Here is a 144179-nt window from a genome sequence, read left to right on the forward strand (position 1 = left end):
TGATTTTCGAGCATTGTACACGTAATCCCTTATAGTAGGAATAACTTTTTGCGTAAGATATGGACCAACGAGGTCTTCATATTTTCTTTCAATATCTGTAACCTTAGTGGAAAAATCTACCGTCATATCTGCTTCTATCAGACCGTTATCCCCAAATAAGTCTGATAAAATTTGTTTTGCGTTCTTGTCATTTACGCCAACCTTTGTTCTCAAATGCCTTGTAACATTTTCACTCAAGTGCCTTGTGCACAATGTGAGTTCAGATGTTGGAAAACTGTCTTTGATAGCTTTTACTAAAGCCTTTTCCTCATCTGAACCAATCACAAGATTGCTATAACTAAGCAAGGTATCACTTATTGTTGTATCAAGCACTGAGGCAATATGAGTAAAAAAACGTTGGTAGGTGTGGCAAGCACCATCCCAATGCAAATAAATTGGTCCCATTATTATTGGGCGCGTGTCCCCTGTTTTATTGCTACCTTAACATCCAATTAACACCTTCAACTTTGTACACGCGTCAGACTATACAATTACACGCGCCAGAATATACAATCATTGTAAATAGTGAACACCTGTTGAAAACTCAAGATTGTCATTAATTTCATTTCATCTTCAACCAATATGCATAAACATGATAAATATCGTTTAATGAGGCAATAAACAAATAAAAAGATGAAAACATTCACATTTCAATTTCTTTTCCTCTTGTTTGATTTCAGTTCTTTGTATTTCACAATTTGTGTCAATATTTTCAGGACAATGATGCACAAATAATTCATTTTGCGAGCTTAATATATATTGCACGAAAAGAGTTTTAAAAAACAAATTATCAGATAAATAATAAATTCTAAAACACAAGGAAAAGTAAACTCATAATACAATAATTAAACGTAATACTGGCTGTTATAAATTATAGATGATAAACTATTATGTAAATAATGTTTCATTTTTTTCTATCAATTTTAACTTTCTTGTCGCTAAAATTATTTTCTTTTGCATATTCTTTTAATATTTATTGCAATAATTAATTTCAATTAAAAACAATATGTTTTCTTGTCGCTAAATAGTTTCTTTTCGCTAAAATAATTCTTGTTGTCGCTTCTTGTCGCTTGTTGACGCTTCTTGTCGCTAAAATTCTTGTTGTCGCTAATTAGTGAGACCGGAATTTTCATACATCATGTCTTGTAATGTCGACAAAAATGGTCTTATATTTACAAAAGTTTTGTATAGTTACTGTCTAATAGTAACTTAGTGAGACTATACAAATCCTTGTAGTTACACAAATAAAACGTTGGGACAATTAAATTTCCGTAAATCAGTCCGATCAAGGTTTCCAATTTTACTGAACTTTGTTGTTTTTCCGGTCATGAAATGGTCCATGCATTTCTTATCCACACTCTTATTCCAGGTTCTACGAAACTTCTTTACCATCAAATATATGCCCAAGATAGTCAGTTAAGTCAAGTTCCAGACAATGGTGTCATTGGAGAAAGGAAACGGTGTTTAGTAGAGTGTGCTGCACAGGTAAGATCAAATATGATTCAGCCACGCCCCCTTTTAACCTTTTAACAGTAACATAAAACAAACGATGATTCGTATCGATTTATCAAGAGACGATTTATTTTTGTTTATGTTCACTTATTTACATTTGTTTAAGTCTTGTTTGTTCATTTTGATTATGCCGCAAAATTGAACCATATACTTGGCAAATTGTACAACGTTGCCGTAATTGAAAGCATGAAAGGCGGAAGATTTAAAAGGGATAGTTGAAGACAGAGACATATAAAAAAATTAGTATACATGTCTCTGTTGAAGACAAACTGATTCTCGATCGGCATTCCAACAAAACAAAAAAATCAAACAAATAAACAAACAAAATAAATTATGAAAAAAACAAATGACGAAAAAAAGAAAAAAAAGCAGTGTAATAAACACAACATAGAAAATGAAAGACCGAAACTGGAAGACTGTCAACACGAACTCAACCATAACATTTCGTGATGCCACCAACCGTGTGGCTCATGCACGTAACAATTTGGTGTTGAGTCTCGTTCGCTGATGTCACATTTGAGGAAAAGATGATGCTAAGAATGTGGTCATGACAATAAGAACATATCCATCGTCATCTGTGAAACAAATATTCCATAACGGCCAATTAACTCGTCGGATGTCGTCAGTATCTTTTTTCTTGACTTCTTAATTTCATTCATTTTTGAAACGACTACATATTTCATGTCATAATGTAGTCATCAAATTCCTGGAGGCACTTAAATGATCTTAAATCTCTGATCAAATTATGTTTTTATTTCTTGTGATCTCTATTATAGACCTAATAAATAACTGTATAGGACTTTGAAAACTTTCAAAATTTGCAGGTGCATTCAGAATATCAGTTCAGAAGAGCAGTACTTGGACGATCAGTGGAAGATGATGTACAAAGAATTCACAGTGAAGATACGTTACCCGAGTTTGAATTAGGATATACACGATTAGAAAAAGACTCTCCCTTCAAAACAGAGAAAATTGCCGTTTGGTTAGGGGCAGGATATACATGTTTTACATTGATTTGTGAAAAGACAGAAAACCGAATGTTGGCGGAGACGGTGCTTAAGACATTAATCCGATTTTTACAACAACATGTCGGTTTATTGACTTCACCCACTGAAGCCTGTACAAAACCAGAAAGAATATCAGTGATTTTGGACAAGTTTTTGCCCCAAGGAAACTTACTTTTCACGAACCACAGAGTGATAAGACAGCTTGAAAAGGAAACAGAGAGCATTATAAAACAATAAATCTGTAAACAAAATTCGCTATGTTAGTAATCAGCTTTTAAACAGTAAAATACTGTTTGCGAGACTTGCAAATGCTATATTCCCTCGGAGATAACAACAACAAAAAACCGTATGTGGAATGATGTATACTAGTATACAATTCAGTTTAGATATAGCATTCCGAGAAATCAGTCGGACTAAAACCGCCCCTAACTTTTTCAATTACGTAAATAGTGGGAGCTGGCTTTAGTCAGACTGCTAAAAAGTTGTCATCGAATTTTTGAACTATTACAAAACATAAAAGAATATTTAATTTGTAGAAAATGCACGAGTGTTTCGTCTGTATTGTAAATGTTGTAGTCACGAGTCGTTCCGAATTGACAAATTAATCACATCTTAAATTCATTATTTCTCGCGTCCTGACACATCTGCGCTTGTAAAATGACTCGTGAGACATGGCAATTGTAGCAGTGTCTCTCTGGAACAAAAATAAATATATAAACGCCATCCATTAGGTGTGCTTGCGGAGTATCATTTATGTCAGTTGCTGCAGAGTGGTGGCTTACTGTACCAGGGATTCTGGTTCTAAGCTAGTATGGTGCAGTGGTCATATTTAAAACAAATCCTGCTACTCGATTGATTTTTTTCGTATGCATTAATTTGGAGGAAAATTAACTACACCTTTCTTTTAACAATAATTGTAATTATTTTATCGCGCATAGCTTTAAATTTGCGACTACCGTAAAGCAAGGGGCTTATATTATATCTCATTTTTAGTTAGTAGCCATTAATATTACCACATATAGGTATTTAGTAATAGGGTACCAAAATTAATTGAACAGATGAATATTTCTACTCTTATTATAATGCTCTTCTCCTATCCCAATGATTTTCACATTAACATGCTATGTCTGTTTAGATTGATTACCCATTTTTATACGACCGCAAATTTTTTTGAGGGGTTCCTATAATGCTATGATGTCGTCGTCGTCGTCCGATGACACATTTGGTTTCCGGACAAAAAATTTAGTTTAAGTTAATGGATCTCTATAAAATTTTACAAAAAGGTTCAATACCACATAAGGAAGATTGAAGTTGATTTAAGGGGTTAAGGTACCAACAATTTATGAATTAAGGGTAAAAAAACAAGCATTGTTTAAGTCTCTGGACAATAACTTGTGCACACATGTCAGTGTATGGATCTCTCGGACATTGTACCACAATGTTCCATATCACAAAAAGAAGGTTGGGATTGAATTTGTGGGTAGAATTAGGGATAAAAAGGGATCCAAAAACAAGATTTTTTTCTAGTTCCCAGACAATAACTTGTGTTTAAGTGTGGATCTCTCTAAAATTGTACCACAATGTTCCATACTACAAAGGGAAGTCTGGGATTGAGTTTGGGGGTAATTGCTCAAAGGGGGTCAACACGTTTTTAGGGGGATGTTTTGTTCAGGGATTCAATTTTTTTTAAAGTTTCAAAACGAAATCTTCAATTTCAAAGTATAGCGCAATGAATTTTTAATAACTTTGACCACATTTATTTTTTGTGACTGAAACTTATAATTATGTTAACAAGAATGTGTCCAAAGTACACGGATGCCCCACTCGCACTATCATTTTCCATGTTCAATGGACCGTGAAATTGGGTAAAAAATATAATTAGGCATTAAAATTAGAAAGATAATATCATAGGGAACATGTGTACTAAGTTTAAAGTTGATTGGACTTCAACTTCATCAAAAACTACCTTGACCAAAAACTTTAACCTGAAACTCGCACTTTCATTTTCTATGTTCAGTGGACCGTAAAATTGGGGTCAAAAGTTTAATTTGGCTTTAAAATTAGAAAGATCATATCATAAGGAACATGTGTACTAAGTTTCAAGTTGATTGGACTTTAACTTCATCAAAAACTACCTTGACCAAAAACTTTAACCTGAAGCGGGACAGACGGACGAACGAACGGACGAACGGACGAACAGACGGACGGACGAACGGACGAACGGACGCACAGACCAGAAAACATAATGCCCCTCTACTATCGTAGGTGGGGCATAAAAATTTGATAACAATCCAAATTCAAACGGTATTAGAAGCTTGACTATTGTGTCTAAATTTGCCCCAATTGTTCAGGGTACGAACTCTGCGGTCGTATGAGGCTGCGCTCAGCGAAATTTTATTGTTAATATAAAGGAACTTTAAACAACCGTCATACAAGTGGAATGTTAAGCTAGCTATACAACTAGGTTTAACCTATTATTTCATCGGAAAAATGCCTGTCATAAGTCAGATTTATTGCAAGTGTTTTGCACTTGTCCCGTCGAGAATCATATAATTCTAACTCTTACCGGTATATTTAACATTGCCATAAAGCGCGAAGGTTGGCTAGCCACAAAACCGGATTGAACCCACCATTTTTCTTAAATTGGCCTGCACCAAGTCAGGGATATGACAGTTTTTATCTAATAGTTCGTTTCTTTGTATGTTGCATTGTCTTTTGTGTTTGTTGCACTTCAGTGTTCTGTTGTTGTTTCGTTGTTTTACTCTTATAGTTGATGTGTTTCCCTCAGTTGAAGTTTTAAACCCGGAATTTTTCTCTTTGACGATTTATGACTTTTGAACAGCGGTATGCTACTGTTGCCTTTATTTGATGGACTTCCCATTTGTATTTGGATTTGCATTGGCGTTCGGTACTGATATTATGGTAAACATTTTTTTAAAGAATAATATCTTTTAATTGAGTTCTCCTAATGCACGCCAATAAGGTGAACATTATCTTGTAATAATCTTATTGAGTTACTACCACTACTGGTTTGCAGTTTACATGGTATCGTCACTGGGTTTGAACTGACTTTATAGGAAATATTTAATGTGCGTTGTAGATCATGGGTATAGTGTTAATTTTGATGGAAATAAGAGCAAACCTTCTTGGTGGTTAAAGTGGTCTTTTAAAATTAGCTTGTGTTACAATTCAATAGCTTATTTAGTTTCCAAAGGTAAAGATTCATAGGTGTACAATGTATTTGGTTTGGGTTATTCAAGAAAAAACACTTTGCATTCACAAACTGCTCAATATGTTTTACATTGTCGACATTTTATCATTTGATTTTTAGTTAGTTTACAAGTCAAACCTGACCATCATTTAAAAATTCAAATATACTTCCTATTGATGGAAGATCAGCATCAGACTTTTTAGTTTGGATTCTAGCACATGAAGTGTCTCTACATGTATTCTCTACAATTTTCATATGTACTGAAGCCTCAATATCGTAATGAACAACATTACTTGTGAGACCAGTATTTGTTACAGATGGTCTGTTGTGGGAGAAGTCAGTGCATGCATACTTAGATCCTTGGTTTTGGACTAAGCCAGTATAATCACAATTCATTGATACTTTGATACTAGCAGAAGGTCTTTTAACACCTACACGTGTTATATCTTGCTCATTGCAGCGTGTGATTTCTGGTTTGATCCACGGACCGACGGGAAATTTTACCTCCTGTGGATAATAATTGGAAGATGCATGAAAAACTGTTTGTGGCTGGTACCCATCATACTGTAAATGTGTACCGGGATAATGCTTCTGATAGACAGTGGACGGGTCATTGTGACAGTAACCATAATTATTCATGAGCGTGGCAGAATGGTAGGATGGTGGACTAATATTTGTATACAGATTCCCGACTGGAGAATTTCTTTGATCTGTCCAAATAGGATTGGAACAATTCCGTGGATAATCTCCGACATGTTCTGTTTTGATTGTCACCCCATTTATACACTCGGGTATCGTTTCGGGAGAAATTTGATTATAAGAATGAAATTGCGGGTTAACTGGGGTTGGATGATACTGATAATTTGGTGAACTACATGCAAAATCTTGCAAAACTGGTTGATTGAACATCTGTTGACGACGTTTGAACTCTTGAAACTGTATCTGTTTTTCTCTTTGGGTGATCTTATGAGCGACATGTGTAGACGGCAACACAGGTGAGTGACGATCCGTCATAGAATGCCAGCTTGACGGACACGGATCAAGAGAATTATAAAATGTCATGGATAGATCTTCAGTAAAACCCATATGAGGAGTACAGAACGATCCTATTTTTGAAGTGCCCTGTTGATCTTCATGGAAGGTATCATCAGTCTCACCAGAACAAGGAGCATACGAGCTACCGAACTGAATGAAATAGAGAAGATCGTTCATAGCATAGCGTTGACGTAATGTTGATTCCTGTTGAAGAAATGTACTATCTTCTTCCCTAAAATAAAGTAAGAAACTAATTGAGGTAAAGTTTGTCTATGTCATCTCTTAGTTCAGATACAGTTAATTTCATCCTGTATCTTTTTCTCTTTGACTAACATTTACGTTTTATAACTACTGGTTCTTTGGAGTTTTTTGTTGTCGAAGTGCGGTTGGTGCCAATATGTTTATCCTGACGAGTGTATTATACATGTCACCCACGGATTTTATGTATTAATTTATGTCAACTGTTTCTTGCACATGTCTTGTTTCTCTTGATTTATCCCGTTTTTGTACTGTCCTATATTATGTGCGTTTCGATTTTTGCTATTGTTTAATACTATGGTTTTGTTTAGAGTTGTTTTGTCTGGTGACATTGTAAAACGCTAGATTTAACTATCATTTGGTTTTCCCTAATGTCGAATAAAATTCAGTCCGACTAATTAAGCCGTCAAGTTAAATATCAAGAACATAGCCAAATTAGTAGCTGATACATCTGGCTGCCTTACAGATTAGTTCCTGTTGTAGGTATGAATCTTTATTTATCAGCTGGTATTCGTGTAGGTAAATAAACTCATCATAGATACTAATTTGTTTGTCCTGACGATTAAAACGAATTTGCATGTAACTGGTATTTTTTTTTGCCCATAAGGAAAATGCTTCTATCAGTCAGTTTCTGCAACAAGTATATTTACTTACCTTACAGGACAATGTGTAAACACAATAGAAAACTTCTTGGAATTTTTACAAATGACTTTCCCGCGTGAATGCAGCCACACCCAACTTCCTTCCTTAGACTCCATTCGAAAATACATTGTTTGTACCTCTGTACTTTCAGTTACTAGAAAAAAATAAGTAAACAATTTTAACCAGTACACATTAAACATACTCAATGATCAAGCTTACCATCGCTACACTAGAAAATTACCCGAAAACAATATACAATTCCTCCCCTCAAACGTGTCAAATCTCAAATCATGTCCATTTTTAAAACGACCAAACAAATAAATATCTGTGACAGGATATTCATTAATTGTGTAAATTGTTTTTGAAAGCGTATGCAGACAAGTATGTGATAGTGATATCATCAATTTTCTACTCAGGTATTGTCTGACTTAGCCTTATTTGGCACAAATTTTATTATTTTCGATTTTAATCCTCTTTACCTTCAAAGTTGATTTGGTCTTTTCCGATTGGTTTTAATTCGAACGTCTTCTGTACGAAAAATACGCGTCTGTTCTGTAAAATTATAAACCTGCATCTTTGATGAGTTTAACAACCACTTGGTTGATGTAATTGATGATGAACATTTTGCTGAGGTTACAACCATCCCAGTTGACTTGTCATTGATAAATTCATTTTACTGTAAAATTACTGTTCGTTGCTTTTATTCAAACAACATGCTTTGGGTTTTTTAAGTGTAGTTTACTTATAGTCCCACCTACTCCCCCAACAAACCTACTAGCTTTAATGTAAATAAATGTCAATGGGGAGGTAAAAGTTGGTACTTGAAATCAAAAGGTAGATGCACCAAGTGTATCAACAATTAAGTGGGCCTTCTCATAACTATTTTATTCGAGATAGGGTTTGTTCATAAGTCAACTGTATATCGTGTATATTTTAATCCTTGCATCAAACTGTAACTTATTTCTATATCAAAACAACAGTGCAACAGAATGAACTCAAGCACGTAAACTTGACATTGTAAGTTTTGTAAGGAAGATGAATACCTAAATACGTACATGTTTTGTGACAAGCTGCAAATGTAGCTAAATCCTCTGGATGGACAAACTGATAAAATGACTTTTCCTTCAGATCGTCGTCCCCATACCCAATCATTTCTTCTGACCTGAAACATAATAAACGCTATTTCAAACTTGCTTTTAACTTTATATTGCATTATTTTATTTATTATAAAAGACTAAAAGTAACATAATTTCGATTTTGTTTTCGTATTTAGGTTGTTTTCCGTTTGATAAGCAATTACTTAAAGTTATTCCCAAACTGAATACATTATAATCTCACTCTGTATATCATATACTTTTGAAATGAGTTTCATTATCCTTTTTATATTCGTTTCATATTACCTTATGGCTTAAAAGAAGGTTCAAAAGCTGTTAGTGCTTTCAAAATTTCTAAACAAATAACACATTTACTTACTTTTTATCAAATTCCTTTATTGTAAGTCCCATATCATGTTTACTCCAGAAAACATTCTGTTTGAAATCCTCAACAATATCGCTTCCGGTCAACATGAATGGTTGGCAATAAAGTAAAACAACGTCTGGGCTAGACTTCGATTGGTTACTGTCATTAGGTCTTTGGATAGAGCCCGAGCAATGAATTTTCTGAAATTATAAGTTGGCTTATGTTAAATTAATTCTTTGAAAAGAAAACCGAGATGTTAAATAAAGATATGAAGTTAATCAGTTTACTGGAAACAAAAACGATTGGTAGAATTCTTCTAAATGAATCAACTTGTGTTATGGAGACCGAGTGAAGTGATTTGTACCAACGATCATGAAGCTGCACATATTACCAGGGTAGGTATTTGAAAAGTTAATAAGCGGCGACAATTCAACTTCAAATTGTCCAGAAATCTAATAGAAATCCATTTGTGTACTCATAAAGGTATAACGAAATAAGAGATCAATATTTTGATTTGATATGATAGTCCAGATGTCTCAATGTTGTGTCTCAAGCTTTAATCTTAAATCTGTCAATAAAGGTGTGTACGAGTTTGGGATTAATTCATTTAAAATGCATTAAATTCCATCAACATTTTCAAAGTTATACAATTTTTTTAAATTATTTTATTGCATGTGAAGGGAGGTTTAACATATGATATCATTGTTATGTAAATAAGCTACATGTTACGTAACAAGTCAACTAGAAATCTAACTCCTATTCATCTTTTATTTTTCAAAAGATTTTCCTGTTTTCCTGACAATCGAATTTGCTCAATATTATAACATCCAACCTTCATCCCCACATGCAAAGGTGAAGTTGGACGAATATTCCAAGGATATGTAAAGTTTCTTCTTTAAAAAAATCCAATCCTCTTTTTTAGGATCTCATTTAGACTTTCGATTAGATTCGATTGAAGGAGGGTTGTCATCATTCATTCAAATATAATTGAAATCCGACACAATATATTTCAAGACGTCTGACAACAGCAGTGTGTCGAAATTAGTTGTTTTTAGTATTGTATCTTCAAGTAAACTTCAAATACACCAAAAAAACTTGCTTGTATTTTTAGATATGCAATTTAGGAAAGTTAAACTTTTGATCTTTCATCTTTTCTCCGAGTATAAAGAAAAACATGACATTCCTCCAGTACAATAATCTTTCTCGAATGAAAAATTAAAAAGAAGGAAAAAAACTTATCAATGATAACAGGCTTATACTTTATAGTGCGCTAGACACCTTCAATAATCAAAAGCATAAACTGCACTTAAATTTAGATAAGTAAAGTCAACTTTATTCTTCAAATATGCACATACCAGATAGCCAGCAGATGTTCCATTGAAACATTTCATTCGACATATAAATGATACTTGTCTCCAATTACACCCAGGGTGTTGCTGAAATTATACACATATAAATAAGTTAAACAGTAAACACGCAAAATGGTGTAGATATGAACAACCATGTCAACTGATAAATTGGTAGAACTTTTTATAATAGTATATATAACCAATTGTTATAACTTTAAGTTCATTATTCAAGTGATCAAACTCAACTTGAAGGCCACATGATACAGTTACTGAAAGCTTATCCAAAGCACAGTTTTAACTTATAAATAATAGTTATCAAAAGTACCAGGATTATAATTTTATAAATAAACGAGGTTCTCCTAGACAAAATGTAAATCGCATAAACAGTACTTGATAATTTTCATTTAGGGGATAGGGTCTAGATAGGTAAAGGGTGACGTTTTTGCGTAAAGGTTTAATCCGACTTGGTGTTGCGAATGTACCAAGTCGGGTTTATCTGGATCGTACATGTTATTCGTTAATATATTTTCCGTTGTTCGTGCTTCTGTCGGAGTAGTTTTTAGAACTTGGTTGTCTGATGTGTAATGTTGTACTGTTTTGTATTTTTTTATATCTTTTTATATCATATATTTTTTGATATCCTATGTTGTTTGTTGTTGATGGAATATGTTCGTTGTTGTTCTGCAGTTTACATCTTGTATCGACTATTATATTATTTGTTTGTATGTTTCTCTGTTATAAATGTTCTTGTGTGTGTTTGTGTTGTATTTCTGTCACGTAGTGTTTAAGCGATATTTTTTTAAACATTGTCATAAATCGGGAGGTTAGCCAAGCCATTATACCAGGTTCAACCCATCATTTATTGTTAAAATGTCCTGTACCAAGTAAGGAATATGACAGTTGTTATCAAATAGTTCGTTTCTATGTGTGTTGGTGTTGGTGTTTGTTTTTGTTTCACTTCGATGTTTCTGATGTTCCTTTGTTTTCTTTTTACAGTTGACGTGTTTCCCTCGGTTTTGATTGTAAGCTGGATTTTTTTTCTCAATCGATTTACGACTTTTGAACACCGGTATACTACTGTTGCCTTTATCTATACATCATGAATTTTCATCCAAACACATCATAAAATATAGCACTGTCCATGTAAAAACACTCATTATAAATACCAGGATTGCTTATAGAAGAAATTAAGCTGGTGTCAACAGCATTATCTAATTTCTTGAGATGCTCTCATTTTTGTTGTTATTGAGTAGTTCTTTTTAGTCTATTCGATGTTTTTCCTATAGACCATGGTTTGAGATTTCTCTTTTGGATATAGATTCTGATAATCATCGTTCTAGTTTTTCACTTTATAATACAGAGAAAAGCATGCACTGGCTTAACCTGAGTTTGATTTTCAAAACTCATATTTTAACAGACACTGATAAAGGAGCTAGATTTTACACAAAGAGGCAGGCTTAATTTCAATAATGAAATCCAGATATGAATTCCAATAGTTCTGAAAATCTTATTCCACAGAAAAAATATTTTGTAGTGGCTCGTGTTGTTAATTAATAGTTTTCTTTTCCGTTTAAAGAATATTATCACTTATAGTATGCCTTTGTTCATATTAAATGACCAGATCAAAACATTGATGATTGATCAAGATTTGAACTGCCTCTTGTTTCCTAAGATACAATATTTATAGCAAATAATCATACCTTTGTCACATCCTTTATGTAACTATTTTCTAAGATGTTTTTCAAGTCTTGATGATCTTCAGGGTGAACTAATCCATACAAACAACGATGCATCAGATCCACCTGTACATGTTAAATAATTAGTATGCATTATATTTGAAAGTGGCGTATTACTTCTATAACTTCATAGTTTATGTCGCCATAATTGGAGTTTTTAGTAAAAATATCAAAGGAATTAGTTTTATATTCATAAGTTTGATTCCATTTGATGCTTTAAAATTTTTTAATAACCAAACAGTAAAATATATTTTCAATTTATAAATAATAATTGGAGCATGAGTTTTTGTGACACTCCCTTGATATAGTCTTAACTCCAACCTTAAAACAAATCAGCTTGATAAAACTTGCATTTTATTAACCAATTTTGCAATTTAATATTAATACAGAACGGATAAATAGAAATAGTTAAACTTTAAATTATCTAAAACAAAACAATAAAAAGAAATGCGAAAATTGTATTTTATTTAAAAACTAACCTGGTTAAAACCTAAATATTGTAATACGTTATCTGTAGAGTAAACTATAGTACCATCTGCAAAGGCCGCCAACAGAAAACCATCCAAACACTGTACAGTATTAAAGAAAACAATGAAATATTTATAGACACATCATTAATAAAACCGGTTTACATCTTTGTATAAAATAAGTTAAGTAACATTCTTTGATTCGTTGACTGCTGTGTCCCTATTTTTGACATTTTTACCTATTGTGTCTCTTTGTTTTGTTCACACATCGTTCTCAGTATAATGCGATGCAACTGTCACAAAAGTGAGAGGTTTAGCTAGCTATAAAACCAGGTTCAATTCATCACTTTTTACTAAATAAAATGTCTATACCAAGTAAGGAATATAACAGGTGTTATACATTCGTTTGATGTGTTTGAGCTTTTGATTTTGCCATTTGATTAGAAACTTTCATTTTTGAATTTTCTCGAAGTTCAGTATTTTTGTGATTTTACTTTTTTTCACAATGAAAAGTGTGTACTTTTGTTTTCATTTAATGTAGGACAATGTCCATTTGAAAAGTTCGATAGCTATGATTGGCTTATAAATTTAAAATAAAATGAAGACCTGCAATGACATTGAGCTAAGTAGCCACACATAATTTAAATTAAAAAAAATCATGTTTTTGTGTTTCATTTGATTTTCTATATTCCGTGTGTTTTCGTTATTTACAACTATTGGTTCGATTTATTGAAATGTTGATGGTACAAAGATTTAAAACCATTCTCTATCAAAACCTTTTTTTGTAATAAAGAAAAAATATAGATGTATTTTTTTACTAACTTGAAGCACTTGTTTTCCTCCAACATTCCCAAGTGAATCATCTTTAGTTGTTGTTTCATTATCTGATAATTGTTGTTGCTTCAAGCCAATGACTAAACAAAATAATTAATGATGCATTAAATTTTGGTGATGTGTTTGGTTAAGAATATTTTAATGTGATAGTGACCTGCAACTACGTATTCTCTATATAGAAGTTGAGAAAACCTAAACGCTGAGGGAAGTGTGTCTTCAATTTGTTCATTCTTTGATATATAAATAGATTTAAGGGTTTTTCAGAATACAGAGATTTTAACATTTATATTAGAAAGAGTTCGATTTTAATACGGATTTCCTGGATTCATCTCATACATTTACTATGGTCATATGTTGCTTCTTGAAACACAGTGTGCATTGACTACGGACGGTTGAATAACAAAACACTTAAAGACTCGTATCCAATGCTCAGACAGATTATCTTATTTTACTTAACATCTTTTTAATACTCAAAATTTACTTTGCATCTTTTTTAAAGTGTGTTATGAATTTTTAAATTGATGCATTTAGTATGTGCAGTTATACTATCAATCAACTTGAAAGTACGTTGATGATTAATCATTATTTTTCGAAGGCTGTTTTTTTTTTTTCAATATTTGAAACATTTGCGCCCATTTTACATGACAACGTAACTTTGATTTTGAGACATCCATAAAGGATTGTATAGTTATCAAAGCAGAAGAATTAAAATTCATTAGACCATCAAAATAATTCACCGGCAAACTAGATAAAATATATAATAAAATGAATTGTACTTACTTTTGAAGAACATCTTTAATCTGAAGAATGAGATAATAAGTCTGAATACTGTCTGACTGTCAAGTTTCCTATGTAAGGATGATCTATCTATTGGTATTAATCCTTCTAAGCCTTTTATTTCTGTCCGAAGTTTGTCTCTGTATCGTTTGGATTTAAAACTAAAAGTAAATCACCAATCGATGAAAAGTTTTAAAAAGTTACCTTTCTTTGATCAAGTACCAGTATATGATTCAAAATTTATAACACTTTTATGTGTGCTTTGAATTGATACAAAATTTTTATCCATGAATATATATAATAGTAAGATTAAAACGAAATTTTTCTGTTTCTCTCTCATTACATCTGTTTTATAAATGATTGGGAGTCCTACCTTATAACCAAAAAAAAGACAAGGTTGAAACTACTTTAAAAAGTATGACGGAACTTGCAGTTTGACCACTATGGCTGTGACTGAAACGGATATGGCGGAACTGTCAGTGTGGACGAAATGTTTTTCATTGTGTGATTTTTTTTGTCTATATTTTTGCTTTTACAACACTAAACACCACAGTGGTGTAATAGCACTAGCCCGGCATTTAATAGTTGTCGTCATGTCTAGTTTTACTCGTTGTTTTAGCATCAAATCGGGTTTCTTTCGATTGAATTGTTTCACATTTATTCATCTTGGGGTCGTTGATACCGGTTGACTATACGGTATATCTTTTTCTCATTGTTAAGTTCGTACGAACTATATGGACATTTAGTTGATAACACGTACCACGTTGATGGTAGTTGTCTTATTGGAAACCATACTATTTTTTTTATTTCTTTTTTATAATGATTAAAGTTATAAAACAATGTTGACTGCTGTACCCCTATTGTGTTTGTTTGTGTTGTTCAAATATCGTTGTCAATACAATGGAATTGTATGCGACTGGCATACAAGTGAGAGGTTTAGCTAGCTATAAAACCAGGTTTAATCCACCATTTTCTACATAAGAAAAATCAAAATCAGGAATGTGACAGTTGTTAGTCATTCGTTAAATGTGTTTGTGCTTTAAATTTTGCCATTTGAATACGGACTTTCCTCAATGTCCGGGTTTTTTTAAAATCTTATTTTTGAACGCTTAACACTTTGTTTTGACTGGATGAAAAGCATATGTTCTAGGTTCAGTTCCAGAGATGTTTGGTGATTCTAATTGGTCAAATCCCCAATTCATCACCAACTTTCTAGAAAATCTTCGAACTTTATAATAATTAAATTTATGATTAAGTGTCAAAATAGGTTACATATGATTTCTTTAAAGAGATATAAAGAAGAATCGAGATACTGTCGATATGTTATCCAGTTAAAAATTACTATATCAGAGAAAGACCAACAATATGAAAATAGAAAAATGTCATGTCATATAAGATATGATCAGTGTCGTCGCAAAACATACTATATAAAAAGGGGCGAAAGAAACTAAACGTATTTTCAAAACTCATAAATTTACAGAAGCTAATATCGCCATTGGCAAAATAAATAAGAAAAACGACGAAAAGACAAATGTGTCCACAAAACACTAATAAGATATTAGAGACTGAGTTACACGAAACCAACCAAAAAAAACTGTTGTTGATCTGAGGTGTTCCGGATTAGAAGGCAGACACTGTCCCATTATTGGCATTAAAGTATACCATGTGTTTGACAACAATCGGAGTTGAGTTACATTAACACCAAACAAGAGGTATGACTAGGTCCGTCGATATGAAAAGCATTTCCTTCCATGGTCTTTCATATGATTTATCTCTTACAGCAAGTGTCACAGCCACGGTGATGATAAAACATGTAATACTGTCAAATGGACAGTACGGGAAATGTTTAATCTTTGATAAATTGAAAATGTCTAGTATGTTGAGTAACTGGGATACTACAACGGCTAATATTCGATGGGGAACGAACAATAACCTATTGTGTATTATTTTGATTTTTATTCTTATTTATCTATTAATTAATCTATTTATTTATTTACGAGTTTTTAATTTATTTATTTACATTTATTCATTATTGATTTGTCTTTTTATTTTCATTTTGTTTTTATACCAATTTATTGTAATTTTTGTAATCATTTATTTGGTTGATTCATTTGAAGTAAGTTTATCAAGACTTTAGACACTGCAATATAAATTCAATTTAAATTATATAAACAGGATTATACATGGAAATACTAATATTCAAAACCTTTTAGCATACTATTTACTAAAATTGTAATAATGTGTTCCTACATGTCTTCACGCTGTGTATACAGAACTCTTGAAAATTCCTGTGTTATCTCAAGTACTCTATGTACTGTGACATACTAATCGTCTGACGGAGCTCAACTCTGGGAGAGAGAAATTAACGTTCACCAAATTTCATTCAGAATTTTTATAAATATTGTTTAAACCCCTATAACATATTGATGTCAATGCAATGACATTTTGGTTTTATCTTTTCTAACTAGGTTTGAATTAAAACTTTTTGCATTCTTTATACGAAGTGAGATTTTTTTTTTTAAAGATAATCAAACGCCACCAAAAAAGGTAAATATTCTCCATCAAGATCTAATTTCATTGATTTCAACTAATCTCTTGTAATTGCACTGACCAGTTCCGTGAATTTGTTCAAAGATTTTTTGAAAACTGTTCTAGATTTTGGGATTTTTTTTATAAAGTCTTATCTATTAGTTGAAGACCTATTTTGACACATATATGTGTTTGGTAGTTTGTATGATTGGATTTGTATTTCATTGGTGTATTTGTTTCAAACTTTCTTACTCGTGACATATTTTGCCCAATTCTAAATTCAATGTGCTAAGTGCATGTCTTTCGTAACTGTCCGCTGAACCAACAATCTTTCACAAGAGCTTTTGAATGTCGCAAATGTAAAATATGCGCTTGGTGCCTTGTACGCGTCGAAATATGTTATAGTTTCCTCAAATTAATCATGCTGATAAAAATTCAGAGTATGGTTACTCATTTTCAACATATGTCTCCAAATGGTCAATACTAACGTTAATAGTACAAGGTAACATATGTCCAGCAAATGGTTACATATGTCCAACGTAGTTTCAAAGCCTTGAACATCCATTACTGAACCAATATCTTAACAAATTTGAACGTCCACACACTAGGTAATTGCTTTTATGTGCATGGGATGTATATATATACTGATATGGCTGTTTCCATGACTTATATTTAGTTATATATCCCCTCAATCTATGTTCTGCCTATGAGTTTGCACCTTTATGGAATGAATATCATTGAACGATGATTTCCTTTTAACCTTATATAAATTATAATTCTTGGTAACTCACATGTGTAAAATGAAAATAGGCTAGTCTTTTAATTAAAATGTAAACTTTAGTCAAAGAAATAAAAATACGAGTGAAAACTCGTGCGTGTCAAATTACAAATCATATATTAAATAGACAAACAAAACTTTTGAGAAAATTTGAGTGGTTATGCTTAATTCTGGTCAATAATTACTAAGGAATCGTGTAGCATTTTGTCCTTACTTTAAAATTTCTGTCACGATCCCTACTTTGGTGGGTTAAATCTTTGGTCGCGTGTTACAGTTGAGCACTAAAATCAACACGAACAGTGTGGTATATATTCTGTAGAATTTTCATTTCCTCTAAAAAATGCAACAATTCAGTAGTGGAAACTATTTATTGCAAAATAAGGTCAGTTTGTATATTTCTACGTTACTTGTTTTACCTAAGGTCTTATAAGGGAATTTCTATTCATGTAAATGTATGTTAACTTTTCTGTATACCTTTCATTATTCCTGTTAGAAAAGAGTTTCAATCAATGTTTTTCAATACGATTCAATTATTATTTGTTACATGTATCTTTTCTGCAGAGCCTTCAATAAAACAAAAAGCACTTCTATTGAAAACAAATATCATCGAAGTCCCAACTTCTCTTTCCGCCCACTCGAATATATGATATAAAAAATGTAATTCGTTGAATTTTGGTACAGATTTGTATCAATTATATTTTCTTTTGTTTGAATTTTAACTAATCTGTCCTTTTTCAAAATCCCGATGAAAGTTTTTACTATCTACTTTAAATATTAATTTTGTTCTTATTTTTTTTCAATTTGGGAGGGAGAGGGGAACACAGAGGAATATCTCATTGTTTTTTTTTTAATTCTACATATGTAAATGCATGAGTCTTTTTTTATTTTTGATTTCCTTAACCTTTATTATTTCGATTTGATTCTGTCTTTTTTGTAATTTTTAACTCTGACTATTATAATATTTCAATTTAACTTACTGTGAAAACGCCTAGAACAGTCATAACATTTTCCTGTGTGCAGTCTGTTAAAATATTGAAAGCAATCAACGTACTAAACCAGCGCTTACCCGAATTTTGCTATACTTTGGTCCTTTTTGATTTATCAGCTCTTGTAACGTTTGTAAAAGTTTTGGATTTTCAAACATTGGGCCTAGAGCATCACTGAAATCTTTAATTGTCGTATTGCACATCTGGCGCAATAAATTTGGTACCGTTAATATAATAATAAAAAATGGATAGATGAGAATCCCTTCTACCATTGAAAGATTATGGATTGACCAAGGGATTCAAACCCTAAAAGAATATATATATATATTTATATTCACGGTTTTTAAGTCTTCAAACAAAGATGAGATAGGTATTGTTTACAAATCGGATATCAATACACATATACAAACAAAACAAAAATATTATGTTAACAACGATACTAAGCACACATTTTGAGTTGTGTCAAAACCTTCATGTCTGCATATAACATTAGAATGAGTAGACCGTAAGTCTTTCCATATGTGGCACTTAATAATTTTGTGCTTTTAAATTAATTCTCTTTGGGCACTACAGCTGAACAAAAATATTATATCTAGACTCGGTTTTAGTGATATTTACTTGAGATGTAAATTTTAAAACTGATGGAATAGAGACATTTCAGAAACTATATGCCACTCTTTCCTTTTATGTCCGAGTTTTTACGACATAAAAAAATAGCATATTAGATTGTTCCTAAATCTTATTTTCGTTTACTAAAATATAAGTACATTCCAATAGCATCCAAACTATATATAGCTAGAATGCTAAGATCTACCGGCAATGATAAGAAGGCAGCACTTCTCACGAATATTGAAAGATCAGACATACATGTAGTTTTAATGCATCTGTTGCAAAGTGAACAGTTAATTTTTAAGTTAGACAACATTAAAACTGGTTTGACCTTATAGTTTCATCACAATATACACAGTTTTATGAAATCTAATGAAAAGTGTTGATTTTATGGAATTTTTCCATATGTATGTCTTTGAAGAAACATTTTCTTTTGTAGAAATAAGCGCGCGTCTGGCGTACAAATTTTTCATACTGGTATCTATATGATGAGCATTATCTATAGCACAAGAACAAAATAATTACAGAGAAGTTTTCGTAAAACCGGTATAGATATTTAGAGGTTACCATTGAGTTTCTTGGGCCAGGATGATTTTGGAAATGAATATTCTGTCTTGGTAATTAATGGAAAAAAATAACTTTGCCCAAGACAGGATGTAGCGGAACGTTCTGCTCAGCAAAATGCAGGAAATAATTGTGTGCAAATGTGAAAATAAATTTATAACGCACGAAATAAATAATCTGTGGAACTATGAATATTCCGTCCGCGTAAAATCTCCCTACTCCTCCCCTATTAAAGGAGAATGTTCATGTGCCGAAAATTCCTATATATAATAAAAATTCAAATACATTCGAAAGTTGTTCAATTATACTAAAATTTTAATTCAAATATACTCGAAAGTTGAGACAAACTGTGAGGTTTGTGCGCAGGTTAACCTGCTTAAAATAACGCTGTACATTTTGCAGTCTTTGCACCATACCAAGTTGTTGTTCGTTGTTTAGTGCTCGCCTTTTTTGTACGTCTGTAGTGGTTGATATGGTCTGTTGTATGCTGTTTAATATTCTTAGTAATTTCGGGTATACTTTTTAGAACTTCAAAACAAGAAAAAACTTTAAACTTTACAAAATTGATTTGAAAAAAAAACAACGGAAATTAAAGAATTATATTAGATTGGTGTTATGGTAACTCGTCAAAAGCGAAAGTTGTTTATACTTTTTGAACGAATGTGACTTAAGTCATATTAGGGTTAATGAAATTAATATTATATTTTAGTAATCTTTACATAATATGTATTTGCACTTAACTTGGACTCAACTATAGTTATAATTTCCCTTACTCGATTTTCATTTCTTTAACATTCTCTATGAAGAGAAAATATTGTTTTTCAGAAGCATCTAAGCTATATGAAATTTGCTACGAACAGGATGGTCTTTTTCCCTTATAAACAATTAACTATTTTTTACTACGGAATCTTATAAAGATATATTTTCTTCTTTTCCTTGTCGAATAATGACTACATTTTTTGATTGCAGGAGACAATTTGGGTGATTTACTAAGCTGTTAACGTTGTTGCAAAATTTAAAAAAAAAAGACTCTGCCGGAAAATTGACAGTCGCGTTATTTGTCTTTTATGAAATAAATCTTACTTTTTTTTAATAAAGAGGGCTTTGAACGTGGCCGGCAAAAAAATCAAGACACAGTCTAAGACATCATAGGCGCTTGAAATGAAGTATTAACTTATTTATGAGGATAATACAAGTTGTTCTTTAGTCATTTGCTCTTAGTCTACATGATCCTATAACGGAAACGTTTTTCATTTGCTATTTTTGAAATACGTTTTATATAATGTTCCCAAACTTTCGACGAGAAACAGTTGTCGCGCATTCTATGTATTGAGTTTATTTTGTATATTATTAAAATAACCATACCTCTTTTAAAATAAGAGCATAGTGTTTGACTTGTTGAAATGTCTGAATTTTTATTTTTAGTTAAATTTTGATGAAATCCTAAGATGGAATACTTGTAAAAGTAAATTTATGTAATTTAAAAAAAACTCTTTACACAAAAAACTCAAAAGGATGATGTAAAAACAATTAAAATATATATATCACCCCAACAAAGCTAAAGAAATATAAAAAAGATAGGAATGAAAGTACATTGTTTTAGGTTTTAGGTGCATACATAGGAGTGACACAATACATATCTTAATTTATTTTTGGAAATCCAAATGGAATGGTACCTTCTTTTTTGTTCATAATCATATGAAGAACTAGTTCAAATAATTATGAAGTCTTCATGTTGGTCTCTTGTGGACAGTTGTCTCATTTGCAATCATACCACATCTTCTTTTTTATATTGAAAGGCTATTTAATGTTTTGCTTTGACACTGTCGCTGTAATGCGTCAAAGCAAAAAGCTTTCGTTTACTGTTAGCAATGTAAAAAAAAAAATAACAAGTAAAGTACGAGGAACTATGCTCACTAATCCCAAACAATATGCAACAGACCGACACAATTTTGGAATTTTACAATGGAAATATATTGAGAACCAGCAGATTTTCGTCAAGAATCACCACAGACATTTTTTAGAAGCTCATCTACTTTCCTGTCTCTCACTTGTTAGCATCGCTTGTTTGGGGTTATGCGTATTCTGTAATTTCTTACCCATTAAAACCAAAATATCAAATCATTAACATTAAAGGAAAGATACTATTTTTTTCTATTCTAAACCTTACGCTTGGTACAGTGAGTTGTTCACCCTTTCTGTACATTCCTATTTGGAATAACATCACTAAAAGTCAGGATCAAGATTTAACTAAATTTTTCATGAATGATAAAAGCTAAAGATATAACAGGACTGTTTTCCCCCGATGAAATGAAGTAGTTTGAGGTTGTATTTTATCTTCCTTTTATTTCCTGAAAAATGAATATCAATTCAGAAAAAAATACAGTAGAACAAATACTAAATAAAAAGGAAACAAACTTGATTGTAATAAAAAGTGACTATTACCTGGGATCAATTTTTGACGATCTTGCTGATGGGGGTTTTGTCTGTCCGTCCATATTGTATTCCTTGAACAAAAACAACAGTTATTATTTTATCTTCGATTTTCACCTTAGCTAATTACTTATCGGAATTTTTATCCTTTGCTTGCGATAAGGAATTGTGATTTGGAAAATATTAGTCAAACAACAAATACAGAAAATTAGCTTTAATTTGTGGGTTTTAGTACCCCTCTCTAAACATTTATTTTCTAATCTAAATCCAAACTGAAGTGTTTGTTTGCTTATACACTATCCATCAAAAGTAAGAGAAAGGATTATAATTAAATAAACAATGACGGGTGCATTTATGTCTGTGTTCTTCCTGCATAACATTTCGAATTTTGAAATTTTCCGACTAAACATTAGAAATTAGAAAAGGAACGGTTTTTTTTAATTTTTATTAGATTCATCAACTTATACAAAAAATACAGTTCGGTTCTTTTCACCAAAAATTATGTATTTTTTTGTTTAAAACAGGGAACATATTTTTCGAAAAATATACTATTGTTTTGTTAAACAAAAGATAGATTAACTTTAATACATGGTTTGACAATTTGTAGAAATTAGCATAAATTGTTTTAAAAATTTAGAAATTAGAATAAATTGTTTAAAAAATTCTTAAATAAAATCCAACTTACCTGTGAAGCATCCAAAGAGTCTGATAGATATCGATTCGTTTGAGTCAGGCGTTATCACAGTGACATATAAATATTGACTTTAGGAACACTTTCCTCGTGTCCGGGGGTGAGACGTCGCCAAAACCTCTCGTTATATCACCTGTCATCGCGATATTTCTAAAAGACATTAAAAGGTTTATGTCGTCACCAGAAACCAAATATATACCTTGGTATCTTGTCTTCATTTTGAAAATTCCTCGTATTATTTTATACTTCTCTTCCGGTTATCTTCTATAATATTTTCCGGGAGGATGCTAAAAGTGAGCATATGCACTGAACAACATTACATGTACAAAACACAATATATTATTGGGAAGTATTTTATCAGAAAAAGAATATTCCGTAGTATATTTTCTTCAGAATTTTGTTGTCTTTTCCCATTGTAAATATTTATAACAAATATAATTTTAAATTTTCTAAAAAAAATATTCTGCATTCAATATTAATTAGAATGGTGCGATTTTATTTTTTAAAACACATATGAAAACAAAGAAATATTATGATAAGTGTATTGAAAAAAATCGTAAATATGTAGATATCAACAAATATTTCGGATAACAGATTTTGATATTTTTAATATTAGTATTATGTTAATTTATTCTAATATCTATGACGATTTTTACGAAAATCTCTATTAAATTTTGTTATAAGTGTTAATGCTTATTTCAGATTGACAGCCAGTTGGATAACTTGTGGAGTCTTACAAAAAAAAAGATGAGTTTAAGACAAAGATGACGGTAGTTTTGCGATGTTTCAGAAATTCAATTGAAAAATATCTACAAAAAGAACAACCCGTAGGAAGCACATGAGTCCAATGGATGGTAGTGTGATACATGATGGTTCCACCATGCAAATCCAAACTCAGTAAAAAAAAAGGTCACTACAGAAGATCATAAAAATACAGGCCCCCTATATGTCCGCGCAAACACGTCTCTCGTGCGCTAACCTTATTCGAGGAGTTTTTGTGTCATGAGCATAGCCCTGTAAATAAAGAGTCTACATATTAATAAGAACATATTAAACATCTCTTACGCAGAAAACTTAATGGAATTTTAAAGAGCTTTTAACAGACAAACAGATTATTAAATATTTACCTAAAATATGAAGTTAAGTACCCGATTTTGTACCAAGTTAAATTTAAAGATAAGATTAGCGGCTTTGTTTGTATCGTTTTAAGAAATAATATCTACACCAGAAAAACGATGAAAAGGAAGTAAAATAGCAGATGTCCACAAAATCCTTTATAAAGATCTTGCTTTATGTTGTTTACTATAAGACAGCATACATTCATCTTAAAGAAAAAAATCCTTTTAGAATATAAATTACGAATAAATGGTTTGCAATCACAGAAGACTGTAGAAAGGGATTGTATTTTCATTCAAAAGAAAAGAAATTTTTACATTCCACTAAAACACAAAAGAAACAAACAAAAAGTTTGCAAAAAAAAAGTAGTATATTTAACATGAAAAATAGAACATATTTCAGATCCCATTAGCCATGCTAATAGAAATTTGGTACAACTGACATACAAACCTTTAACAGAAAACAGCAATGTAGACAAGGCTCTATGTGTTCTTGTCAGCTATTTGTAGCCTCTGTACCTGTATACTTTTTATCTGCCATTTAGACCTATTACAGTAAAAAAATATAAACGAGACTAAACATTGCACAACATTTGATATAAGCTCCATAGCATATAGTATTGCCCATTTTCAAGTAAATATTTTCATTTATTAAGTTAATTATAAATTTATTTTTGTTTAAGTTCCTCAGAAAAGAATATTACAACCAGAGACATATAATACAATTGTATTATATGTCTCTGTTACAACGTATTGTGCCTATATATGAACACCCTCCTGAATTCAAAAAAATGTTGTATCAAAGTAACGCTCATCACATTTAATAACCAAAAACAATTATTAATGTGAAAGTATTTTGTTTTTTGAGATTATTAGTTGTTCATAAACGACCTTTTTATAGCGCCATTAGCGAGAAGTTGGCCTTAAACATGTTATTGCAGTATTTTACGATATGAATAATTAGCTAAAGGGTATTATATTTAATAAAATTCAATAAAATGAATATCATACGTTGCTGAATAGCTTTGACGTGATGTTTGCAGATCCTTTATTTGACTTTTACATTTATTTTAATATAAAGTAATGTGCAAAATAATCTCGGTTTACAGAGAGATATCTCTATAACGGAAATATAAAAGGTTAAGGTTAAATGTTCTTATGCCCAATCCACCTTTGGAATCACAAAAAGACAGTTATATTCTATTCTGCTTTATAAAAAAAAAACACTTTACAAGAGTTTTCGGACATCTGAAATATAAATAAAAAGAGTTGTATGAAAAGCATAGAGATGTGAGTTACATACAGCATCTTTATCCGACACAGTAAAACCAAAGTCAATCCATGTACTTCAACCGTAGGCAGGTGCCTTTTCGGCATGCTGAAGCTGATTCGTAGAGAATTTTTTCATAAATAAATCTAACAAAGACTTTCCAAGATATGCAATCAACTCAAATTTCCAAAAAAGACAAATATTAAGATACGACAAAAGACGAACACTGAATAAGTTCCTGGCTAGGGACAGGCACATGAACATATCCATAGTTTATCGAAGGATTAGCCCTACCTATTTTGAACTCGATCAATAATAAAAAAGACAAACGGCGCATTAAAAGAACACCCTATAAACTTAGTAAAGGAAAGGCTCGTTGCTCTTTGTTAGATATTCATATCCCCGATCTGTGTCAGATCCTCAATTTAACGCAAGTGGTCTGTGTCAGATCGTCATGTCCCCGATCTGTGTCAGATCCTCAATTTAACGCAAGTGGTCTGTGTCAGATCGTCATGTCCCCGATCTGTGTCAGATCCTCAATTTAACGCAAGTGGTCTGTGTCAGATCGTCATTGTAATTCGTAGTACACAAAGTGTGAATATAGCAAGGTGCTTTATAATGCCAGATAATCATGGTTATGAGTAGTGTACTGTGTCGATCATCAAGGTTTGTAGTAGTGTACTGTGTCAGATCATCATGGTTATGTGTAGTGTACTGTGTCGATCATCAAGGTTTGGTGTAGTGTACAGTGTCAGATCATTATGGTTATGTGTAGTGTACTGTGTCGATAATCAAGGTTTGGTGAAGTGTTCTGTGTCAGATCATCATGGTTATGTGTAGTGTATTGTGTCGATCATTAAGGTTTGGTGTAATGTACTGTGTCGATCATCAAGGTTTGGTGTAGTGTACAGTGTCAGATCATCATGGTTATGTGTAGTGTATTCTGTCAGATCATTATACTTATGTGTAATGTACTGTGTGAGATCATCATTGTTATGTGTGGTGTTCTGTGTCAGATCATTATGGTTATGTGTAGTTTATTCTGTTAGATCAGCTTGGAAATGTGTGGTGTACTAAATCATTTCATCATAGTTTTGTGTGCTGTACTGTGTCAGATCATCATGGTTATGTGTAGCGTACTGTGTCAGATCATCATGGTTATGTGTAGTGTAGTGTGTCAGATCATCATGGTTATGTGTAGCGTACTGTGTCAGATCATCATCATGGTTATGTGTAGCGTACTGCGTCAGATCATCAGGGTTATGTGTGGTGTACTAAATAATTTCATCATGGTTTTGTGTGCTGTAATGTGTCAGATCATCATTGTTATGTGTAGCGTACTGTGTCAGATCATCATGGTTAATTATGTGTAGTGTTGTGCGTTAGATCATCATGGTTATGTGTAGTGTACTCTTCCAGATCATCATGGTTATGTGTAGTGTACTCTTCCAGATCATCATGGTTATGTGTAGTGTACTCTGTCAGATCATCATGGTTATGTTTAGTGTACTCTGTCAGATCATCATGGTTATGTTTAGTGTACTCTGTCAGATCAGCTTGTGCATGATGTATAGTGTACTATGTTGTATCATTAAAACTTCCAATTTTTTTTTTTTCGTTTTTTTTAGTCCCTCTGACTTTTTAAAGCTATTAACATTTTTTATATGCAAATATCAATTTTATCCTGCTAAAACTGTTTTAAGCACCAAACACTGTTTGAAATATCAGGTGGATAACTTATTCAACAAAATAGATGAAATAATGTTTTAAAAGACCTCTTCTTGAACATGTTTACGCAAGTGGTCAGTGGGCGAACGTGGCTTCATGTCTACACATTGATGTAAAGCTGCATATTTTCTTCAGGTTACCGTCTCATTGTTATGTAAAGGTGGACAAAAATTGTGAAGAGTTGAATTTTTATTAAATGTCAGCAGTGTACATTAGTTTTATATTTGCGATCGACAAGTAGTGATGTTTGTGCAAAATTATGTCAATACGCGATGATAAATTTATTTTATAAATTAAAAGACAAACATTTCGTCTTGAGGGTAAAGTATTTTGTAAATTTCCACTTGAGATAAGAGAGAATAAATTCAAGAGGCAATTTTAGGAACTGGAGCCATCACATTAATTTTATGGAAAAGACTTAATACAAATACACACAAGATGATAACATTATTGAATCATCAATGAACGGACAACTTCTAATTTGACAAAAAAAATCAACTGATCCAAAACATAAAAATGTGTAAAACGAATTTGACTAGTTTCTTTTAAGTGTAAATGCTGTAAATAATATAGAATAGTATATTTAATTGTGTAAACATTGAAAATAACATAGTAGCCTCCGTGGTTCACTAAGTTAATAACATGGCATCCTTCATGTCAAGAAATCAGGGTAAATACGGCATATACCATAGCACCCAACATGGAAAGAAATCGGGGTAAACACGTTAAATAACATAGTACCTAGCATGGTAAAAAATCAGGGTAAACACGATAAATAACATAGTACCTAGCATGATAAGAAATCAGGGTAAACACGATAAAAACATAGCACCTAGCATGGTAAGAAATCAGGGTACACACGGTAAATAACATAACACGATGTATATATAGTAAGAAATCAGGATAAACATGATAAATAACGTTGCATCAAGCATCGTAAAAATAATGGTAAACACGGCATATACATAACACGTAGCATGGTACGAAACCAGGATAAACAAAGTAAAATGGTAAAACAATTTACATGGTAAGAAATCCGAGTTGAATGGGAAATTACAAAATATCAATCTCCGTCGGTCATTTCAACGGTTTTGTGAAGTTACAAAATATCAATCTCCTTCGGTCATTTCAACGGTTTTGTGAAGTTTATTAACCATTTTGTATTTGTTACTTCCACAGGTTTTTTTTTAAAATAAAACACTAAAGTCTTCAATGTATAATTGTTACCAATAATTCTGTACCGCTTAAATTGAAATGCAGTCCTGGTTGTCTGGTACTTTCAGTGGTCAGTGCTTCGTTATTAGCATGATTTAGATTTTGTCTTTTGATTGTAGTCTTCCAGTTAATAAGAATTTTATAGTTGGGTTAAAATTTAGGTTGTAATTGTCACAAAAATAATGCCCACGCTGCAAAAATGCAAGTTATAATAACCATTCTATGAAAAACAGACTTTACAAAGGTTTATCAAAGCTAAGATCGAATATGAAAATGTTGTGTATATACATAAATAAGTACATTATGTTTTTAAAACTTAACATTAGACCATTTACAACTATCAGGTTATATATCTATTAAATGTTTATATTTCTTCAGAATTTATTTAGTGTCGTTATTATCTGAAAACATTATGATAAATGTCCATGTTTACACCATCAGGACGTTTGACACACTCGTTTAAAATACAAACCTTCCCATTATAAATGATCTGTTGATAATTTAAATTGTAGAAAGCCTTTCTTTAACAAAAATGTTTTCAACTAGAGGCTCTCTGTCTTGCATCGTCGTTCACCTCGCTATACTTTAGTTAATTCGCTTGTGTTTCTTTCCATAGGATTTTGAGTATTGATTCGACCATTTAAAAGGTTAACTACTTTTTATCGCCTGAAATCACAAAATGTATAAGAAAATTTTAATATGTATACTAGATTTAATGTTGACCTTGATATGATCTGATATGGCAATCTATGGAAAATATTGCCTCCAAATCTATTTCAACTAATTTTCACAACATAGCAGATGAAAAATATCAAATAAAAAAAAGAGAATATACCATAAAAACGCAAACAAAGCCCTTGTCATATATCTGTAAAAGAAGGGGCATAATAATTTTTTTAATGACTATCTTTTTTGTATAAAAAGAAGATGCAGTAGAGAAAAATATTGAAATAAAGAACAATGTTATGCAAAAAAAAAAATAGAACTTAATTTAATATTTTCTTGTACCCTTATGTTGTTGATACGCCGGGCGATTTATTTATTATAATGATCGTTAGGATATCAAGAATAATAAGCAGCAAATAAAATTACATAAGAGGTATTTGATCGTATTTGGTTTGTTATATGATCCTGGTAGTGAGAGGCTGAACATCATGGCATACCTAGCTGTATAGGTCAGTTTTATAAATAGATACAGTAGTTAACCGACAGTAGATAAAGATGGACATTTGGTAGTAAGAGATAAAAAAAACAACCGAAAAACTTACATTTTATCAATTTACATCACTGAATAAAGTGAACCATACATCAGTACGGGGTAGCACTTTGTATATTCATTCTGAGAAATGAAAACAAAACACCGATCATCTGACCCATGCAGGGGAGGGTCCAGGATTTTAAGTTAGGGGGCGCAAGCTTAATTTTCGCGGAGCGAGGCGAAACATTTTTTTAGGTAAAATTATCGAAATATTCTTTTTAAGCTGAGGACATTTAATGCTTTGCAAATTTTAGGGGGCGCATGTCCAAAACGCCCCGCCAGAAGCTGCCCTTGTCAGACCATTGAAATGCAACGATAATAAAACAGTTATTTTTACATTGGAGACTACGTAAACGATCTGAGCTTCTACACAGTCATATTAAATTACATGCGGCGGAAAAATACTTAAATACCCCAATTCTACCAAGGATTTGTATAGTCAGAAGGCTTACTATACAAATGATTGATGCTTCATTCTTTCAAATGCATCAACTAGCTCCTTTGGGAAAAAAAACGCATGCTATCATCTATAGAAAGTGTAGATTTCTGTAATTGACACTTTGTGGAACAGGCACCATTTTAGGACCGAAAGAAGTAGTTCGGAATTCTCAAGCTTCAGATAATTTGTTTGTTGAAGTAGGCCGTTATCATGGAGTAAATAGGTTAGATAGAATTTAAGTGTACTCTTTGTACTTTGAATATCACTGAAGATGAATTTCATTTTGTTTTACAATGTGAATGCTATAGAGACTTAAGGAGACAGTTTATTAAACCTTATTATTATAGACGTCCATCGTTGTTCAAATTAGTGCAACTTCTCAGCACTGAAAATGTAAAAGATTTGCGTAATTTGTTTAAACTCTTGTTTAATGCACTTAATCATAGGACCGAACTGTTATTGGCCAATACTTGATATTTATTTGCTTCTCTGATGTATTATGTCATGTTGTGCTATAGAAATATATTTGTATTTATTGCACTGATAAGCATAATGTGCAATAAAGAATTGAATTGAGATGACAATATAATAGATCTGAATGTCTGTGTTCTGCTTGCAGATAAGATTATCGTTGAATTTTAATTATTTTTGCCATGCGCATTTTTGGATTTTATTTTGCCGGACAGTCGGAGACAAGAGACTGTGAATTATCAAATAATAGTTGTGATTAATAAAATTCTTGACACAACAAAGCAAGACAAAATCATTATTTTATAAAGGAAAACAATAATAGTTTCCGGAATGAGAAACGTGTCAATGCGGAAGCCAATGTGCAGATTACACGTACTTCCGGTAATGGCTGCGCCCATTCGAAAACATGCCTGAAAGTAAAATTGAGATTTCTGCTGTTTCGGGCGCTAGCCTCGTTAAAACAAGACCTGTGTTTGGGCCAGATTCAAAGTAAACATTATGAATATTTTAGGTTTTAAGTTCAATATAAAATATAAGTGATATGTGTTACTTTTAAAAGAACTAGAGTCGTAAAGAGGACAGTAATCTTCACCGTTTTTAATTTGTGACCATGTTTACATACCCGTCAAGGCTGAATTTAAACAAATAAAATTTCAATATATTTATGTCTGTATTTCACGTAAACTTTGTGGTGAAACATAAACATACAGAATGTATTTGCTAAAAATAAATATGAACATTTATTTTAATATGAGGCAGGCATTAGCTGTGAATGGGGACGAAGTTTGTTTAAATTATTTTTTTTTGTATTTCAAAAATATTTGTTAAAAAAAAGATACCGAAATACCGTAAGGTTTCCGATTTTGGTTCTGTTGTTAGGGATTTTACTTGTGACGTTATTTAAGTTATGACGTCATGTTCAATGTAAACAAAGAAACGCAATGCATCAGGTAGGTCTAACGTTTATTCATACCAAAGACAAAGAATGATTAAAAATGAAATATTGGTATTGTGTTCCTGGAGTTCCTATATTTTACTAGACTAATCAAAGTCTCACGACAACAAGACCGGAAGAAGGAAGTAGAGTTATGTGTTTTGCGCAGATCTGGGAATTAAAAAACACGACAAAAAAAAATTGAACGATTTTGAGTTCATAAGTACAATGAAAAATTCGGGATTTTTCCCGATTTTTTTTTTTAAAATTTTTTTATTGAATTTTCTACTGTAATAGGGGACTTCGTCCCCATATAAAGAAAGATATTAATGCTGTAGAAAAAGTGCAGATGAGAGCAACTAAATTAATTCTTGGTATACCGCATTTAAGCTATGAAGACAGATTAAAAGTACTTAAACTACCTTCTCTAACTTGCGAAGAGGTGATATGATACAAGCTTTTTAAATTTTAAAAGGAATTGATGATATACCTTATGAAAGACTCTTTACTGTCATCAGTACAAATACCTTTGGGCATTATTGGAAATTAGCAAAACCAAAATGTAACACTTCTTTTCGATTAACCCTTTCCTCCATTATTGTCCATGGAATTCTTTTTTTAAATACTTGATTCGCATAGGATTTTTTTCAGTAAAAAAAATTATCAGGTTTAAAGTGTAAACGTCATTATGGAGTAAAGGGAGTGGCGTCAAAAGGCGTCATTATGGAGGAAAGGGTTAAGACATTTTTCCCAATGTATTATTAATGATTGGAATAACCTACCCATAGGCGGATCCAGATTTGTGGGAAAAATTTGGTTTATTATAGGGAATCATTGAATCATGACTGGAGCCCCCCCCCCCCCCCCCCCCCCCCCCTTAGGTCAGTCAGCTATATACATTGTAACTATACCAATTTTGTACCTCACTGAAAATTTATATGAGTGCCATTTTGTACCTCATAGAAGATTTATATGCCATTTGATACCACCTGAATGCAATTTCATATCTTATCATAAAAATTACTATTAAGAGATCATAATTTTTATTGATATAATAAAAACTAAAAATCCAACACACATCATTTAAGTTGTATTTCGTCATATTTCATTAATTATGACACCAAAAATTGTATGCATCCTGGACTGAAAATTTATTGGGACTCACCATTTCTAAAAGTGATGAGTCCAAGGACTCACCATGAAGAATTCCTAGTGAGAACCCTGGTTATGGAAGAATTATATCTATACCATTTCGTAACGCAGAAGATTTATATCCATGTCACTTTTTACCCCATGGATTCTGCATGGAAGTTGAAATTGAAAATGCTGTACGTGTTTTTTGATTTGTAACATGCATGGAAGGTGCAAATTCTTATGCAAACAATTATATTCATAGCTTTCATCTTGAGTGACTTGAAAATGTTGAGTGAATGGCAGCTTGTGTCCCTTTTCACTGCATTTCCTTCATGTCCTTGGAAAAAAACAAAAGTTCTATTAATAACTATTAAAATAGTTGCAGTTAATTATTCCTCATACTTTTCAGAGTTTAAATATTATTAAAGGATAATGCCTTCAAACAAGTGTAATTTTGACTATATAAAAGTTTCCACACACTGCTTCAATAAATCAATCCAATGTTGATAGCAATTTTCTGCTGCTCGAAGCATTTTGTTTATGTTATGATCCATATATTTGAAAAAAATAAGATCAACTTAAAATGTCTTATGATTAAATAACATACATATTTATAAATGTAAAATAAAATATTATAAAAACATTTTTTATATATTTTGTTGAATGTACAAGTATTCCTTAAATTTGAAAGCTTTTAAACATGATAATGGGGCAGTATGAAGGATCTTTCAATTTTAGAATTGTACATTTTTGTTTCACAAAATCTCCAATACTGATGACTGATGTTAGATAAAGATTTCAACGATTTACAAATAAATGAATAGTTAACATGTTATGAGATACTAAATGATTAATGCAGTTGTCTTTTTGAGTACAAAATGGTTTAAATTATGGGTATGAATGGTAAACATGGGATATGAAATTGTAATTTTGGGTACAAAATGACTTGCTACCAACCCATTAGCATGATGATGATTAGGTTCATAATCATAATATATATAGTTGTGCTTTTACTACAAATTTTACTACAGTCCAGTCCAACCTGACACTTAAAAAAGTTTTGAGACAGGGCTAGACATAGAAATAGAAAAATAGACACAACCTGAAACAACTGTTCATGTAATGGTATTATTGAGCATGAAATAAATGGGTTTTGTGAAGTATAAAGGAGAACTAAACAAGTAGGATACTATTGGCAAGATAGAATGGTAAGCCCTACTTCTCATGATAAAGTTTCAAAAAAGAAGTCAAAGAAACAATACAAGGAAACCCCAAATAAGACAAGTACATGTATTTAATAGACATATATCAATATCATTATTTTATGTTTCATTTTTGCATTCTTAAACATTATTAAAAGAGAAATAGATTGTAAAATTTATCTACATAATTTTTTTTTATTCTGAGAGTTCCATTTATGTTTCAGATGTTTATTTTGCTGCTCAGAATCCTTGATCAAAGTATTCAGTACAGAGAGTGGAGAATGCATCAGAAATCTACATGGTCATACAAACACAGTTACTGGCATAGTTGTCAATCCAAATAACAAATTACAGGTAAACTCTTAACATCAGTTCTCATACATGGACACAATTACTGGTATTTTTGTCAACCCAAATAAATAATAGTGTGTGAAATTAGATATCAAGGGTCAAAGGTGACCAATGATAAAATTTTAAAAATTTCAAAACGGTAAGTTCCTAAACAAATGGCAATATCGAAAGCTCAAAAACATCAAATGAATTGGAAACAGCTGTCATATTATATGGGAATATGTGTATAATAATTTTCTGTGGTGATGCCTGGTTTACTGCAAGTTCAATTTTGCCCCTTAAACCAGTTGAAGCTGTCTCTCTGAATAGATGTGATTTGGGTGAATGTCGACCAGGGACATCAGGAATATAAGTTGATTATGTGTTACAATATTCTGGGATTAGTTTTTCACCAACTTTTGGAATAAACTATTTCTTTGAAACCACTTGGCTAATTTTTGATTTGTATGTGTTATTTTGAAAAATTTTAAGTGAAGTTTAGTTTCATTTTGTAAATGGGTATCACAACCACTTCCTTGCGGATCTGCTCTGCTCAGAAGATAAAATCAATACACATCAACATGAGGCAGCAGTTTCTACATTTAATTCATTGAAAATTAAGAGGGCTTGATATTTATTTCAAGTTGTGTGGGTTTTTTTTTTTAACATTTATTCATGAAATTGAAGAATTCTCATTGTTAATAATATTGTAATCTTTTCAATTTTTATATAATTTGTTTACATACATTGACACTATAATTTCAGATTTTGTCTTGTTCCTTTGACCAGTCAGTAATACAGTGGGACTATTCTGATGGTGTTTTACTGAAGGTATGAAGAAGTTGTTTTGTGTTTGTTGTTACCTGGTATGTAAGTTGTTCATTTCTGGGTAGAGATTTCATTCTTGTGATCTAAATGTGGCTGACTTGATAATTATCAATTTTCCTTATCACTTCTTTTGATATGCACAAAACATAGTACATTGATCACAATATTCTATACACCCTACCTATGAAAAATTCAAGAAATTTATCAATGAAATTTATTCTTTGATGCTCAAGCTACCAAATGATGTGTATGTGCAACACCATTTTTATTTTTAAAGAAAATTACATAAATTACTTATTTTGCATGAATAAGATTACCGATAAATCTATTATCTATTTTAAAAGCATCAATGATGTCATTTTTGCTGAATAAGTTTCATGGAAATCTACTCACTGATTAAGGAAGAGACAAAGAACAGTTTAGTGGATCACCTAACCTACAAACAAGACACATGGACATGTCTTAAACCACATGTCTTAAACCACACAGTGAGAGATACAAATTCTACTAAAAGAAACAAATATTTTAAATAAGAAGAGATACAAATTAACAGATAGATTTGAAACAAAATAATATGTGACAAACATAGGATATACATGTATGTTCATTCTGTTTATTATTCAAACGTAGAATCTTACAGTTGACATACTGTAACAAAAATATGGTATGAGATTTTCAACAATTTCCTCTGCCAAGTAAACCATCATTTCATATCATTTTGTACCACTATTTTATAGGGGGCTCCAAAAGGAAAGGGTATGAGAAATGTTTATTTTTTCAATTTGAACTGTCTGTTGCAGGTATATCAGCTTCATTATCCCCTTCATGACATTTCTCTATCATCTCATCAAGAAACTCCAGTCCTTATATTGAAAAGACAGACTTCTAGACAAGGTAGGTTCTTCTCTGTAACATAACATACAAAAAATTTTCAAACCTGTCATAAAAAACAAAAAAATCACTTACAATAGATTCCATTGATTAAAAAAACAAGCTTTACTGGAAAGTAGAGATTCCAGGTGTTTAAATTTTATCAGCAAAATTGGAAACAATGTCCTTAGACATATTATGTGAGGATAATTACTGCAAACATTATCAGATGGCTGTTTTTGGTTATCTATTGAAATTTGTCTCATATGCAATCATACCATATAACCATTATTTTTACTTCATTTTGGAAATATCTTAGTTGCAACCCAAAAAGATACCAGGCTTAAATTAAAATATTGTTTGTTTGCCCTTTACCGACCGACCCTATAAATTCGTTCCGACTGATAATCTTTTATTTGTATTTACTAGCAATATTTAATTTTTTTTCCGTTCCTACCAAAAATCTTATATTTGTATTTCCCACTCAAAACTTTTTTACCGGAATCCTCGGGTTTTATCTTCCCCGTATATGGTTTAGTCCGTTTGATATCACGGGAGCATTTGGCATGAACACTTGCATTTAGAGAATCAAAGCATTTGATTGAAATCGATGTTGAAAGTTTTGAAATCATGATATGACGAATGTTGCCCTGTGTCTTTATACTTGAAGAGCAGGGTTCATTCAAAAAAGTTCGTCCAATACAAAATTATCAACGTGTGTTCAAAACATTTTGTTAAAGGACGTTCATGTATCTGTATTCTGTAGGGATTGCCTTTGGTGATCCGTAGATCAGGATGATTATGTTAATGCTGCCTTCGACCAGCTTTGACATTTTATTTATATCAGACATGAACCAAAGTCCTGTAAATTTGAGAACAGTTGGCAGTAAAATTGCCAAGTTTTCCTTATAGACCATTTATAAATGCGATGTGAAATATGTGACAATTGAGTTTCAAGTCTTGTAGATTTTTATTGGAAACACCGGGACACACAAAAATTTAAACACTCAGTCTCTAGGGTTGTAAGTAAAATAAGACAAATGCTTATTTTTAGCTCTTCCAACTGGTTGCATGACGATGATGGTGGGAAATGCATTGCCAGGCAGTGGCTTTATATTCTAGTCAAATAATCTTTTTATTTCACAGATATCATCTCTGATAATTTAAGTTCAAATTTTGATAAAATTGATAGAATGTCGGAATAAAACATGCTATAGATTTTACATTGTACAGCTGTTTCACAAACCATGCTAGGGAGATATATGATATTAATAAACCTTTCGGTCGAGTTAAGCGTACAAGGTACATCTAGGTAGTATAGAATATTGGTGCAAGTTAAAACTCATAAAAGTTCCAGGCATATAAATGTTGAAAATATGCCACACAGCCCTATATTTTGATATTTGAAAAAAAATTGTAGTGCATATGAATTAACTTCACATTCAACATGATAATTTTTTTTCATAACTTCCTGGGACTATTAGTATAATAGTCCCAGAAACTTTAATAATAGTAAAGATCAGTAAAATCATACTTAAACAAAAGCAATACAGACAAAAATGATATCATGCAGATTTTGTGTCTATAAAATAAAATATTATACCTACCTTCCTACCCATGATAAAAAATATACTGAGCCAAGTTATTTTTTTGGGAAAAAAAATAAAATATTTTACCTACCTACCTACCCTGTTTCAAAAAATAGGGTCAAAAAGGGCAAACAAACAATATTTTAATTTAGGCCCCAACCAAAGTATTTTATGAAGTTATAACTTTCTGGAATATGAATCGCAGCCATAGCCTAGTAGGTTTAGGTTTTGTACTAGGAAGATGTTTCAATCTTATAAACCTTCATAGGGTCTTTTAGGTTGAGGTTTGCTGTTGCACAAGGAAGAAATTTCAATTTTGTATTTCATGGTAGTTGATATTGATTACATAAAAAAACTCTGTCTATTCATCCATGAAATTAATGACCTGCTATTACATTGATACAAATTATCTTCACCTGATGCTAGTTGGTGGGAAGGATTAAATATTCACGAATTTAGGGGGGAAAACACCAAATAGATGCAATTTAGGTACCCTTATGTTACTTTAATACAATAAAGTTTTCTCTAAATAAGAAATACAAATACATTTCAAAAGTGACTGTGAGATGTTTATGTTTAATCTAGGAACATTAAACAGTACTTTAACATATTTAAAGTTTTAGATATTCTCATAGAACATCAGGTTATCATTATTTATCATGTTAATTTCTGTTGCAGAATATGACATCATTGAGTGTGTTCTGCCATCACAGAAAGATTGTGCACCTAAGATTAATGTCTTGCTTGGAAATGTAAATAAAGAACAATGTTCAATGGCTGTTGGTTGTCAGGTAAGTCTGTACTGTAACAAAATACTATTTTGATTGGTTGTTGGTTGTCAGGTAAGACTGTGTAACAAAACTATCATCCATTAATGTTGGCGTTTAAGCCCTGGTCAAAAATTTTTTGTCATGTCACTGTCTTGTGGCTGTCGTGAGAGTGTATTACCACAGTCGGGCGACTGTCATACGATAAACACATTGTCTTGTGTACCAAAATAAACTATATTAATAAAAACAATCATACGATTGTTGCACGACTGTCATACGACAATCTCACGACTGTCACAAGACACTTGTGATACAGTTGCACGATTACCAAATTTGGTACGATGCATGCACAACATTGATTGTACGTCATTTGATAGTGGTACGTTCGTCGTGCAACATATTTACGTTTTATTTAGAAAAATACAATTCAGCGGGAATGTCCGTAGACTCCTCCCTGAGGCCCGTCACAGTGACAACATTATCAGCAGGGTCGTCTCCAGCAGCTTCCAAATCGTTTAAGCTTGTGGTAGGGGGTTACATAGATGCCAACTATTACGATTTTTCCGTAGTTTTTCCGATTTTGCGATATAAACTACGCTATTACGGTCAAAGTCGAATAGTTACGGATTCCCAATCATCGACGTTCAATTTTGTAAAACGCGGATTTTTATCATTACTTTTCCGTCCCGGTCCAGTATTTAGGAAACGCCAATCTAATGCTTCCGGTTTCTCGGGAGTTATCAACCTATTGTTGGGTAACTAATTGACTTCCGAAGAGTCAAACTTGCATTTTATTAAGTAGCTTTTTCCCTTTCTCTACTTCTCCTTGACAAAACAAAAATGTTTGAGTCGAGAACATCTGAACAATTAATGAATGGAATACATACTACAGACAACATGTTAAATGACAAATTTTAGTGTACATCACTTTGCAACCACTCGTCAGTAATTTTGATTGGTAAATGCACGTTTATAAATGATTACTGAAAACTTTTTCAAAAATACGGAAAATTTGATAGTTTGTTACTGATTGTGTCAAAAGGGGGTTGGCATCTATGGGGTTATTTGGCTGGTCAAAATAATAACCGCCAAAATATTTCGTATACCTTATTCAATGAAAATCACGAAATTTTACACCCGCAAAAATAACCCGCTATACGGTTCTTTGAATATTTGTTGATAACCATGATAAGAAAATATGCATGTTACTGTCTTGTATCCTTGTTTAAAATAAAATTGAAAGGATTGATCTTTCATATCTTTTGAAGTGAATCTTAAATTGAATATTTAATTTTGAATAATTATTTAATATTTTTTCATGTTCTAGTTGTTGAAAAGAAACAGTCTTGTTTTCCATTACATACCAATACCATACTAAGAATCAGTGGCAGTGTTCCAGCTAGCATGAAATGGAGGGGCGCCGCGCCCCGCCCCCGAAATTTTGTGCCCCTCCAGCTTTTTTAAGCGCCCCTGCGCCCCTCTGTGCCCTTTTGAAAAAAAGTTTAAAAACAATCTTTTTTCCTCATATCGTCGCCATTTTGTTGAGTTCTTTATACACACACTTCATTAAGACAACAGATTAAAATTGTTGACACTTGTTACCTGATTATAATCACCTTTTTGATTAGAGTCAATTACTTAATCAGGTGAAATTTACGACCCTGTCTAATCCCTTTACCCTGAAGCACCAAACATCGAAGTTAAATGAATTGATTATTTTAACACCTGACGATGCAAAATATAATTTAGAAAATAAATGTGAACGATGTTCATTTCTATTGTATTTGTTATTTATTATGTCATTTAAAAAGAATCATTCCAATAGGTCAAAACGCAAAATGCATGAAACATGATGTAACTTTGACCTCCGTAGCAGAGTTAAAAAAAATTATGGGTCACTGAATATTCACAATTCAGATCGTTTTTGTTTTGATGTTTTTATTTTTTAAACTGATCTTTCAAACTAGCTTTAATCCAGAAGAAAGTAAAAACATTGCTTGACTGTACCTTAAGTTGAATATCTATATTCAAATTAAATTAATTAAAACTGTAATCCATGATCACAAATTGAATGCTTTGTTTACAATTGTTGAAAGCCATGTGCTTTTTGGCGGGAAAATTCGGGAAACCCCTTATTAACAGGAAACAGTTACATTTCATTGTTATTTATAGACAGTAGGAATTTCATTTTGGAAATCATTTTGATTACAACTGCTAAGATTCATTCATGAAAAATTATAATAATTTCTTTGGGTGAAACTGATAATACTTCTTTTATTAAAATAATTTACATCTAGGGGTATGGAAAGGGGGGCTGTTTTATTTGTTTTTTTTCAATAATATTACAAATATATATAAAGTTCACCAGTCTGAAAATACATGGTTAAATGAATTTTAATTCTGAAAAACTCATGTTTATTTAATTCCTTTATTATTTCCATCATAATAAGAAACAAGCTACATGTATAAGGTATTTCAAACATATATTTTTGGCTTTTATATAAGAACATTCAAGACTATTAATATGTATGTGCCTGCAGTAAAAACAAACCTGGTAAGGCCTAAAAAAATTCTACAGGGCCCTTGAAAAAACTTTTGGATCCAGGCTAGCCTTCAGAGAAAATGTTAAGTATTGTTCCTGACTGTATTGCAGATTTATGTGAAGTTTTTAAACTGACATGCACAATTCATTTCACAAGTGTAATAAAAATAATTCTACAAAACAACGCAGCGCATCGCGTTGCAAATTCATCTTAGACCCACCATGCATCAAGAAATATGTCTTTATGTGGTAATATTAAGTATTTGATTTTTTTCAGTGAGAACGCGCTAAAGTGCCCTTTTTAAAAACGCGCCCCTCTATTTTCAAATCCTAGCTGGAACACTGAGTGGTATAGATTTATATGTGATCTATATGTAAAAAGTTCCAAAATGACTTTATAAATGTGTTATATTGTAGAAATATATATATAGTTTTGTGAAATTAACCTTTATATGTCTTTGTCTTTTCTTTTAGAATAAAGTTATTGCCACAATAAATGAAACCTTCTTATATGTACAGAATCAGAAGAAAAAAGTCAGGTAAGTGGTTAAGAAGATACATTTTATTCAGATTCTTATTTTGAACCTGTACTTACAGACAATTCTAAAAATATAGAGGCCTATCATTAATGATTTTTAAAATTTACTTTTTTTATTTCAATGATTGAAAAATTCTTTTGTAAACACAAAATGTTCCCCTCACATGAGTTTGATCTTCATTGAGTGACATGAATCATGGCCAAGGACAAGAAAATAATCTTCCCAAACTTGTTTTTCATTTAAAATCTTGAATTTATACCCTGCTAACATAAAGCACTCCACAGTATGTAAAAATAAATAAAAGAAATATGTGATGCTAGCTTGATATATTATAGTAGTATGACTAGTCACTCCTTTGTTATATTTTAATACAGGGTTTTTGTGAAGAATTTTGTATCCTGAATGAAAACAGTCTTACAGGTGCAAACTCTAAAAACCCAAAGTGAAAATACATTCAAAATTATCTTCACTTGATTAATAACCAGTTTATTTTTTTAAGCATTTTACAGAATTTTGTTACATTATCAACGCATGTCTGCAATCAGTTAAAGACATAACAAAGCTGTTAGATAAAATACTGTGGATTCATTCATTTTCGTTGGATACCAGTTTTTTCAAAGTTTTCTTCAAACCACGAAAATTGATACCCACGCAAAATAAATGAATCCACAGTATGTCCTTTGGCTCTGTAAGGACTATATAGGCTTTTTATAGTCCCATCTGCTGTTTTGCTGTGCTTATAATGGGTTAATCTCACCTGACAAAGTTGATCTGCATATTCATTATATTGTAGCCACATTTTAACCAATCACAGCTGATAGGATTTTTATGTATTTTCATTATTTTGTAGACATACTTTAGATAATACCCAGCAAACAGAATTCACTTGTGTAGCGTGTCATCCTACCGATGTTTGTGTTGTGACAGGATGTCAAAATGGTCGTATTTATTATTGGTAAGTAAATGTGTCAATTTGGTATGTCTTCTAGAGTACATAATAGTATGATTTTATGATTTTTAAAGAGAAGGTTAAAATGTCTATAATTTTGAAAAGATATATTGTAAATCTAAGATTAAAAGCAAACCAATTAACCAATGTCTAAAGATATGTATGTTTTATTGAAAAAGGGCAATCAACATAGACACTAATTTTTTTTGTTTAGCATAAAAAAAAATGTGGTATGATTGCCAATTATTCAACTTCAACAAGAGCCAAAACAACATAGAAATAAACAACCATATGACCTTCAACAATGAGCAAAGCCCATACCTCATAGTCAACTATTTAAGGTCTAGAAATTACCATTGTAAAACAATTCAGATGAAAAAACTAAAGGCTTAATTTATGTTCAATTGATGAATGAAAAACTGAAATGTGAAATAGCAACAAACAACCTCTGAATTACAGGCTCCTGACTTGGGACAGGCATATACAACAATTTTGTATGTATGTTAATTTGTTGACATGGTTTTTTTTATTCTAGGTACAACATATTTCGGAAAGAGAAAGTTGTAAAGACCTATCACCATTGGCATGCCCTACCTGTGTTAGACCTTTGTTTTACTGTTGAAGGTTTGCTTTGATATTTAATTTTCTCTCGTCATATGTCAAAAGTATTTCACCTATCAATAGTTCCATATTATTTCATATAAGAACACATTTTTAATAAAACAAATTCTACTGAAGATTTTCTTCATTTAATGCAGAAATGTCTGCTGTTTCTTGCAATAAATTTGAAATTGATTTATGATTTATATTTTTAGAAAAATCGCTGAAAAAGACAGTTTTGCTTTGTTAGTCTTGTATTTTTTTAATTTTAGTTTCTTGTGTACAATTCGGAAATTAGTATGGCATTCATTATCACTGAACTAGTATATATTTGTTTAGGGGCCAGCTGAAGGATGCCTCCGGGTGTGGGAATGTCTCGCTACATTGAAGACCTGTTGGTGACCTTCTGCTGTTGTTTTTTCTATGGTCGGGTTGTTGTCTCTTTGACACATTCCCCATTTCCATTCTCAATTTTAGTTTAAAATTTTTGCAAAATAAAATTAATCATATGGCTACATAGGAATAATGTACACCTAATAGAGGGGATGCCTGTATCACTGCACTATAAACGTCCATCAAGCGTCTTAGTGATTGTCATTGTGCAGGATAAACTAGAAATAATATTTGTTCTGTAGGTACTTAATCACAATTCCCTAATGACAGCAGTGCTGAAAGACAATTATGAGAATTCAATTTGCCGAATAAAACGTTCAATATAGCTTTATGGTTTTCCAACCACTCGCTAAACATTGGAATGGAAGTGACAACACCCCTAAATGCACGAATGATGTTAACTAAAACCAGTTTTTGAAAAAAATGTAATTGAACTGGAAAGTTGTCTATTTCCTTAGTTGTATGCAAATTATGATTTCTCAGTAAATGACATTTAAAAAAAAATTCATGGTAACAATAAAAACTGTAGACATTTATGAGATTAACATTGAATAATTTTATCAAAATCAGACCTCAACTAAGTTCTTTGCTATGTTTTAAAAAGATAAGTTCTTATATGAAATGATAGAATTTTCAAAATAGCGAAACAATTTTGACCTAAGACTGTACCATTCATTCAAACTGACACATACAAACATTTTATGTAAAATAAGACCTCAACCATTTTATCATATATACATAAATGACAAACTGAAGTGATTAGGATGATTAAAAACTTGTTTTTTTCAGGAATAATTAGTGAAATAAAAAATATACAGTTGTTTTTGTTAGTCCATAAAAGCTGGAATCTTAGTACACATTAATTGGTCCATGATTGCTCTTCATGTTCTACTTACAGTTTTGAAGACTGTATGGGTTATTGGAAGTCAGAGTTCAGTTAGCGTTAAAAAAAACATGGATATTGCATACTAACTTGGCCTGCAAATTTCTGTCTCAAATTAATACTAGATCTATTATCAAGCTGATAAACCATATTGTCTCAAAGAATATTTATGTTTTATTCACTGACTACCCTTCTGTAGCACAGACAAAACATTATTTCTCCTTACCCCTCAATCCTGATATTCACATTGTTTTGCTATCACTAATATATTGCAATCTTGCATTATTTTCTCTGAGAACATTGAATCATTTCTGCAAAACAAGGTTGGCACTTGCTATTTTCAATATATTAAGGTAATTTGCATATTACAGAAAACTTGTCACCAGTACCATATGCTTGATTTGTTCACAGAATTCTATGTACACACAAATAAATAATGTGACAACTTGTTAAAAGAGAAAATATGTAGCTGAAAATGGACTTTAAACAATAATAGATTTACTGAATTGAAAAAATACTTTGACACATTTTTGATGTGACTTAGATGATCTTTTTAGATACTATGATTAGTAGGAAAACCATATTTGCACAAGTTGTATGAAGACTTTGATGGAATAATCTTGACCCTTTAAGTTTTAGAAATGATTTAATTTTAAAATTTATATAAAAAAAATCTCTTTTTATTTAGGTTCCTATCTTTTAAGTGGTGGACATGAATGTGTATTAGTTAAGTGGCAATACAACTCTGATCAGAAAGATTTCTTACCAAGACTTGGAGCACCTATTAATCGTGTGACATGTTCCCATGACAACATGTACTATGCTACATGCCATACTGACAACGGTAAGTAATCATTTTGTTTTACTTCTGAATATTGTTTTTACCGCTACAAACATGTTAACGTTCAAATATTGTTTTTACCGCTACAAACAGGTTAACGTTCAAATATTTTTTTTACCGCTACAAACATGTTAACGTTCAAATATTGTTTTTACCGCTACAAACATGTTAACGTTCAAATATTGATTTTACCGCTACAAACATGTTAACGTTCAAATATTGTTTTTACCGCTACAAACATGTTAATGTTCAAATATTGTTTTTACCGCTACAAACATGTTAACGTTCAAATATTGTTTTTACCGCTACAAACATGTTAACGTTCAAATATTGTTTTTACCGCTACAAACATGTTAACGTTCAAATATTGTTTTTACCGCTACAAACATGTTAACGTTCAAATATTGTTTTTACAGATACTAACATAAATTTTTTTGATAAATTATTATATTGTAAATAAATGTTACTTTTAATTCAGAAATATTGCATGCAATAAAGCCCTGTCATGTTTGATAACAGGTATTAGTTTTGATAACATAATATGTTTTATTTGACAGTGATCAAGTTAATAACAAATAAATTTGATGTGAAGCAAGTATACCAAGGACTTACATGTGCTCATCTCAGTGTGCAGAAAACACATCCAGTACCAGCAGGTCTGCACTATGACCCAAGGTCAAAGGCCTTAGTAACCAATGGAAAGATAGGACATTTACAGTTTTACTCTGTAACCAATGACAAACATCTGTATGATGTAAGTAACTTATAAGTATGTGAAGGTAGGACGAATAACATGAGTAAACAGACAATGTTTCAGGGAATTGTTCATGTTTTCAGTACAATTTAGACATCAAGAATATAATCAGCTTTGCAAGGTATACACTATAAACATTTTGTTGATTGTCTTGTTAAAAAGTGTAGTATATCCCTTTTAAACTTTCTCACAGATCTTCTCTGAATCTACTTTACCCTCTTAAACCAAAATCAACTTGATTGATTCTTAGGGTACCTTGGTTATAGGTCAGTTGATCAAAATGGCCCTCATTGCTGGAAATAGAGCATAAAGGTAGACTGCAGTAATTGTATTTTAAAAACATAATGGAAAACAAAAATTTGACTATATATGTACCATAAAAACAAATCATTTAGACATATGGTAACTAATGCTGACACCAGGATTTCAGGCTCCTGGCTTAGAACAAACATATAAAGACCTTACATACTGGTCTTTCAGCCAACATTGCCATCATGACACAGTATACATATGCTGTTTATACACTGAACTTGTTTTTAATATTTTTAGTTGGATATTGTTGGACAAAATTACATATCACCAGAGAATATGGCAAAACCACTCACAGTTACAGAAGTTATGGCTGCAGACTTTAGTTGTCATGGGGACTGGCTTGCAACAGTGGAATTATGGGATGACCATGTGATGTCACCTGAATTGAGGCTGAAATTCTGGCAATTCAGGGAAGAAACTAGAAAGTAATACCCTGTCATTTTGTTTTTGTTCACCACAAAGCCATTTTGTGATTGAAGAGAACTCTAAAGTTTTGGTAGAATTCAATATGTTAGACAAAAATGAAAGTAAAATTGTATTGATATAAAGGATTATAAACTTCAACAGAATGGGATCTTGTGTAAACCAGGACTAGGCAGTTTTTCTCACTGTTTTTATGTTAAAGTAATATGCAATTATTTGATACCGAAAGTTGCTTTGAGTAAACTAGAGCTCACAAATTATCTCCCTTATGTCTTAAAAAAGGTAGACAATCTTTTGTATTTTAAAGAATCTGTTTTTCAGACACTAGAAGGGACCCTTTTAAGCACATTATTATACTATTTCCTTTCTCTTGTCAACAAATTTGAACTTGAGTGGGTAAGGAGGGGCCTGAACAATTGGTTTTTAATTCATGCTTTATTTTATAAAATGTATTGAAATGTAGTTTTCATTTTTTTTTCAAAGAAATGTTGCATAGTGTGTTTTAATTGATGAGTTTTTAAGCTTTTTTTTTTTTTTACAGATATACATTGAACACTACAGTAGAATTACCACATAATTTTCCAGTGACTTGTTTAAAAATACGTCCAGAAACTGGTGAAGATGATGACCAACCAATGGCTGTGACAACTAGTCTGGATAATTACTTCAAAACATGGACACTTGTAGATGACACAAATATATACAGTATGTGTGTTAATGTTTAATAAATTCAAATCATACAATGAAGATTTGTGTAATAATAAAAATGCTCCTAAAATATATGACGAGAAATTTTTAAAAATCATACCTTTTCTACAGTGAAGACATCTTTTATCTTAAGGTAATGTTTACGCACAGTACTTTTCTTTTAAACCAGTTGTATAAAGCAAACTTTAACACATATTGTCTTTTTATACTTTCTCTATTTTATTCGAATAAACTTTATTTCAGGGAAAAATAAGAAATGGATGTGTAAATTCTCTGGTTATTACCGTTACTCCCCTGCCATCACAGCTGCCTACTCAGATGACGGGTCATTGTTATGTGTAGGATTTGGTTCTGTACTGACCATCTGGGATCCCGATACTAATGTATTACTACAGACCTTAGCAGGACAAAAAGATAAATCTGATGTACAGTAAGTATTACTACAGACCTTAGCAGGACAAAAAGATAAATCTGATGTACAGTAAGTATTACTACAGACCTTAGCAGGACAAAAGGATAAATTTGATGTACAGTAAGTATTACTACAGACTTTAGCAGGACAAAAAGATAAATCTGATGTACAGTAAGTATTACTACAGACCTTAGCAGGACAAAAAGATAAATCTGATGTACAGTATTACTACAGACCTTAGCAGGACAAAAGGATCAATCTGATGTACAGTAAGTATTACTACAGACTTTAGCAGGACAAAAGGATAAATCTGATGTACAGTAAGTATTACTACAGACCTTAGCAGGACAAAAGGATAAATCTGATGTACAGTAAGTATTACTACAGACCTTAGCAGGACAAAAGGATAAATCTGATGTACAGTAAGTATTACTACAGACCTTAGCAGGACAAAAGGATAAATCTGATGTACAGTAAGTATTACTACAGACCTTAGCAGGACAAAAAGATAAATCTGATGTACAGTAAGTATTACTACAGACCTTAGCAGGACAAAAGGATAAATCTAATGTACAGTAAGTATTACTACAGACCTTAGCAGGACAAAAGGATAAATCTAATGTACAGTAAGTATTACTACAGACCTTAGCAGGACAAAAAGATAAATCTAATGTACAGTAAGTATTACTACAGACCTTAGCAGGACAAAAGGATAAATCTGATGTACAGTAAGTATTACTACAGACCTTAGCAGGACAAAAGGATAAATCTGATGTACAGTATTACTACAGACCTTAGCAGGACAAAAGGATAAATCTGATGTACAGTAAGTATTACTACAGACCTTAGCAGGACAAAAGGATAAATCTGATGTACAGTAAGTATTACTACAGACCTTAGCAGGACAAAAAGATAAATCTGATGTACAGTAAGTATTACTACAGACCTTAGCCGGACAAAAGGATAAATCTGATGTACAGTAAGTATTACTACAGACCTTAGCAGGACAAAAAGATAAATCTGATGTACAGTAAGTATTACTACAGACCTTAGCAGGACAAAAGGATAAATCTGATATACAGTAAGTATTACTACAGACCTTAGCAGGACAAAAAGATAAATCTGATGTACAGTATTACTACAGACCTTAGCAGGACAAAAGGATAAATCTGATGTACAGTAAGTATTACTACAGACCTTAGCAGGACAAAAGGATAAATCTGATGTACAGTAAGTATTACTACAGACCTTAGCAGGACAAAAGGATAAATCTGATGTACAGTATTACTACAGACCTTAGCAGGAAAAAAGGATAAATCTGATGTACAGTAAGTATTACTACAGACCTTAGCAGGACAAAAGGATAAATCTGATGTACAGTAAGTATTACTACAGACCTTAGCAGGACAAAAGGATAAATCTGATGTACAGTAAGTATTACTACAGACCTTAGCAGGACAAAAAGATAAATCTGATGTACAGTAAGTATTACTACAGACCTTAGCAGGACAAAAGGATAAATCTGATGTACAGTAAGTATTACTACAGACCTTAGCAGGACAAAAAGATAAATCTGATGTACAGTAAGTATTACTACAGACCTTAGCAGGACAAAAAGATAAATCTGATGTACAGTAAGTATTACTACAGACCTTAGCAGGACAAAAAGATAAATCTGATGTACAGTAAGTATAACTACAGACCTTAGCAGGACAAAAGGATAAATCTGATGTACAGTAAGTATTACTACAGACCTTAGCAGGACAAAAAGATAAATCTGATGTACAGTAAGTATTACTACAGACCTTAGCAGGACAAAAGGATAAATCTAATGTACAGTAAGTATTACTACAGACCTTAGCAGGACAAAAGGATAAATCTGATGTACAGTATTACTACAGACCTTAGCAGGACAAAAGGATCAATCTGATGTACAGTAAGTATTACTACAGACCTTAGCAGGACAAAAAGATAAATCTGATGTACAGTAAGTATTACTACAGACCTTAGCAGGACAAAAGGATAAATCTGATGTACAGTAAGTATTACTACAGACCTTAGCAGGACAAAAGGATAAATCTGATGTACAGTAAGTATTACTACAGACCTTAGCAGGACAAAAGGATAAATCTGATGTACAGTATTACTACAGACCTTAGCAGGACAAAAGGATAAATCTGATGTTACAGTAAGTATTACTACAGACCTTAGCAGGACAAAAGGATAAATCTGATGTACAGTAAGTATTACTACAGACCTTAGCAGGACAAAAAGATAAATCTGATGTACAGTAAGTATTACTACAGACCTTAGCAGGACAAAAGGATAAATCTGATGTACAGTAAGTATTACTACAGACCTTAGCAGGACAAAAAGATAAATCTGATGTACAGTAAGTATTACTACAGACCTTAGCAGGACAAAAGGATAAATCTGATGTACAGTAAGTATTACTACAGACCTTAGCAGGACAAAAAGATAAATCTGATGTACAGTAAGTATTACTACAGACCTTAGCAGGACAAAAAGATAAATCTGATGTACAGTAAGTATTACTACAGACCTTAGCAGGACAAAAGGATAAATCTGATGTACAGTAAGTATTACTACAGACCTTAGCAGGACAAAAAGATAAATCTGATGTACAGTAAGTATTACTACAGACCTTAGCAGGACAAAAGGATAAATCTGATGTACAGTAAGTATTACTACAGACCTTAGCAGGACAAAAGGATAAATCTAATGTACAGTAAGTATTACTACAGACCTTAGCAGGACAAAAAGATAAATCTGATGTACAGTAAGTATTACTACAGACCTTAGCAGGACAAAAAGATAAATCTGATGTACAGTAAGTATTACTACAGACCTTAGCAGGACAAAAGGATAAATCTGATGTACAGTAAGTATTACTACAGACCTTAGCAGGACAAAAAGATAAATCTGATGTACAGTAAGTATTACTACAGACCTTAGCAGGACAAAAGGATAAATCTGATGTACAGTAAGTATTACTACAGACCTTAGCAGAACAAAAAGATAAATCTGATGTACAGTAAGTATTACTACAGACCTTAGCAGGACAAAAGGATAAATCTGATGTACAGTAAGTATTACTACAGACCTTAGCAGGACAAAAGGATAAATCTGATGTACAGTAAGTATTACTACAGACCTTAGCAGGACAAAAGGATAAATCTGATGTACAGTAAGTATTACTACAGACCTTAGCAGGACAAAAGGATAAATCTGATGTACAGTAAGTATTACTACAGACCTTAGCAGGACAAAAGGATAAATCTGATGTACAGTATTACTACAGACCTTAGCAGGAAAAAAGGATAAATCTGATGTACAGTAAGTATTACTACAGACCTTAGCAGGACAAAAGGATAAATCTGATGTACAGTAAGTATTACTACAGACCTTAGCAGGACAAAAGGATAAATCTGATGTACAGTAAGTATTACTACAGACCTTAGCAGGACAAAAGGATAAATCTGATGTACAGTATTACTACAGACCTTAGCAGGAAAAAAGGATAAATCTGATGTACAGTAAGTATTACTACAGACCTTAGCAGGACAAAAGGATAAATCTGATGTACAGTAAGTATTACTACAGACCTTAGCAGGAAAAAAGGATAAATCTGATGTACAGTAAGTATTACTACAGACCTTAGCAGGACAAAAGGATAAATCTGATGTACAGTAAGTATTACTACAGACCTTAGCAGGACAAAAAGATAAATCTGATGTACAGTAAGTATTACTACAGACCTTAGCAGGACAAAAGGATAAATCTGATGTACAGTAAGTATTACTACAGACCTTAGCAGAACAAAAAGATAAATCTGATGTACAGTAAGTATTACTACAGACCTTAGCAGGACAAAAGGATAAATCTGATGTACAGTAAGTATTACTACAGACCTTAGCAGGACAAAAGGATAAATCTGATGTACAGTAAGTATTACTACAGACCTTAGCAGGACAAAAGGATAAATCTGATGTACAGTAAGTATTACTACAGACCTTAGCAGGACAAAAGGATAAATCTGATGTACAGTAAGTATTACTACAGACCTTAGCAGGACAAAAGGATAAATCTGATGTACAGTATTACTACAGACCTTAGCAGGAAAAAAGGATAAATCTGATGTACAGTAAGTATTACTACAGACCTTAGCAGGACAAAAGGATAAATCTGATGTACAGTAAGTATTACTACAGACCTTAGCAGGACAAAAGGATAAATCTGATGTACAGTATTACTACAGACCTTAGCAGGAAAAAAGGATAAATCTGATGTACAGTAAGTATTACTACAGACCTTAGCAGGACAAAAGGATAAATCTGATGTACAGTAAGTATTACTACAGACCTTAGCAGGACAAAAGGATAAATCTGATGTACAGTAAGTATTAAAATGAACAGGGTAGATGTCCATTAGACTTTGTAACAATTTATAGAGAAGAAACAAATAAACAAAGCTTGCCAAACATTCAATTAAAAAGACATCTATTTAGGGCCTGATTAGAAGCTTAGTGCACAATCTTGATGAAGATGAGCTCCCTTCATTTTGAAGATCTTAATAAAAGCCTGATAGAACATAAATATACCAAACTGAAATGTTTCATACAGAAATGTATCGAAACTAAATCAGTTTAAGTATAAAAATTTAAAGCAATAATTTAACATCTGGTTTGTGGCTTAAGACAGGCACAATAGAATGCAACTAAGTAAGTAGGTTTAAGATATGTTTCATGTCTATTATTCATACTTCAGTTGTAAACAAAGATATAACTAGGTGCATTTATGAGAGAGGTTAGCTGCGGAAACAAGCTCTTAGGTCCTTATGTTATTTTTTGACAATTTGAGGACCAAATTTATGTATATATATACATATCGAATTACATGTACATCAACACAAAGCTTTTTACAGTTTGAAATAAATTGATAGGAATGTATTGCAAGTCAACAGATTTTTTAACTTGTAATGAAAGTTTCATGTACATCAAATAGTTATATAAAGATAATGGTCTTTGTAGCTTAGATATGGGTAATGTAGGTAGCATACATATTTTTGTTTAACCATGAAAATCTCTTTTGAATCATTGATAATGATTTATGTAGTTAGAGGTTATGTATTTGTTGACTGTTTATGAGATAGACATTTAGTTTCTAGAATCACTCATTATGTTTTATTTTATAGATTTATAGAATTTGGGAAATACAGCTGTTCCCATCTGTTGACTGCATGCAGCAAAGAAAGTTTAGTAACCTGGAATCTATCATCCTGCACAGGTTAGTTTATTTTATGAACGACAAGGTAATTACCTTCTGAACTACAATAGATAAGCCAAAATACAGTAAACAGCAAACAGCAAAACAATAATATCATGATAAAATCTATAAATAAAGGACCTTTACTGAAGTTTTGGATCTATTAGTTGAAGCTATTGCCCTTATATCAGCTGCCTTATATAACTTTTTTTTTTGCTATTTTGCAATTATATTAAAATCTATAATAGATAGAGAGAAAGTGTCACTAGCAAAAATGATCAGCAATATCTACAAGAAAATTTGGTCATGAAAATCTTCAGCTCAATTGCTGTTGTAGTTTTTGTTCTCAAATGACTTGACCTGTTTTTGGTTCTTTTTTAATATTCTCTCTTTAGTCTATCTGTGTGCACGACTACTGTCACTGATGCTCATAATTTTGATGTTGAATATATTTGACAGGTGAGCAATTAATTCTCCTGGCAGGTTCTAGATTTTTCATAGCAGAGGATGTCTGGAAACCAAACAATTTATTTTATAAAGCCTAAGGTTCTTTCCTGTGTTCTCACTTTAAGTTTATGACTAAGATCTGTCTTAATATTGTAGTTAACATATGTTTTTATTTATGTCTTTTCAGTGCTTTGGAATATAGATTTCAACTCAGTCAGTCTAATTTCCGACCCTGAAACAGATGTAATGGCTGTGATATCAAATACCAGTGATGGTAAGTAGGTTGAATTTTGTGTTAATACACTTAATTACAAAGTCTAACCTGTCTGTATGAATGTTATTTCTGTATGAAAAAACACTGATGAAAAACGTTCAGCTGAACATTGCTTATCTCTTGCACAATTTTCGAACAAGTTTTTTCGAAAACAGATTGTGTCAAAGAGACAACAACCTGACCAAAAAGCAGAAAACACTCCAAGACCACCAATGGGTCTTCAACATAACAGAAAATCCTGCATCCAGAGGTGCACTTCATCTAGCCCATAAACAAAAATGTATACTAATTCAGTGATAATGAATATCATACTAGACTTCAAAACATATAAATCAACTAAAATTAAAAAATCATTGAAAGCTAACAAAGGCCAGAGGCTCCTGACTTGTGACAGGCGCAACATGTGCCGGGGTTAACCATGTTTTGTGAGATCACAACCTTCCAGGTATAACCAATGAGGAGAATTAACAAACACAAAGCGCTACACACAGTAAAACTCAGTTTAAAAGAAGCCAGAGTCTGATGTCAGAATAGGCAACAAAAGAAATGACAATGATATATACATGTTAAGTGCTGTTCTCTAAAATTATGTTGAAATTGTTGGAAATGAAAAATAAGTGAGTGTTTTGTATTTACAAAAGTTGTTTGAGTGTTGTTAACATGGATAGATAGCAAAATAAGTCTAGCCTTAACAGAAATTATAGCAGAGAGATTAATACAGTTAAAAGAAAAAATATGTATATTAATGAATGAATGAATGAATGTTTTAATATTAAAGTGCAACCTTAATTATATCAAAAAATTACATTCAAATATACAAGTAATTATCAGCCAGCCAAATAAGGCAATGAAGCATTGTACATAAAAAAAATATTCTCTCTGTGATAAATCTTTTTTTTTCATTGAGAATAAATACAGATATGCTTAAAACATACCTTAAAATTCAAATACATTTTTTCTGTTTCAGTGTATTTCTTTAGACCATCAAGTCCAGATATTTTATACCATCAAAATACAATAAGTTCTAGTAAAGTGGCAAGTGCTGTTTTCATACCACAGCATCAAGGGAGACAATCTCTAACTGCACTTGAAAAAGGGAGACGACTGCCTACTAAATCAAAGTTATATTTCATCAACTCTGATCATCAACTTCTTTGTCTGTCAGAGGTTGACACAGCTGTTACTGCACCTAAAACCATGGTAAGAAACTCAAGAACAAATATTAAAATTCCTGTATTTAATCTTATAATACTGTTGCCTAGTTTTTATGGGGTTATTGAATTTGGTACAATGACAACTTTTATTTATGATACTGAGTTTTAGGATGGATTTTTCCTTTCAGTAATAAGTTTCTTTCTATTAAAGATTGATGTGCATAATTTCAATGAATTTCTTTTTCTTTTTTTAAACTTTTTTATGTAGTTGGATAAATAGTGAATATTCAGTACATTGAAAGTAAATGAAATAACAATGATTGGAAACTCTAAAGAAAATAAATTGTTTAGAGTATAGAAAAAAATCTTTAATTTTATACTGAAATCTATATTTTTTGCAGTTTACCATACAACAAAATCTACCACAAACAACACTTAGTCTACTTTTATCTAAAGAAAATACAAAGCAGCCAGCTGTGGATTCAAGGTCAACTTCCAAGGACATAAAGTCATGGAAAGGAGTAAGTATATAACAGATAGATGTGGAAATAGGGCAAAACTATCTTATCAATTTATTGTTTAAATAATTTTAGATATATAGATTCCACAACTGCAACAAGTGTATTACGAAATTTCTCCACGCGAGACAGTTAAATTTTAATATTTTAAGCACAGGGCTTGCTGAGCTTTTTAAATAATTAAAATTTAACTGTTGAGAGAGGAGAAATATCGTAATACACTACTTACAATGGTGGAATCTGTTTCTCTTATGATTTTTATCCTGCCTTTTCAAAGATTTGAGGAAAGTTGTGTACTTTTAATGTGAGGTCATCAGGCATGGTTACCCTTTTAGCTCACCTGGCCCAGAGGGCCAAGTGAGCTTTTCTCATCACTTGGCGTCTGTCGACCGTCGTTGTCGTCCGTCGTCGTTAAATTTTACAAAAATCTTCACCTCTGAAACTACTGGGCCAAATTTAACTAAACTTGGCCACAATCATCATTGGGGTATCTAGTTAAAAATGTGTCCGGTGACCCGGCCAACCTACCAAGATGCCATGGCTAAAAATAGAACATAGGGGTAAAATGTAGAAACCAAAGCATTTAAACAAATCTGACAAATTTGACAAGGGGTAAAATTGTTTATCAAATTAGGATCTATCTGCCCTGAAATTTTCAGATGAGTTGGACAAGCGGTTGTTGGGTTGCTGTCCCTGAATTGGTAATTTTAAGAAAATTTTGCAGTTTTTGATTATTATCTTGAATATTATTATAGATAAAGATAAACTATAAACAGCAATAATGTTCAGCAAAGTAAGATCTACAAATAAGTCAAACATGACCAAAATGGTCAGTTGACCCCTTATTGCCCTTTATAATCAATTTTAACAATTTTCATTAATTTGGTTAATTTTTACTAAATATTTTCCTCTGTAACTTAAGGGCCAAGTTTGTTATAGATAGAGAAAATTATAAGTAGCAAGAATGTTCAGTAAAGTAAGATCTACAAACACATCATCAACAGAAAACAATTTTGTTATGAATCCATCTGTGTCCTTTGTTTAATATGCACATAAACCAAGGTGAGCGACACAGGCTCTTAAGAGCCTCTAGTTTCATGACGTCACAATAAGAAAATTCAGAAGAAAACAAGAAAATTTAAGGTCACAATTAAATTTCAACCAATCATTTGCAGAGAACAGATTTTTCACTAGTGAGGAGAAATATTTTTCTCACGCCGGTCAGGAAATGTGAGAATAGCACAAAAATTAGAGAAAAACAGTAATCCTTTGATAAATATTTTAAGAAAAACTTATTTTAATGAATTTAAAGCTGAAGCGATTTGCCATCAACAAGATTGTTCAAACCCTTAAATTAAAAGCTATGGTTTTATACTTGAATACTTGTGGAGCTATATGACCAAAGACTAAAGTAATATTTAGGAAATCTGAAGAATACTAGATGAGTTCAAAATGTATTATTTAATCCAATTTTGATATAAACTTATTTAGGATAAGTTAAGTCAATCAGCCATATATGTTTTTGTTTGAATTTAATGCTTTGTGTTTATGGGTGTTATTTCATTTTAATATTAGCAACTATAAAGTGTGTAGTTTTGTTTTCAGATTTTGTAATTATTATTTAATTACAGGTGTGATTAATTGTTTCTTCCTTTAATTTAGTTTTTGGATACACCACCACAAGTCCAACCTGCAGTTACCTCCCTTTGCAAACAGTTTGTCCAGTCTATGCTTGTGAAGTCAGGAACAAATAGGTAAGATAGTAAAACATTGTGTAAGAGAATTACCTCCCTTAGTAAACAGTTTGTCCAGTCTATGCTTGTCAAGTCAGGAACAAATAGTAAGATAGTAAAACATTGTGTAAGAGAGTTACCTCCCTTTGTAAACAGTTTGTCCAGTCTATGCTTGTGAAGTCAGGAACAAATAGGTAAGATAGTAAAACACTGTGTAAGAGAGTTACCTCCCTTTGTAAACAGTTTGTCCAGTCTATGCTTGTGAAGTCAGGAACAAATAGTAAAATAGTAAAACATTATGTAAGAGAGTTACCTCCCTTAGTAAACAGTTTGTCCATTCTATGCTTGTGAAGACAGGAACTAATAGGTAAGATAGTAAAACATTGTGTAAGAGAGTTACCTCCCTTTGTAAACAGTTTGTCCAGTCTATGCTTGTGAAGTCAGGAACAAATAGGTAAGATAGTAAAACACTGTGTAAGAGAATTACCTCCCTTTGTAAACAGTTTGTCCAGTCTATGCTTGTCAAGTCAGGAACAAATAGGTAAGATAGTAAAACATTGTGTAAGAGAGTTACCTCCCTTTGTAAACAGTTTGTCCAGTCTATGCTTGTGAAGTCAGGAACAAATAGGTAAGATAGTAAAACATTGAGTAAGAGACTTAACTTTTTATTAATAACATGGAAAGGGGGGGGTAGAAGGGATCCTGATCCCAAAATCCTTGGGCTTAGAAAAAAGAAATCCTGAGGTCCTGAATATAAATAAATCTCAATCCCGCCATCCAGAAATTCGAAAAAAGTATTCCCAGATTCTTAAAGGGTCAATTCCAAAATTCTGAGCTTAAATACAACCGATCTCGGAGTCCCGATAAAGGTCCTATCTCCCCTCAACATAGATGGGTACAAAAAATTTGACCTAATAATGACTAAAAAATTTGAAATGCTAACTTTACAATAAGTCCATGGATGAATTTTGCAGAATGTTCTACTTGGGGTTATTTATTACTAATATATTATTAAAGATATTTAATATAAAGCAAAACTTTAAAAATAATAAACCTCATGTTTACCTGGCAGAAAGACCTCCATTTTAGAGTTACATTACACTACAATAACCTTACTGGGTTTGGTGGACAATTTATCAAGATATAACTTAATGAGGGACGTATTACATTTATGCATTTTTAGCAAAAATCCAGTTTCACGTTTCCGCATTTTCGTGCATTACTTTTCTGAAATAAATAGATACCATCTTTCCGTATTTTTACCTGTATTTCACCTGTAAAAGATGTTAATAATGATATATAAGACTTTGTTTTTCTTAATTTTTCTTTAATTATGCTGGCCCGATAATATATTACTTCAACAGGTAGATTATATTCAGATTTAACATTGTAAGTATTTTTCCAAAGTCATCATCTGGAAAGTCACCCATATGCATTGAATTCTGTATTTGGTTATACCATTTTATTCATTTGCATGTTTGATTTATTTTTTGGACTCTCAATTACATGTCCTCATTTGGTTTCGATCATTATTGCCATTTGCATATCATTGTTCTTCAAAAAGTTCACAGTGTTTGAACTTCTGGTATTTAAGATAGTGTATTTTGAGTTTAAGCTTAAGTGCCAGTTGATGTATATGTCATGGATATCGTACACACAGAAACAAACCGAGGGAAGAAATGTATCATTTATGATGGTTACACGTACAGATTGTTATGAAGACTTATCCTGCTTGAAGTACTACTTCAACCTCCCCATTGGTCAGCAGGGGGGCAACAGGTTTACTTAGTAAACGGAAGAGGCATACATTAAAAAACAAATAAAAATAAAAAAACTTTAACAAAACCAATGTTAAAATAATGCAGAAAAGAGTACTATAAAAATGCAGAAACGTAGGAATTTTAATGTGGAAACGTAGTGCCAAAATGAGGAAACTTTAAAAGCTGTTAATGAGAGTAAGCAATAAAAAATGCATTTGTATTTCTAGTGGTAACATAGAAGATGATGAAGAGCTGTCAGATGAGGAATGTGTTATGGAAGTGGACGATGACGTGGATTCTGATGAAGATGTTATATCTCAGGGGAAATCTCAAAACATGAAAAATAAAAACACAAAACCAAAAGACAGTATTAAACAGACTGTTATACATACAGACACTAGAGCAAAAGATGATTATGTTAGTTATATGGACTGGTACATTAAAAGATAGAATAAAATTATTTTATGTATTTATGCTGAAGTTTGTTTTTACTAAATCATGGTATAGTGTGTCCCATCGGATTACATTTGTTCATCTTTATTCATTCCTTGTAGTTTTTTTCACTGAAAATCATGATTTTAGGGTGGTAAAATTTGCATATTTATATTATGGATATATATTGTGCATATGCATGTTTGATTTGTATGGTCTTAAAAGGATTTCTTTAATTGTATTTTCTAGGGATGTCAAAAGATCGGAAATGTAATACTCAGGTACTCGGTCATGATATTAGCGAGTACTTCAGTACTCGGTTAAATCTTAAACGTCGAGTGAAAAGTTTTGATTTTTATGCCCCAACTAGGTTCATTATGTTTTCTGGTCTGTGCGTCTGTTCAATTGTCTGTTTGTGCGTCTGTCCTGCTTCAGGTTAAAGTTTTTGGACAAGGTAGTTTTTGATGAAGTTGAAGTCCAATCAACTTCAAACTTAGTACACATGTTCCTTATGATATGATCGTTCTAATTAAAATGCCAAATTAAAGTTTTGAGCCCAATTACATGGTCTACTGAACATGAAAAATGATAGTGCGAGTGGGGCATTAGTGCACTATGGAGACATTCTTGTTGTTTGAATGAAGTATTTTGGTTATTACCTTTCATAAACCTAATTATAATATGATGATATTGCTCGACTTCTTAACAGAAGACATATGTATTGTTGCAGAACCCAAACTGTATGACTACAAAATATAACTTGATCCTTGGTTCTGTGTAAAGAAGTCAAATAAAGCCAAAATCATCAGTCCGCCCCTTAGAGGTATTGATAAGTAATGGCAATTTTTACCAATAATTAACATTTTTGACTAATTATCTTGAAAAAAATATCAAAGAAAGCTAAACTTCAGAACTATTACATGCTTTAAGTATGGTCTGAATTGTGCTTTCAAAGATGCATCCAATCATTCCAATAACCCTGAGACTTCATGTAAGTTGTGATCTAATGACCCTGAGACTTTATGTAAGTTGTGGTCCAATGACCCTGAGACTGTGTAAGTTGTGTTCCAATGACCCTGAGACTCCGCAAGTTGTGATCCAATGACCCTGAGACTTTATGTAAGTTGTGGTCCAATGACCCTGAGACTTTATGTAAGTTGTGGTCCAATGACCCTGAGACTCTGCAAGTTGTGATCCAATGACCCTGAGACTATGTAAGTTGTGATCCAATAAGTCGGAGACTGCAAGTTGTGATCCAATGACCCTGAGACTTTATGTAAATTGTGATCCAATGACCCTGAGACTTTATGTAAATTGTGATCCAATGACCCTGAGACTTTATGTAAGTTGTGATCCAATGACCCTGACACTTTATGTAAGTTGTGATCCAATGAGTCTGAGACTGCAAGTTGTGATCCAATGACCCTGACGCTTTATGTAAGTTGTGATCCAATAAGTCTGAGACTGCAAGTTGTGATCCAATGACCCTGACACTTTATGTAAGTTGTGATCCAATGAGTCTGAGACTGCAAGTTGTGATCCAATGACCCTGACACTTTATGTAAGTTGTGATCCAATGAGTCTGAGACTGCAAGTTGTGGTCCAATGACCCTGGGACTTTATTTAAGTTGTGATTCAATGACACTGAAACTCTGCAAGTTGTGTTCCAATGACCCTGATACTTTATTTAAGTTGTGATCCAATGAATCTGAGACTCTGCAAGTTGTGATCCAATGACCCTGAGACTTTATGTAAGTTGTGAATCAATGAGTCTGAGACTCTATGTAAGTTGTGAAGTACATGTGTATATGTAAACAGAATTTATGAATGAAATATTATAAAATTATTTATTATGAACGAGCAATAAGGCGAGTCTTTTAAAGAAAGAGGTATTTTTACAAGATTTTAGTATTGTCTTTCAACAAATTTATCACTTCTGTGTAAACTATTAAATGCTTAATAAATATGGTATAAGTTTTGCTTTCAAAGATACACCCAATGACCCTGAGACTTCATGTAAGTTGTGATCCAATGACCCTGAGACTTTATGTAAGTTGTGATCCAATGAGTCTGGGACTTACTGTAAGTTGTGATCCAATGACCCTGAGACTCCATGTAAGTTGTGATCCAATGACCCAGCGATTTAAACAATTTGTGAATGAAATCTAAAATTTATTATGAATGAGCAATAAGGCGATAGTCTATTAAAAAAAAGAGGTATTTGTACAAGATTATAGTATTGTCTTTTAATCAATTTATCACTTCTGTGTAAATTATTATAGGATTAAACACATTTTTTCTAGAGGTTATTGATGTGTAAACCGGGGCGATTAACTCATTGAGTTTGTGAGTAAGAGCCCCGGTTTTTTAAAATTAATTAAATGTTATCCCAATTTGAAGCGTACACGTAACGAAATAATCTTTCCCTTGAAAATTTCTATTCGTATGACGTTGTGTTTTGCCTTGACGTAAAATTCGCCAAATCCTTCATGTAATTTCGCGGAATTTTATAAAATTTTATTTTTATACATTTTCGAAGCTTTAGTGCATTAAATTTATTACTTTGTTTGATATATATGCACTAGAACAGTCACAACTGTTATGCAAATGTTTTTAAATCTCAATTGAATTTGCTGAAAATCCCGGGATCACTGCAAGCTTGTGTATCGCGCATGAATAGATTACAAAAGTAGTTTCGGAAACATGGTTTATCGAAGTGTAAACTTAGAGAAAAATTCTAATTGACCAATCCAATTCAAGTATTTATAGATATGCAAATCATATAAGAATTATTAACAAATTAGTGCACAGTGACATAAGATTAGAAATTGCTGTTTTTAACATAAAAAACAAATGAGCAGTTTAAGAAATATTTTAATCATTTGTGTATTGTCACATTGGTCTGTGCAATAACTGGGAGAATGATCTCAAGGTTACTACCTGTTCAGTAGCCAGCGCATTAGTACTGTTACAAATTGATAGTTCCATTTTGTTTAAACAATTGATGAAAGACAAGTTGTAATACAACAGATAACCACACCATCAGGGATGTTTACATTGTACTGTTTTTGGCTGTTTTATCGAGGTCCGTTTGGTTTTGATATTTCAAATTAATGTATTGTGTGGCTTTCACAACTGTTTGTCTCGAGCTTTCCTGAGTAAGATATGTTTCATGCACAAACACTTTTGTATCATATATTAAAACATAATACTAGCATTTGCACTTAATTAATTTCAATTTTTGATATTGATTGTTAGTTTTTAAGTTGAAACCATATGAAAACACATAACATGCCTTGAAATAACATGAATGAAAGACTTAACCATACCCATTCCTTATTGTAAATATTTTGTGTTTTGATCAATTAATAAACGAATAATGTATTTTCCTCTTTATATCAGTCCGATTGTGTGTGTACAATGAATTGCTTGATTATATACAATCTGAAACGTTTCATAGTTACCCAACTTTAAAAATGCTCGTTGAAGTCGGTCCTAACTTACCTCTAGACATTGACAATGACAGTCGGTTGTAAACAAAACTTTAAGACAAAAGATGATTTCAGATTCCCAATTGTGAATTCTGCATTTCTATGCAGCAACATTCCAGCAGCGCCTGCATACATGTGGTGTATATCCCACAGTAGATACGATCATCTAGGGCTTGTATTTTCTACCACGATTTCCTTGAAAGAGTGCTGCTCACAAAGAATTTCTGATTCACAGATGATAGTGGATATATTCCAAAAGTCGTAACTATAATCCCGTCGTATGTGACATACCGCATTAGACTTATAACCGGGTTTTTGGGATACGATTGCTTTTAAGCAATCTGTAGACTTCTACCGTTGACTCGGGGGCTCATTCCCTCACGTCAACCGTTTTATTCTAAACATTCAGCAACATCTCAGATTCTTATGATTGTCTTGCTTTAAAAGGTAAAAACAAGCAAAAGGATTGAACATAAACAACTTTCCTGTAATGTTCTTCTCATAATCTTCATGTTTGATTTTTCCGTTGACTTATATGCGTGTTTTTAACAACACGGAAAATCAGAATTAAGCAGTATTTATATTTAGTGTTTTTATAAATTTAGAAACACGTCAGAGGGAATTCCCCAGTTTTGATAAATGCGAGAGTTCTTTGAATTTCGATAATTCTATTTCTGTCATATAAGAACTGAAGTGGAGTTTTCTATATTTTACCGTTATGAAACTGATACTGTACCCTCATATAGAAATTGAGACTCATTCATCATATCATAACTTAAATAAACGTTCTTGTTCCAAATCGCAAATCGCGGGTTTGTTTATGTATTAATGCGCATGCGTATAGTTTTCTTGATTTCAAGGGGTATCAGATTGAGTGGTTGTTCTGGATTCCCCGCTTATTAATTAATTTGAAACTCATTCTATGTCTTCTATGTCTGCCTGCTACTGAGGGTTTAATATTGTTGTTGCATAATTTAAAATCATATGCATCATTTAAATTAAAATCAATGAAGTTTTACCTATAACACCCCTTTAGCCGAAATGGAGTCTTCCATATTATCGTTTCGAGTTGTCTCCCTTTCAGAAGTATTTCCCGTCAAAATCGTCTCAATTTAAACAGAGGAGTGTACGGAAGGATTCATGCCCACTGACCAAAAGGAAATTAATAATTAAAGAGTTAGAAATGGGGTTCCTCCTAGAATTAACGGTGATAAGATACGAAGTAATAGTCCGAGATTACTGGGTACAAGTCAAATCGGCACCTGGTCAAATCGGCACCCATAGAAAAAGTCAAATCGGCACCTATTTAAAAGTCAATTCGGCATCCAATAATATTTGATATAATATATGGGACTGGGAAATGGGGTTCCTCTTAGAATTAACGGTGATAAGATACGAAGTGAATAGTGCCGTGATTACTGGGTACAAGTCAAATCGGCACCCATAGAAAAAGTCAAATCGGCACCTGGTTAAATCGGCATCTAGTGAAATCGACACCTATTTAAAATTCAATTCGGCATCCAATAATACTTGATATAATATATGGGACTGGGACTATTTAAGTTTGTAATTTAAGTATACTAGCATAAAAGTCCCCCATGGTCCCAGCTTGTCTTGCAAATCAGCCGTCGGACATCAGAGTAATCTCGAACTATGAAGTGAAATACCTTCTCTCTCTCTCAGTGACTGCTGTGGAAAGTAAACTTGGAATTGATAGCACACAAATAAAACACAATAAGTACATTGCTCCTACACTTGTATCCGGGATTAGCTATTTTTAAAGTTGAGTGACTATTCAGATTTATATTACCTTTGCATGTGCAGTTGAATTAGTTTTGAAAATAATACTATCCAGCTGTACCAGGCCTTGCGGTCATAAAACTTTCGAGTCAGTTTTTTTGTACTCATACTAAAAAGTCAACCAATGAAATTGCTTGATTTCTTGTTTCGAGCATGATTTTTGTGCTCCAAGCACTGAGCAAAGTTTTATGCCTTCAAGGCCATAGTCCAAATAATTATGACGTCTTGGAAGGCTATCATATTTTTTTTTCTTTGACGCCTTACTTCGACGTCGAAATAAAGCGTCAAAGAAAAAAAATATAATAGCCTTTCAAGACGTCATAATTATTTGGACTATCAAGGCCAGGGCTGCCAAAAATGCGTGAGACTCACGCATGTTCATGCTTTTTTGCAGCAGTATCCTTGGATCAATTTTTTCCTCTTTTTGGCCAAATCTCACGAATTTGCTTAATGAAAAGTTGGCAGAACTGCTATATATGTGTCAATGAAAACTATATGGCAATCGTATCCCTCAGAGCATTCTGCTCTTTGATTACTAACATGAGTAACACGACGGATGCCACATGCGGAGCATAATCTGCTACACTTGCGGAGCAGCTGATATCACCTCCAGTTTCTGATGGGGTTCATGTTGTTCAGTCCCTAATTTTCTATGTATGTGATTTTCCATTTGTTTGTTATGCCTCATTTAGGGGCATTATGTTTTCTGATCTGTGTGCCCGTCTGTCCCGCTACAGGTTAAAGTTTTTGGTCAAGGCAACTTTTTATGAAGTTGAAGTTCAATCAACTTGAAACTTAGTACACATGTTCCCTATGATATGATCTTTCTAATTTTAATGTCAAATTACAGTTTTAAACAATTTCACGGTCCACTGAACAAAGACAGTGATAGTGAGATTGGGACATCCTTGTACTATGGACTGATTCGTGTTCGCCTCTCTTTTACATAAAAAATACTTACATTCAAAAGATGACAACAAACATGTTTATTTTTGAAAAAGCCATTTTTTGCAAAAAATCCATACATCTAGACATCAATGAAGAGAACATAATAACCGAAAATATGACTAATGACATCGTCTCAAAATTGTGGGAACAAAGTCTCTGAAGGTCTTGGATTCAAAGTTATGTCGATATGGAATATGTAATGGTCTGTTTAATTAAATCTGGCGTGTTCATTGGAGTTTCTGAAAATTACTATTTTATCGTAAAATAAGACTTTTATGGAGACTCGTGATTTTAATTTGAAATATTAAAAGGAGTAGGTCCGGTAAGGGCCGATTTTGGCCTCAAATTTCAGGTTCATCTGACGAAAGATTTTGGACACTTTTTAAACACTTAAGTGTCTATTTCAATTGATTTGATTAGTTTTTGTGAAAGTTTTTAACTGATTCAGTCATAAAAAACGCTCCGATTCAAGCATAAATATGAAAAATCTAGCAAATATGCCAAACAACGTCACTTTACAAATGGTTTTGGTCAAAATTGAAAGTGGCCGCATCCGTGTTCATCCTCAACCTATCAAAGCGGCCACTTTCATTTCAGACGGAAACCGTCTAAAATTTAACTAAAATGCTAAAATTGTGAAGATTTCAGTAATTTAGCAAGACTTGATGATACAAGTACCCGATATATGTACATTGTATTGTCAAAAACAGGATATATTTATGTAGCAGAAGCATTCTACTTTCCAATAAATAGCTAAAAGATAACAATTTCATAATTTTGTAAAACTGCTATATTTTGGGGCCAAAAAGTGGTCTTACTGAACCTACTCCTTTCCTTTAATTTCGGAATAAAAAATTAATAATACTAAATTAACACGGAGCTTTTTGGTTTTCAGACAAAGAATACTGCTATGCACATATACTTACATTGTACCAGTACTTTTAAATTTCTTTTCATTTAATACCAGTTTACTCCAAAAAGAAAACATAATAGATTTTACATCAATTCGAGAGGAAACCTCTCAAGCTCTCTGTGAATTTGTTAAATAGGTTTTTACATTGACGTAAGAGACATAGATGGTAAAAAATAGTTCTATCGTGGAATCAAACAATTCATGTTGTATCTATATATGATTGACTGAAATAATTTCCCATGTTTTATTTGAAGAATGCAGGAAAGATGATACGATACGTATTAGGTTAAATCACCATTACACTGAACGCAGCCAGGACTTGATAATATGAATCATGGGACAAATAGATAGATTCTGGTTTAAGCTCATCACAGACGATACCTGCTATGAAAAAGGACTTAAAACTTATTAACTCTTTATCTCAAAATTTCGCAATCCCATCTATAGACCAATCTGTATAACAGTGACAAGTTAAGCTGTTCTAAAATCGACAAAATGCCAATATAATTTCTTGCTTTTAAAAGGAAAGGATATGACAATAACACATATATTGTTTATACGTTTTGAGTAACCATTCTTGAAAAAAGTGTGGTTTTCAGTAATGAAATTAGTTTCGTTTGCAAAACTATTAAGTTTTGAATTTTTAACTCTTATTTTAATAAGACTGAATTTATTACAGATGTAAATAATTTTCCATAGCAACTTTTAAGTATTTAGTACTCGGATTTGTTCAGGATCAATGGATAACCTCTATTTTCAAAACTTGTCTTATGGTTCCAGATTAAGGTCACTGGTTCTAGAATAAAGTTTATAGTGAAGCGATAAAATACGATTCAAGGAGAGACAGGGGGACCAAAGACATAAATGTTGTGGCAATTCATGAAAACGAAGAAAAGATAAACCACACTCTACAAAACGACATAGAAAACTTAACACTCACACAAATTTTATTGCTTTTCGTGCTTCTCATTTAGAGATTTCCCAATTTAACACATGATTGTCACATACTTTAATCACTCTCGTTTCGACCATCACTTCCATCAAGGATTAGTATATATCTTACTATACAATTCCTTGCTTCCATTTAAAAAAATACAAATTTCAGTAAATCTCAATATCAATTTGGAATTTCTAGTTTTAAAACCTGGTGAAGTGTTTGCCAAAATGATGTTGAGTCCGCCTTGAATGATTATTTCAAGTGTTGAAAAAGTATAAATTTCATATGTATCTATAGGCTGTTGTAAAGATTTGGACAAACTGCTTAAATAATACTTTTATATAAAGTTAATCGACGGGGGACACAGTTATTGTTGAAAATACTCCTTCGGGGACACACTTATTGTGGAAAATATCCCTTATTTGCATTAGACAAGTGAATACTTCTAAAATGTATTTTCGACTTAAATTTGTAAAAACTCAAATCTCAGAGACTCAAATAGTTGAATGTGAATGACAATGATAATGATATGTAAACATGATAATTGACCACTAGTAATTTATGGTTTGGATTACGTCAATACAATGTTGACCAGTAGCTTTTGTTACATATCATCGACAACTTATGCAAAACTACAATAGAAATCTTGTAAACGTCTTCGTAGAATTTATTCCCTGGTTTTATGTCTCTGATCGTATTATGAAATCCTACAATTTACCTAATTAGTAATAGCGATCATTTAACCCCTTTGGATATGCTAAAGTTTATCCCATGGAACTATACCCTACCAGTCGTCTCACGCTGGACTGGCACACTCCATTTAATCTGACAGTTCTATCTGGAATTTAATCGGCTCATGTTAACCCGTTACATAAGACGCGCGGCAGACGACATCCTTTTGTTATATTTAAGTTAAGACTAGTTATTTACCAAACACTCTAGGCAATAAACGGAGAGGAACATTGAAATTATCGGTTTAATATAGACATCAACATATTATTATTGGTTAACAGGAAAAATTGTAAAACGATTTAATCCAATGTTATGATTATTTACAGGGAGATGATTGTTCCACGTGCTTTATGGTTGAATTAGCTCCAAGTTAAGCCAAAATTGACTTAATTAATTATTTCTTTTTTTTTTTGTTTTAAAATTTTCTTTGAATTATTTTTTTTATAGAATTTAGGATATGGTATGTTTTTTGCAGAAATTATACAATGACAAAGAAATGTAATTTTATTAAATTCTAAAATTGTATATTTGCTCTCTGAAATTATATAAGCATATCGATCAATTGTGCAGATGCAATTTTAAGGGGGGAAATTAAGCCAACCCGGTCATAAACCTATACAATCATTGCTTTATTTTATATTGCGAAGCAAATTTTTAAAAGTAATATGACTCAAATATAAGCAAAGATTTAGGATATTTCATAATACGATTTTGATTAGATAGTTTGGGTTAAGAGTCGATAGACTTTTAGTATTTATATATTTTGCTTTTTTCCATATAACCCAAATTATGATGATTTTTGTTGATCTAACAGTTACAATTAGTTTCTTCTTCTAATATTTCGGTTTTTTTTTAATATTTGGTTGTTTTACTTACACCTTAAAACTAACACGGACTCTCCTAAAATATAACAGTCTTTTTATATGTTTCAATGCCTTGATAGTAGATTTTTATTTTATTAACATCATGGGTACGTGTGGTACCTGATTTTTTTTTTTTATAAATAAGACTGATATCAGAACATTCGTAACCAACATGTTGATTAAAAAAACAATAAAAAAAAACGTTTACACGTGCCACATGTGGAGCGGGATCTGTGCAGTTACCCTTCTGGAGCTCCTGAGATCACCCCCAGTTTTTGGTGGGGTTCGTGTTGTTTAGTCTTTAGTTTTCTATGTTGAGTTTTGTGTACTTTTATTTGCCTGTTTGTATTTTCTTTTTCAGCCAAGGCGTTGTCAGTTTATTTTCGATCTATGATTTCGAATGTCCCTCTGGTATCTTTTACAACCTTAAGGATTCTTCATTTTAAAACATATTTTACCAGAATGTATACATATTATATAAATTATAGTATATGTATGCATGTTGTATATATGTTATGTCTTCTCTTACAGAAAGTATACTTAAGCACGTTTTAATAAAAGATATACCATTTTCAAAGTTTTTAGAAAGTTTTTTTTAATTTGAAAACGTTCACCTTTAATTTGAAAACGTTTTTTTAGTATAGATTTTTGTTAACTAAAAATGGTTTTAAAATTTGCAAAATCATGTTCTTTGGAAGTTCTGGAGACATTTTTACTACATTATATGGCTATGGTATTTCAATAATTCTACAAGAAAAATGTTTTAGTATGTATCTCATCTATAACAGAACAATTCAGTACAGCTTTTTTTTTTTTTTTTTTTTTTTATCTCTATGATATAAATATTCATTTTAGACCTTTTATTATTATATATTTATAGTTACTTATAGAAATGAAAACAATTTTCATATAAATTTGTATTTCAAATTAGATATATAGTTACAGCAATTTTGATTCGAGTGGTGAAGTGTAGTACAGGACAATGCATTTAATAATGAGGGTCATACGACCTCCTCCCAGCTATCGGCGCACCACCGTCCTAAGTATCTGCTCAAGTGGTAATACACTACCAGTATTGTGTGATGCCGTTACCTGCACGATGACAGAAGAGGTACAGTACGGAAGGAAGATTCTTCCTGTAATACGGGAAAACATTAACAGGAAATGAAATACTCGTCTTGTTTTGGAGAGAAGGTGATAATGTTTGTTTCATGATATTGAAAGAAAACACTCGAGAAAATGTCAAGTTTTTTCCCAGGGCAACTATTATTATCTTGTAAATGATTTTATTTCATTTAAAAATAAGGGTCGACATGTCTATTTTTAATAACAATATTGGAAATGTATTACAAATAAGATTGCTAAGATTGCTACATGGTAGTGCCGGTTTATTGTATAAACGCGTTGACATTGTAAACATACAACTATAAGTTCTGAAGACATATTACCCGAAATATTTTTCAATAACCTATCTTCATCATTACACTTTAACTCGATTTTGTTCCACGTGCTTTCTTGTTGTATTAGCTCCAAGTTCTTCCTAAATGAAGCCAACATTTACTTAATTATTATTATTATTTTTTTTTTTTTTTTTTTTTTGAAATATTTCATTGTATTTATGGTATGGTTTGTTTTTTGAAGAAATTAAAAGGTCAAAGATATGTGTTTTTATTAAAATCTGAAACTGTATATTGGCTCACCGAAATTTTATAAGCATATATATATATAGTGATCAATTGTGCAGCTGTATTTTTGAGGGAAAAGGTTAAGCCAACCCTGTCATAAACATATACTATTATTGCTTTATTTTATTTTTCAAAGAATTTAAAAAAAATAGATAGTGAAATATAAGTAAAGGTTTAGGATATTTTACCATACGATTTTGATTAGATTGTTGTGGTTAAGAGTCGATAGAATTTATATTTTTTGCTATTTTCCATCTAAACAAAATTAAGATTATTTTTTGTTGATCTTACAAGTTCTTTTTTTCTCTCTAATATTTTGTATTTTTTATTTGGTCGTTTTTCTTTCACCTTAAAACTAACCTATCTTCATCATTACACTTTAACTCGATTCTGGTAATAAAAAATAACTTAGAAATTAAACTTGATTAAAGTTTTTCCTAGCGAATTTTCCAAGCAATTTAGTATAATTGTAATTTCAAAATTTTGATGATACAATTCCGGTTTCCATCAAATTCAATTCTTTTTTTTAGCATTAAGTACCTAACTTTCTACTTTAACGTAAATTTAGTCATTTTTCTTAGTTCAGTTTATGTATTTTTGTATAAAAGAGGGACGAAAGATACCAAAGGGACAGTCAAACTCATAAATCTAAAACAAACTGACAACGCCATGGCTAAAAATGAAAAAAAGACAAACAAACAACAGCACACACGACACAACATAGAAAACTAAAGAATAAACAACACGAACCCCACCAAAAAACTAGGGGTGATCTTAGGTGCTCCGGAAGGGTAAGCAGATCCTGCTCCACATGTTGCTTGTATAAAGTTATATCAAGTGTCTTTCATGCACAGTTTTGCCTCATAAAACGCGCGGGCACTTTTGTCTCTTTCTGACAGTGTATGAAAGTTTACGCCTTTCTGCATATGTCATGACAACTTTTTTTCTGAAGTCTTATGACAAAGGAAAACAAAACTAACATCAACAATACTACATTTCAACCATGCAACTTTTTTTTGGAGTGTGCGTTTTTTTCATATTGCATACATTAATATACAAATCGTCTGTTAACGGTTTTTTAATCCCCCTATTTGGCAGCTACAAACATTTCTTAGGTTACAGAGTAACTCTTTTTTACTATTTCATTAATTTCTAAAATTCAGCAATTGAATTGTTAACAATGTAAAAGAAATAATACCAAAATAACATTCAAAACTTATAATGAAAGAAGACAACATTTTAAAATATTTATGTTTTTTTCCCTTTCCCGTTATACATATAGAAGCACAATTTGTAAGTTAGATAACTGTTTTCATTTCACGGCTGTATAAAAATTAGCTTAATTTATTCTTTAAGAATATTGAATCCGGTTAATTTTCTCTAACTTCAGAGACTGTCACTTTGATTATAACTAGAGGGGGTTTGTTAAAAATGGAAACCATAAACTTTCATGGAATTACTAACGATCCGAACTGTTGAAGCCTTAAAATGAGAATTAATCTTGATTCTGGCAGCACCACTAAGATAGAAGAATACTTAGAAGTTGATTACAGACATAGAAAACAAGTTCTTTGTATACTGACGACTATTTATGGTATTAACTTTAAGATGGTTTGATGAGTTCTATGTTATTTAATGATATCCTTGGCTTGTAAATGCGAAATGAGTATGGTTTCTTTTCTACGCAGTGTTAGATTAATTCATATTTTTTTTCATCGAAAAAAAACCCCTTATTATTTAATGGTTCACAAATGATGTCATAAATAATATGGTAGATCATGGCAAAAGAGCTCTGTTGTTGACGTTTTCCGTGTCAGCGCTGGTCACGCTAGTAGTCAGAACTTCCTTGTTGGCATGAATTATCATTGATATGGTCATGATTCGAAATCTGTTTTCAAAACTTATAATTTTTCGCAATAATAATGATTTTTTGTTTATAATTTAAAATTAAAATGTTATGAAAGAATCCTAAATAAGGACACTGCTCTTTTTGCATCATTTGTGTTCGGAAGAAAAAGTAACAGCATTTTTTATTGATGTAGAAATATATTTGTCATTTTGTTTATTTTATTTCGTTACATCTTCTGACATCTGACTCGGACTTCTCTTAAACTGAATTTTAATGTGCGCATTGATATGCGTTTACTTTTCTACATAAGCTAGAGGTATAGGGGGAGGGTTGAGATCTATTTTTGCGCCTGTCCCAAGTCAGGAGCCTCTGGCCTTTGTTAGTCTTGTTTTATTTTTAATTTTTGTTTCTTGTGTATAATTTGAACTTTAGTATGACGTCCATTATCACTGAACTAGTAAATATATTTGTTTAGGGGCCAGCTGAAGGACGCCTACGGGTGCGGGAATTTCTCGCTGCATTGAAGACCTATTGGTGACCTTCTGTTGTGGTCTATTCTATGGTCGGGTTGTTGTCTCTTTGACACATTCGCCATTTCCATTCTCAATTTTATTGAATTACCATATTGATTATTTTTCTGATTATTCATATTATCAATTTAATATACATTCATATGCATTTCTTGTTTTTACTAACGAAACGAAAATTTAACTAAACATTGGTGTACCCTTTCTGTTATCAAAGAGCACCTTCATACAGTTTTTAGATATGTTGTGTTGCTTTTAAGATAATCCTTAACGCTTAAAAAACTCATTTATAACCTTGCAGCCAAATTATATAGACCGTTAAAAAATACAACTTATCATACTTAAAGCTTATTTTTTTAGACAGATTTTTAAATCCCAGAAGTGTGCAGAAATTGCAGCTAATTTGTAGGTTTTCCAGAAAACTAGAACTTTGACAAAAAGTAATTCTTATCCGAAGACATAATTTTGCATTGTGTCAGCAGTGTCAATGTAATTTGTCAAAGAAATGTGTTTTCGGGTGATGTATTTTTGCAGTGTTCACGTGTATAGAAAGTTTTAATTATAATGGACAGAGGAAAATGACCACTGGTATTTATATTTTTGTATTTGTTAGTGTGACAACCACTGTTTACAGCCACGCCTTTTCTTTAACAACAGTTGTATGTCCAGGGGCTAATCTGTATCACTGACCGCATTGATTAAAATATTTACCAATACACTAGATCTGCACTATGCTGTTACAAGTCAGAAAAGAACCATGTTAGAAACAAGTGAATGAATTTATCACGAAATTTATTAAAAAATGACGAATGAGCTAAAATTTTATTATATATTATATTGCAACGTTTTATTAATTGTATCAACAAGTTCGAGACCATAACGTATCGTATATCTAATAAGCAAGAGTACGGCCATTTTATCTGTTTTTTTTTAAATAGAAAAAAGTAAAACAGAAAAAAACCCAGAGCGACTATATATATGTAAATCTTCATATCCAGTTTTATTGAGCTGATATAAAAATATATATTAAATCGTCCTATCTTTTCCCATATTATTATATATTTTATAAATGAATAGGGGAATACAAAACATCTTCTTGCTTTGTAAACTATTCTTCAATATTTCAGCCCTGTACTCGGAACGGCAAACAATTATTAACCCTAGAGCTTACACTGCAAGTACTGATTACATGTAATTCCGAGAAAAAAAAAATATAACGGTTAAGGGCATGACATCAATAGTCTTTGTTTTCATCTTATACTTACCTTGCAATCAGATATGCCACATGTTTCACACAATATAGATATTTCATTTTTTACTTGTTTTAGAACTCTTCTATATTGTTTAAGAGAGTAAGATCTTCCAGTTTATAAACTGCTATTTTCATTTTATAGAACTCCGTCGATACCGCTGCTGGTGGACTGCTAATCAATAGACTATCGTCAACTTATTAGCCCGAATTTCAGTACTTACATGATTTTAAAACTCTATTCTTTAATTCTCTGCAGATAAATCCAGAAATTGATAATCAACCCGGGTTCCAACTTTCTTTTTGTTATTCCGTTTAGGCCCAATTTTCTTTTTTATTATTCCGTTTAAACCCAACCATTTTTGATATTCCGTTTAGGCCAAATTTTTTGTTGTTAAGTTCCGTTTAAACCCAACTATTTCTGTTATTCCGTTTAGGCCCAACTTTCTTTTTTTTTATTCCGTTTAGCTTCAATTTTCTTTTTGCTATTCCGTTAAGGTCCAACTTTCATTTTGTCCTTCCATTTAGGTCTAACTTTTTTTTGTTATCCGTTTAGGTTCAACTTTCTTTTTGTTATTCCGTTTAGGTCCAACTTTCTTTTTGTCATACCGTTTAGGTCTAACTTTCTTTTTGTTATTCCGTTTAGGCCCAATTTTCATTTAGTTTATGCTTTTTTTGTCATTCCCAGGCGTTTGGGCCCAATTTTATTTTTGTTATTCCGTTTATAGCCCAACTTTTTTTTTGTTATTCCGTTAAGATCCAACTTTCTTTTGTTATTCCGTTAAAGCCCAAGTTTTTTTTGTTATTCCGTTAAGGCCCAACTTTCTTTTTGTCACTCCCTGGTGTTTAGGCCCAATTTTCTTTTTGTTTTTCCGTTTATGGCCAAACTTTTGTTATTCCGTGAAGGTCCAACTTTCCGTTTTTGTTATTCCGTTAAGATCAAACTTTCTTTTGTTATTACGTTTTAGCCCAATTTTTTTGGTTATTCCGTTGAAACACAAATTGTTTTTGTTATTCCGTTTAGGCCCAACTTTCTTCTTTTTTTACTCCGTTTAGTTCCATTTTTCTATTTGCTATTTCGTTTTGGTCCAACTTTCTTTTTGTTATTCCGTTGAGGTCCAACTTTCTTTTGATCATTCCGTTTTGGTCCATCTTTCTTGATTAGTCCTTTTAGGTTCACTTTTCGTTTTGTTATTCCGTTGAGGTCCAACTTTCTTTTTATCATTCCGTTCAGGTCTAGCTTTTTTTTGTGTTATTTTGTTTTGGTCCAACTTTAATTTTTTTAATCTGTTTGGGTTCAACTTTCTTTTTGTTATTCCGCATAGGTCCAACTTGGTCAAAGAGCTCCTCGCATATCTAAGTACTCACACAGTCGTGGTTTTCAAAAGCTTTCCTGATGAAGGTAAATTTAGAAAAGCGCCTTAGACGCACCATCATTTATATTTGTGTTATTAACTCATGTTACATCATTTCCAAACGAACCAGCCACTATTAGCAGTCCATATGTTTGTTCGTATTTATTTTTTCATGCTTTTGTCAGTCTCTTTTGTACCTATATGTCAAGTACCCCTTTGGTTTGTTCTTATATTTTTGGACTTCCAAAAAGATTTAGAAACATGCGGTGTCATTCTAAACTATAAGTTAATTTTATTTGATATAACTATTTATGATAGTATGAGTTTTTAATTAGTCTTTCATATAAATAATGAAAAAGGGTCCATCGGAAATACCTGTAAACACTATAAAGTTAAGCGTAACTCATTAGGGTGTGGTATCGTTACAACTTTAAGGGATTGTTTATATCATTTGGTCATTATTGTTAATACACCAGCATGGACACACCAGTCTATTGTCAGAGGGAAGCAGTTATTTCTACAAATATATATAAGAACCGAAAATAACCGAGTAAATATAACATATGAACAGAACCGCCAGCTAAAACGAAATCATGGTATGCAATCTAAAGTTTTCCTGACAATGTAGACAATATTTAGCTGACTAATATTTGATTGTGATGTAGAAAACATTGAACAGTCTAATGTTTGTTTGTGATGTGACAATAGAATTGAAGTCCTACGCGGCGTCTCTAAAAGATACCACATTTTCACAAAGTTATCTTCTTGCTTTGAAATATACTTCCCATATATATATGTGCATGAACTAACTTAAGACTGAATAGTAAAAAAAAGAGATAAGATTGTCTTTTGTGATAATTTTTAAATCGAAACCAATAAAACTTTCGATTTGAAAGTGAATGCCACATGATGAGAATTCTTATTTTGTTTATCATAAACTGATTATTTTTGTTTTCATTCTATGCCGTGAAAGCATAATGATATGTTTACATATGAATTACAAAAGAAAATAAGGAATAATTGGTTTACTCTGGTATAAAATATTCTGTTTTGAAAACATTAAAGTCCATGTTCGACATGTTTTTATTTTTATAATGACCACAACTGAGTAACAACTATATTCAATATCATCTTATTAATACGACACCAAACGGTATTATATTGCTAATCTGGTAGTTAACGTTTTCCTATAGCTGACACGCGCTGCTCGCGATCAGAGTATCCAAGCAGACAAACGCACATGCACGTGCGTTTCCATATTTGCTGAAATCTGTAATTGGCATCCGTTTTATTAAGACAGTTGTAATTAGCTTTCTATGATCTTTATAAACAAGTGTTATTCTTTTATCAGAAATGTTTTATGGTAAAACTAAAATTGATTTCATGCGACGACAACAACGTTATATTGGTGACACTCCCCTACACGCATCTTAACCAATGAAACTAACTCCTTCATTATAATAATTATTTTTTTCATTAATGTTTTAATGCTGTGTATTGTGATTAACTTTCATATTTTAGTTTTATATCCGAATGAACAATTTTGACCAATTTTAGAATTATTCTTATCAAGGTAGGTCAATATTTATATCACTTGTATCACTTTGTTTTTCTGAAACGTATGTTTTCTCTCAAGAAAGTTTATTCGGCCTAAGACAATAACAGGTGCTTTATTATATAGTATACTAGTATATTTGCACATCTTTGGCTTCATTTTTTCTCTGAGCGTTCCTGATGAAGTTTAATCCAGTGAAATCTTTGGACAAAGTTTTTGTTTAATTATGAATTGCGGTCGTTTCATATTTTTGAAGAAATTAATAATTTACTTAAAAAAAAGGGGGACCGATAAATACCTCTCTGGTATAAATACAAACGTGTCATTAACTTATTACTAGTACCAGCTGTTTTTGTCTTTTTTTCCGACTCAAAAATGAAAGTTTACTTGCTGCTGTTTTTTTTATATATACTTTCACATTTTCAGGTAATCAAACATATTTTACTACTTATCTGAGTGTCAATTCTTTTAAATAGAAAATATCGCAAAATTTATTTAAAGAAGGTCTTGCTTAATTTTCATAAAAAGAACTGACCTTTACTTTCATTTAATTAAATAAAATAACACTAATAAAGGAGAGTTTAATTTTTAAAAACCATGACATATTATAAATTGATAATCGGTCACTTGATAAATAAAACAAATTAGGCATCCACAACTTTTAGACCATATACGCATATTTAGCAAATTCAATTTTAGTTTATAGTGTCACTTCTCTACTTTCTAATTTCCTCCTTTTTAAAATTCAACAAAGAGAATAAATAATTTAACAGTTGATTTGCAATTCATTACAATTCCTGTAATCATAACTCATCTAATATTTAATAGTTTGATGAACGTTTTCTCCTTCCTTTCACAGTATACAAATTTTAGTTTCTTTTATACATTCCGGAGTTTAGTTTGACGTCCACATTTTTGTTTAGGGGCCAGCTGAAGAACGACTCCGGGTGCGGGATTTTCTCGCTGTATTGAAGACCCATTGGTGGCCATCAGTTGTTTTCTGCTCTTTGGTCGGGTTGTTGTATCTCTGACACATTCCCCATTTCCATACTCAATTTTAGGTATCTTTGAAATAATTCCATATTTCATTTTTATATACATGTATAAAATGTCAGTTTTGGTATTACATATTGATAATAGAAAAGAAAGGATATGGGGGTATCCACCCATGGCACAAATCAGTACAGTAATAACACAAAAAGACACAACACTTTTATTGCTGGTCTTTATCTCAAATTCACAGTATGGACTTCATGAGGGAGACGAGAACTCTCGCCTCAATGCAAGTCTAGGACGACCCTTAGCAGCGTTTTAAGCGGATTTTTTTTGCTACGGAAATCATAAGCTGCATTTATCCTTGATCACATGCTTTTATTTCAATCAAATTTTTAAAATTAATACAGTACAATTTATCTACATTTTATCATCATCATAAAAGACGTCAGGAAAATATTTGGTGAAATCATGCATTTAATTAAAAAAAATTTAACATATTAATCAAGTTTTCTCATGTTTAATTCCAGTTAGGGTGAGCCGTAAACTTTTATTTAGATTTTGTTTTATTTGAAATATAGATGTTTCCCGAACATCCTGATGCCTATAGTTGTAACAATGTAAATAGTAATGATGGCTGGAGAAGTGCTACTCCACAGGAAACCAAACCATTCTGTATGGAATACAACAAATCTCCTGTAGAAGTCAGTGTTAATACGTACCCAGTAGCCACTATAGAAGTCGACCAAGTCCCTAGTATCTTCAATATATCACCATGTGCTCCAGTTTACAAGTAAGTGTTATTTACACAAAGTCATGCCCATGTTATGGAATTGGTATAAAGGAATTGATTTCTCAATTTTCAAGCCTTTCCCCTTTTTTTAGTTGAAGACATTTTCGATTAGTCTACGGAACACTAACCCCCAAATTTTTTAAATGCATGTTCCTTCGGTTTGCTTGATAAATTTTTCATATATTTCTGTAAGCGAACTTTAGTTACTATTCAATAACCATAGGATAATTATTTGATATTATAACACATTCCCACAGTTTTAAACACAGACCCTTCAACACGTGGATATAGTGAATATAGTGACTCGTCAATGCGCGGAAGTGGATAGGCGTCTTTGCGAGTAATTGCACTTAATTTCCTGTAGTCCACACAGAAGCGCATGGCGCCATCTTCAAAGCTTCGGAGTAGTTTGGAATAATTCGAAATATTCAGTAATTTATAAATAAAACATTAATTCAGTCGTATTTAAAAACTTCCACATATTTCCATTAAACAAGATACCGAAAACTTAATTGGTATCTTTTTGACAAATAACTCAAAGATGATAAAAAAATTCAAAATCAACCATTGACCAAACTAAACTTTTTACAAATCGGCGTGTCGACATATATCTTAGAAATTGTTGAATTCTAACTGCAAATAATTTCAGTTCAATTTTATACTTTTTATGAAATGATACATATTTTAAGCTAGAAATAAAATACCAGTAACATTTTTTTTTCTCCATTGCATAAAAAAAAAAACGTCATAGGGAATTGCAAAATAATTTTAATTAGTAATAAGTTTTCTCCAAAGACGATAATAACCATATACACATAGACTGCGATAGAAATAAATCATAATTATGGATATGGAGTTAACCATTGTATTTCGTGTGTTACGTACCGATTAATAGATATCGTAAAATATCAGCTACGAGTCACTATTTGAAGCTTTTTGTCGAGTGAGCGTAGGCTATATATTGTGTCGAGCAGCTGATTTTTTTATTATGAATATACAAATAAAACAAAAAACAATTTTGTAAAACAAGATATTTTTTTCGGCAAAATCATTTCTTTTCGTTGAAGTATATAGGATACAAATACTTCACGCAATTTTCAATAAAGCCAAATTTCAGGAAGATAATCTTATGGTCCGTTTTCTAATTTATAGATGTTTGGGACTTGATTCGACGAAAAACCAAACTACACTTTTTAAAAATCTAAAATAAACGTAGGCGTAAAAAACGTCAAAATAGGTGCAATTTGGGTACCCTTACGTTACACTTATTATATATATAAGTTTTTATTGCGTAAAGAATCGCCGTTATATGAAGTTTGTTCTTTAATATCTTTTATAAATCTCTTCTATTTACATTATCATGAATTATGTGAACACAGTTTTAATACTGCCTTACTGTTAAATAATAATATTATATTCAAAAAAGAAAAAAAATATGTAGACGTTACAAAAGTTTTAGATTGGTTGTTTAATGTCCAGTGACAAATATATCATCATTATTCAGGACGATAACAAAGAAAGATCGGTTCTATTAGGTAACTCAGATCAATCAACGTTCGATAAAGGACCTTCTGGACAATTTTGATATGTGGCATAGTGCAGAAATTTTGACTTGCAGTAGTCCATTAGGAATTTTAGAAAGATATTTTCTGTATAAATAAGTATACGACGCAAAAAGGCGTTCTGAGGTGACAGTAGTTGTCAAACATCAAACTTGTGTCAACATTGTTTAAATCAAACATCATATCATCTTTCATATACTATGGTTAGTTTGTTAAATAAATAACAATGTTATACAAAGGTGTCAAAGTTTATATGCTTAATATAAACAGTAAGATGGGTCTACTACATTCATTTGATGTTTGTTTTTTACTAATTCGTATTTTAATTAACACGAAAGTGACCATCATTATATTTTAAACTTGTTTGATTTGTGTCTAGTTACTGTCATTTTTCGGTGATAATAAAATAAACTTCAATGACTATGTAAAGAAATGAGTCTTGATTTCCTTTATTTATAACTTGTTAATATGTGTTTCTGACTTGTTTAATAACAGACTCAGTACATGGTATTGATTGGAACTTTTAATGGTAAGACAGTAATTTTTGCACATATAAGACTATATATTTTATAAATTCGTTTACAATCAAATAATCTATAGGAAAACAACCACTGTTCAAATAATTCTGTCTTAGGAACATGTAGTTAATTTTATTTAAATAACTAAAAGCGATTTTATTTTAAAACTATGAAAATGTTTGTGTTAAAAGCCGTTTGGTTTAAAAAATATATATCCCAATTGCATCTGATAACTGTTTTCCATTAAAAAAAGTTATTATATTGAACGCAATAACCTTTTGATGCTTAATGTCTTTCTTGACAACACATCTGTGATGCTGATAGTCATATGGGAACCAACAGTATTCCTTTTCTGGTCTACCTTTTTACAGGAGTCTCTCAGGAAAAACAAAATAAGCAACTATTGTCCATTAACATCACATTCCGCTAAACAGATGATTTCCTTTCACTTGAAAATTTTCAAACTTTACCAGGAACGCTCAACGCCGAATGATCTAAAGCCAAGAATATATCAGAACCGAAATAGTCTAAACAGAGCTAATGGTCAAAATAACAGAAATTTGTCTTGTCTTGAGTAACACAACGTGTATCACTTCTAGAGCAGGAATTATCTACATCCTCTTTTATAATTGGGGTTGTGTTACCCATGGTTAAAACTTCTGGTAAGTGTTTGGGACTGTTTTGAATGCCCTTTCTTAGTTTTATTTCATGGTAATATCTTTTTTTCTTGGACATTTTATGATTTTTTAATCATCTCTTTTGTATTTTTCTGCCTCTTTTTTCACAAGTCATTAATTTATCAGATAACGATGAAGTTTAATTTGAGGTTTGTCCTCTACAAATTTCCTTTATTCATTGAATTCCTAGCATTAAGGTTACTAACAAAATAGATATTTAAAGATACCCCTTTCAATACGCATTCATTATATTTTTAATATAACAACATTGACTTTCATTCTTAATTTACTTTTCTAAAAATCTGTATGTAAATCCAACGTGACAGTATTTAACCGATGTTCAAAATTCATAAATCCATTAAAAAAAATCACATCAGGACTAAACAAAACAACACAACAATGACCACAGAATGTGTCCATGTGAATAAACGGCAAGGTGTTCAATTTTGTCCCCTTTTATAAAGGGACATTACTCGAGAACGATGACAATAAGCATTGCGTATAAGTTTTATAACATTTGATTGTGGCAAACTAATTTAAAAGTTTAAGAAAGAAAACCAAATTCGGGATGTATGTACATACGGACGGGCGCACATGGGTAAAACTTTATGCGGGAAATCTAACAGGATTTGAAAAGATTTGACTGTTTATTTAGGGGTCAATATTATAAAATTAATATCTCTTTGAAGCGAAGTTAAACATAATTATCATAGATATATGATCTCTCAATGAATAAATTGAATTATAAGTTTTTTTTCTTTTCAGAGATTATTCCGTACTAAAGGAGAAATCGCCTCAAGATATCGCCGATGCTTTGCTGTCACTAAAACACACAGTTGTATGCCCATCCTACTCGGGTCGAATGTCACCTTCTGTGCATATTAATCAATGTTCACCAACACCAAACAGTTTTCAGCATCCTCAACATGTTTCATATATGAGCCCTGGTAATCAGTATCGTCAAAACATGTACTCGCCACCGCCAGGGCCTCAATATGGTGTGTTTCAATATCCAGGAGAAAGTTTTCAAAATCAGGCCAATGTATTTCCATCAATGAGTGTTAATGTTTCGATGAGTATGAATGTTGGAGTTCCTCACGGGATACCAAATAACCAATACAATGTACAACAACAGTGGCAAGGCAATCAACAGACATCTCCTGGAAAATATGTTCCTCAATATCAGCAGCCTCAATATGGTATGGGTCCAGTGTCACCTCAATACAACAGTTTACAAAATCATTCCTATCCTCAACCGTATTCATTTACTTCAGAAGTAAGACATATTCCAAGTTCAGACTCAAAGAACTTCCTCTACCGATCAGGTGATTCATGCAAAGCATCACGATTTTGTGCCGTGTCTCACTGGAAGAGGTTGAAATTAACCAGCAATCATCTCAGTGCAGTAAATTTACAAGCGGATTCAAATAAAGTTAATTTGTGTAGAATTTGCGGTAAGACTTATGCCAGACCAAGTACTTTGAAAACACATCTACGAACTCACTCTGGGGAGAAACCGTATAAATGTTCAACTTGCAGCAAGTCATTTTCACAAGCTGCTAACCTAACAGCACATGTACGAACACATAGCGGAGAAAAACCTTTCAGGTGTCCAATGTGTGATCGGAGATTTTCCCAGAGTTCATCCGTAACAACACACATGCGCACTCATTCTGGTGAACGACCGTACCGGTGTCGCTTGTGTAAGAAAGCATTTTCTGATAGCTCAACGTTAACAAAGCATTTAAGAATTCATAGCGGAGAAAAACCATACCAATGTAAACTTTGCCTTTTAAGATTTTCACAATCTGGTAATCTGAATCGTCATATGAGAGTACACGCTAATTCATCGTAATCTAGCGCCGATAACCTTGGTTACTAAACAGGAATATGTTTTACTTCATCGAAAGACTGAAAATACATTATCGACAAATGAAGGTTTGACACATTCCCCATTTCCATTCTCAATTTTAGTTATTTAAAGTTGTATAAATGATATAAATGATATATGTTCGTTTTACTTTTTTTAAATGTTGAATTATTCAAAAGCCGTAGGGTTTTCTACGAAAGAAATTGATTGCCTGAGTAGTAATTGGCACACTCTTTTTCCGAACAACCAATGGTTCTATGTCGCTGCTTTTGAACTTTTTGTCCTCGAAGATATCTTCATCCCAGTAGTCAGCATTTTTTCCCGTTCATTAAATATATGTTCAATTTTAGCAAATTTGTTAGATTATTCCAATCACTAAAGATTTTCCACGTCAGGATTGCCGCAGCCGTTTTGGCACAACATTTTTTGAAATTTGGTTGTAAATGCTTTTCAACTTATTCGACGACCAGTTTAAAAAAGGCTTTATATTGTGTCGAGCAGCTGATTCTTTTAATATGAATATACAAACAATCAGTCTTGTAATTGAAATTTGTCAAATGTCGCTCGCTGAAATATATTGGACTCAATACTTTAACAAATTTTCAATGAATCTCAATTTCAGGAAGATTATCTCATGATCCGATAATCTCATTTATAGAAAGTTTGGACTCTATCCGACGAAAAACTAACATTTTATAAATATTATGCACGAACTGCAGTTTTCGACAATATGAAATCACAAATAATCTTGATCATCTGAAATATACTATTCTCTTACTCTTATCATTTTATTTAGCTTTTATTGTTTGACTGTTATTACCAGGCCAGCATACTTAGTTCCTAAATTCCCCCGAATCATCCCAAGCAGATCAACCTCCTTCATAACAATTGGCTATCCGGAATGGTAAACTTTGAAAGAATATGTTGTAAGATTGCAGTTGTTCCTACTTTTGTTATGGTTTTAAATTAAAACAACAATTACTGACGGGCACTTATACATAAGGTTAGACTTAGGTTGGTCCCCTCCGTAAAACATTCAGTATGCCTTCGGAATATACAAATATTGTCAAGAATTTCAATAACGGCCGGGAAACAGACTAGGTTAGACTAGACTATGTGGTATGAGTACTCAACCCGGTTTTGATCATATATAAAGTCATATTACCCACATATTGCACCGAGTACCCATATTGAACCAATTTAGCAAAAACAGCAGCGGAAATCTTACAAGTTTTCGTAGAGACTGAAAAATTTGTATTTTTTATGATTTGACCATATGCATGTCAGTCAGCATAGTTCAATATATTTGAATATACACGAAACGTTCACAGTATATATTAACAAATGGAGTATTCACTGGAATCGAGTTTGATCACGTAGAAAGTCACAGTAACCAAATTACACTTTATACCAAATATGGTACCCATTTAGCAAAAATAGCAGAGGAAATCTTTCTTAGAGTTCCAGGATTGCAGCAGCCGTTTTGGCACAATATTTTAGAAATTTGGTTGTAAATGCTTTTCAACTTAATAAAATGAACTGTTTTGATTTGACCGCCACTGCTGAGTCAGAATAAGATATCATCTGTTTCAACCGAGTGACCCGACAAGTAAAAAAAATCCGGTCAAATGTTTTGAAGAGAAAATACATATATGTTATTTAGATTTTCTGCAAGTTGATATTTCAAGCTTTCAACCTCGATCCTCATTGAATGTGAACTAATTCGGTAAATGAACAAAGCGAACTATAAAAAAAAAGTTCTATTGTGTCTATCTTTTTTATGTACTTACTTAGGTTTTCCGATTGAAACCGGAACACATATCGTTGGTAAGGGAAAAATTGTCTGTCACGACCTTCGCTGGTCATCATCAATTTAAAGAATAGCCAATTGGAATTTTACAATTTTGTACACACTGCATGGTAGGTAACTTAATCAAAACATTCACAAATTCATATTACACTTCATTAAAATTTTACAATTATGTATCTACATGTTCGAAATAAATAACAATATGTCACCATAAGATATGTTCTGCTCTCACGCCACAAAACCGCAAAAGGGATAACGATACGACTAAACAAGATGCTATCAGTTTCGGCAAAAACTAAACTTTGTCTCGTCGTCCGTTTTCTTTTGGTCATGATGCTATATATTTTCCTTTGATTTATGATTGTTAACTTTTATCTTCGTCTCTTCGTCCGTCTGTCCGTCCAAAAAACTTTGAGTTAAAAAATTTCGTCAGAGTTTTTCCTGACTTTATTATGTTATTGTAATTTTTTTTTCTTTCAATTTTGCGAATGTGTTTTGTCTATATGCCTGTTTGTGCTCCATTGTAACATATCGTCGCGGGGCTTCCAAAATGTTGTATATGACTTTTTTTGCAAAAAATACTTTTTCACACCAACCGGCTTGTAGGGAGGAAATCTCTGATATTCCAAAATATCACACATTCAGACCAATTAAACCAATTAAAATAAGACATGTGAAAAAATAGCCAATCTGAATGATTTGAAAAGTTTGGTTCCAAAATGTAGTATGTTAGCTTGTAAATAGTTGTAAAATGACTTTGTGAATAAAAAAACTGGTAGATTTCTCCAGTTATGTGAAAATAAGGTTAGATTTTATATCATAGAATAGTTCCAAGTTTTTATTTCACAGCCATATACAAAAATGTTCAAGTTCACAAACATCATTTTGGAAGCGTATATTTTAAACAAAATTTCAAAATTTTCAAAGCCTGTTTAAGAGAATCTTTTTTTGAAAAATTTGCCACATTTTTGAAAGCTCAGCAACGATATTTGTTTGTTTTTATAGTGATTAAGATTATAACAAAATGTTGACTACTGTACTCCTAGTTTTGACATTTTTATTTATTATGTCTGTTTGTTTAGTTCAAACATAGTCGTCAATATAATGGAATTTGATGCGACTGTAATACAAGTGAGAAGTTTAGCTGATTATAAAACCAGGGTTAAAACACCAATTTCTACACAAGAACATGCCTGTACCAAGTAAGGAATATGACAGTTGTTATCCATTCGTTTGATGTGTTTGTCCTTTTGATTTTGCCATTTGATTAGGTACTTTCCGTTTAGAATTTTCATTGGAGTTCAGTTTTTTTTTGTGATTTTACATTTGAATGTGTTACAAATTAACAGTTGCTTTAGCTGGCTCAAAATTGTAATTTGATAAATTGACAATTTTGAGGTATATATCCAAAAAAGAGACGTAGAAATCCAAATACAAAGTAATTTATTTTGGTTAACAATGGTCTTTTTTGCATTTTCAAAACGAGCGTAAAAGAGAGACAACAGATCGCAAAAGGATATTCAAAACTTATAAATAAAACAGTCAATTCCATGGCAAAAAACACAACATAAATAAATCAACAAAAAACATTCAAATGAACATAGAACACAACATAGATAACTAAAGACTGAGCAACACGAATCCCATGATTTTGATTTTATTGCGCCAATGGTTGAAAAAGGGTGAAGAATATAGAAAAGTTGTACGATAAACAAATCTCTATGGTTTCATTAAGATTATGTTGACCCTGAGATAATACAGGAGGGATTCGGAAAAACTTATTCTATCAACCACATATCGAACAATTTGGAATATGGTAGGATTAACTTTCATGTAAAAACAAACTTTTAGCAAATATTGATATAAAAAGTGAAATCGTTTTCCTTACCTTGAATATAAAATTGGTAAACTTAACGGATACTATTAATAAATGAGCAGGAGATTAAGCAATGTATTATTCTGTTTTCTCTTCCATTTGACGACCATGCAGTAATAATAACATATATGTATGCATTATATAAAAATAAAAAAATGTGTAGTGATTGCCAATCTCTCCTCTATGTGTTTGATTCCTTTCATAACACACATTTAATACCGCTGCCAGTAGACTACTAGTTTTTGGAGATATTATCAGCTACTGACAAATTTATAACCTACCTGTCTAAAATTCATCGTTGATAAATAAAGTTATTTTAAAAGAACTAGTGTTCAAGCAAAGTTGACATTAGATTACATTAACAATTCTTCTTATGTTCCTGATAGTCACAAAGCTCGTCACATATTCATGTTCTTTCTTATATAGGCTTGAATTTAAACATGTTGATTGAATGTTCATTAAGAAGCGACTTGAATACATACAATTTAAAAGTCACTTCTCTTGTATTTTTCCTTATTTTATATCATTGCAAGACACATTTTCTGTACAAAAATCATTAATCTAAAGACCAATCAGTTACATATACCAAATAGATATTTCCAACATGACTTGATGATCTGAAATATCTCACATACATATAATGTAAAATTCTACATTTTAATTATTTTCAAATTGAGATCCTGACAAACGGGAGATAACCTTATTTGACTCATGTTTCATTGACAACACGCAGTGGTAAAGACGATAACACAAAAAGAAAAATCAAAGTGAAAGTGAAAAAGTCGAAGCATTAAATAGTTTTCAAAAACACACCGATTTCCAGTTATATTTAAACGACAATCGTACATTTTATAGATATTATGTCTTTAAAATATGTTCTTTGAAATATACATGCAAATACATTAGGACTTGTTTTCATAATTATAGAGGTAAATGAGTTAGAAGAGAAATGATTTAGAGGCTTGTCAATGAAAATTCTTTGCTGAATATGAATATGAAATGTTTTGAAAATATTTTGAAAATAGCATAAACATGCAAAATATAAGGGTTTAACCAGCCCCTATTTTCGGAGTGCTTAGCATATTATACTTTCCGAAAATGTACCTATTTTCCACAAATAATTTCTCTAGCATGTCGGTCTGATAATTGTCACGAGATCTTTCTACATAGCAATATGTCTTTGTGTGGATGTAATGATTTCATAATTATGTCTGTTCAGATTTATACATTAAAGTAAAGTAATCTTATAAAGTAGCTGCTTTAAATGCTTACATTGGAATAGGGTCTTTACTTATAGTAATTTAAATTCCAAAGTGTTAACTTTTGCTGTAAAAGAGGGACGAAAGATACCAAAGGGACAGTCAAACTCATAAATCTAAAACAAACTGACAACGCCATGGCTAAAAATGAAAAAGACAAACAGAAAAACAATAGTACACATGACACAACATAGAAAACTAAAGAATAAACAATACGAACCCCACCAAAAACTAGGGGTGAACTAATCGAATGTGTCGATAATTCGCCACTGATGAGTCTTTTAAAGATGAAACGCTCACCTTACATATCTTTGATGAGTTTTAACAACAACAGATTCAATGTCAATTCTCTCGGATGTTTCGTCCTCGAAGATATCTCCAGGCCAGTACTCACCAATTTGTTCTTTTAATCTTTTTTTCTCTCCAATTTATCATTTTCTACATAGGAAAATGCCTGTACCAAGTCAGGAATCTGACAGTTGTTGTCCATTTGTTTGATGTGCTTGAGCTTTTCATTTTGCTCTTTGATAATAGACTTTCCGATTTGAACTTTCCCCGGAGTTAAGTAATTTTGTGACTTTGCTTTTTTTGTTATTCATTCGTTTTATGTATTTGAGCTTCTGATTTTGCAATTTCATTAGGGACTTTCCGTTTTGAATTTTTCTCGGAGTTCAGTTTTTTTGTGATTTACATTTGAATATCATACAAATTAACAGTTCCTTCAGTAATTTGAAAAATTGACAATTTTGAAGTATGTATCCATAAAAAAGGGGGTAGCAATCTAAAACCAAATTTTAGATACAAACTAATTTATTTTGGATAACAATGGTCTTTTTTGTAACTTCACAAACAAGTTTAAAAGAAAACAAACGATCCCTAAAGCCTCGGTCACACCTTACCGGATAGCACGAACGGACACCTAACGGATGAAAATAAAAGTTGTCCGTTAACAAAATTGTTATCCGTTGGGAGTCCGTTGATGTACTGACCGAATAAAACGGACGTGTAACGGATGCATAACGGACACACACCGGATATGCAACGTACGAGAAACGGAAACGTACCGGACAGAACGGATGTCGAACGTACATCCAACGGACGAGTACCGCATAAAACGGACACCTAACTGAAGCGTACCGGATAAAACGGATGAACAAGATATACGGAAAAATTAAAGGCAACAATAATAATACATGTAAATCGCATAAATATTCAAAATGTTTCTGTGTAACTGTATTTGGTTTGTTCTTAAATATGCCGACAAAGGGCAGTGTCTAGCCTTAATAAGAGCTGCTTGATTGTGAAGACGTGCCCTTACTCTGAGATCGATTATGAATAATAAGAATTCATGAACCTTAAGAAATCTGACATACCAATAATTGGCATTTCTGACGCGAAATTTCCAATTGGCATTTATCCTTTTCCAATCCGTTCATCATTCGTTTTATCCGTTATATGTCCGGTAGAAGTCCGTTTCTCATTCGTTCAACATCCGTTTTATCCGTTAAACGTCCGTTAGAAGTCCGTTGGTGAATTTTTCTTCCAGACCTCCAACGGATGTATAACGGACACGTAACGGATACAAAACGGAAACGAAACGGACGAGTACCGTACAAAACGGACGCCTAACGGACGTTCAACGAACATTTGATCCGTTGGACGTCCGTTCAAAGTTTTGAACATGCTCAAAATTTTCCACCGGACAGAACGGACGTCGACGGATAAAACGTACGCTTAACGGACATGCAACGGATATGGACGGACGTCTAACGGATCAGAACGGACGTCTTACGGACATGAACGGATTGAAAAAAAAGTTATCCGTTAGGCTTCCGTCCGAGCTATCCGGTAAGGTGTGACCGAGGCTATAAGGATATTCAAATTCATAAGTAAAAAGAACCAAAACAAACTGACAATGCCATGGCAATAAAAAAAAAGTTATAAAAAAACCTACGAAAATACAATCAACAGTACATAGAACACAACATATACAAAATAAAGACTGTCAACACGAAACCCATCAAAAGCCGGGTGTATCGCGGGTGCTCCGGAACGGACAGCAGATCATGCTCAAGATGTTGCATCCGCCATTTAATTACAACCCCACTTCACATTACTACAAATTGTGAATAATTGCAATGTTGTGACCACAAGCCACTTAGAGCCCTTAATATAATTTTGATTTTTCGCCAATTGTTGAAACGGTTAAGAATATCACGAAGTATTTCGTTATACAAATCTCTTTGGTTTTTATAACAATAAGATAACGCTGACCTTGAGATAATATTAGAGGGATTTGAAAATACATATATGTTATCAAATACATTTCGGACAATTTGGAATATGGAAGGTTTCACTTTCATACAAAAACAAAAGACAATATTTGTTTTTGGCATTATAACTGTAATCGTTTTTCCTACCTGAATTATAATAAACAGCTGCGCCATGAGCGCATGATACGCCCGACGTCTTGTGTGGAAGTTTTATGCAATAAGCATAAATAGTTTCTGAGAAAGTTTTAAGCAATAACCATATATTGTTTTTGGGACACGGCGGGACATGTGTAACCCCCAACCCTGTTTTTTATTTTTACAAAAAACTAAATATCACTAAAATAAAATTTTGAATCAAAACCAAAAAGTATACAGATCTTTAGATTAATATAACAAAAAGTAAAGTTTTAAGCAATAATCATAAATTATTTTTGAGATACGGCGCGACATGTAAAAAAAACCTCCCCTGTTTAACAAAATACTCAATAACTCCAAAATAAAGTTTTGAATCATCACCAAAAAGTATACAGATCTTTAGATTAATATAACAAAGAAGTGTGTAAAGTTTTAAGCAATAATCATAAATTGTTTTTGAGATACGGCACAACATGTAAAAGTAACCCTCCCCCTTTTTTACAAAATACTCAATAACTCAAAAATGAAATTTTGCATCATCACTTAAAAGTATACAGATCTTCAGATTAATATAACAAAGACATGTGTAAAGTTTTAAGCAATAATCATAAATCGTTTTTGAGATATGGTGCGACATGTAAAAAACCCCTTCCCCTTTTTTACAAAATACTCAATAACTCAAAAACAAAATTTTGAATCATCACCAAAAAGTATACAGATATTAAGATTAATATAACTAAGAAGTGTTTAAAGTTTTAAGCCATAATCAAGAATCGTTTTTGAGATACGGTGCGACATGTGAAAAAAAACACACCCCTGTTTTAGTTACAAAGTGCCGTAACTCAAAAAGTTTTAATCTTATGTTCACCAAAAAGAATACAGATCATTTGACCATCATAAGAAACAACTATGTAAAGTTTCATGAAATTTGGATAAGTCGTTCTCAAGTTACGGTGCGACATGTTTACGCCGGACAGACAGGCGAACGGACAGACAGACAGACGGACGGACGGACGGACGGACACCGGACATTTGTATACCAAAATACGTCCCGTCAAAATTTTGACGGGCGTATAAAAATGGATAATCATAACGGATAAAATTAATAAATGATCTAGAGAAAGAGCAATTTATTTTTTTCCTTTTTCTTTTCATTTGAAGATAATGCAGTTATAATATGCATGTATGTATCATATCAAAATAAGAACTTGTGGTAAGATTGCCAATGAGACAACTCTTCACTATGTGTTTAATTCCTTTCATAACACAAATGTGATATCGCTGCCAGTGGACTACTATAGTCCTTGAAGATACAATCAGCTCAATGTTTCGATACTGACAACATAACCTATTTGTCTTACATTCAGCGAGATTTTAAAAGACCTCATGTTCAAGCCAATTTGGCATTAGGTGGATTTGACAATTCTATTTATGTTCCTGTTAGTCGCAAATCTCCTTACGTTGTCAAGTTCTTTCTTATACAGACTTGAATTTAAGAATTTAAACATACTGATAGAATGTTCCTGTAGAAGTGCCATGGTTAAACACTATTTAGAAAGTGCCATTTCTCCTTTTCATTTCTTTATTCTTCTTCATTGCTAGACAAATTTTCTGTATAATACATTAATCTTTAAAAGCAATAAGTTACTTATACCAAATTGATATGCCTAATATGTTGTTGCTGTGCATGTGTTGATATTGTGTCATGGAAGTATACCCTATATTCTTTGTTTTTCTATTGAATTCACTAAATTATCTAACAAACAGATAATGTAAATAGTTCCATTTTAATCATTTCCAATTTGAGATTCAGACAAACGGGAGATAACCTAATTTAACTTATATTCCTTTGCCAATACGCAGTGGGAAAGTCGAAAACACAATATAAAATCAGAGTGAAAAAGTCGCAAAAACAATAGTTTTTGGTAACCACAACAGTTATTGGTTATTTCTAAACCACAATCTTACATTTTATAGAAATTATGCCTTCATAAATTCTTTGTTGAATATGGACATAAAATATTTAAAAAAAATTAACATGCGAAATATAACGGCCTTTCCAGTCAGCAATTTTCGAAGGGCTTAGCATATCATACTTTCTTAAAATGTACCTATTTTCCACAACAGGTTTTCTAGTATGTCGGTCTGATTATTAGCACGAGAACTTTAAGCATAGACATACTGTCTTTGTGTGGATATAATGATTTCATAGTTGGCACAACTTTTTTTGGAAATTGAGTCCTCAATGCTCTTCATTTTTGTTTAGCTTTATAACTATTTTGATCTGAGCGTCACTGATGATTCTTATGTAGACGAAACGCGCGTCTGGCGTATTACATTATAATTCTGGTACTTTTGATAACTTTTAGTAAAATTTAAGATCAGACGACTATTATTGTATCAAAATAATCTAAGACAACGAACAGTTGTCACTAGTAGGTTGAGACACCGATATAACTTATCGCCCAACCAACTCGTGATGATGAACGTAAAACTTACAAATTGTCGGTTTTAGACGGTTTTTTCCTAACTCTGTTTCTGTTCAGATTATGTTTAAGGGATACACTCTTGTTTGTGTATCAATATCGAAGGAAAATATAAAAAATATGAAGCACCTTGATACTCTTAATCTCAAGTTTACTTTAATAAATGGGATACAAGCACTCTATAGGCTTTTTGCCAATTCCCGTAATTGACCCTGCAATCAGAGATTCCTATTTAAATTGTCTCCCTTAAGAGGGACATTGGATTTTATTTATAATCAAGTCCTATATATACCAATCTAAGTTATTTTTACTGGCTGTTTGAGTTTTGAAAACACCAATTCATCGTGTTACATGAGCTAGAAAATCGGGAAAAAATATCAACCAAGTCGATTGATATGCAGCAGAAATATACATTTGTGAGTAAAAGGTATAATAGAATCAAAATCAAAAGCTCAAACGCATCGAACGAATGGATAACAAATGTCATAGTAACATATTTTCCCTATAAGTATATGTCATAGTAACATATTTTCCCTATAAGTATTAAAAATTAGACAATAGACCTTTGCGTGTATATTTTAAATAACAGGTAAATCATATTTTATTTCAAAATGTATGATTGTTGCTTACAATAACCACACATTTGCTCAGTATGGTTACAAATTCTTAGATTTTGTCACCCTTATAATTTGAAGAGCTACTTTTCTATCTTGATCGCTTCACAAATGCTTTGAATGTCAAGTAACCTTTCCCGGTCGTCTATATTTAACGATACTTTTTGTAACCATGAACTAAAACCCAACACATTAATTTTTAATAAAGTACTATTTAATAGTTTTCTTAATCTTGGAGAAGTATATGACAGAAATTCTCCTTTGTTAACTTTATCTTTTGCCTTTGCCTTTGCCCTTGTCTTTGCGTTTGCCTTTGCCTTCGTCTTCGTCTTTGCTTTTTGCCTAGAATAGATTTAAACATAAGAAATAGAAGTGCAGACAATCAAGAGAGTTTACATACACTTGAATAAATCATATCTTTGAAATTTTAAACATGTGATTGTTTCATACGAAGAAGATTGCAGGGTACAATAGATAACATAAGGAAATTAATTAGATTGAAGATGCTCGTTTTATATATATTAAATATATTAAATTGGTTTCTTCTAATAATATAAACGGTACCAATTTTCTGCACCCATTGCGAATTTCGACACTACATGTCTTTTCAGTGACACTCGAGGTCATCTCATAATAAAAATGCTATAAATTCATACCAGGCATTGCATTGGCTTATCAAAGGCTCATATTTTAAAAGAAGTTCACGTTTATATTACCATATTATATTAACCTTATTTGTTTTTGAACAAGTAAATTATCAAATAAAAGTTACATTTAATTAACAAATTATGAAGATAAAAATATTATTTTCGTTTATCATTCTTATTTTATAACACGACTTTCAAAGTACTCAATTCAAAAGTATTACTAAAAAAGTATAAACTAAGTGTCTCTAAACTAAACATACTTTTGTCTTGTAATTAAATTCGAAATTGAGTTTGCCTAGAATAGATTTAAACATAAGAAATAGAAGTGCAGACAATCAAGAGAGTTTACATACACTTGTAATTAAATTCGAAACTGAGTTTTACAAAATGAAATAAATCTTCGAAATAAAAACGAAGTTTTTGATGTTAGCTGATACTTAAAATTATATCTGATTAGGTAAATACCGTATCTTTTTGACAATAATCATTAGTACAATCTTCATATTGTTTAACTCGTCTTTTGCATGTATTTTCCATATATCCACAGTACCGGAATCTCAATCGTACACAATTCTTTCCACATAAAGTCCAATGCGACCACTGAGGTAAGTTAGCATCTTCTGTGGTTGTTGTTAATTCAGTTGCACTTGTTGTTACTTCCTCTGTTGATTCTGTTTCTGTTGTAAATTCCGGTGGAGGTGATGTCTCTGTTGTTGTTGTTAATTCAGTTTCAACTGTTGTTACTTCCTCTGTAAGTGTTGTTAATTCAGTTTCAACTGTTGTAACTTCCTCTGTAGTTGTTGATAATTCAGTTTCAACTGCTGTTACTTCCTCTGTAGTTGTTATTAATTCCGTTACGCCTGTTGTAGTTTGCTCCTCTGTTGTTGTTGATTCTACTGTTGTAAACTCCGTTGTATTTGCTGCTTCTGTTGATGTTATTGTTGGGATTAACTCATTGAGCACGCAATTACCATAGTAGCATATCTGAATTTAAGAGAGTTTTATAGAACATATCTAAATGGACATTATCATATAAACCAGTTATTAGACATATAACATTATGCATTTACCTTTCATAACGGTTGCCACTTCCAGCGAACAACCTGATTTCAACCACGGTATTAAACAGATTTTTGTTTGGGATTGTGTATCGTTGTTTTTTTGTATTGCGAATACAGATATTTTTTGTTTTAAAGTGTTGTCTAATTCCGATAAAACCAGTGTAAATGTAACCACCGTCAATCAAAATTCCCTTTTTGAATATAGCAACTGTTTAGTTGAAATGGGCTCTAAACTAGCTGACAGTAAGTGTGAGTTCTCGTTGTCACGGCGAATTTTCGAAAGTTAAAACAATACTTAAACAATGTATTCAATTATCTTGTATACTGCCAGTAACTATGAGTTCTCGTTGTCACAGTGAATTGTCGAAAGTTAAAACAACACTAAAACAATGTAGGCCAAAATCATGTGAAGAGGCTGAGTTTAAAGGTTGAAGACTACTTTCCCTCGATGATCTATACAAAAGTAAAGTTTGTAAAGACCTGTATGCCGACTTTGGAATAACCTCGAAAATAGGTAACTTCGTAAATATAACTTTAATCAATCCACGAAAATTGGTATCGACGAAAATAAATGAACAAACAATAGGTACACTGTTAACCTTGTGAGGATTAATAATCCATAAAATGTCATGACAATTAAGTTACAACAGAGTTAAACTTTATTTCAAAACCGACAATTGCACCAAAGTTTTGCAACATTCCCTCAATACTGAACGCAATTGCAACAAGTTTTAGCTTTCTAAAAAGCTATGGACTGCTTCGCTCTTCCCTAATTAAAGGTAATATGTATGCATGTGGTTGTTAATTAGTTTTGGAAATGTGGTATTTTTAGATATTGATTAACAAAAAAAATTATGTTCTTTAAGAGTGTCTGTGTGCGTTATATACCCATGCTTTAAAAAATTTAAAAATTCTTGTAAAAAGTTCAAACAATTATAACTAGACACGACTCAAAAGGGGGGTGCCTAGATTGTCAGAAGTTCAAAACTACAGATAATGCATTTTTGTAAACATTGTATATGAACATTGTTTGCAAATCAAGTCGTGCTAATTGCAGAGTAAAGCTAGGTTCACACTGCCGATCAGATCAACTCGATCAAGCCCGAGCAAGACAAATTATGTGATCGGAAGACTGGTCTGACTCAATCGACAAGGATGTTCGGGATAGTCTACCCTACTCGTCATCGATCTAACCATTTCTCCGAGAGTTTTTGACATGTCAAAAACAATCGAGTAAAGACCGAGAAGCAAGTCACTCGAGAAGAGATCGAGAATTCGTCGAGTAGCGGTCGAACTGATCGGGAAAGGATTGGTAGAGATCGAGATTGGTCGGAATACAACAAAATTTCCGATCAGTACTCGATCATTTCGACCTTTGCTCGACTAATGTCTGATCATTTTAGAGTGGTCGAATGTTGTCGCAAAGGGATCGGGTATTGGTCGAGTTGGTCTGATCATTTCCAGATTAACTCGACCAATGTCCGATCGCTTCAAGATCACTGCGACTTCTATATTTATTTTACACAAGACCAACTCGACCAATACCCGATTCCTTTGCGACAACATTCGACCACTCTGAAATGATCAGACATTAGTCGAGCAAAGGTCGAAATGATCGAGTACTGATCATAAATTTTGTTGTATTCCGACCAATCTCAATCTCTACACGATCCTTTCCCGATCAATTCGACCGCTACTCGACGAACTCTCGATCTCTTCTCGAGTGACTTGCTTCTCGGTCCTTACTCGATTGTTTTTGACATGTCAAAAACTCTCGGGTAGATGGTCAGATCGATATCGAGTAGGGTAGACTATCCCGAACATCCTTGTCGATTGAGTCAGACCAGTCTCCCGATCACGTAATTTGTCTTGATCGGGATTTATGGAGTTGATCTGATCGGCAGTGTGAACCTAGCGCTACAAAGCAAATAAACACGTATTAATAATTGATATTTCAATAGTGAATTAATTTGTAAATGTATGCATAATAAAACGAGCATGAATTAATGACAGTTGATCGGAACTGAATTATACATAGTAAATTTTCCGACATTTAAGTCTTATCCTGGCCGAGAAAAGTCTGTAATTCCTTATCTCATTTAAGCCAATAGCTGTTGCTGTATCTCAGCCGCAGCCAATCAGAATCTATACATGAAAAGTAATTTATTCAAGATGGTGTGTATTTCGATTGAAACTAATAGCTCCTCACCGTGATGCGAAGCGCCAATTACGAGGTTACTTGTCTCCTTGATGCATACCAGACTGCTTGCTTTATTAATTGTTGTTTTTCTTTCCTTTAACAACGGTGCTTTCGCTTCGAAAAAATATTTGCATTGACTCTCCGTATCATTTACCTGATTTCATGATTAACTTGGAGTTACTTAAGTACTAAAAACTATTTCAACACAAAACATGTTACTGTTCACATTCAACCGGGTTTGTACTGTCATGAGCAACACAACGGGTGATATATGTTAAGCAGCCTCTGCCCCAGTTTTTGGTGGGGATCTTTATTTTCAGTCTTAAGTTTTCTATGTTGAGTTGTGTGTACTATTGTGTGTCTTTTAGTCTTTATATTGGTTAGCCATGACGTTGTCAGTTTCATTTTACTAATAGGTTTCAATGTAACTTTAATCGACCGTAACGAATGAGTTTTTTGTAGACGAAACGCACGTCTGGCATACAAAACCTTAATCCTGGTATCTATGGTGAGTTTATTTACAACCACTTGGTTGAATGCCGTTGCTGTTGAAGGTTTCTAACCAATACAGAAGTCAACATGACTGTGTTGACATGAATTATCATTGATATGGTAATAAATATAAATGAACAGTTTATAAAGATTTAAAGCTTTGAATGTTTCGAAATACTTAGGATTTTTTACCCAGGAATATATTTACTGTAATTGCCAAACTTTCGGAATACTGTAATGGGTTTTCAATGCTCTTCAAATTCGTTCTTATGTTGTTTTTTTAATGTTTGATTTGAGCGTCAATGAGAGTCTCTTGTATATGAAAAGCGCGTCTTAAATCCTGGTATCTATATTGCATTTAATTGCAATACTAATTTTTCATCATCAAATTTTGTCTCATCAGTTAATGTTATTGTGAACTTTTGTTCGTCATCATCTGGTTTGTTCGGTTTTCATGCAATTATGGCGAAAATTGAAAAGTGATCATATATGTACAGTGGTTGACCTCTGTATATGTAGTTCATACGTGTTTCTCTTTTCTCGTTTTTATATAGATTAGACCGTTAGTTTCCCCGTTTGAATGGTTTTACACTAGTAATTTTTTGGTACCCTTTATAGCTTGCTGTTCGGTGTGAGCCAAGGCTTCATGTTGAAGGCCGTACCTTAACCTATAATGGTTTACTTTTTATAAAGTGTTACTTGGATGGAGAGTTGTGTTATTGGCACTCATATCCCATCTTCCTATATCTATATATAAATATCTGTCATACTTACAGAAGTTACATTACATGGACTTCCATTATATCCATACATACCATAACAATAACCATCTTGACTAAAACAGTATACAAGACCCCAACAGTACGTAGGAATGGGCTTCTGTAATATTATAACTGAGATGTCCTTGACCAAATTTATAATTTTTTTTCAACTTTGAATTTTTGAAATACTAAGGCTGTTCTTAGACCTCGAGAAAAGATTACCTTAGCTGTATGTGAGAAAACCTTAAGTTATTTTGGTCCTCAATGCTATGCAACTTCATACTTTATTTGTCCTTTTTAACTTTTTATGGTTTCGAGCGTCACTGATGAGTGTTTTGTAGACGAAATGCGCGTCTGGAGCAAATATAAAATTTCAATCTGGGTATCTATGATGAGTTTATTTACATACCAATGTATGTCTATCAAATAATGTTAATTTATTTGTCACACTGTTTTTATAATGTTAATACAAAATTTGGAATAGACATAAAGTATACAAAGTGACTTTACTACGTCTGACCTATAAACAAAACTTCCACTGAGCTAATTAACCTCAAATATTTTACTTTATAACGCTCAATGTAAAATATCGACAGTAAATGCCTACCCATGTTAAAATGAGCATAGAGCGTGACACGAAGGAGTTATTTCTTAATTGAAGTCAACGAGCAATAGGCACAATTGAATCATAAAACGCATCTATAATATGGATACAACACGCTAAAAAAATACTATTCCGAAATCCTTCAAGACTTACACACAGGCAATGGGAAAGCACAACTTTTTCAAAAAGCTCAAACTGTACATAGGTAATGACAAATTAATTCGCTGCAACGGATGCAATCATATTAAACTGGTTGATGAGATAAGATACAAAATATTGCTACCCTCAAAGGAAAAATTGACAAAGTGTCATACCAAAAATTACTTACATTTCCCCGTTTTTTCCAAATTACGGCAACCTCACATTTAATGGTCGTACATTTTTCATTAATTTTAAACTGATAAGAATTGACAAAGTTTCCTTAAATTTTGAAACAGATTAAGAAAGAGTTATATTTCAGCTTTAAAATGAGTTAAAGATTTTAAAAAATCCATTGAGTAGTTTTGGAGAAATTAATCTTTAAAGACTGTTGATTGGAGTCAGAAAAATTTGACTGTAGTGCTACCTTAAATAAACATTTAATTAACTTGAATGACAACTTAATCGATAGAGAATACTGTAAAGAAGAAACAGTTTAAGTTGTAAAAATGTACATTAACGAGCAGTCTTTATTTCACTTGTTTTATTTTCGTTTGACACAGATTTCTTTTTTATTTGATTTGTCGAAATGCCGTGTGAATAATGATTTTATTGTTACAAATCAAATCCCAAAGTTCACTCTAACTCATTATGCAGAAACTACAGCACAATTTTTGATTATTTCTCTGAGAAAATCTAGACACAGGTGTTTGATACCATAGGTCGTAATAATTAAATCTTGACCATTTTACTTTCACTTGTTTATCATAGGGTACGGTACAACTGTCGACTTTAGATAAGTATACACTTGAAATGCATAAAATATAGCTTTACAACAAACAAACATGTTTGAAAAGGATATAAAGATAGTTTATCATCATATATCAAATAAGTGAATTAGCGATCTGTGAAAATTCTTTATTGCCATGTTTTACATATCTGAGATACCCCGTATGAAGGTGCTCTTATTTAAAGGAAGCAAATACAGATAAGATGAATAAGTGTTTTGAATGAACAATAATTAACTTCAGAATATTCCTCCATAGACTATATTTCTAACTAATAAATATGCGTGAACCCTCAGGGGTTCACGCAATAAGGTGACCGGAAACTTCTTGTGGGGTGAGAACAAGTGTTGGTTTTAACCAATCATAATCCTGGAAATTTATAGGTCAGATAATATACTTTATCGGTCGTCCCACTGTCTTTATCACTCTGAACTCTTAATAAAGTTGTATATCACAAATTTGTGCCGTCGAACACGTTGACTCGGTTTTAATAAATTTTACCAGGACATATCAGCGACGACATAAGCATTTAAAATAAAATTTAATTCAAGAATATACTTTTGTTTCCCCATAAATGATAATCAATACTCACCCCACATAAAAAAGAATTTGGGTCGTTCAATAAGTATCTACACTGATCGTTCAGTGTATATCGTTGTCCGGGTAATATAGATCTGTCCAGATAACTAAAATCGTCTTTCGCTGAATGATGGTTTAAACATTCATATCTATGTTCAAACGTGGTCTCGTTCGATATCATAGCACTCAGGCTAAATGAAAGGGATGAGAAATATACACATAAATATATACAAGTCTAAATTGAAAACTATGTTCAAACCTATGATTGCGTTGAAAAAAAACCGCAATTTTTATACGTGTGCATGTAAAACACATTTCGTTGTGGAGAGGTCTAAATACAGCACGAACAACATTTTCCAAAAGACCAAAAGAGTGAAAAAAATATATATTTACAAAACACATTTGACTAACAGGTTGAACAACTGATGTTCTTAAACCCTGCTGATTGCCATTGACGATTACCAAATAAATTGATCACAATCATTTTGGTCGAAAGTTAAAACAACACCAAACTAATGTATTCAAATATATTGTTTAAAGGGCTGACTTTAAAGGTTGAAGAAAATACTACAACAACTGTCATATTCCTAACTTGGTACAATCATTTTCAATTGCAGGAAATGGTGTATTGAACCTGGTTTTTATAGCGCTAAACCTCTCACTTACACGACAATTTCCATTATATTGACAATGATGCGTAAACAACACGGACTCAACCAACAACTAGGGGTGATTTCAGGTGCTATGGAAGGGGAAGCAGATCCTGCTCCACAGGTGGCACCCGTCGTATAAGACTTCTTTCCTTCGATGGTCTATACAAAAATAAAGTCTTTTTTTTTATGTTAAGCAGTTTTAATATTCACTACAGTCTATCGTCTATTGAGTTCCTTCCAACCCTTGAAATTTCTGACAAGTAAGTAACCCCTAAGTAAAAACATACCGGAAAACCAACTTCATCATAAGGCTAACTTTACAGCGGATTCATTATTATTCATTGTATACCAGTTTTTGTTGATTTCTTTGAAACAGGTTTACCACGAATTTAAATTTTTAACGAATTAAAATGTTTGTAGAGACCCGAATGCCGACTTTGGCATAACCACGAAATTAATTCGAAAATGTAACTTTACTCAATCCACGAAAATTGGTATTTACGAAAATAAATGAACACACATTAGGTACACTGTTAACCTTGTGAGGATTAATAATCCATAAAATGTCCTCACAACTAAATTACAACAAAGTTAAACTTTCTTTGAAAAAAGACAATTGCGCCAAAGTTTTTCAATATTTCCTAAATTTAGAACGCATTTGCAACAATTACGAGGTTACTTGTCTCCTTGATGCAAACCAGACTGCTAGCTTTATTAACTTCTGTTTTTATTTCCTTTGACAACGGTACTATCTCTTCGAAATATTATTTGCATAGACTATCCGTATATTTTTACACAATCACCAGCACAGAAGTCAGTATCACTGTGTTGACATAAATTATCATTGATATGGTTATAAATATAAATGAACAGTTTATAAAGATTTAAAGCTTTGATATTTTGAAATGTTAAGTATTTTTCTACCCAGGAATGGATTTACTGTAATTGACAAAACCTTTCGGAACTCTGGGTCTTCAACTTCAATGCTTTTAAAATTCGTACTTTTGTTTTAATGTTGGATTGCTTGTGATCAATTTATTTGGCAATCGTCAATGGCAGTCGGCAGGATTTAAGAACAATAGTTGTTCAACCTGTTAGTCAAATGCGTTTTGTTAAGATATACTTTTTCACTCTTTTGGTCTTTTGGAAAATGTTGTTTGTGCTGTATTTAGACCTTTCTACATATAAATATATATATATATATATTTTTTTGATAGCGAGTTGTAGATTTGGATTCAATAATTGAGACTCATAATTTCTACATGTATATGCTTAGAAAGTCAAAAGGTATGCCCCGATTACTTCAGGACTTACAATTTCGTATAGACAAACCCCATATTGCATTTGACAATCGAGATGAGGAAAGTATACAATATTATCATAGATACATAATAATATACCTAAGGACGTTTTCCCCAAGTCTGCGTGTAAGTCTTTAAAAAAACGTGTTATTCGCTGAAAATCCAATTTCGTGGTTCACGAATTCCACGAAAATTGGACGAATAAAAATGATTCCACAGTGTCATATCCCCGACTTAGTACATGCATTTTTCGAAGAAAATGGTGCGTTAATCTTGTGTTTTTTTTTATAGTTAAACCTCTAACATTAAAGGTGGATTAATTTGTTTCTATAATTTATTTATGGTTATATACTATTAAAAAAGAATGCAAAATATGTATTTTAAGATAAAAAGGATACGGTCAATTGCATCTTCGAATTTTTATAGGTAAGTTTTAAAGTTTAAATGTCCGTTAGTTTGGTTTGGCTCACTAAAAGTGCATATAACCTTTTGCCGTGAAAGTTAGCCTACGTTTTTCAAGTTAACGGTCAACTCGACTGGTACACTTTTGCACATATGAGGCCCACGTTTAAAAATTTAATTTATCACAATGTGGAAATATTGAGATTCTTTTTTTTTCAATATCTTCATTGGCGTCTACAGGCCGGAGATATACGTGTGCGCCTGCGTCCACCGTCGCCTCAGATCCTTAATCTGCTGCGACAAATGTTTCAAAATGATCGGCTAATAACATTATAGCATTGATATCACCGATGCCGTAGATGTCTAGCATTGTTAGCTCGGAGAGGTGGTCATAATGAAACGACACCGGGGGTAACTCTAATGGTGATGAATCGACTTTTATTTATTAACTTCAAGGACATTGACTGTCCTCTTCCTTAATCAATTTCGTTTTGGATGAATAATTTCCACTCAAATAAGTAATTTAAAATTCTTAAAAATCAATTATACGTTTCTTTCTTTGCAAAGTATACTAAGATAACGATTATCAATTGAACAGAAAATTGAAAATGTTTGATGCTTAACTACTCATCATTGAGATGTTGTGAGTTTCACAACCGCTTAAATTAATGATACTGCCATGGTTCATACTGCTGTTGGTGGATAGTAATGTATTGAGTGTTTTTGAATATGCTAATGTAATTATTCCGTAAGCCCATTCATTCCAATTCATTTATGTCTATTCTAACTTATTAATTTACAAAATGATTACGACAGTTGTCGCATGCGAAGCAGAAAACTGACTTTAATGTAAAATCTTATTAGTACTTTTGCTTTTTGTGATAGCCTCTAATGAACTATGCTTTATTTTAATATTTCTTAGTAGATTTGTACTGAAATATAAAAAAAAAAGAAATATAAAAAGGAAGATATATCATAATTGCCAATGAGACAACTTTCCACAAGAGACCAAATGACAAAGAAATTAACAACTATAGGTCACCGTACGGCCTTGAACAATAAGCAAAGACAATATTTCGTTCTACGAAGGATTGAATGTTAACATTTTTATATTTATTAAAACAAATATATCAATTGTAGTGAGATTCTTCAAGAAAGAGCGAGTTATATGGTTTTTTTTACTTTTGAATATTGCATTATGCCCATGCTCAAAATTAGTAAAGTTGTGAAACAGGGAAGTATCAGAGTAAATTGTTTTTTATTGCTTGATATAACATATCTATTTGGACTTTTTCTATATATTTCTAACTATAAAAAAGAAGTTGTGGTATGATTGCCAATGAGATAACTCTCCACAAGAGACCAAATGACACAGACATTATAAACTATACACTTTACGGTTGTCGTACACCCACATGCTATGTATGTGCCATTTAAAGGTCTAATCTTCTAAAATCTAACTCCAACTTTTATATATATATTAATATACTTACTTCTTAAGGTGGGCACGAATGCTTTCAATGCAGCATGGAGAAAATTTGTATGGATTGGTCCTATATTTGTATGTAGCAATGTTAAAGTTCGGCGACATTACGAACTGTTCCTCTGTCGAACATCCGGGAGTGATATCATGGCCACACCTCATACTGAAATTAAAGACAAGGAGTTTAATTTTATTTTGGTTTACAGTTGTTGTCCTTTCGTTTTTGATGTGTTTTGTCATTTGATTTTGCCATGATTAGGGACTTTGCGATTTGATTTTCCTCTGAGTTCAGTATTTTTGTGATTTCGTTTAATTCATACCACAATAAATATACAATGACATAATGAACATAATGTACTTAAATTCAAAGTCCCCTCAATGTTTCGTCAGTTGATATGGATATCTACGGTTAAACTCATACTGAAATTAAAAATATTGTGACAATATGAGCACATCTCGTACTCTAATTTAATATCTAGCATCTCCATGTTGCACCAGTTTACAGGGACATCTAGGGTTTGAGTCATATAGTATTTAAATATACAGTATTAATATGGGCACATCACGTTGTTCAATTCAATGTCTAGCAACTTAATGTAACATCAGTTTCCAGGGAATCTAGGGCTCAACTCATACAGAAAACAAAGGTACAATGCCAATATGGCCACACAAGGTACTTGAATTCAAAATCTAGCAACTCATCTAGGGTTCGAGTCATACTGAAATTAAGTATACTTATAGGTTAGACAATACTTGGTCATGTTTATGAAGATTTAAGCCCAAGTCGAAGCCGAGGGTTTCATAAAACATGACCAAGTATTGTCTGACCAATGTAGAACATATTCACACTTTCGAGTGACCTTACAAAACTATTCTTTCCCATTGTAATATTCAAACCTAAATAAGAGTTCACTTTTTATAATGAACTAAATAGAAAACATAGGTGATGATCATTTCAATGGATGAAATGAAATAGCACTGACATAGTTTGCGAAGGATAAATTGTTTTTCTTCTGCTTCAGGTAAAAGTTAATACTTATATATCTTTAGATTTTTTTTATTTTAAAAAGCGACACAATGTTATATAAATCCTCTTTTTTGAAACTTGATTTTTTTTTATAAATATAAAACTCTTTGTATGAATATTTGAATTCAGACCTTCAACATTAAATGCTTACTTATTATTGATAAAGTTAAATGTATTGTGTTTCAAAACAATCTTTTGCTTTATATATCAGCAGTCTGGCATTGTGTTTTTTTTTTTAGAAAAAGAAAATAATTCCCTCAAATTTAAGGTATATTAATTAAATAAATATCATTTTTTTTTTATCCTTACATTTTTTGTTTGTGTATTCTATATATGTGTACCATTAGAAAATGCATGAAATTTTGCAAAATTCGAAAAGTTTTTATTTTAATCTTTGCTCTTTCATCTTTAATCAGTAGCATATTTTCCCAAGGAAAATGCCTTAGGGGATTGTATACTTTGTTAGTGCAGCTTTTAAGAGTTCACTTAAATAATTAACTGACAATGAAAAGTCATTCATGTATAGCATTTCATAGTGCATGGAAACCATGTACTATGAAAATTAGAGGTAAAAAAAAATGACTTTTCATTGGACGAGAAGGGGTAAGTATGTTCTAAAGTATCAGTATGAACATATCCCGTACATTATTTAAAGAAAACACATTTAACAGGACACTACTGGTTCATCTCATTTGAAATTCAAAGCAACAACAATGGCATACTATAAAATTCCAGTCAATCAGTTTAAAATTGTTATTTTATAAAGAGAACGGAAACTAACTGTAATCTGGTATTATGAATGCTTAAAGAGGCATCAGATTCGAGTTAAACAAATTATGGGTCATCCATTTATAGTGCCGATCCAACGAACTATCATCGTTTCAGAAAACCATACTCACAAATGGTCTCAAGGAAGAGAAATTTAGTCCTTGAAATTTTCTCTCAGAAACGGGGATTTTTGTTTGAAGTCTGATGCGCTCAATCACTACACCACTGCTTTCCTAATTGACCGTTTCTTCTAATTTATCTGCTTTATCCGATCGTCAACAATATATAATTCACTTAATTAATACACATGTTCAAAGGGTATTAACAAGATTTTTGTATTTTTTGTTTTTTGTTTGTTTCACTCAAACAATAATCTAACAAAGTGTCAAATATGTTATTTTAATTGTTTAACAGTTTGGTGGGTTCATTATCATCAATGCGCAAGTATAGTATTTGTAAAAAAATAAAACACTTTATCAATTATTTATGACATGTATGATAATCATCATAACTTGCCTCTCAAGCGATTGTTTGTTACCGTTTAAGAGATATATACACACTTACTTGTGAGCTACTTCGTGTGCAGCAGTCCTGGCAACAAATCCTATTGCTGGTGACTCAATGATCGAGACGGCGTACCAAGGTTGTTTACATATGATACCTTCTATATTATTAACGTACGTATATCCTAAATATCCAAACTTATACAATTAATTATAAACAATAATTTTATTTCATTATATTGTTAATGTGTGCTTATGTTCTTGCATATCTGGCCTTTGTTAGTCTTGTATGATTTTTAATTTTAGTTTCTTTTATATATTTTGAAGTTCCATTATCACTAAAATTGTACACATTTGTGTTTAGCCTTCGGTTGTTAAATTTTCTCGCTGTATTGAATACCCAATGGCGTCCTTCGGCTGTTCTTAGATCTGGTTGTTGTCTCTTTGAAACATTTCCTATTTCTATTCTCAGTTATGTGCATACTAGCAAGTAGGATGTTAAAATTACTGAATTTGCTTTCCATAACCATAATCTACCTGGAATTTCCCTACATATCTTCACATTAGTCTTAAAAGGAAATACAACCGTTTCACCCGATTCGTTTGCTATATCGATAATAACATTGTTAATAACAAATATGTCAGTCAGTTCTATTGTGTGAAATTTCATGAGAAATGCGTTTACGTATACATGTATTGTTTTAAGCAAACGCTTTTAGTAAAATTAATTGATGTTGTTCATTTCATTCCGTGTAAGATATCGATGTTAATTGATATCTATTTAATTAAGTGTTTTTTTTTAGGCGATATAGTATTTCCAGTAAGTTGGGCTATTGGTAAACTCCATGTCTTTGTTGTTCTTTTGTCACTCGTTCGGGGAAATTCATTGTGAAAAACATCGTTAAATTAAGTAACTAGGTGTCTATATGTACAAAAGTTGTTCTTTAACATGTACATCGGAATATATATTGACAACATAAAAGATTTTGTTTAGCCAAAATGATCGATTTTTTTCATATCCTTTTGTTTACAATATCGATTTAAATTTAATTTAAATAATTATATGTAAAAGTTGGATTTTAGAATAAACATTATTTTGAGTTAGTTGTTTGTTCATTTATTTCGGTGTATATGTTAAAGTACTATAAATGAATAAGTTCACGAAATAATGGATTCACTAATTATCGTTCACGACATTCCTGATATAAACATTTTGTTCCTTGTGTTTTTGATGTTGATTTTCTAATATGTTCTACAAAGATAGCGATCCTACCTTTAACTTGTTTTTGAAGATCGCCTGAGTTGTTCCGCACCAAATCTTGCCTGAAAGGAATAAATCAGTTGGAACTCGTTGTCATTTATAAACATTTTATATTATGTATCAATATCAAATTAGAGAAATTTATAATTACTTTTGTTACTTTTACAATTTCATTACTTGATGTGATCAAAGTGTAATGGTTTTAATCGAATGTGCACCGACTTAAGCAATATCCATTCGGGCAAGAAGTTCATTGTTCAATGTTGATCAAGTACCTATTTAAAGGTTTTTTAATATACCTAGCCTCTGTGTTAAAACAATTGTGGAGATAATTCATGTTAAATGTTATATTTTTGTTTTCTAGTTTTTAATTATATGTAAATAGAGACAACAGTATTTAATCGCTGTTCAAAAATCATAAATCAATTAAGAGAAATCAAATAAAGGTTACAAACTTAAACCGACTAAAATGCAAGTAATCATATGCTGCCTCAAGTGTATGCACGATATATACAAACGTACCATAAATTGATATATGTTCATAAAATGTACCAACAAATACCAAAGTAAACCAATCATTCAGTTTTTTTTTTTATTTTGACCTCAGAATGAAATGTTAATTTTTCAGTGTTTATAATCATTCTCCAGTAGGAATTTTTTATTTCTCATATATAATTTATTTTTTTATTTTTAAGTTAAGTCAAATCACAGTGTGTTAATCGGTAATTATTAGCGTGTCTCCATGTGTTCCTATAGCTTGTCTTAAAGCAGAATGGGCTGAGTATTTCCAATAAATTCTTGGCACATCTTTATCGGTAGAAGATGCTACTGAGCGGTCAGTAAAGCTGGCGTAGATAGCAAATTTTAATATCAGTGAGAAAAAAAATATGGGAATGAAAAGGGTATTCTACGCTTCGGTTGAAATATTTACAGCTTGTCAATTCCAAAACTTTAAAGCATGACTCATTCTGATGGTTAAAACTGTTGTGACATTCTGTTCAATCAAATAGTGTACGCATTTTGATTTTCTAACTGTCAGCATTAAATAAATCTCGACATTAGTTTGATTTTACTAATGCAATAGGTATAAAAAAAAGTAAAATCACAAAAATACTGAACTCCAAGGAAAATTCAAAAAGGAAAGTCCCCAATCAAATGGCAAAATCAAAAGTTCAAACACATCAAACGAATGGATAACAACTGTCATATTCCCAAAAGGGTACAGGAATTTTCTTATGTAGAAAATGGTGGATTGAACCTGGTTTTAAAGCTAGATAAACTTCTCACTTGTATGACAGTCGCATAAAAAAAACCAATTATGTATGACCTAGAACTATTCAAAGATCTATTTTCAAATTGAAAAATTTTAAAAAGACTATTTAGATGAATAAAATATTTTCGAAGCATAATTCTAAGCTTATTTACCCAGTAAATGCCATCACATGATCAACATCTAACATTAGGTAACTGTTATTGTATACATATTTCGCAAGATCATCAAGCGCCTTATCAGCATCTAAGTGTATTTCTGTTTCTGTATATTTTATTGGATTATCTGACCAAACTGCAGCGTCCTCATGTGCCTATTTTAAAATACAATACATTTACATATGTTTCATGCTTCGATGAAAAGGTAACTGTATTTTTTAAAGATTTACATCAAACTGTTAACTGTAGCTTTTCATATGTTTAAAAATATAAGCTTGCTATATAAGTTTTTTAAATAATATTATGAGGAATAAAACATCCCTGTTTTCAGTTTAATTAAAAAATGTTACGATCTGGCATGTGGTGTTCTTTGGATATACTGTAAGGCTGGTATAGATTTCTCATAAAATGTTAATGATAAAACAATGAAAAACTCGAACAAACCTAACGATCTTATTTCAAATTCAAACCTTACGTGTTATCGAAATCAATCCTAGTGATAACAACCTCATAATCAAAAGTATATTCGAACAAGATTTTGAACAATATAAGCCTAAATATTGATAAGGTTTAAAACAACCTACTAAATCTAAAATTGAAATTTTCATTCGCAAATCTGAAGGGGTACATATAAACAGATGGTCACTTTTTTTATAATTTCTATACAATTGATTTAAAGATTGATTTCAAAGTCTTTCGAAACACCAATGTTTGTCTACTTCCTTAAATATATCAGGGTACCTAGACGGACTAGCGACAATATGCAAAACAAATATTGTATTTAATATACACTAAACAGATATGGCATTTCTTCATTTTAGATTTTAGCATAACCGATAAGTTTGATATTGTCGAACAGGAGATTATGACAATGGAAAATTATAACCATAGATATAAGAAAATGTGGAATGAGTGCCAATGAGACAAATCTTGATCCAAATCACAATTTGTAACAGTAAACCATTATAGGTTAAAGTACGTGTGTCAACACAGAGCTTTGGCTCATGACACCGTACAGCTAGCTTTAAAGAAGCCAAAACATAAAAAAAACCCCGAGAAACAAGAAACAGCTATAAAAAACATTAACAAACGACAAAATAATAGTCAATTTTTACCTTCGAAACTGGTTCTGATTACTTTTATAAATCCATCAGTCCAGTTATAATTTCTATACATCCATACTTTAAATCTTTGACTAACCATTATATTCCAAAGGAATTCCAGACAAAAATATAGCCATAAAGGCAAATTTATTTCATTTTCTGTTTTTTCTTCTGGAAATTTAACCTGTCTTCAGAAATACATGAGGGTTGAGATCTCATAAACATGTTTAACCCCGCCGCATTTTGGGCCTGTCCCAAGTCAGGAGCCTCTGGCCTTTGTTAGTCTTGTATTATTTTTAATTTTAGTTTCTTGTGTATAATTTGGAGTTTAGTATAACGTCCGTTATCACTGAACTAGTATATATATTTGTTTAGAGGCCAGCTGAAGGACGCCTCCGGGTGCGGGAATTTTTCGCTGCATTGAAGACCTATTGGTGACCTTCTGCTGTTGTCTGTTCTATGGTCGGGTAGTTGTCTCTTTGACACTTTCCCCATTTCCATTCTCAATTTTATGACCTATAAAGTCTATACATAATGATTTTGATAAACATTTCAAGAGATAATACGAGGACGTCTCTATGATTAACGTGTTATAGACAATACTTACCATTACAGGGATGATTGCGTTAAGATGAACCCGAATTTTAATATCTGGTGCATCTCTCCTGATATTATACATGTACATGTCAATCTGTAAAACCACTTTGATTATGATTAAAATGAACAATTAAAGCTATTAATTCATAGTATGCTCGTCAAATATTAGAATGTTGAACATTATAACTGTTTGTCTCTATTTTGTGTATTTTTCTTTTCATCTTGTTTTATGATATTTTTTTCATATCATGCTACTCGTTTGAGATGAACCGATTATCAGGATGTCTGCATATTGATATTGTAAAATATCAGCTGCGAGTCACAAAATGGATCCTTTCGTATAGTTTGTGTAGCGAACCAGTTCAAAAAGGATTCATATTGGGTAAGGAGCTGATTTTTTTTTATATAAATATACAGACAACCAGATAACCGATTTATCAGATTGTATTTGTGTATTTGATATGAAAGAAACTAGTGTTTTCGGTGTCACTCGGTCTAGGTTATGTGTTTTGCAGACAGTTGTTTGTATTTCCGTTGTTTTTCGTATTTTATCAAGGTGTTGTCAATTTGTTTTCGTTTCGCGAGTTTGACTATCCCGTTGACATCTCTTGAGCCTCTCTTAAATAAACTATTAAAGGAAATCAATTAGCATTAGCATGAAAGAGGGACGAAAGATACCAGAAGCATAGTCAAACTCATAGTTCGAAAATAAACTGACAACGCCATGGCTAAAAATAAAAAGACAAACAGACAAATAATAGTACAGAAGACAGAAGACTAAAAACTGGTGCTCCAGAAGGTAGTAACTTACCCTAATATGTGTATTTATCGATATTGGTACTTGTTTTGGACGTATCGATAATAAAGGCGAGTAAACACAAAAGCGTCTTCAATGTTTCGTATGCTTTACTAGAGTCTAAGATATACAAAGAGACGTCGGCAAGTGACGACGTTGCGGGCCTATTGCTACGTAAATGGCAGTAAAACGTTAAGCAAATAAAAGAGTATAAAATACTAAACTGAAACTATAACTAATTCACAACATTCTGGGGGCCGCAAAATGCAATTACTGTTCATGTATTGTTCATAAAAAGGGTATTGAAAAAACTCTTTTAACAATTAAAGTTCATATTTCTAATGGCACCAGTTTCACAATTGGTCTCGTGGTAATCAGTCCATTTGATGTCCGAAGTTTGACTGCTCTCACTACTCCATCATTCCCGGTGATCAAATCTTCTATAACTGCTAGTTTCCACATCATTCTCGGTGAATTGTCCATGATTTGTACGACGGAACCGATTTTCACATGTGCGATTTGGTCTCTTAATTCTCTTAATCCGGTGAGGTATTCCATTCTCCATCGTTTTGCAAAGTGTTCAATTAAAGTTACTTTATGGTTGTAACGCTTGTTTGCTTCTGTAAAATCAAAATTTAAATAATGGACATCAGAATTGTTCTCTTGCGATAATCTTCTTCCCTGCAGTAGATGTGACGGTGTTAGCGGCTCTGGATCTCGGATGTCGGACGACACATATGTAATCGGACGATCGTTGATTACACGTTCAATTTCTATCAAAACTGTTCGTAATACGTCATAATTTACTTGAGATTTCACGAGCACTTTTTTCAATGCCGTTTTCGTAATTCCAACTAGTCTCTCCCACCATCCACCTTACCACGGTGCTGCTTTCGGAATAAATTTCCAATTAATCTGAATGTTCATTTCCTTTGGAATATCATGTGAAGCGGAAACAAAAGTTAGTGCATTGTCGGAATAAATAGTACTGGGAATTTCTCTCCTACTAACGAATCGTCTAAACGCTAATTTGAATGATTCGATTGTCATATCTGTAACAAGTTCTAGGTGTACGGCACGAATACAAGCACATGTGAATAGGCAAATATACGATTTTGTAACAAGTCCATTATCTTTAACAAATAGTGGTCCAGCGAAATCAACATTAGTTGTCGTAAACGGAATCATGTCGGTGACTGTAACCATGGTAGCGGAGGCGAAATTTGCTGTGGAAATGCTTTTCCGGTCACTTTTCGTCACTTTACACATTTCTGAACGATGTGTTTAACGCATTGTATAATGGAAGGTATCCAATATGATTGGCGATTTGCTTAATTGTCTGTCCATCACCAGAATGCAACTTCTGCAGGTGCGCGTTCAATATAATTAAGTCCGCAAATTGATTTTTCTTCGGAAGTAACACTGGAAACTTCGCGGAGTCGTCTAACTGTGAATTGTGTATGCGCCCGGCGCATTGAATGATACCTTCTGTATCTATGAACAAGCGCAATTGTCTTACTAACGGTAGATTCTTGTCATGTGACGGGTTTGAGAGTTGCTCCTTTTCACTACTGAATTTTTCATTTTGAATATCTGTAATCCATGTACGAGTTGCGCGGTCGATTTCATCTTTCGTAATATCGTTTCCGTGTCTAGCATATTTCCTCAAATTATACGGTCGCTTACTTTTACATATATTCACAAATTTAAACACGTAGCATGTAACTCGTAGTAACTTCTTCAATGACGAGAATCTTGATAGATCGATTATTTTCGAAATTCCATTTAATAAACACCGTTTTATCTTTTCGCTGTCATCTGTTGTCGTTAAAAAAAGAGTCTCTTGTTTAACTTGTGGGGTCCATGTAGGCCAACTGTTCTCATGCGATATCCATGACGGTCCTTGCATCCACAAAGTCGAGTCCTTGAATTGAGTTGATGAAATTCCTCGAGTTTGAAGGTCGGCTGGATTTGTTTCTGTTGGTGCGTATTTCCAGTCGTAGTGCTGTGTCGTTTTTTTAATTTCTAGCACACGATTCTGAACAAAACTTTCAAATGATTTTTAAAGACGAAATCCAGTGCAGAACGATCTGACTGTCACTCCATAATACTGTGCGTTGTGATTCTAGGATTTTCGTGAGGTTTTTAGCCATTCGAGCTCCTATTAATGCAGCCATCAATTCTAGCTTTGGTAATGTCATTTTGGCGAGTGGAGCGATCCGGCTTTTTGCAATTACGAGAAATAGAAAAGAAGTGTTTCCTTTACACAAGTAAGCACTGGATCCATAAGCGCGTTGGCGGGCATCAACAAAGACATGTAATGTGATTTTCTCGTTGCTTTCGTTCTCATTTTGATCGTTGAAATAATGTCGTGCGATTTTCGTATTAACAGTTACATCTCGGATGTCATCTAAATTTTCACACCATGATTAAACTATGTTGCTAGGTAACACCTGGTCCCAATCGTATCCTTCTTTCCATAATGTTTGTATCAGTAGCTTAGCTCTTACGGTCGCTGGTCCAAGAATTCCGAGTGGGTCGTAAATTGACGATGATTTACGCAATACTTCTCTCTTTGTCGCTTGTGAATTGTCAATATCTATACGATTTTCATTTAGTTTCGCAAATGTCAATATGTCTGACTTCGCATCCAAACGCATGCCACGAATTTTCGTCTCGCTATCCTTATCAAGTACGTTTGCCTTTATAGCTTCGTTGCTAAGTTGATTGCTATTTGACTTCCATGTTCTTAAATTGAATCCTGCATTTGTCATGAGTTCTCTAGATCCTTCAAAGAAATTTAATGCGGCTTCTTCCGTATTAAGACTCGTACGTACGTTGTCTACATACAAATCACGCTTGAGTATTTCAGCAGTAGCACTTGTAACCGTTGATAAATGTTTCAATAATGTAGCGTTAAGAATAAATGGCGAACATGTCGATCCGAATAAAACTACCTTGAATTTGTAAGTTTCAAGTTCATTCTTGATGTTGTTTGGATCTCTAAGCCAAAAAAATCGGGTGGGATCGCGGTCTTCTTCAATTAGTCCAATCTGGAGGAATGCTTTCTCAATATAAGTTGTTAAAGCGTATTTCCCGTAGCGGAATCGTGTAAGAATATATGTTAACTTATTAAGCTGCGGCGGTGTAGAAGAAAGGCAATCATTTAAGCTGGGTGATTCTGAATCTTGACGACAAGTGCAATCATATACTATACGTATCGGTGACGTCGATGAATCTTTTTTCACTTGGTGGTGCGGAATATAATGTACTTGATTAGTAGTCTCATCCGGGGTTTCAACCTTCTCTATGAAACCTCGATTTTCTTGGTCGTTGATAATGTTACCGTATATCTTGAGCATCTCTGGTTCTTTAGCAAGTCGGTTTATTACGTTGTATGTTCTCTTTCTGGCTATCATCTCGTTGCTAGGCAACTCCGGATGTTCCTGTTTCCAGGGGAACTTGGCGATGTATCTATTGTCTTTCAAATGAATGTTATTCTCTTGGTAAGTGGTAATTTCTTGTATGTTCGTTTTCGCTTTCACTTCACTGTCCTTTTCTGTTCCTATGGATTCGATTGACCAAAATTTATGTATTTCACATTCTTCTAGTATGTGTGGGATCAAAATATTCATAATCGATGACGTTGATTGATTATTACTGTTAGTGTTCAATTGTATAGGTCCTGATAGCAAGTATCCAACTTTGGACTGAACAGCGGTTGGTCCGGAACCTCTAATTACTCTGTCTCCAATTATATCCCAATAATAATCGGCGCCAACTAAGACTGATATCTCAAAATCCTCGTCCTGTAAAGCTGGGTGGGCTAACCTCAATCCATTTAAATGCGTAAAACTCGACTGGTTCCTTGCGTATGTATGTATCGGATAAGCAATATGTGGTACTATAATAACGTCATTAGGGATAAGCGTATTCGTTAGACCTTTTATATAGATAGTAGCAATTTGTTAATTTCTAACCTTCTTGTTGGATTCACCGAAACCGGATATCGTTATCGCTACTTTCCTATGTGGTCTCAGGTTCAATAAATCGGCCATCTCTTGAGTGATAAAGCTTCGCTGGGCTCCTTCGTCGAATAGTATATTGGCGGTGTTAAAATGTGTCTTGTCATACGTGATAGGTGCTATCGCGGTTTTCAACAATACCTGCGATCTAACCGATGATGTGGATGAATGCATGCTTGCGACTGCGGTATCGGTATCTGGTTTTTATGTACTGCTATATTTAGACTTGGTATACAAGTGTGTTTCATTTATTTGAACAAATACTAGTATGGTGTCGTTTATTACAGTTTTTACACGTTTTATCGGATTTGCAATCGGCCACTCTGTGATTTCCTGATTTCCTAAGCAATTAAAACATGCCTGCGTCTCCTTAACAATGCGTTTTCTATCTTCAATTTTCATAACATTTTTACAAGCCAATGGGGCGTGAACTCCTTGACAAAAGATGCACGGCTTCTTGGTTATGTCTCTTTTCCCTTTTTGATAAGCGTAGTTGCGATTTGTACCCGTAAAGAATGCTGATGTGGGTGTGTAATTTGGCTCTATATCATCACCGTTTACCTACTGATCCGCTTCCTTAATCGTTATCTCATGTTGAATAGCTTGCCGTAACACTCCGTGGGCACGTACCATGTTTTCTCGTATATTCCTAGATAGTTTATTTAATATTATGGGCACTAAAAGGCTTCCGAACGACTCGTGAGACTCCCATATACTTTCAAGGCCACGGATGTAGTTTTCCATGCTGTCGTAGAATTTTTTCAAATGTGTAATATTTGACGTTGGACTAGGAAGGCTGATTAAACTCTGCATGTATGTTTGTACTATCTTGTGTGGTTGACCGAATCTTTGTTTCAGTACATGTAATGCTTGTCCGTAATTTGTGTTAGTTATTTGTAGACCTGCTATGCATTGGGTGGATTCTCCGAACAGTTGCGATTTCAAGTAATTAAATTTCTGTACATCGTTTAAAGACAGGTTATCGTGTACGGCAGCACTAAACGAATCCCAAAAGGGTTGCCATTCTAACATATTCCCGCCGAACGTTGGTAAATTTAATTTGGGAAGTTTGTGGTACATGCTGGAGTTTTAAAAAAACGGACGCTGAAGTATTTGCGTGCATGAAACTGGGCTGTGGTTGACTTTCTTGATGATTCGTGTAATTGATAAACTCGTGTGCATTTGGGTTTAGCAATGACTTACTTGACTGTTTGTCTGTGATTTCCGATTCCTTAATGATTTTTGAAAGTTTGGTTACTGTCATTTCTATGTCATACGTGTATCTGTCGGCTTTCTCTATTTCTTCTCTCACTTCCTCTTCAGATAGTTCCTCCACAATCTTCTCGTTCAGTTGATCGATCGTTTCCTGCTTCCTAACAATAAGTCCTCGAATGGTAGAAAGTTCGCTAACGTCATATTCCTGCAAAAGTTCCTCGGAACTCGGTTCCACTTTCTTCAGCAACTTTGTAAGAACTCCCCGATGTCCAGCTCGGTCATAAAACTTTCGAGCATGATTTTTGTACTCAGACTCGAAAATCAACCAATCAAATTGCTGGATTTCATGCTTCGAGCATGATTTTTGTGCTCCGAGCACTGAGCAAAGTTTTATGCCTTCAAGGCCTGGTCTTCATCTTTGTTGTCGCGGTACTCATCTTTCGTATTCTTCTGTTTTGGTCACGGCACCAATGTTTTGGACGTATCGATAATAAAGGCGAGTAAACACAAAAGCGTCTTCAATGTTTCGTATGCTTTACTAGAGTCTAATATATACAAAGAGACGTCGGCAAGTGACGACGTTGCGGGCCTATTGTTATGTAAATGGCGGTAAAAGTTAAGCAAATAAAAGAGTATAAAATACTAAACTAAAACTATCACTAATTCACAACAGTACTTATTATGTTTTTGAATTATTAAAACAAAACTAATATATATTGCATACAGTAATGAACACATATGATTCGTATGATTCTACATTATATCTATACCTACGTTGTCATTGCTCAAGGTAATGCTATTCTCATATATATAAAAAAGAAGATGTGGTATGATTGCCAATGAGACAACTGTTCACAAGAGACCAAATTGACACAGAAATTAACAACTATAGGTCACCGTACGGCTCATTGGTTTATTGACGTCTTTACACTTAAGAATTGAATGTAAACTGATAGTTATGCAAGTGTTGAAAAACTTGATTAATTCACTAATTTTGGACTCAAACATCACTAAAGAGACATTTATTGTCAAAATGCGCATCTGGTGCAGCAAAATGGGCACCGTTTAGGGGGATTTGAGATCCCTAACAGTTCATATGTGTTTTTTTTGTGTTTTTGTTTTATGTTTTTGTAGTCCAGATCTGACAGTTAAGTCCTTTTATAACTGATTTTTTTATCTTTTTTAATTTTGTGTTGTAACAACAATGGCATAGGTTGGTGATGGAGTTGAGCGATTGCGCAGAGTTTCAAATCCAACACACTCTAGCAGATATCAGGAACATATGGTCATTAATTGGGATTTACCATATTTGTTTTTCGATCATTATTGAAGCATAAATCAGGCCGTATGTTTTCCTTTTAGAATGGTGTCACATTTGTTATGCCTTTTTTTTTTTATAGCTTACTATATAGTATGGGTTTTGCTCATTGAAAAATGCCTGATTGTTATCTGTAATTGTTAACATTATAGTTCTTTGGTTTATGGAATGTTGTGTCATCTGTAACCATACCTCGTGTCCTTTATTATTTATTAAACATTAATTATTTTGTAGCATATGCTGAGTTTTATAATATTAGTTAATACGCGATTTAATTTTTTTTTTACTAATTCTTAATGTTTACCGAAAAGGCGTAATGTGCTTGTTTTTCTAACATAAAATCCAGAGCTTCCTCATCCGTCTTCTCAATGCCATCCAGATTTTTAAACCTTGAATAAAAAATGACCTGTCAGACATTTTACCTACAGAATGATGCCTTTTATAAAACTTCGAATTTCGAAGAATACTATAGGGGGAAAACGTTTGTTATCGAAATAAAATAAAATATATATACCAGCATACACTGTGCATCTCTCGTTGCTCTTAATTAACAAGTTAAAAGCTTTTACATATGTTACTTGTCAAAAATCAGGTTGAAATGCTTCTGACAATACAAAACCACACACAACCGATTTTTCTATTTTTTTGTGAGACATTGGCTATCTTATTTCGACACAAACAAATTAATAGAAAATTATTTTTAGGTTTAAAAAAATATAGTATCAACGGAGTCTCCAGTACAATTGTAAGGGACTTCAATAAGTGTCGTTTTCAAAATAAATGATTCCATTCTTTCATCAATACAATAACATCAAGAAAATTTTCTAAGTATTGAACATTTTGACACACAATCATATTAAACCCTGCTACATTATGTGTGTGCCTATCCAATGTCAGGAGCTTGCAATGAAATGGTTGTCGTTTGAAAAGTCTGCCATGCTTGTTTTTCATTTAATGTCTACCCTTCGACGAAAGTCTCACAATACAAAAAAAGGAATATTTATCAAGCGGCGATTTAACTATGCATATGAAGCTTTCTATCTCATGCGGTTATTGATGTTTCCCTTGTACAGAATTGCCCTATGTTAAGATGTTTCCTTTTGGTGCCAGCTCATTGCACCTGACCTCACTTCATGGTTCAGCGGTAGCTTGAAAACACATTCATTGGACCTTAATTTGACACCGACATTTTTCACTTTCACTTTTTTAATGAGGTATTGGCTAATTATATTTTGAATATGGGATCCTTGCAAGGTTCACATGTCCGTCAGGCAGGTTTAAACATGACTTTTCGTTTCATGGATCAGTCATCTATATTTAATCTATAACTAAAATATTATAAGTAATTTGTCCATTATACTTGGTGTATGGAATGATTGTAATGTACTTATCCTTCTACGAGGGTTCATCTGACCTTGATCTCGTCTTTATGGTTCGTTGGTCAATATAAAGATTTCGTGATTTGTTCTTTAGTTAAGTTTACAGGGATCATTGATAATGTTAAGTTTATGCGCTATCTGTATTAATTGGTAGTTATCAAAGGTACCAGGCTTATTCTTTAATACGCCAGACATGCGTTTCGCCTACAAAAGACTCAATAATGACGCTATGATCAAAATAGTTAGAAAGCTAAACAAGTGCAAAGTTGAAAAACATTGATAACCCAAAAGTCCAAAAAGTTGTGCCAAATACGGCAAAGGTTATCTTTGCCTGGGATAAGAAAATCCTCAGTATTTTGAATAATTCATACTTTTGCAAACCGTAAATTTATAAAAATGACCTTATAATTGATATTCATGTCAACACTGAAATGCTGACTACCATACGACTCCCGCTTTATTGTATTTATGACTATACAAGTCATAAAAACAGAAAGAACTGAACATCGATGCCAAAAATATGGAAATCGGGATCGATTGCCAATGACACAACTATCCACCAAAGATTGACATAAAAAGTATATAAACAACTTTACGATTAAGTTAAGTTAATAATATATAAAAAAAAAACCATTGATGTTAACGGCTACGGGTTGTTTTTTTTTTTTTGGATGGTCGGTAAACACGTGTTATTTTAACTTTGATAGAAGAATCCAAAATAATCAAGACATTACATTAACATTTCTATGACAAAAAAATGAATAAATGATAGCTTACTTTTGAAAAAATTGAAAATCATTTGTCATCAATAAATCTAAAACGTGTTCTCTTTCATCAAATAGTTGTTCTTCTGTTTGTCTTTTCTGTCTTTTCCCCTTATTTTTCTCTTTTTCTTTTGCTATTTTACGTAGCGCCTCCTTAGATAATATGTCTTCCATCTTTAATTTCTTACTTGCCTTTAACACAGGCGGTAGTTTGTCATCGGGATGGCCTTCTGGATCTAAACCTATTATTAAATGAAGGATATTTTAATGCCTTTGCTTGACAAAAAGGATTGATACATTGGGGTACGTAAATCAACAAATACATTTAAATCTACCACTACATAGCACCTTTTCAAATGTTTAGTTGTAGATTTTCTATTCAACATACACGGCTGGTAATCTACACACGCAGAACATTTGGTTCTGTAATAAAACCCGTGAGAGGATTTTCCGGTTGTGTTTGAGTGGAGTAATTGTCACCGCTTCAAAAGGTATGTACATTTCTAAATCTCAATTTTCTTATTCAACTGATCAAAATATTGAAAATCAGAGAATGCTATACTGTGGTGAATACTTTAAAGAAGAGATACATGTATCATTCACTGTTGTACGTAGAGTTGAACTCTTACAAAATCAGTTGCCCCACGAGAAATTGCTTAAAAAAGTGACATTTCAATTTTGAAATGGTTCTATTTACAGACCTACAAGTTAAAATTTAGTTTTTTTTAGGGCAATGGGTATGAATGTTGTTTTTAGAAGCGTGTACGCTGTCCGGTGTTGATAGACGTCTTAATAATTCCAAAAACTACATTTTTTCATTAAGTCATGCGTGAGGGGATAGGTTCTGATTGAGGACATCGTGAATGCGTGAGGGGAAGGACACACATTTTTTTTTATCCTTATACTGCAATACATGTCAACTGATCACTGATTCAATGAAATCAAACTACTAATTGTTTGATCAATTTCATAAAATGCCATTGTTCAAAGGAAAAAGGAAAAGAGGACTAAAATTGACTCTCTACAAATAGCCATGGAGATACAAGTTATCCCCGCCCTCGAAGCGAACTAAACCCTCTAGGAGTAGTCCTGTCGTCAAATATACGTCACAGAGATCACCACATAAATTTAAGAAAAGTATATCGCCGATCAAAACTTCAACACCTATATATATTAGACGTTATCTGTTCACACTAAATCACCAAATTTTCGAAACAAAAAAGGCAGAACAGAATTTATTATTCACGAACATCGATGAAAGTCAAGATAAATTCGAGGAAGACCATTAGGAAGAGCATGTATTAGCCAACGAAGAAGTCATAGAAGAAGACCACGTAGTAGACCACGAGAAAGACCAGATGGAAGAAATTGAGGAATAATATAAAGTTTTTTTAAAGTGCTTTAGATAAACTCTCAGACGTAGGGAAAAGAGAAATTTTTAGGTTTTTTTTTCATTAGAACAGAGTGGACGTTTTCCTTTAAACAACATTGCGTTCGACCTGTTTTTGGACATTGTTGAGTGGTTTGAAAAGGACGAATCAAGACGAATGAGATACTCCCCAACATCTCTGCAGTATTTTTTGGTTATCGTTGACCACATTTTTTGTTTTTATTCTTCGTGAAACATATTATTTAACCTAGGTTCCCACAATCTATTTCATAATTCAATCTCATAAATTTTTCTAATGTAGCCTAATTTAGGTAAGTTTCAACGACTCATAGCTTGAATATAAAAATATAATTTGTTCTTCCCCTCACGCATTCACGATGTCCTCAATCAGAACCGATCCCCTCACGCATGACTTAATGAAAAAATGTAGCTTTTGGAATTATTAAGACGTCTATCAACACCGGACAGCGTTAACGCCGCCAAACACAACATTCATACCCATTGCCCTAAAAAAATACTAAATTTGAACTTGTAGGTCTGTAAATAGAACCATTTCAAAATTGAAATGTCACTTTTTTAAGCAATTTCTCGTGGGGCAACTGATTTTGTAGGAGTTCAACTCTACGTACAACAGTGAATGATACACGTATCTCTTCGTTAAAGTATTCACCACAGCATAGCATTCTCCGATTTTCAATATTTTGATCAGTTGAATAAGAAAATTGAGATTTAGAAATGTACATACCTTTTGAAGCGGTGATAATTACTCCACTTAAGCACAACCGGAAAATCCTCTCACGGTTTTTATTGCAGAACCAAATGTTCTGCGTGTGTAGATTACCAGGCGTGCATATATGTAACTAAAGATTCTTTATTTTTTCAGTTAATCTTCTTTTATTCAATTATTTGTTCCTGTTACTTTTGAAGTTATTTATATTTGCCACATCCCAACTCATAGATTACAAATGTTAACATTTAATATTTTTCAGGGACACTGGGAAACAAGAAACTATAAGGTCTCCATTTTATTATAGTTTTGTCTCGATGTTGAACTAAAATTTATGACAAACTGTCAATTGTCCATTTCCTTTCCTCGGTAGTTCCATACTCTCCGCTCTATAATATCTTTTTTTTTCTTTCTATAATATCAATCGGTCTGTCTAAAAGGATGACGTATTCACACTTCGTTAAAATCGTCATCATCACAAATTGGTGAACTATCATTGAACTCATTAGCAAAATGTTTTCAATGCCATACATATGTAGACGAAATTGTAAGTCTTCTCTGCAAATTAACGAACTGTTATACCTTTTTCTGGATTGCGGCAGTTTTTGCATTGCGGACTATGCTTGCACAACAAGCGACACACCAAGTAAGTTTTTTGCTTTTTTCTGTAATTGATTTTGGTTAATAAACTCATCTTACCAGGATTCAAATTTTGTACTTACACCAGATGCGCGTTTCTTCTACAAAAGACTCACTAGTGACGCTCGAATAAAAATAATAATTAATAGACCAAATAAAGCACGAAGTTGAAAATCACTAATGTTGTCTCAAACCTAACTTGAATATAACTGAAGCATCACGGGAAAAAAAAACAAATGGATAAGCAAACTCAAAGTAGAAAACAAACAGGCAATGACATGGCAAATCATGAACAACACTTAAAGGAAACGCTACAATATACAAAGCCACAACATAGAAAACGAATAAAGAGCAAACTGCACACTTCTAAAAACCGACGATCTCAGTTACTCCAAAAGTGTACGTCGATGTTGCACCTTATATGGCACCGTTGTGATACTTTGTTCATTAAAAGTCCATAGAATTAAGAAGAGAATAAAAACAGGGTTTTTTTAACATTTGTTTTGAAATATAAAATCTACAAAATAAAAAAAAAAATGACAATTGTGATAACATCAAGCTAAACTGATTAAATTCGCTCGTATAACAAAGACGTCATTACATTGTTTTTCTTGTTTTAATATACTACCATTTATAAGTATTTTTACAAACCTGGTATCCGTGTGTCATCTGTTCCGGTGTCTTCAAATCCAGGGAGATATTTAACATTATGAGGAACCTTGTGTATTGATTTATCATATTCAGCTTTCTTCTCAGCAGCAGATCCAGCTATTTCTATAAGCTCATCTTTTGTTAATAAGTCTCCTTTCTACATAAAAAAAATTACTAATTTGTTATTTTATTCATTAACATTCGAAATGATGCTCGCGTCAACTTCACTTTAAAAATAGAAGTAGCGAAATATAATAGATATCATTTACCAGGAAAGAAATACATACTTTTCATGTTCATATCACGAGCGTGGCTTAATTATTTAAAAACAATGAGACTGTTATACAAATGAAGATTTAGCTAGCAATAAAACCAGGTTTAATCCACCATTTTCTCCTTTAAAAAAATGTATATACTTAGTTAGGAATATGACAGTTTTTATCCATTCGTTTTATGTGTTTTAGTTTTTGATTTTGCCAATTGCTTATGGACTTTCCGTTTAGAATTTTCCTCGGAGTTCGATATTTTTGTTACTTGTATTTTAATTTTTACGTGAGTAATAAAACAATTCTTCTTCACACAAAACTGCCAACATGTAAGAAGTATTATTCCAAGCATTTGTTCATACATTTAAACATATTCTTTTATATTAGCCTTTAAATCAGTATACTGTATTTCATGTATAGATAATTGGTCGTTCAGGGCATTCTTTGCTTCTTGATCTACAACTCTGTTTTCGTGAATGCCGGTATAACTTGGTACCCATATAAAAATGAGGTGTTATTTTCAAAGCTCTCTCTACGGATTTTAAAAATTAACGGGCTTTTAATTTAATTTTGGTATTGTATATTGCCTGAAGATTTGAAAAGGAATCAGATCATTTAATAAACTTTAATTTGATAGAAGAAGCAATAAACTGCAAGGCCAGAATTATTTCCTCAGCTTTTTTCAGTGAAGATGGATGCAGCTCAAGGTAGGCGGAAAGTTGCAGCTTTGTGACCGAAGTAGCAGTAAATAAAAAGAATTTTATTTTCATGTTTTTCAAAACTTTGGTCATAAACGGAATTGAAAACATAGTTGTAGGCATGGTTGTCTGGAAATGCCTTGAGTTTGACAACATACTGAAGATTGAGCTTCAAACGTCTATGAGAGAGATAAAGCTTGTCGGCCTTTACAAATAAGTTCTCATCTGATGAGGTTTTAAATGCACCAAGACATAGATGAAGACCTTGGTTATGGACATCATCGAGAATTTCTATCTTTTACTTCCTTGCGGAGCCAAACATAATAGAGCCATTTTAGTTTGGTGTCCGTAAATTTCAGTATCAAGTACTGACATAAGGCTAAATGCATACTTGGAAAATGGTAACAATTGACTATTTGTACAAACTTGGACAGAGTGATAGCAAGTTATAGATATATGACAGTTGTGACAGAATCTTATTGCAGAGATGAGAAAAAGCAGATTCAATGATATATCGGTGTCACGATATCACAGTAGCATGGGTTCGAATCCCGGCGAGGGAAGAACCAAAAATTTACGAAAGCAAATTTACAGATCTAACATTGTTGGGTTGATGTTTAGACGAGTTGTATATACATTATGTACACAGCCATGTATCACCATCATTGATGGCGATCCGATGGATACATCTGTTGTAGAGTTGTCACTGACTCAGACGTACTTATAAATATAATTATTTTCTGTGACTGTATATTACATTAATTTGTAGGATCCTTTACTATAGATAATTTAGCTGATCTGTAACAATAACATCTTCATGCCTTATATATCATGTACTGTAGTACGCCGCTAGATTAAAACTGACGAGGAAAGGTAACACACGGCCAGCGAAAGCTCTTTTTTTTGAGAGCCCAGGTGGTCGTGTGGTCTAGCGGGACGGCTGCAGTGCAGGCGATTTGGTGTCACGATATCACAGTAGCATGGGTTCGAATCCCGGCGAGGGAAGAACCAAAAATTTGCGAAAGCAAATTTACAGATCTAACATTGTTGGGTTGATGTTTAGACGAGTTGTATATATATATATATATGTCCAAGAATATGACTTAAACACGCTAATTAATACATTAAAAAGTTCTATTAGATTTTAAATAGAAATACGCAATATTTCGCTAAACAAATAAGCTTCATCAGGCGTGTGCATCTCCCAAGGTGAAATCGGATGCATGACAAAAACATATTTTTGTAGCTTAATCTACACAAGATTTGCGTAAGATATGTTTTTAGCTACAACTACATAAAGTTGGAAATAAAAGTTTAACACATTTATTGATGTTCGATAAATTGTATGAATTTCTATAAATTAATTTGTATGATTTCAAATTATGGTTTTGATTTGTTTTTAAATCTTTTTTCGTTTCTCTCATTAATGAGTCCATCAGGTTCAAGAGTTCGTAACTGGTGCATCCAAAATCTCTCTTTCTTTTGTCTTCCTTGTGTATCCCAATTTGTATTTTTCTCAATGATTTGAAATGTCACGTTTTCAAAATCATGTCCTGCTCTTAAAATGTGTCTTGTGATTGGGCAGTTTCTGTCTTTTGTATAAAATGACCGAAGGTTATTTAGTCGGATGTTAAATGGTGTTTCTGTTTCACCAACATATTGTATTTTGCAAGTTCCACACGTTAAAACATAAATACAATTTTGCGTTTTGCAATTTGAAGTTATAAATATGTTGTATTTTTTCTTTGTGACTGTGCTGACGAATTGGGTTCCAATGTTGGCGACTTTGCAGCACTTACAATTGTCCCTTTCGCATGGTTTGTAACCTCCGATTGTTGATATCTCCTGTTTAGATACTTTGGATGTTACTAGAATATCTTTCAGGTTTCTGGTTCTGCGGTAAGCCATAACGGGAGGTGATGGAAACATCTCTTTTAAGGAAGGATCATTTTCAATAAGACGCCAGTGTTTGTTGACAATGGGTGAAAGATTTGTCAGGTCAGGATGACAGCTAACAACAAACGGGATTTTATCTGTTTGGGTCGTCTTTTGTTTGTATTCAAGTAGGTTTGTTTGGCCTTTTTCTTTGCTTTACCGAAAGCTTCTGAAATATTTTTGTTCTTATAACCACTTGATTTAAGTTGCTTTCTAAGTTGCCCCAAACGATGGTTTAATTTTGATCCGATGAACAAATCCGTTTTAACCTGATGGCTTGGCTGTATGGAATGCTCCGGGAACAGTGTTTCGGGTGACAATTCTTCGGAGAGAGAAATTGGTGTTTATCAGTTTTTTTGGTGTGAAGGTCGGTTGTCATGACTCCGTTTTCTAAAGTAATGGTGGTGTCGAGAAACGCAATTTTCTCATTTGAAACTTCAGATGTGAATTTAATCGATTAATGAAAGTTGTTACAGAAATCGAGAAATTCTTGTAGACGTTCTGCAGTTTCGTTCCATTTGATGTCGTTGTCATCAATATAACGGAGCCAAGACAAAACAGCCCCCTACAGACTGTCTGGTTCAGTTGCTGAGACTAGTGCTAGAAAATAACAATTTTGTTTTCAACGAGCAGCACTACTTGCAGATTGACGGTACCAGTATGAGAACCAAAATGGCACCTTCTTTTGCCAACATCTTTTGTCAACAGGATGAAAACATCCAATCAATGATTTTCAGGAATGATCTATGAGTTTCAATGACTGCGAAGAGTAAATATTATCACTTTTAAACAATTTAAATGACAAAAATGCATATATTATAAATTTATTTTGGATTCAGGGCCTCAAGTAAACTATGCATACTGTAAACTGTGAATTTAAGCTGAGTCAACATAGTTTAGGCCCAGGATTTTCTCAATCTTCCTGAAATATTTATAAAACTACATGTTTAAGTTAATTTCATTAACATCTCAGAGGTAAACCAGATTTGGTGAAAATCTGTGTGTTCTCTTTTTTTCAACCAATAAAGGTTGCATTTCTGTAAATATTCACAATGCAAATTCCCATAAGAACTCCTTTTACGGCTAAAACTGTACCACATCTAGAGTTTATAAACTTACACTAAATTTCTGTACTACCTCTACCTTGACTTAAGGATTTCAACAGATTTCAATATGACTGAATGCATATGCATATTTACTGTTCACATTCCCAAGTTATGACTCTACGAGTTGAAACATAGAGATCATAACTGGGAACCAGTACGTTAACAAAAATAATTATCAATGAATATTATATATCTACCCAAAAGAGGCGTGGTTTGAAAAACAGCTGTATTTACAAAGTGCAACCTATAGATATGTAAATGGGTTAGGTAGCACTCCACAGTTAGAAAATAAAATTAAAAATGAGCCACAAAATGTTTCATCATCTCCTATTCCTGGATTTCTAACACATTAACCTTACTGTTTGTGTTGTACATGTGCATATGTATGTAATCAGTATCTTCCATAGATTTGATTTTGATTAAAAGGGTGAAAAATAATTCCTTTTATGTGTATCCATGGCAAAATTCTACATTTATTTACCATAAAATATAGCAAAAAGGGGGGTAAACATGTCACATATTCTCCAAAAATTTGTATCAAACTAGAATTTCAATGACTTTGAGTGATACCTTCTTAGAAACTGTTGAACTTAATATTCCTAATAATCAAATAAAAATGGGTGTCTTTCGCCTCATTTTTTTTTTCGTAAAATCTAATCACAAAGTTCGTGCGATAAAAAGTTGGAAAAAACATAACAATAATTGCCAGACCAATGTATGGTGTAGACATGCAAATACGGACTGTCATACAGAAAACAGCCAATATTACATACATTACATAATCTTGATGTTCATATAAACCCAATACGAAGGCTAGAAAAGTACTACCTTAATGGTAACATTCGGTTAATAATTGTATTTATACTGTTTATAAAAACATCAAATATTACAAAGTGGTTTATATAATATAACTAGAGGCTCTTAAGAGCCTGTGCCGCCCACCTTGGTCTATGTGAATACTTAACAAAGGACACAGATGGATTCATAACAAAATTGTGTTTTTGTGATGGTGATATGTTTGTAGATCTTACTTTACTGAACATTCTTGCTGCTTGCTATTATCTCTATAATGAACTTGGCTCAGTAGTTATAGTAGATAATGTTAGTGAAAATTTACAAATTTTAAATTGTTAAAATTGACTATAAAGGGCAATAACTCCTTAAGGGGTCAATTGACCTTTTTGGTCATGATGACTTATTTAGGTTTTACTTTGCTGTACATTATTACTGTTTATAGTTTATCTCTATCTATAATAATATTGAAGATAATAACCAAAAACAGCGAAATTTCCTTAATATTACCAATTCAGGGGCAGCAACCCAACAATGGGTTTTCCGATTCATCTGAAAATTTCAGGGCAGATAGATCTTGACCTGATAAACCATTTAACCTTGTCAGATTTGCTCTAAATGCTTTGGTTTTTGAGTTATAAGCCAAAAACTGATTTTACCCCTATGTTCTATTTTTAGCCATGGTGGCCATCTTGGTTGGTTGGCAGGGTCACCGGACACAATTTTTAAACTATATACCCCAATGATGATTGTGGCCAAGTTTGGAATAATTTGGCTCAGTAGTTTCAAAGGAGAAGATTTTTGTAAAAGATAACTAAGATTTACGGAAAATGGTTAAAAAGTTACTATAAAGGCCAATAACTCCTAAAGGGGTCAACTGACCATTTCGGTCATTTGACTTTTTTGTAAATCTTACTTTGCTGAACATTTTTGCTGTTTACAGTTTATCTCTATCTATAATAATATTCATGATAATAACCAAAAACAGCAAAATTTCTTTAAAATAACCAATCCAGAGGCAGCAACCTAACAATGGGTTGTCTGATTCATCTGAAAATTTCAGGGCAGATAGATCTTGACCTGTTAAACAATTTTACCCCCATGTCAGATTTGCTCAAAATGCTTTGGTTTTTGAGTTATAAGCTAAAAACTGCATTTTACCCCTATGTTCTATTTTTAGCCATGGTGGCCATCTTGGTTGGTTAGTCGGGTCACCGGACACAATTTTTAAAATAGATACCCCAATAATGATTTTGGCAATGTTTGGTTAAATTTGGCCAAGTAGTTTCAGAGGAGAAGATTTTTGTAAAAGTTTACAGACGACGGACGCCAAGTGATGAGAAAAGCTCACTTGGCCCTTTGGGCCAGGTGAGCTAAAAAAGAAAATGTGGTATGATTGCAATAAAACAACTCTCAAAAAGAGATCAAATGACACAAAAATTAATATATATAGGTCACCGTCAGAATTTAAAAGGATGTTAATATATTATGTTCCTTTTACATTTTAATCGAGAGCAAAAATTTCTACAGATTCAAAGACTTACGATTTCACATCTTGATGACGAACAGTCCTTTGCAAATCGACATTTTACCATGATTGGGAATCTGAGTCCATCCTCTTCGTAATAATACAGTGCTGTAACCTAACACAAACAAACATAAATATGAAACACAATAGAAATAAGTGCTAAAATGTTATTCGTAAATATAAATCAACATGTAGACATCTTATACATTCAGGTATTCCACGTCCAATCTTTTATGGTAATACACAGATAATTGAATAAGTAATCAACTTGAATGAAAAATCACATAATGGGAATTTTAATTTCACACAGGTATGATTATGAAAATCATAACATTATTGTAACTAATTTCTGCTCAAGATGTTTGCAAACATGTTCGCAAGGTTACATTTCCCTAGGAACGTACAATTGGAATTTCCAAATGGCTAACGAACCAATCTCTCTTCGATTTTAGATTTTATGTATTTCAAAAAGAAATCATAAATCATAAATATATATTTAAAGTTTTCTATGGGTGATAGCGTTTTAGCGAAATATGTCCAAAGAAAAATGGTAGTTTATTAAAAAACGCTAAGGGTGACAATTTCTTTTATTTTATAGATATACATTGTTTTTTTTAATATCAAATTTCTTTTATAAATGATTGAAGAATTAAGTTTTGGGTATTCGTGATGACTAATGGACATTAACTGAAATAAAAGCGTATGACTTCTTGAAGAACCAAAAGTTAAAATGGTCCATAAATCAAAACCACAGACCTGCTCCGCAGAGTATATTTTAAACTTTTATTTTCTCCTACCTCATTCTTTTTTACTTTTTTCTTCTTGACTAGATATCCGACTTCATCCTGTATCAGCAGCGGGATATTTTCTGGAGAAAACCTTTTATTCTTTTTAAGTTGTAATGTTTTCTTGTGATTTTTATAAGAAATAGGAAGAGAGAGTTCTTCCTTTAAATCGCATGGAGCTTCATCAGTTTGTCTTTTGTGTCTGGTTTTATGTTCCAAGACATTAGATAAGTCTACGAAAGCATAGTCTGAAAAATAGTTGTCTGTAAATAAGTATACGAAATATAATGAATATTTATTACTTTCTAGAAACTTAAAATGCAGAAAACAAGATCTACTACCATTTGGAAAATGTTTGTTTAACATCAATAGTTTTATCATATGTGTTATCATATACATTATTAAATTTGAAACAGATCGACAAGATCATTTAAAAATACTTCGCACCTACTCAGAAAGGACAGGAATGTTTATTTATTCGCCCAAAATAATGTAAATATAAATAACGATTTGAATTAAACCAAGACCAATTAAAACAATTTGACCTCTGTCGCAAACTACTGAAGTTTAAAAGTTTGAGTTACCAGCAAATGGTCCGAACAGTACTGGTTTACCGCTGTGGATAAACATGAAAATTTTACTAAAATTCTTAATATGACCTGGGAACAGTAAATATGTTTCTAATATGACTAAATGTGTTCCTATCTCCTTCCTGCAATGTTGACCTGAATAATTGTTTTTTTCTATGACCATTTGTGTCAGATAGCTTCACGTGTATTTAGCTATGTTTACATCCTTTATCTTTCAAATATTGGGCTTAAACATTCTTGGTGGAGGTAAATCTTGAAAAGAACTTCAAATGCAAGTCTGAATTTATCATTTTCTAGAACTGAGTCGGCACCACTTCTGATAGACAACAGGATGCTAGTGTCGGTCGAAGGGATCACCAACTGAAACTACTGTGGTTCTATATTTTCATAATTTCCAAAACGTTATACTAAAAATGACTGAAATTATATATACATAATATTTATGTTATATGAATTGAAGGCGCAATTACTACATAAGTAAGCCGCCTACCAAAACCAATAACAACAACAATAATTGACAACATACTTTCCTGATTTTTTTCATTAAATAGACAATTTTGAAGAGGTTTATTATAAATCATGTCAATACCAAAATACATACTACTAAGCTAATGATACCTCGGAGAAGGATAGTCAGCAAGCAGCGAAACTGACTTATAATATTGTAGTCCTGATGAGTTTGATTTAGTTAACAATTTTGAACACATTTGTTGGACAACAACGGCTACCCTAAGAATTTGACAATTCTGCATTTCCACCTTCTAGGACGGTCATTAGTGTATTATACTTGCTATTACATTCACAATTGTCATAACCTGTAGAAAATATAGCCATGTTGAGACGTTACAACATATATTATCAGTACATAAGAACCTGTGAAAATGGAAAACGTCAAGGAATTGTTGAGCATATTTATATGATTAAAGTAATATGCATTGTGTGTTTCAGAAAATTCAAAAAGTTTCGTGAAATTTTAAATTTCTGATGCAAAAAAAACCCCAACTGGATGTATAAATAAAGTTTTGTGAGTAGATAATATATAAGTTACCTGATCCTGAATCATGCATTAAATTTCCCAGGGTGCATCCAATAGAACACAGAATTAGGAAAGGTGTCATGCTTGACTGTTGCAAAGTTAGTTGTGTTAATAATTCAGGATATTTAAGCATATCGTGTAATAATTTTCATATCATGCCTATGAATTAATCAAGAAAATCGCAGGATGAAAACAGATCATAAATAATTGTGCTTATCGATTTCAGATAATATCATTTAGTTTGTATTGCAAACTGAATGATTTATTTATTCATCAAAATAAGTCAGATTGATCATGCCTTTTTTTTCAATTTGGACTCTCTGGTTGATTGAAGTTGTATACTATCCCCGTTTTTATTCTCAATTTTTACCTTCACCTTCCTGGCTCTTGCCAGATCAGACGGTTAATTTCTATTGGGGGTAAACAGGAGAATACCGGGATAGAGCTATATAATGCGGGGTTCACACATTGCCGATTATTGCTCCCGTTTGAGATCAGACAGCGATACGACACGAAAAGTAAAAAAGTCGGATTAGTATCCTCAATTATCTGGAATGTCCTATTATTGTCTGAACGCAGTCGTTTTAGTTCGTAACAGATTCCTACTGGTCGGGAAGGGTCCGAATAGTTCGACAAAGCACCCCGACAGTTAGGTGCGTCCCGTAACATTAGGGGAAACTCAGCCGATTTTGTCTAGTCGGATTACAATCGTTCCTATGTCGTGACAGATTCTGCTGTATCGGATCGAATTCCTAACAATGTTCTGTGTATTCGGTACGGTGTCCTGTGGAACGGGAATGATCTGGAGAAATTTTACATTGCTGTTTTTCTGCCGATTGAGTCCAGACTGCATCCAGATCTTGTCGATTGCGAACCGTTTTTGCCGAAACCGTTCCGAAACAGTCCCGTTATTAATGCTAAATTCGTCAATGATTCCCACGTCAGAGTCCCTACAATACGACTGAGACCAGACAAAGCCGTTTGCAATGCGATAGAGCAGACCGTGATAGGATTACGTTCCGACAGTACCTGATCATCTCGAGTATGCCGACAGTTTTCTAACGGATAACTTCCGTCAGCGTCGGTTCACTGTCTTGTCACTATCTGATCTCTGTCGGATTACATTTGGTAGAATCGGGACGCAGTCGTGACAGACTCGGTCGAATTTTACCTGGCGAAAGATACAAATCGGATTATAAGCGGATTTAGAACGGGATTATCGGGATAAATTCGCTTGAAAACGGTTGAATATCGACGCTTCCTGAACAATATCTGATTGTTGTCGTGACTAAATATTTTTTTTTTAAGCTGGGGTCACACATTCACGATTTGTACTGCCGTCCTTGACAGGACCATTCCCGATTAAAATTTGTCAAAAGTCTGATCAAGATCCTGTGAATCGTGGATGGAAATTCGATTTGTATCTTTCGCCAGGTAAAATTCGATCGAGTCTGTCACGACTGCGTCCCGATTCTACCGAATGTAATCCGACAGAGATCAGATAGTGACAAGACAGTGAACCGACGCTGACGGAAGTTATCCGTTCGAAAACTGTCGGCATAATCGGGATGATCGGGTACTGTCGGAACGTAATCCTACCACGGTCCGCTCTATCGCATTGCAAACGGCTTTGTCTGGTCTCAGTCGTATTGTATTCTGTTATTGTCGGGACTTCTCCAGATCATTCCCGTTCCACAGGACACCGTCCCGAATACACAGAACATTGTTAGGAATTCGATCCGATACAGCAGAATCTGTCACGACATAGGCACGATTGTAATCCGACTAGACAAAATCGGCTGAGTTTCCTCGAATGTTACGGGACGCACCTAACTGTCGGGGTGCTTTGCCGAACTATTCGGACCCTTCCCGACCAGTAGGAATCTGTTACGAACTAAAACGACTGCGTTCAGACAATAATAGGACATTCCAGATAATTGAGGATACTAATCCGACTTTTTCACTTTTCGTGTCGTATCGCTGTCTGATCTCAAACGGGAGCAATAATCGGCAATGTGTGAACCCCGCATTACAAATTTTAATTAAAGTTTGAATTTCCATCAACGATTCATAGGATCTTGATCAGACTTTTAATAAATTTTAATCGGGAATGGTCCTGTCAAGGACGGCAGTAAAAATCGTGAATGTGTGACCCAGCTTAACTTTCGACAGGAAAACGGGCAATATTCTAGTCAAGTAATTGACGTTTTGAACGCACCTGCTATGTGCGATGATTGAACACATAACCTCAGTGTCGACAGACTATACATCTCTGTAGATGAACTACTAAGATCATTCGACCATACTCACATATGAATTTGATTTGTCTTAAAAAAATGGAAAACAACACGTTTTATAATTTATTGCGTCCGAAGCGCTTTTCTGGATTTATCTTCATCAGGAACGCTCAAAGCCAAACATTTGAAATCCGAAGATGTATAAGTACCGAAAATCGTTGAAGAGTTATCATTTTTTTATCTTTAAATATCCAAAACAAATTGATCATGATTCATTGCTCGATTAATTTATGGCTACTTATCGTCCGTTCAGGCGGAAACCCAGTTGAAATAGAACAAACGATTCGAAACTCTTTGTTAGAATAGGCGATAAATGCTTACCGTAATGTTTACTATAATAACAAAAAAATTAAAAGTTAATAGAAACAAATAAAACGACAGTTTTCTTCTCAATTTGCGAAGTGTTTTATTTTAAAAACACCATTTCTATACGTTTTCAATTTATCTATAACATAGTAATGCAGAACAATTAGATACCAAGTCGACGACATGAGTAGCTATCAAGTTGGATGTAGAAAATGCATAACCTCCGATTTAAAAAAAAATACCACGGACGAAGAACATACCAGTCTATTAGTTTAGTAATATTCGTGTCTGCCCTTCCATTATCACAGTGTGGGAACGGAACTGTACGGTTTTATAATGTTTGGTCATTCGGGAGACTGTCAAGTGGAGCTCCGACATTCGTAACAATAACAAGTTGCTTGATGGAAACTTTGATGAACTCAAGTATTACTATAAAACGTTTCTGCTTCAGGTTTTGATAATCAAAACATTCTATACATAAAATTGCGAAAAAAAATTGGGGAACGCGTCAAAGCGACAACAACCCGACCATAGAGCAGACAACTGCCGAAGGCCACCAATGGGTCTTCAATGTAGCGAGAAACTCCCGCACCCGTAGGCGTCCTTCAGCTGGCCCCTTAAAAAATATGTATACATATATATATAAACCAATTTGACGGTAGCTTACGAGAAAAACATGTAAATTAAAAATGGCAAATGTTGGGTTTGTGAATTAATTAAACAGATTTTTTTTCTAGCGGTTATTCACTAAACAATCCATGCAAGCTACAGATTTTATGAATATTTGAGCTTTATCGAACCGGGAGTAAAAAAAGAACAGCCACACACACAGCATACCTACCATCGCTTCAGTTTTTTAATGACCGTATTTGTCCTATTAGATACGAAATAATTCATGGAAGCCATAGATTGTTGGAAATTTACACATGGCCTGGGCCGTGATATTCGTTAATTTTATCCCTCGCTATAGATTGTTGGAAATTTACACATGGCCTGGGCCGTGATATTCGTTAATTTTATCCCTCGCTAACGCTCAGGATAAAATTCGATTATCACGGCCCAGGCCATGTGTAAATTTCCAACAATCTATGGCTTCCATGAATTATTTCTTAAATCTACCACGGAAACATGTTTGAAGGTGTCTATATCAGAGAGAAAATTAACATTCAAACAATAAGTATAGAAGACAGAATAAAAGGACAGTACAAATGTAAAGAAATCACTAAAAAAAGAAAATATTGCTCGTACAAAAATAAATAACCGAAAAGATGACTAGGTGCTCCGGAAAGGTAATCATATTTTGAAGTTGACTTTATTTAATATGAGGCAGGCATTACCTGTGAATGGGGACGAAGTTTGTGTAAATTATTTTTTTTGTATTTTGAATATTTGTTAAAAAAAAAAGATACGGAAATACCGTAACGTTTCCGATTTTGGTTCTGTTGTTAGGGATTTTACTTGTGACGTTATTTAAAAAAGGGACGAAAGATACCAAAGGGACAGTCAAACTCATAAATCTAAAACAAACTGACAACGCCATGGCTAAAAATGAAAAAGACAAACAGAAAAACAATAGTACACATGACACAACATAGAAAACTAAAGAATAAACAACACGAAGCAGATCCTGCTCCACATGCGGCACCCGTCGTGTTGCTTATGTGATAACAAATCCGGAAATAGTCTAATTCGGTAGGTCACATTCAGGAAAGGGAAGGGGATTGTAGTTACGACGTAAGGAACATATCCGATATCATTTGTGATACGGTTATTCCATATTTAAGTTATGACGTCATGTTCAATGTAAACAAAGAAACGCAATGCATCAGGTAGGTCTAACGTTTATTCATACCAAAGACAAAGAAAGATTAAAAATGAAATATTGGTATTGTGTTCCTTGAGTTCCTATATTTTACTAGACTAATCAAAGTCTCACGACAACAAGACCGGAAGAAGGAAGTAGAGTAATGTGTTCTACGCAGATCCGGAAATTAAAAAACACGACAAAAAAAATTGAACGATTTTGAGTTCATTAGTACAATGAAAAATTCGGGAAATTTTCCCGATTTTTTTTTTTTTTTTTATTGAATTTTCTACTGTAATAGGGGACTTCGTCCCTATATTAATCCCAACAGTTTCAAAAAAAATATATACGTATACTAACAATACAACAAAGAATTTTCTTTAATGGACCGGGATATTCTAACTACATAAAGGCATTCGACTGTGGAATGGGGGTACCTTTCCGCTGAACAAAGAAATTACACGTATATATGTCAATAAACATGATATAAAAATAAAAAGATGTGGATACAGAATAATGTTGTTCTTATATCAATCTCACTGTTAAACGAGAAAAGGAAATGACTGATTTTTAAATTGTTAAAACATGTCATTAGGATATGTGTTCCAATGCTGTTCCAAATTAGAGATAAAGAGGAATTCATTATAGGCAAAAAAGTGAATTGATATTTAAATGGAACATAATAGTTTCTAGTGTTACGTTTTGGGCATATGAATTATTATGACACTCAAGTAGGAAATGCTTACTACTCTCTTTTTTCTGCAACATTCATGAACAGATTTTTTATTCAATTTATGTCATATTTATAAGTGTTCAATAAATTATACTGCAACTCAATGCGACATATTTCTTGCATGAGTTGGTTGTCCTTGTTCTGTAATGATTTAATGACAGCTATTTGGTATTTATCCCTTATCATTGATACGTTTTATTATTAAGAGAGCTAAGCTAGGTTTAATCCATCATTTTCTGCATAGGAAAATGCATGTACCAAGTCAGGAATATGACAGTTGTTGTCCATTCGTGTTTGAGCTTTTGACTTGTTTTGCTTTCTTACTGGCAATTATACCACATCTTCTTATTTTTATATCATGTTTATTGATAAATACGTGTAGTTTCTTTGTTCAGCGAATAGCTACCTCCATTCCATATTCGAATGCCTGTATCAAGTTAGAATATCCTAGTCCTCTGATGAAAATTCTTCGTTGTATTGTTAGTATACGTATATATATATTTTTAAACTATTGGGACTAATAAATAAAGTGAACTTTAAAATATGATTACCCTTCCGGAGCACCTAGTCATCTTTTCGGATATTTATTTTTGTACGAGCACTATTTTCTTTTTAGTGATTGCTTTACATTTGTACTGTCCTTTTATTTTGACTTGTATACTTATTGTTCGAATGTTGATTTTCTCTCTGATATAGACACCTTTAAAAATGTTTCCGTGATATATTCTTAAAGTCATAAGAAACCTCAAATTAAAAAAAAAAAGTTTTCATTATCAAACGGATGTACATATACTTTTTTCTGAAGAAAATTCTTTAATTTGTTCATATTTAGAAGAAGTTTACTTTATTTTAATTGATTTCTTCTTACAAGGAAGCAATTCCCCGACAAATTTTCCGTATGCAAAGTGACCTCAGTGTGACCCATCTCGTAAAAATCCGGTGATCGCAATACGCATGGATGTCCTTAAAATAAACTATAATTATCTGATTGTACATGTTAAACACGTGCTCAATATCCATGCTTTTTTGTGGATTGTTGACAAACAGGTGACAATCGTTAAACTTCGGCTTCAAAACACGAACTTTAATTATCTGCCATATTTTCACAACAACACTGACCGATTGAAAAAAAAATTGACGAATCGATTATACGAAATTTATGCAAAAAAATGATAAAATCGTGCACAGAAGACTAAGTATATGATGTTTGTATGCATTGGTTCAAGAATTGGAATAACATTATTTTTCACCGGTCACTCGTTTCAAATGACTTTAACTATCTTTATTAATCGGCAAAATAAGAGAATCCGTGTTCACTGTTATTTCAAATACTATAGATGAATATAATAGGACAGACAAGGAACAGCCAATGAAACGCATATGTAATGTATTTAATGAATTTGGCTAAGGAAAGCTCCGAGTGATTGTACAGGAGGGCTCCAAGCGATTGTACAGTAAACTTGCAAGCGATTGTACAGTCAATTAAAATATCAGACATATAAAAAATGAATATATTAAGGTTTCTACTTGGACAATGACTTTCAAACTTTCAGACAGGTAAGACTATATATCAGAAAAGGTACATATGAAAATTCTGATAGTAACGATGGGGTTTTCGATGTTTATTAAACATTTTTGATCGCTGCTCCGTCACAGTTTTGATCGATTTACTCGGAGCCCCACCATTCTAATGAAAACGTTTGGATGCATATGTTGTTTTTATAATTTTATTGGTTTATATATACGTATAGAATGTTTTGATTACCAAAACTTGAAGCAGAAACGTTTTATAGTAATATTTGAGTTCATCAACCTTTCCATCAGGCAACTTGTTATTGTTACGAAGTCGGAGCCCCGCTTGAAAGTCTCCCGAATGACCAAATTATTATAAAACCGTACAGTTCCGTTCCCACACTGTAATTATGTGACTCAAGAAAAAATTCCAAAACATGTGTAACAATTGTATCGAAAAGAGAAAATCGAGTGCACCTTTTTATGTTAGGGCGTGTTTGAGGTGTATATTTTGTCTTTTAAACGTACAAAGCGAGAATATGTGGTATATAATATCGCTTCAGATTCTATTATTTTTATATATCAAAGCTACAGGTTGACTTTATAACATATAAAAACACAGTACGAAAAGATGAAATATATGGGTCAAGTGAAATACCTATCTAATTAATCACAAAAACAGAGTAGGTGTGTTCGAATAGCTATTATTTTTTTTTACTAAAAGTACTTGACGACAGTCTTTTAAGTTGGATGATCAAAATAAAAATGCATATCTTCGAAAAAAATATAATTTGTTTGTGTGTGATAACTAGGGTTTATATTCTTCAACCACTGAAAATTTTTAGTCGCCCCTCCACGAAATATTTAATTAGATTTTTTTAAAATGTTTAAGAATTTTCGAAAATTCCACCTGACAACCGATCAGACAATAGTTTTAAGTTGAATCAATGAAGACAAGATCAATAACTGATGCTCATTAGCTAGTAAATACATTTGACAAATGTATTTACTAGCTAATGAGCATCAGTTATTGATCTTGTCTACAACTGACATGTAAGGATCTTAATGGTGTATGTGTATAAATTTATCGGTTTTCAAGAGCAAAAATGGCAGCCCGTCATCCCTACAATGGCTTCCATTTCTACGATTGTGAAAATGAACTGGCGTAATGGGGAGATCATTTTGACGAAGAAGAATCCTGACTGCGTTGCCAATTTACAAAGAAAGGAGCTTGTAAAGGGGATGTTGCAAAATGGATTGTAACAGTCATCCAACCTGGGCATTCATTACTTTCACTTTTCAATTTCGCATGCTTCGTCTAGAATCAAGCCCTAAAATCATCAATACAGCCCGCACAGATCGAACACTCGGCCTTTCGCGATTAATCAGCTAGCTCGATTATACGAGCGTACCGAAGAATTATGAGGTTCCTGTAATTAGTCACGGTGTCAGACATTATGTTTGCATGCTTAACATTTATTGCTGATCAACTTCCTGTTTACCTTATAATGATTATTATGTGCGTAAACATTATGACATAATCTGACTAGTTTTTAAATTTTCATCACATTTTTCGCAGGAATTTAATTCAGAGTATTATTCAAATTCAACATCGTTTTTATATGCAGAGTTTATGATGTAATGATTTTTTGCATTCATTGCTCTTCAAATTCCTGTTTATTTTAAATTCTAAGTGGGAGAAACAAAAGTCAGCAGTTGTTCACAGCTTTACTTTTATATTTTGCTAATTGGTGTTACCTCGAGCAGTTTTATAAATTAAAAAAATCATTACTAAAAGAATAAAAACTCAAGGGTAAAATTTTTCAGGTATAAAGATGGGGTAGGTTTTGAAAACCGGAATAGAAGTGTTTTTTTCCTCCATTATTTAGCATCAGACTGGCTGACTCACTGCACTCAAAATGCATCAACGCTGAAATTTGAATTGATGCATTTTGAGTGCAGTGAGTCAGCCAGTCTGATGCTAAATAATGGAGGGAAAAAAACACTTCTATTCCGGTTTTCAAAACCTACCCCATCTTTATACCTGAAAAATTTTACCCTTGAGTTTTTATAGATATAAATATTTCATAGATATTTCAGATGATTGAGAATGAAGTTTTAACATAAATCAGCTGCTGCATCAATAATAGCAGTTGATTTCATATTTGGATTCATTAAACTGTATGGAGCAATGGACACTAAAAGCACACGTTTTCTTCAGTTCCTCAGTATAATCATAAGGAGATGTTGTATTGCCAATGGGTTCAAATAAATTATAAGCAATTATAAGTCACCATATTGTACAGTCAGCTATAAAATGCATAGACCGAAGTATAACCAGTATTAAAATATGTTATGATAGTAAAACATATTTCTTTCTTTTATGCTCATTTTTCACCATCTTGTGCATTTGTTGTGTTTCTGAACACATGTCACACCACAATGGTCCTAATAACAGTTGTTTTTTTTTTTGACACAAGATTTATAAAAGAATAGAAAATGGCATAAGTCATGACTAAACATTATTTTTTTCTCATCCCTGAAAATTAATTATGATGAAAGTCATGCAAAAAATCTTTGATATAAAGAAGATGTACTTTCAATGGGTAAAGGAAATGTAATGTCATAAAAGGATATTGACAAAACATTTATATTGACTTGTGGCCGTTAAGCATCTGTTTAATTGACCTTGAGCATAGTTCATAGTGTTTGTTTGTGAATTATTAAGCCAGGACAGTCATACTAAAGAGGGTTTGTGCAGACAAAACGTCAAATTTAGAGCCCAGTAAGATAATGTCTTTGGTGAAGATGTGTTTGGCTGGTTGGTAATAAGTCGACATAATAGGCAGTATAAAATAAACTTAACAGAAATAACCAATCGACGATGTTAATTTTGGAGATTTGGTATGATTTTACTGAGACAACTATACCTATTAAATAACGAAAAGGACAAGGATGTTGAAATACAACAGGGCTCTTCAATTCTATAGCCTTTAAAGATCAGCAATATCACTACTGTTGTAAATCTTTTTTATATAATAGTCAGCATACGTATGTTGTAGAATTAGTTTAAAAAAAACAGAGTTATAATATTTAATCATAAAAAACTAGACTGTTCTACGGATATCTCCCAATAACTCAAATATTGTTTTCTCTCACAAATCCTTAATAAATACTTACAAACTTGTCAATGTACATGAAGAACACGAAGTTTTATCGAGCACCAATTTTATAGTTTTATTGTTATATTCACCCCACATGTACCGAGCTCTTGGTATTCCTAAACGGAACATTATACAGGCAGAAGAAAAAGTGAGCTCGCGGGTATAAATTTTTTTTTTCTAATATAGGATTTCGCTATATTTTTTTTATAAATGAACTTTTTCGTATACTATCGAAAATTGAAATAAAAAAATGGGGTCACCGTTCATTTAAGGTCACAATCTGCCTCCGAAAGAAGTATACATTTTTTGTTTTTGTTTTCTATTGAACTAATAGGACAAATAAAGGTAATATCGACATAAAAAAATAACTTAATTACAGAAATCGCTTAAATTTTACAATTATTTAATTTATGTACAGTTTATTTGAAAACAATAATAAAAGATATAGGTCACCGATGAGTTAAAAAAGATATTTCAATTTTAATGCCAAAAATGGCATTTTTGCACTAAAGGGAGGTAATTTGGAGCTTTTTCAATGATATAAACATTTTAAAAATCATCTGGGGCTAAACCGAATCGATTTTGTTGGGTTATTTTTGTACCATATCATAAGTAATAACTAATAATGTAATGAATAAAATTTGTAATGAAAAATGTTTAATTTTTTGTTGAATTTGTTTTTTTTTTATATAATGAATTTTCTTTATTGTAACAAATAGATTAGCACAACATGTATGAACAAAGGTATACATAATGACATTTTCACACAAAGGAAGTATTAAATAGTAAAACAACAATTGAATATATATGATGGTGCAATAATAGGTTGAAAATAATAAATATCTTATAACATTGAAATCTTATGTGTTCTTGCAATATACATAAGTGGTGTTTCAATCAAATTTTAACATTTATTATTTATTCTATGATAGGGGCTCAGGAACTCCAGTATTTGTTATATTCCTCTACAGAGAGGCTTTTAAATGAAATGTATTTTTCTAAGTTCAAGTGTTCCTTTAAATAGTTTTTTTTAAAGCCTTTAGATTTGGCAAAACTTCTTGTAGTTTTGTTCTGTAAATGTAGTATTTTGAAAGTAGAATAATCTTATTTTTAACAAAATTCAATTT

General features: G+C 32.5%; 5 protein-coding genes across 5 annotated transcripts; 3 read left to right on the forward strand and 2 right to left on the reverse strand.

Annotated features, from left to right (window-relative positions):
* Positions 1-1340: 1340 nt before the first annotated feature.
* Positions 1341-2809, forward strand: LOC139521792 (AP-5 complex subunit sigma-1-like). The gene is made up of 2 exons (XM_071315422.1): positions 1341-1524; positions 2376-2809. The coding sequence occupies exons 1-2, from the start codon at positions 1372-1374 to the stop codon at positions 2793-2795; spliced, it is 573 nt and encodes a 190-aa protein (XP_071171523.1). The 5' UTR covers positions 1341-1371; the 3' UTR covers positions 2796-2809.
* A 2722-nt stretch (positions 2810-5531) lies between these two features.
* Positions 5532-23121, reverse strand: LOC139519308 (aryl hydrocarbon receptor-like). Its single transcript, XM_071311287.1, has 11 exons — positions 22913-23121; positions 22240-22301; positions 14332-14489; positions 13540-13631; positions 12730-12819; positions 12215-12316; positions 10521-10601; positions 9178-9365; positions 8760-8866; positions 7717-7858; positions 5532-7036 (listed from the first exon to the last, which is right to left on the reverse strand). Exons 2-11 carry the CDS (start codon positions 22290-22292, stop codon positions 5902-5904), a joined length of 2148 nt encoding a protein of 715 aa, XP_071167388.1. The 5' UTR covers positions 22293-22301; positions 22913-23121; the 3' UTR covers positions 5532-5901.
* A 7642-nt stretch (positions 23122-30763) lies between these two features.
* LOC139521794 (WD repeat-containing protein 75-like) lies at positions 30764-59071 on the forward strand. Its single transcript, XM_071315423.1, has 19 exons — positions 30764-30903; positions 33909-34038; positions 34780-34845; positions 35643-35736; positions 37980-38092; positions 41088-41152; positions 42003-42107; positions 42637-42725; positions 44666-44821; positions 45376-45572; positions 46122-46309; positions 46849-47012; positions 47259-47445; positions 52642-52733; positions 53347-53433; positions 54401-54633; positions 54989-55108; positions 56768-56859; positions 58826-59071. The coding sequence occupies exons 1-19, from the start codon at positions 30821-30823 to the stop codon at positions 59046-59048; spliced, it is 2484 nt and encodes an 827-aa protein (XP_071171524.1). The 5' UTR covers positions 30764-30820; the 3' UTR covers positions 59049-59071.
* A 19451-nt stretch (positions 59072-78522) lies between these two features.
* On the forward strand, positions 78523-83424 carry LOC139518408 (protein glass-like). The gene is made up of 2 exons (XM_071309952.1): positions 78523-78720; positions 82243-83424. The coding sequence occupies exons 1-2, from the start codon at positions 78605-78607 to the stop codon at positions 83330-83332; spliced, it is 1206 nt and encodes a 401-aa protein (XP_071166053.1). The 5' UTR covers positions 78523-78604; the 3' UTR covers positions 83333-83424.
* Positions 83425-93965: 10541 nt separating this feature from the next.
* LOC139521309 (uncharacterized) lies at positions 93966-133034 on the reverse strand. Its single transcript, XM_071314787.1, has 15 exons — positions 132998-133034; positions 131623-131858; positions 130842-130940; positions 124501-124657; positions 121107-121335; positions 119255-119339; positions 111607-111690; positions 109894-110051; positions 108481-108530; positions 107269-107392; positions 104920-105072; positions 101084-101261; positions 98975-99079; positions 94913-95431; positions 93966-94142 (listed from the first exon to the last, which is right to left on the reverse strand). Exons 1-15 carry the CDS (start codon positions 133032-133034, stop codon positions 94071-94073), a joined length of 2286 nt encoding a protein of 761 aa, XP_071170888.1. The 3' UTR covers positions 93966-94070.
* Between the last annotated feature and the right edge of the window lie 11145 nt (positions 133035-144179).

Source organism: Mytilus edulis, chromosome 4 (assembly GCF_963676685.1).
Source record: "Mytilus edulis chromosome 4, xbMytEdul2.2, whole genome shotgun sequence".
Lineage (NCBI taxonomy): Eukaryota > Metazoa > Mollusca > Bivalvia > Mytilida > Mytilidae > Mytilus > Mytilus edulis.

Excerpts from the sequence above, each read along its gene's own strand:
- LOC139521792 (XM_071315422.1), top strand. The coding sequence starts at position 1,372 with ATGGTCCATGCATTTCTTATCCACACTCTTATTCCAGGTTCTACGAAA. Across the intron at positions 1,525-2,375 it reads TAGTAGAGTGTGCTGCACAG|GTGCATTCAGAATATCAGTT; the intron begins GTAAGATCAAAT and ends CAAAATTTGCAG.
- LOC139519308 (XM_071311287.1), bottom strand. The coding sequence starts at position 22,292 with ATGGACGGACAGACAAAACCCCCATCAGCAAGATCGTCAAAAATTGAT. Across the intron at positions 12,820-13,539 it reads GAGGAAAACAAGTGCTTCAA|TGTTTGGATGGTTTTCTGTT; the intron begins GTTAGTAAAAAA and ends AATACTGTACAG. Across the intron at positions 7,859-8,759 it reads TGCAGCTTGTCACAAAACAT|TAACTGAAAGTACAGAGGTA; the intron begins GTACGTATTTAG and ends ATTTTTTTCTAG.
- LOC139521794 (XM_071315423.1), top strand. The coding sequence starts at position 30,821 with ATGCCTGAAAGTAAAATTGAGATTTCTGCTGTTTCGGGCGCTAGCCTC. Across the intron at positions 30,904-33,908 it reads GTGTTTGGGCCAGATTCAAA|ATGTTTATTTTGCTGCTCAG; the intron begins GTAAACATTATG and ends TTTATGTTTCAG. Across the intron at positions 53,434-54,400 it reads GATATCAAATACCAGTGATG|TGTATTTCTTTAGACCATCA; the intron begins GTAAGTAGGTTG and ends TTTCTGTTTCAG.
- LOC139518408 (XM_071309952.1), top strand. The coding sequence starts at position 78,605 with ATGGAATACAACAAATCTCCTGTAGAAGTCAGTGTTAATACGTACCCA. Across the intron at positions 78,721-82,242 it reads CCATGTGCTCCAGTTTACAA|AGATTATTCCGTACTAAAGG; the intron begins GTAAGTGTTATT and ends TTTTCTTTTCAG.
- LOC139521309 (XM_071314787.1), bottom strand. The coding sequence starts at position 133,034 with ATGGCTATATTTTCTACAGGTTATGACAATTGTGAAT. Across the intron at positions 99,080-101,083 it reads CAAATTCTTTTTTATGTGGG|AAGCCCATTCCTACGTACTG; the intron begins GTGAGTATTGAT and ends ATAATATTACAG. Across the intron at positions 94,143-94,912 it reads ATTATTGTCAAAAAGATACG|GCAAAAAGCAAAGACGAAGA; the intron begins GTATTTACCTAA and ends AATCTATTCTAG.